General features: G+C 43.2%; 3 protein-coding genes, 2 long non-coding RNA genes and 1 pseudogene across 13 annotated transcripts; 4 read left to right on the top strand and 2 right to left on the bottom strand.

The window, feature by feature from the left end:
- Window positions 1-57,452: 57,452 nt before the first annotated feature.
- LOC307046166 (ubiquinone biosynthesis protein COQ9, mitochondrial-like) lies at window positions 57,453-81,271 on the bottom strand. 2 transcript variants are annotated; one of them, XM_079692375.1, is made up of 9 exons: window positions 81,124-81,271; window positions 74,133-74,370; window positions 73,306-73,441; window positions 72,481-72,623; window positions 72,193-72,277; window positions 60,359-60,565; window positions 59,809-59,964; window positions 58,022-58,075; window positions 57,453-57,788 (listed from the first exon to the last, which is right to left on the bottom strand). In XM_079692375.1, exons 1-9 carry the CDS (start codon window positions 81,179-81,181, stop codon window positions 57,753-57,755), a joined length of 1,113 nt encoding a protein of 370 aa, XP_079548501.1. In that variant the 5' UTR covers window positions 81,182-81,271; the 3' UTR covers window positions 57,453-57,752. The 2 variants fall into 2 exon arrangements, with proteins under 2 accessions (XP_079548501.1, XP_079548502.1); XM_079692376.1 differs by having other exon boundaries at window positions 60,461-60,565.
- On the top strand, window positions 60,572-70,477 carry LOC307046188. 7 transcript variants are annotated; one of them, XR_013810078.1, is made up of 7 exons: window positions 60,572-64,818; window positions 66,885-66,954; window positions 67,049-67,150; window positions 67,327-67,425; window positions 67,934-68,398; window positions 68,536-68,688; window positions 70,199-70,477. It is a non-coding gene; the product is annotated as an uncharacterized lncRNA (long non-coding RNA). The 7 variants fall into 7 exon arrangements; XR_013810079.1 differs by having other exon boundaries at window positions 67,049-68,398; XR_013810081.1 differs by lacking the exon at window positions 60,572-64,818 and having other exon boundaries at window positions 64,829-67,150.
- A 1,958-nt stretch (window positions 81,272-83,229) lies between the features above and the next one.
- LOC307046176 (uncharacterized protein) lies at window positions 83,230-87,144 on the top strand. Its single transcript, XM_079692394.1, has 7 exons — window positions 83,230-83,559; window positions 83,765-83,833; window positions 83,925-84,019; window positions 84,375-84,501; window positions 84,889-85,006; window positions 85,822-85,898; window positions 87,002-87,144. The coding sequence occupies exons 1-7, from the start codon at window positions 83,533-83,535 to the stop codon at window positions 87,110-87,112; spliced, it is 624 nt and encodes a 207-aa protein (XP_079548520.1). The 5' UTR covers window positions 83,230-83,532; the 3' UTR covers window positions 87,113-87,144.
- Window positions 87,145-88,456: 1,312 nt separating this feature from the next.
- LOC307046182 (anamorsin-like) lies at window positions 88,457-95,190 on the top strand. The gene is made up of 8 exons (XM_079692408.1): window positions 88,457-89,352; window positions 91,205-91,338; window positions 91,609-91,698; window positions 92,012-92,171; window positions 92,542-92,618; window positions 92,716-92,831; window positions 94,579-94,660; window positions 94,784-95,190. Exons 1-8 carry the CDS (start codon window positions 89,196-89,198, stop codon window positions 94,892-94,894), a joined length of 927 nt encoding a protein of 308 aa, XP_079548534.1. The 5' UTR covers window positions 88,457-89,195; the 3' UTR covers window positions 94,895-95,190.
- Window positions 95,191-96,120: 930 nt separating this feature from the next.
- LOC307019164 (protein arginine N-methyltransferase 7-like) lies at window positions 96,121-126,531 on the bottom strand (annotated as a pseudogene). Its single transcript, XR_013810580.1, has 14 exons — window positions 126,169-126,531; window positions 105,804-105,953; window positions 104,092-104,321; window positions 103,788-103,968; window positions 103,584-103,711; window positions 102,001-102,139; window positions 101,841-101,924; window positions 101,686-101,733; window positions 101,456-101,545; window positions 100,840-101,001; window positions 100,456-100,530; window positions 99,041-99,201; window positions 98,209-98,305; window positions 96,121-97,591 (listed from the first exon to the last, which is right to left on the bottom strand). The product of XR_013810580.1 is annotated as a protein arginine N-methyltransferase 7-like (transcript).
- A 1,672-nt stretch (window positions 126,532-128,203) lies between these two features.
- LOC307013306 lies at window positions 128,204-129,967 on the top strand. Its single transcript, XR_013800928.1, has 3 exons — window positions 128,204-128,639; window positions 129,678-129,723; window positions 129,905-129,967. It is a non-coding gene; the product is annotated as an uncharacterized lncRNA (long non-coding RNA).
- Window positions 129,968-144,179: the final 14,212 nt, after the last annotated feature.

Raw genomic sequence — 144,179 nt, 5'->3', positions numbered from 1 at the left:
CGATGTTGTTGTAAGTCAATGGAAAATCGTCCAAACAGCACCAAACTTCAGACTATCATTAATGGTCCGGCCCTAAACAGCTCTACGTCAATTATGGGATGTCATCATATGCCGTTTCCATGGCAACGCTTCCTTCGCCATAAAATACCATGTTGTTGTAAGTCAATGGAAAATAGTCCAAACGGCACCAGACTTCATATGATGGCTAATGGTCCGGCCCTCAACAGCTCTCCGCCAATTATGGGATGTCATCATATGCCGTTTCGATGGCAACGCGTCCCTCGCCAAAGAACCTGGTGTTGTTGTAATTCAATGGAAAATCCTCCAAACGGCACCAGACTTCAGACTATCATTAATGGTCCGGCCCTCAACAGCTCTATGCCAATTATGGGATGTCATCATATGCCGTTGCCATGGCAACAGATCCCTCGCCAAAAAACCTGGTCTTTTTGTAATTCAACGGAAAATCGTCCAAACGGCACCAGACTTCAGACTATCATTAATGGTCCGGCCCTCAACAGCTTTCTCTCAATTAGGGGATATCAACATATGCCGTTTCCATGGCAACCCATCCTTCGCCAAAAAATACGATGTTGTTGTAAGTCAATGGAAAATCGTCCAAACAGCACCAAACTTCAGACTATCATTAATGGTCCGGCCCTCAACAGCTCTACGTCAATTATGGGATGTCATCATATGCCGTTTCCATGGCAACGCTTCCTTCGCCATAAAATACCATGTTGTTGTAAGTCAATGGAAAATCGTCCAAACGGCACCAGACTTCAGACTATCATTAATGGTCCGGCCCTCAACAGCTCTATGTCAATTATGGAATGTCCTCATATGCCGTTGCCATGGCGACAGTTCCCTCGCCATGAAACACGGTGTTGTCCTAACTCAATGGACAATGGTCCAAACTGCACCAGACTTCAGACTATCATTAATGGTCCGGCCCTCAACAGCTCTATGTCAATTATGGGATGTCCTCATATGCCGTTGCCATGGCAATGCGTCCCCCGCCAATAAACCTGGTGTTGTCGTAACTCCAATGGACAAGGTCCCATCGTCCCCCAGACTTAACTTTTATATCACCGGTCAATGCCACAACAGATTTACGTGAAATCCGAGATCTCACCATATGCCGTTTCCATTGCAACACTTCCCTCGCCAAAAAACCCGGTATTGACATAACTCAATGGAAAATCATCCAAACGGCACCAGACTTCAGACTATCATTAATGGTCCGGCCCTCAACAGTTCTATGTCAATTATGGGATGTCATCATATGCCGTTTCGATGGCAACGCGTCCCTCGCCAAAAAACCTGGTGTTGTTGTAATTCAATGGAAAATCCTCCAAACGGCACCAGACTTCAGACTATCATTAATGGTCCGGCCCTCAACAGCTCTATGCCAATTATGGGATGTCATCATATGCCGTTGCCATGGCAACAGATCCCTCGCCAAAAAACCTGGTCTTTTTGTAATTCAATGGAAAATCGTCCAAACGGCACCAGACTTCAGACTATCATTAATGGTCCGGCCCTCAACAGCTCTCTCTCAATTAGGGGATGTCAACATATGCCGTTTCCATGGCAACCCATCCTTCGCCAAAAAATACGATGTTGTTGTAAGTCAATGGAAAATCGTCCAAACAGCACCAAACTTCAGACTATCATTAATGGTCCGGCCCTCAACAGCTCTACGTCAATTATGGGATGTCATCATATGCCGTTTCCATGGCAACGCTTCTTTCGCCATAAAATACCATGTTGTTGTAAGTCAATGGAAAATCGTCCAAACGGCACCAGACTTCAGACTATCATTAATCGTCCGGCCCTCAACAGCTCTATGTCAATTATGGAATGTCCTCATATGCCGTTGCCATGGCGACAGTTCCCTCTCCATGAAACACGGTGTTGTCCTAACTTAATGGACAATGGTCCAAACTGCACCAGACTTCAGACTATCATTAATGGTCCGGCCCTCAACAGCTCTATGTCAATTATGGGATGTCCTCATATGCCGTTGCCATGGCAATGCGTCCCCCGCCAATAAACCTGGTGTTGTCGTAACTCCAATGGACAAGGTCCCATCGTCCCCCAGACTTAACTTTTATATCACCGGTCAATGCCTCAACAGCTCTACGTGAAATCCGAGATCTCACCATATGCCGTTTCCATGGCAACACTTCCCTCGCCAAAAAACCCGGTATTGACGTAACTCAATGGAAAATCATCCAAACGGCACCAGACTTCAGACTATCATGAATGGTCCGGCCCTCAACAGCTCTATGTCAATTATGGGATGTCATCATATGCCGTTTCCATGGCAACGCTTCCTTCGCCATAAAATACCATGTTGTTGTAAGTCAATGGAAAATCGTCCAAACGGCACCAGACTTCATATGATGGCTAATGGTCCGGCCCTCAACAGCTCTCCGCCAATTATGGTATGTCATCATATGCCGTTTCGATGGCAACGCGTCCCTCGCCAACAAACCTGGTGTTGTTGTAATTCAATGGAAAATCCTCCAAACGGCACCAGACTTCAGACTATCATTAATGGTCCGGCCCTCAACAGCTCTATGCCAATTATGGGATGTCATCATATGCCGTTGCCATGGCAACAGATCCCTCGCCAAAAAACCTGGTCTTTTTGTAATTCAATGGAAAATCGTCCAAACGGCACCAGACTTCAGACTATCATTAATGGTCCGGCCCTCAACAGCTCTCTCTCAATTAGGGGATGTCAACATATGCCGTTTCCATGGCAACCCATCCTTTGCCAAAAAATACGATGTTGTTGTAAGTCAATGGAAAATCGTCCAAACAGCACCAAACTTCAGACTATCATTAATGGTCCGGCCCTCAACAGCTCTACGTCAATTATGGGATGTCATCATATGCCGTTTCCATGGCAACGCTTCCTTCGCCATAAAATACCATGTTGTTGTAAGTCAATGGAAAATCGTCCAAACGGCACCAGACTTCAGACTATCATTAATGGTCCGGCCCTCAACAGCTCTATGTCAATTATGGAATGTCCTCATATGCCGTTGCCATGGCGACAGTTCCCTCGCCATGAAACACGGTGTTGTCCTAACTCAATGGACAATGGTCCAAACTGCACCAGACTTCAGACTATCATTAATGGTCCGGCCCTCAACAGCTCTATGTCAATTATGGGATGTCCTCATATGCCGTTGCCATGGCAATGCGTCCCCCGCCAATAAACCTGGTGTTGTCGTAACTCCAATGGACAAGGTCCCATCGTCCCCCAGACTTAACTTTTATATCACCGGTCAATGCCACAACAGATTTACGTGAAATCCGAGATCTCACCATATGCCGTTTCCATTGCAACACTTCCCTCGCCAAAAAACCCGGTATTGACATAACTCAATGGAAAATCATCCAAACGGCACCAGACTTCAGACTATCATTAATGGTCCGGCCCTCAACAGTTCTATGTCAATTATGGGATGTCATCATATGCCGTTTCGATGGCAACGCGTCCCTCGCCAAAAAACCTGGTGTTGTTGTAATTCAATGGAAAATCCTCCAAACGGCACCAGACTTCAGACTATCATTAATGGTCCGGCCCTCAACAGCTCTATGCCAATTATGGGATGTCATCATATGCCGTTGCCATGGCAACAGATCCCTCGCCAAAAAACCTGGTCTTTTTGTAATTCAATGGAAAATCGTCCAAACGGCACCAGACTTCAGACTATCATTAATGGTCCGGCCCTCAACAGCTCTCTCTCAATTAGGGGATGTCAACATATGCCGTTTCCTTGGCAACCCATCCTTCGCCAAAAAAGACGATGTTGTTGTAAGTCAATGGAAAATCGTCCAAACGGCACCAGACTTCAGACTATCATTAATGGTCCGGCCCTCAACAGCTCTACGTCAATTATGGGCTGTCATCATATGCCGTTTCCATGGCAACGCTTCCTTCGCCATAAAATACCATGTTGTTGTAAGTCAATGGAAAATCGTCCAAACGGCACCAGACTTCAGACTATCATTAATGGTCCGGCCCTCAACAGCTCTATGTCAATTATGGAATGTCCTCATATGCCGTTGCCATGGCGACAGTTCCCTCGCCATGAAACACGGTGTTGTCCTAACTCAATGGACAATGGTCCAAACTGCACCAGACTTCAGACTATCATTAATGGTCCGGCCCTCAACAGCTCTATGTCAATTATGGGATGTCCTCATATGCCGTTGCCATGGCAATGCGTCCCCCGCCAATAAACCTGGTGTTGTCGTAACTCCAATGGACAAGGTCCCATCGTCCCCCAGACTTAACTTTTATATCACCGGTCAATGCCTCAACAGCTCTACGTGAAATCCGAGATCTCACCATATCCCGTTTCCATGGCAACACTTCCCTTGCCAAAAAACCCGGTATTGACGTAACTCAATGGAAAATCATCCAAACGGCACCAGACTTCAGACTATCATTAATGGTCCGGCCCTCAACAGCTCTATGTCAATTATGGGATGTCATCATATGCCGTTTCCATGGCAACGCTTCCTTCGCCATAAAATACCATGTTGTTGTAAGTCAATGGAAAATAGTCCAAACGGCACCAGACTTCATATGATGGCTAATGGTCTGGCCCTCAACAGCTCTCCGCCAATTATGGGATGTCATCATATGCCGTTTCGATGGCAACGCGTCACTCGCCAAAAAACCTGGTGTTGTTGTAATTCAATGGAAAATCCTCCAAACGGCACCAGACTTCAGACTATTATTAATGGTCCGGCCCTCAACAGCTCTATGCCAATTATGGGATGTCATCATATGCCGTTGCCATGGCAACAGATCCCTCGCCAAAAAACCTGGTCTTTTTGTAATTCAATGGAAAATCGTCCAAACGGCACCAGACTTCAGACTATCATTAATGGTCCGGCCCTCAACAGCTCTCTCTCAATTAGGGGATGTCAACATATGCCGTTTCCATGGCAACCCATCCTTCGCCAAAAAATACGATGTTGTTGTAAGTCAATGGAAAATCGTCCAAACAGCACCAAACTTCAGACTATCATTAATGGTCCGGCCCTCAACAGCTCTACGTCAATTATGGGATGTCATCATATGCCGTTTCCATGGCAACGCTTCCTTCGCCATAAAATACCATGTTGTTGTAAGTCAATGGAAAATCGTCCAAACGGCACCAGACTTCAGACTATCATTAATGTTCCGGCCCTCAACAGCTCTATGTCAATTATGGAATGTCCTCATATGCCGTTGCCATGGCGACAGTTCCCTCGCCATGAAACACGGTGTTGTCCTAACTCAATGGACAATGGTCCAAACTGCACCAGACTTCAGACTATCATTAATGGTCCGGCCCTCAACCGCTCTATGTCAATTATGGGATGTCCTCATATGCCGTTGCCATGGCAATGCGTCCCCCGCCAATAAACCTGGTGTTGTCGTAACTCCAATGGACAAGGTCCCATCGTCCCCCAGACTTAACTTTTATATCACCGGTCAATGCCTCAACAGCTCTACGTGAAATCCGAGATCTCACCATATGCCGTTTCCATGGCAACACTTCCCTCGCCAAAAAACCCGGTATTGACGTAACTCAATGGAAAATCATCCAAACGGCACCAGACTTCAGACTATCATTAATGGTCCGGCCCTCAACAGCTCTATGTCAATTATGGGATGTCATCATATGCCGTTTCCATGGCAACGCTTCCTTCGCCATAAAATACCATGTTGTTGTAAGTCAATGGAAAATAGTCCAAACGGCACCAGACTTCATATGATGGCTAATGGTCCGGCCCTCAACAGCTCTCCGCCAATTATGGGATGTCATCATATGCCGTTTCGATGGCAACGCGTCCCTCGCCAAAGAACCTGGTGTTGTTGTAATTCAATGGAAAATCCTCCAAACGGCACCAGACTTCAGACTATCATTAATGGTCCGGCCCTCAACAGCTCTATGCCAATTATGGGATGTCATCATATGCCGTTGCCATGGCAACAGATCCCTCGCCGAAAAACCTGGTCTTTTTGTAATTCAACGGAAAATCGTCCAAACGGCACCAGACTTCAGACTATCATTAATGGTCCGGCCCTCAACAGCTCTATGCCAATTATGGGATGTCATCATATGCCGTTGCCATGGCAACAGATCCCTCGCCAAAAAACCTGGTGTTGTTGTAATTCAATGGAAAATCCTCCAAACGGCACCAGACTTCAGACTATTATTAATGGTCCGGCCCTCAACAGCTCTATGCCAATTATGGGATGTCATCATATGCCGTTGCCATGGCAACAGATCCCTCGCCAAAAAACCTGGTCTTTTTGTAATTCAATGGAAAATCGTCCAAACGGCACCAGACTTCAGACTATCATTAATGGTCCGGCCCTCAACAGCTCTCTCTCAATTAGGGGATGTCAACATATGCCGTTTCCATGGCAACCCATCCTTCGCCAAAAAATACGATGTTGTTGTAAGTCAATGGAAAATCGTCCAAACAGCACCAAACTTCAGACTATCATTAATGGTCCGGCCCTCAACAGCTCTACGTCAATTATGGGATGTCATCATATGCCGTTTCCATGGCAACGCTTCCTTCGCCATAAAATACCATGTTGTTGTAAGTCAATGGAAAATCGTCCAAACGGCACCAGACTTCAGACTATCATTAATGGTCCGGCCCTCAACAGCTCTATGTAAATTATGGAATGTCCTCATATGCCGTTGCCATGGCGACAGTTCCCTCGCCATGAAACACGGTGTTGTCCTAACTCAATGGACAATGGTCCAAACTGCACCAGACTTCAGACTATCATTAATGGTCCGGCCCTCAACAGCTCTATGTCAATTATGGGATGTCCTCATATGCCGTTGCCATGGCAATGCGTCCCCCGCCAATAAACCTGGTGTTGTCGTAACTCCAATGGACAAGGTCCCATCGTCCCCCAGACTTAACTTTTATATCACCGGTCAATGCCTCAACAGCTCTACATGAAATCCGAGATCTCACCATATGCCGTTTCCATGGCAACACTTCCCTCGCCAAAAAACCCGGTATTGACGTAACTCAATGGAAAATCATCCAAACGGCACCAGACTTCAGACTATCATTAATGGTCCGGCCCTCAACAGCTCTATGTCAATTATGGGATGTCATCATATGCCGTTTCCATGGCAACGCTTCCTTCGCCATAAAATACCATGTTGTTGTAAGTCAATGGAAAATAGTCCAAACGGCACCAGACTTCATATGATGGCTAATGGTCCGGCCCTCAACAGCTCTCCGCCAATTATGGGATGTCATCATATGCCGTTTCGATGGCAACGCGTCCCTCGCCAAAGAACCTGGTGTTGTTGTAATTCAATGGAAAATCCTCCAAACGGCACCAGACTTCAGACTATCATTAATGGTCCGGCCCTCAACAGCTCTATGCCAATTATGGGATGTCATCATATGCCGTTGCCATGGCAACAGATCCCTCGCCGAAAAACCTGGTCTTTTTGTAATTCAACGGAAAATCGTCCAAACGGCACCAGACTTCAGACTATCATTAATGGTCCGGCCCTCAACAGCTTTCTCTCAATTAGGGGATGTCAACATATGCCGTTTCCATGGCAACCCATCCTTCGCCAAAAAATACGATGTTGTTGTAAGTCAATGGAAAATCGTCCAAACAGCACCAAACTTCAGACTATCATTAATGGTCCGGCCCTCAACAGCTCTACGTCAATTATGGGATGTCATCATATGCCGTTTCCATGGCAACGCTTCCTTCGCCATAAAATACCATGTTGTTGTAAGTCAATGGAAAATCGTCCAAACGGCACCAGACTTCAGACTATCATTAATGGTCCGGCCCTCAACAGCTCTATGTCAATTATGGAATGTCCTCATATGCCGTTGCCATGGCGACAGTTCCCTCGCCATGAAACACGGTGTTGTCCTAACTCAATGGACAATGGTCCAAACTGCACCAGACTTCAGACTATCATTAATGGTCCGGCCCTCAACAGCTCTATGTCAATTATGGGATGTCCTCATATGCCGTTGCCATGGCAATGCGTCCCCCGCCAATAAACCTGGTGTTGTCGTAACTCCAATGGACAAGGTCCCATCGTCCCCCAGACTTAACTTTTATATCACCGGTCAATGCCACAACAGATTTACGTGAAATCCGAGATCTCACCATATGCCGTTTCCATTGCAACACTTCCCTCGCCAAAAAACCCGGTATTGACATAACTCAATGGAAAATCATCCAAACGGCACCAGACTTCAGACTATCATTAATGGTCCGGCCCTCAACAGTTCTATGTCAATTATGGGATGTCATCATATGCCGTTTCGAAAGCAACGCGTCCCTCGCCAAAAAACCTGGTGTTGTTGTAATTCAATGGAAAATCCTCCAAACGGCACCAGACTTCAGACTATCATTAATGGTCCGGCCCTCAACAGCTCTATGCCAATTATGGGATGTCATCATATGCCGTTGCCATGGCAACAGATCCCTCGCCAAAAAACCTGGTCTTTTTGTAATTCAATGGAAAATCGTCCAAACGGCACCAGACTTCAGACTATCATTAATGGTCCGGCCCTCAACAGCTCTCTCTCAATTAGGGGATGTCAACATATGCCGTTTCCTTGGCAACCCATCCTTCGCCAAAAAATACGATGTTGTTGTAAGTCAATGGAAAATCGTCCAAACAGCACCAAACTTCAGACTATCATTAATGGTCCGGCCCTCAACAGCTCTATGTCAATTATGGGCTGTCATCATATGCCGTTTCCATGGCAACGCTTCCTTCGCCATAAAATACCATGTTGTTGTAAGTCAATGGAAAATCGTCCAAACGGCACCAGACTTCAGACTATCATTAATGGTCCGGCCCTCAACAGCTCTATGTCAATTATGGAATGTCCTCATATGCCGTTGCCATGGCGACAGTTCCCTCGCCATGAAACACGGTGTTGTCCTAACTCAATGGACAATGGTCCAAACTGCACCAGACTTCAGACTATCATTAATGGTCCGGCCCTCAACAGCTCTATGTCAATTATGGGATGTCCTCATATGCCGTTGCCATGGCAATGCGTCCCCCGCCAATAAACCTGGTGTTGTCGTAACTCCAATGGACAAGGTCCCATCGTCCCCCAGACTTAACTTTTATATCACCGGTCAATGCCTCAACAGCTCTACGTGAAATCCGAGATCTCACCATATCCCGTTTCCATGGCAACCCATCCTTCGCCAAAAAATACGATGTTGTTGTAAGTCAATGGAAAATCGTCCAAACAGCACCAAACTTCAGACTATCATTAATGGTCCGGCCCTCAACAGCTCTACGTCAATTATGGGATGTCATCATATGCCGTTTCCATGGCAACGCTTCCTTCGCCATAAAATACCATGTTGTTGTAAGTCAATGGAAAATAGTCCAAACGGCACCAGACTTCATATGATGGCTAATGGTCCGGCCCTCAACAGCTCTCCGCCAATTATGGGATGTCATCATATGCCGTTTCGATGGCAACGCGTCCCTCGCCAAAGAACCTGGTGTTGTTGTAATTCAATGGAAAATCCTCCAAACGGCACCAGACTTCAGACTATCATTAATGGTCCGGCCCTCAACAGCTCTATGCCAATTATGGGATGTCATCATATGCCGTTGCCATGGCAACAGATCCCTCGCCAAAAAACCTGGTCTTTTTGTAATTCAATGGAAAATCGTCCAAACGGCACCAGACTTCAGACTATCATTAATGGTCCGGCCCTCAACAGCTTTCTCTCAATTAGGGGATGTCAACATATGCCGTTTCCATGGCAACCCATCCTTCGCCAAAAAATACGATGTTGTTGTAAGTCAATGGAAAATCGTCCAAACAGCACCAAACTTCAGACTATCATTAATGGTCCGGCCCTCAACAGCTCTACGTCAATTATGGGATGTCATCATATGCCGTTTCCATGGCAACGCTTCCTTCGCCATAAAATACCATGTTGTTGTAAGTCAATGGAAAATCGTCCAAACGGCACCAGACTTCAGACTATCATTAATGGTCCGGCCCTCAACAGCTCTATGTCAATTATGGAATGTCCTCATATGCCGTTGCCATGGCGACAGTTCCCTCGCCATGAAACACGGTGTTGTCCTAACTCAATGGACAATGGTCCAAACTGCACCAGACTTCAGACTATCATTAATGGTCCGGCCCTCAACAGCTCTATGTCAATTATGGGATGTCCTCATATGCCGTTGCCATGGCAATGCGTCCCCCGCCAATAAACCTGGTGTTGTCGTAACTCCAATGGACAAGGTCCCATCGTCCCCCAGACTTAACTTTTATATCACCGGTCAATGCCACAACAGATTTACGTGAAATCCGAGATCTCACCATATGCCGTTTCCATTGCAACACTTCCCTCGCCAAAAAACCCGGTATTGACATAACTCAATGGAAAATCATCCAAACGGCACCAGACTTCAGACTATCATTAATGGTCCGGCCCTCAACAGTTCTATGTCAATTATGGGATGTCATCATATGCCGTTTCGATGGCAACGCGTCCCTCGCCAAAAAACCTGGTGTTGTTGTAATTCAATGGAAAATCCTCCAAACGGCACCAGACTTCAGACTATCATTAATGGTCCGGCCCTCAACAGCTCTATGCCAATTATGGGATGTCATCATATGCCGTTGCCATGGCAACAGATCCCTCGCCAAAAAACCTGGTCTTTTTGTAATTCAATGGAAAATCGTCCAAACGGCACCAGACTTCAGACTATCATTAATGGTCCGGCCCTCAACAGCTCTCTCTCAATTAGGGGATGTCAACATATGCCGTTTCCTTGGCAACCCATCCTTCGTCAAAAAATACGATGTTGTTGTAAGTCAATGGAAAATCGTCCAAACAGCACCAAACTTCAGACTATCATTAATGGTCCGGCCCTCAACAGCTCTACGTCAATTATGGGCTGTCATCATATGCCGTTTCCATGGCAACGCTTCCTTCGCCATAAAATACCATGTTGTTGTAAGTCAATGGAAAATCGTCCAAACGGCACCAGACTTCAGACTATCATTAATGGTCCGGCCCTCAACAGCTCTATGTCAATTATGGAATGTCCTCATATGCCGTTGCCATGGCGACAGTTCCCTCGCCATGAAACACGGTGTTGTCCTAACTCAATGGACAATGGTCCAAACTGCACCAGACTTCAGACTATCATTAATGGTCCGGCCCTCAACAGCTCTATGTCAATTATGGGATGTCCTCATATGCCGTTGCCATGGCAATGCGTCCCCCACCAATAAACCTGGTGTTGTCGTAACTCCAATGGACAAGGTCCCATCGTCCCCCAGACTTAACTTTTATATCACCGGTCAATGCCTCAACAGCTCTACGTGAAATCCGAGATCTCACCATATCCCGTTTCCATGGCAACCCATCCTTCGCCAAAAAATACGATGTTGTTGTAAGTCAATGGAAAATCGTCCAAACAGCACCAAACTTCAGACTATCATTAATGGTCCGGCCCTCAACAGCTCTACGTCAATTATGGGATGTCATCATATGCCGTTTCCATGGCAACGCTTCCTTCGCCATAAAATACCATGTTGTTGTAAATCAATGGAAAATAGTCCAAACGGCACCAGACTTCATATGATGGCTAATGGTCCGGCCCTCAACAGCTCTCCGCCAATTATGGGATGTCATCATATGCCGTTTCGATGGCAACGCGTCCCTCGCCAAAGAACCTGGTGTTGTTGTAATTCAATGGAAAATCCTCCAAACGGCACCAGACTTCAGACTATCATTAATGGTCCGGCCCTCAACAGCTCTATGCCAATTATGGGATGTCATCATATGCCGTTGCCATGGCAACAGATCCCTCGCCAAAAAACCTGGTCTTTTTGTAATTCAACGGAAAATCGTCCAAACGGCACCAGACTTCAGACTATCATTAATGGTCCGGCCCTCAACAGCTTTCTCTCAATTAGGGGATATCAACATATGCCGTTTCCATGGCAACCCATCCTTCGCCAAAAAATACGATGTTGTTGTAAGTCAATGGAAAATCGTCCAAACAGCACCAAACTTCAGACTATCATTAATGGTCCGGCCCTCAACAGCTCTACGTCAATTATGGGATGTCATCATATGCCGTTTCCATGGCAACGCTTCCTTCGCCATAAAATACCATGTTGTTGTAAGTCAATGGAAAATCGTCCAAACGGCACCAGACTTCAGACTATCATTAATGGTCCGGCCCTCAACAGCTCTATGTCAATTATGGAATGTCCTCATATGCCGTTGCCATGGCGACAGTTCCCTCGCCATGAAACACGGTGTTGTCCTAACTCAATGGACAATGGTCCAAACTGCACCAGACTTCAGACTATCATTAATGGTCCGGCCCTCAACAGCTCTATGTCAATTATGGGATGTCCTCATATGCCGTTGCCATGACAATGCGTCCCCCGCCAATAAACCTGGTGTTGTCGTAACTCCAATGGACAAGGTCCCATCGTCCCCCAGACTTAACTTTTATATCACCGGTCAATGCCTCAACAGCTCTACGTGAAATCCGAGATCTCACCATATCCCGTTTCCATGGCAACCCATCCTTCGCCAAAAAATACGATGTTGTTGTAAGTCAATGGAAAATCGTCCAAACAGCACCAAACTTCAGACTATCATTAATGGTCCGGCCCTCAACAGCTCTACGTCAATTATGGGATGTCATCATATGCCGTTTCCATGGCAACGCTTCCTTCGCCATAAAATACCATGTTGTTGTAAGTCAATGGAAAATAGTCCAAACGGCACCAGACTTCATATGATGGCTAATGGTCCGGCCCTCAACAGCTCTCCGCCAATTATGGGATGTCATCATATGCCGTTTCGATGGCAACGCGTCCCTCGCCAAAGAACCTGGTGTTGTTGTAATTCAATGGAAAATCCTCCAAACGGCACCAGACTTCAGACTATCATTAATGGTCCGGCCCTCAACAGCTCTATGCCAATTATGGGATGTCATCATATGCCGTTGCCATGGCAACAGATCCCTCGCCAAAAAACCTGGTCTTTTTGTAATTCAACGGAAAATCGTCCAAACGGCACCAGACTTCAGACTATCATTAATGGTCCGGCCCTCAACAGCTTTCTCTCAATTAGGGGATATCAACATATGCCGTTTCCATGGCAACCCATCCTTCGCCAAAAAATACGATGTTGTTGTAAGTCAATGGAAAATCGTCCAAACAGCACCAAACTTCAGACTATCATTAATGGTCCGGCCCTCAACAGCTCTACGTCAATTATGGGATGTCATCATATGCCGTTTCCATGGCAACGCTTCCTTCGCCATAAAATACCATGTTGTTGTAAGTCAATGGAAAATCGTCCAAACGGCACCAGACTTCAGACTATCATTAATGGTCCGGCCCTCAACAGCTCTATGTCAATTATGGAATGTCCTCATATGCCGTTGCCATGGCGACAGTTCCCTCGCCATGAAACACGGTGTTGTCCTAACTCAATGGACAATGGTCCAAACTGCACCAGACTTCAGACTATCATTAATGGTCCGGCCCTCAACAGCTCTATGTCAATTATGGGATGTCCTCATATGCCGTTGCCATGGCAATGCGTCCCCCGCCAATAAACCTGGTGTTGTCGTAACTCCAATGGACAAGGTCCCATCGTCCCCCAGACTTAACTTTTATATCACCGGTCAATGCCTCAACAGCTCTACGTGAAATCCGAGATCTCACCATATCCCGTTTCCATGGCAACCCATCCTTCGCCAAAAAATACGATGTTGTTGTAAGTCAATGGAAAATCGTCCAAACAGCACCAAACTTCAGACTATCATTAATGGTCCGGCCCTCAACAGCTCTACGTCAATTATGGGATGTCATCATATGCCGTTTCCATGGCAACGCTTCCTTCGCCATAAAATACCATGTTGTTGTAAGTCAATGGAAAATAGTCCAAACGGCACCAGACTTCATATGATGGCTAATGGTCCGGCCCTCAACAGCTCTCCGCCAATTATGGGATGTCATCATATGCCGTTTCGATGGCAACGCGTCCCTCGCCAAAGAACCTGGTGTTGTTGTAATTCAATGGAAAATCCTCCAAACGGCACCAGACTTCAGACTATCATTAATGGTCCGGCCCTCAACAGCTCTATGCCAATTATGGGATGTCATCATATGCCGTTGCCATGGCAACAGATCCCTCGCCAAAAAACCTGGTCTTTTTGTAATTCAATGGAAAATCGTCCAAACGGCACCAGACTTCAGACTATCATTAATGGTCCGGCCCTCAACAGCTTTCTCTCAATTAGGGGATGTCAACATATGCCGTTTCCATGGCAACCCATCCTTCGCCAAAAAATACGATGTTGTTGTAAGTCAATGGAAAATCGTCCAAACAGCACCAAACTTCAGACTATCATTAATGGTCCGGCCCTCAACAGCTCTACGTCAATTATGGGATGTCATCATATGCCGTTTCCATGGCAACGCTTCCTTCGCCATAAAATACCATGTTGTTGTAAGTCAATGGAAAATCGTCCAAACGGCACCAGACTTCAGACTATCATTAATGGTCCGGCCCTCAACAGCTCTATGTCAATTATGGAATGTCCTCATATGCCGTTGCCATGGCGACAGTTCCCTCGCCATGAAACACGGTGTTGTCCTAACTCAATGGACAATGGTCCAAACTGCACCAGACTTCAGACTATCATTAATGGTCCGGCCCTCAACAGCTCTATGTCAATTATGGGATGTCCTCATATGCCGTTGCCATGGCAATGCGTCCCCCGCCAATAAACCTGGTGTTGTCGTAACTCCAATGGACAAGGTCCCATCGTCCCCCAGACTTAACTTTTATATCACCGGTCAATGCCACAACAGATTTACGTGAAATCCGAGATCTCACCATATGCCGTTTCCATTGCAACACTTCCCTCGCCAAAAAACCCGGTATTGACATAACTCAATGGAAAATCATCCAAACGGCACCAGACTTCAGACTATCATTAATGGTCCGGCCCTCAACAGTTCTATGTCAATTATGGGATGTCATCATATGCCGTTTCGATGGCAACGCGTCCCTCGCCAAAAAACCTGGTGTTGTTGTAATTCAATGGAAAATCCTCCAAACGGCACCAGACTTCAGACTATCATTAATGGTCCGGCCCTCAACAGCTCTATGCCAATTATGGGATGTCATCATATGCCGTTGCCATGGCAACAGATCCCTCGCCAAAAAACCTGGTCTTTTTGTAATTCAATGGAAAATCGTCCAAACGGCACCAGACTTCAGACTATCATTAATGGTCCGGCCCTCAACAGCTCTCTCTCAATTAGGGGATGTCAACATATGCCGTTTCCTTGGCAACCCATCCTTCGTCAAAAAATACGATGTTGTTGTAAGTCAATGGAAAATCGTCCAAACAGCACCAAACTTCAGACTATCATTAATGGTCCGGCCCTCAACAGCTCTACGTCAATTATGGGCTGTCATCATATGCCGTTTCCATGGCAACGCTTCCTTCGCCATAAAATACCATGTTGTTGTAAGTCAATGGAAAATCGTCCAAACGGCACCAGACTTCAGACTATCATTAATGGTCCGGCCCTCAACAGCTCTATGTCAATTATGGAATGTCCTCATATGCCGTTGCCATGGCGACAGTTCCCTCGCCATGAAACACGGTGTTGTCCTAACTCAATGGACAATGGTCCAAACTGCACCAGACTTCAGACTATCATTAATGGTCCGGCCCTCAACAGCTCTATGTCAATTATGGGATGTCCTCATATGCCGTTGCCATGGCAATGCGTCCCCCGCCAATAAACCTGGTGTTGTCGTAACTCCAATGGACAAGGTCCCATCGTCCCCCAGACTTAACTTTTATATCACCGGTCAATGCCTCAACAGCTCTACGTGAAATCCGAGATCTCACCATATCCCGTTTCCATGGCAACCCATCCTTCGCCAAAAAATACGATGTTGTTGTAAGTCAATGGAAAATCGTCCAAACAGCACCAAACTTCAGACTATCATTAATGGTCCGGCCCTCAACAGCTCTACGTCAATTATGGGATGTCATCATATGCCGTTTCCATGGCAACGCTTCCTTCGCCATAAAATACCATGTTGTTGTAAATCAATGGAAAATAGTCCAAACGGCACCAGACTTCATATGATGGCTAATGGTCCGGCCCTCAACAGCTCTCCGCCAATTATGGGATGTCATCATATGCCGTTTCGATGGCAACGCGTCCCTCGCCAAAGAACCTGGTGTTGTTGTAATTCAATGGAAAATCCTCCAAACGGCACCAGACTTCAGACTATCATTAATGGTCCGGCCCTCAACAGCTCTATGCCAATTATGGGATGTCATCATATGCCGTTGCCATGGCAACAGATCCCTCGCCAAAAAACCTGGTCTTTTTGTAATTCAACGGAAAATCGTCCAAACGGCACCAGACTTCAGACTATCATTAATGGTCCGGCCCTCAACAGCTTTCTCTCAATTAGGGGATATCAACATATGCCGTTTCCATGGCAACCCATCCTTCGCCAAAAAATACGATGTTGTTGTAAGTCAATGGAAAATCGTCCAAACAGCACCAAACTTCAGACTATCATTAATGGTCCGGCCCTCAACAGCTCTACGTCAATTATGGGATGTCATCATATGCCGTTTCCATGGCAACGCTTCCTTCGCCATAAAATACCATGTTGTTGTAAGTCAATGGAAAATCGTCCAAACGGCACCAGACTTCAGACTATCATTAATGGTCCGGCCCTCAACAGCTCTATGTCAATTATGGAATGTCCTCATATGCCGTTGCCATGGCGACAGTTCCCTCGCCATGAAACACGGTGTTGTCCTAACTCAATGGACAATGGTCCAAACTGCACCAGACTTCAGACTATCATTAATGGTCCGGCCCTCAACAGCTCTATGTCAATTATGGGATGTCCTCATATGCCGTTGCCATGGCAATGCGTCCCCCGCCAATAAACCTGGTGTTGTCGTAACTCCAATGGACAAGGTCCCATCGTCCCCCAGACTTAACTTTTATATCACCGGTCAATGCCTCAACAGCTCTACGTGAAATCCGAGATCTCACCATATCCCGTTTCCATGGCAACCCATCCTTCGCCAAAAAATACGATGTTGTTGTAAGTCAATGGAAAATCGTCCAAACAGCACCAAACTTCAGACTATCATTAATGGTCCGGCCCTAAACAGCTCTACGTCAATTATGGGATGTCATCATATGCCGTTTCCATGGCAACGCTTCCTTCGCCATAAAATACCATGTTGTTGTAAGTCAATGGAAAATAGTCCAAACGGCACCAGACTTCATATGATGGCTAATGGTCCGGCCCTCAACAGCTCTCCGCCAATTATGGGATGTCATCATATGCCGTTTCGATGGCAACGCGTCCCTCGCCAAAGAACCTGGTGTTGTTGTAATTCAATGGAAAATCCTCCAAACGGCACCAGACTTCAGACTATCATTAATGGTCCGGCCCTCAACAGCTCTATGCCAATTATGGGATGTCATCATATGCCGTTGCCATGGCAACAGATCCCTCGCCAAAAAACCTGGTCTTTTTGTAATTCAACGGAAAATCGTCCAAACGGCACCAGACTTCAGACTATCATTAATGGTCCGGCCCTCAACAGCTTTCTCTCAATTAGGGGATATCAACATATGCCGTTTCCATGGCAACCCATCCTTCGCCAAAAAATACGATGTTGTTGTAAGTCAATGGAAAATCGTCCAAACAGCACCAAACTTCAGACTATCATTAATGGTCCGGCCCTCAACAGCTCTACGTCAATTATGGGATGTCATCATATGCCGTTTCCATGGCAACGCTTCCTTCGCCATAAAATACCATGTTGTTGTAAGTCAATGGAAAATCGTCCAAACGGCACCAGACTTCAGACTATCATTAATGGTCCGGCCCTCAACAGCTCTATGTCAATTATGGAATGTCCTCATATGCCGTTGCCATGGCGACAGTTCCCTCGCCATGAAACACGGTGTTGTCCTAACTCAATGGACAATGGTCCAAACTGCACCAGACTTCAGACTATCATTAATGGTCCGGCCCTCAACAGCTCTATGTCAATTATGGGATGTCCTCATATGCCGTTGCCATGGCAATGCGTCCCCCGCCAATAAACCTGGTGTTGTCGTAACTCCAATGGACAAGGTCCCATCGTCCCCCAGACTTAACTTTTATATCACCGGTCAATGCCACAACAGATTTACGTGAAATCCGAGATCTCACCATATGCCGTTTCCATTGCAACACTTCCCTCGCCAAAAAACCCGGTATTGACATAACTCAATGGAAAATCATCCAAACGGCACCAGACTTCAGACTATCATTAATGGTCCGGCCCTCAACAGTTCTATGTCAATTATGGGATGTCATCATATGCCGTTTCGATGGCAACGCGTCCCTCGCCAAAAAACCTGGTGTTGTTGTAATTCAATGGAAAATCCTCCAAACGGCACCAGACTTCAGACTATCATTAATGGTCCGGCCCTCAACAGCTCTATGCCAATTATGGGATGTCATCATATGCCGTTGCCATGGCAACAGATCCCTCGCCAAAAAACCTGGTCTTTTTGTAATTCAATGGAAAATCGTCCAAACGGCACCAGACTTCAGACTATCATTAATGGTCCGGCCCTCAACAGCTCTCTCTCAATTAGGGGATGTCAACATATGCCGTTTCCATGGCAACCCATCCTTCGCCAAAAAATACGATGTTGTTGTAAGTCAATGGAAAATCGTCCAAACAGCACCAAACTTCAGACTATCATTAATGGTCCGGCCCTCAACAGCTCTACGTCAATTATGGGATGTCATCATATGCCGTTTCCATGGCAACGCTTCTTTCGCCATAAAATACCATGTTGTTGTAAGTCAATGGAAAATCGTCCAAACGGCACCAGACTTCAGACTATCATTAATCGTCCGGCCCTCAACAGCTCTATGTCAATTATGGAATGTCCTCATATGCCGTTGCCATGGCGACAGTTCCCTCTCCATGAAACACGGTGTTGTCCTAACTCAATGGACAATGGTCCAAACTGCACCAGACTTCAGACTATCATTAATGGTCCGGCCCTCAACAGCTCTATGTCAATTATGGGATGTCCTCATATGCCGTTGCCATGGCAATGCGTCCCCCGCCAATAAACCTGGTGTTGTCGTAACTCCAATGGACAAGGTCCCATCGTCCCCCAGACTTAACTTTTATATCACCGGTCAATGCCTCAACAGCTCTACGTGAAATCCGAGATCTCACCATATGCCGTTTCCATGGCAACACTTCCCTCGCCAAAAAACCCGGTATTGACGTAACTCAATGGAAAATCATCCAAACGGCACCAGACTTCAGACTATCATGAATGGTCCGGCCCTCAACAGCTCTATGTCAATTATGGGATGTCATCATATGCCGTTTCCATGGCAACGCTTCCTTCGCCATAAAATACCATGTTGTTGTAAGTCAATGGAAAATCGTCCAAACGGCACCAGACTTCATATGATGGCTAATGGTCCGGCCCTCAACAGCTCTCCGCCAATTATGGTATGTCATCATATGCCGTTTCGATGGCAACGCGTCCCTCGCCAACAAACCTGGTGTTGTTGTAATTCAATGGAAAATCCTCCAAACGGCACCAGACTTCAGACTATCATTAATGGTCCGGCCCTCAACAGCTCTATGCCAATTATGGGATGTCATCATATGCCGTTGCCATGGCAACAGATCCCTCGCCAAAAAACCTGGTCTTTTTGTAATTCAATGGAAAATCGTCCAAACGGCACCAGACTTCAGACTATCATTAATGGTCCGGCCCTCAACAGCTCTCTCTCAATTAGGGGATGTCAACATATGCCGTTTCCATGGCAACCCATCCTTTGCCAAAAAATACGATGTTGTTGTAAGTCAATGGAAAATCGTCCAAACAGCACCAAACTTCAGACTATCATTAATGGTCCGGCCCTCAACAGCTCTACGTCAATTATGGGATGTCATCATATGCCGTTTCCATGGCAACGCTTCCTTCGCCATAAAATACCATGTTGTTGTAAGTCAATGGAAAATCGTCCAAACGGCACCAGACTTCAGACTATCATTAATGGTCCGGCCCTCAACAGCTCTATGTCAATTATGGAATGTCCTCATATGCCGTTGCCATGGCGACAGTTCCCTCGCCATGAAACACGGTGTTGTCCTAACTCAATGGACAATGGTCCAAACTGCACCAGACTTCAGACTATCATTAATGGTCCGGCCCTCAACAGCTCTATGTCAATTATGGGATGTCCTCATATGCCGTTGCCATGGCAATGCGTCCCCCGCCAATAAACCTGGTGTTGTCGTAACTCCAATGGACAAGGTCCCATCGTCCCCCAGACTTAACTTTTATATCACCGGTCAATGCCACAACAGATTTACGTGAAATCCGAGATCTCACCATATGCCGTTTCCATTGCAACACTTCCCTCGCCAAAAAACCCGGTATTGACATAACTCAATGGAAAATCATCCAAACGGCACCAGACTTCAGACTATCATTAATGGTCCGGCCCTCAACAGTTCTATGTCAATTATGGGATGTCATCATATGCCGTTTCGATGGCAACGCGTCCCTCGCCAAAAAACCTGGTGTTGTTGTAATTCAATGGAAAATCCTCCAAACGGCACCAGACTTCAGACTATCATTAATGGTCCGGCCCTCAACAGCTCTATGCCAATTATGGGATGTCATCATATGCCGTTGCCATGGCAACAGATCCCTCGCCAAAAAACCTGGTCTTTTTGTAATTCAATGGAAAATCGTCCAAACGGCACCAGACTTCAGACTATCATTAATGGTCCGGCCCTCAACAGCTCTCTCTCAATTAGGGGATGTCAACATATGCCGTTTCCTTGGCAACCCATCCTTCGCCAAAAAAGACGATGTTGTTGTAAGTCAATGGAAAATCGTCCAAACAGCACCAAACTTCAGACTATCATTAATGGTCCGGCCCTCAACAGCTCTACGTCAATTATGGGCTGTCATCATATGCCGTTTCCATGGCAACGCTTCCTTCGCCATAAAATACCATGTTGTTGTAAGTCAATGGAAAATCGTCCAAACGGCACCAGACTTCAGACTATCATTAATGGTCCGGCCCTCAACAGCTCTATGTCAATTATGGAATGTCCTCATATGCCGTTGCCATGGCGACAGTTCCCTCGCCATGAAACACGGTGTTGTCCTAACTCAATGGACAATGGTCCAAACTGCACCAGACTTCAGACTATCATTAATGGTCCGGCCCTCAACAGCTCTATGTCAATTATGGGATGTCCTCATATGCCGTTGCCATGGCAATGCGTCCCCCGCCAATAAACCTGGTGTTGTCGTAACTCCAATGGACAAGGTCCCATCGTCCCCCAGACTTAACTTTTATATCACCGGTCAATGCCTCAACAGCTCTACGTGAAATCCGAGATCTCACCATATCCAGTTTCCATGGCAACCCATCCTTCGCCAAAAAATACGATGTTGTTGTAAGTCAATGGAAAATCGTCCAAACAGCACCAAACTTCAGACTATCATTAATGGTCCGGCCCTAAACAGCTCTACGTCAATTATGGGATGTCATCATATGCCGTTTCCATGGCAACGCTTCCTTCGCCATAAAATACCATGTTGTTGTAAGTCAATGGAAAATAGTCCAAACGGCACCAGACTTCATATGATGGCTAATGGTCCGGCCCTCAACAGCTCTCCGCCAATTATGGGATGTCATCATATGCCGTTTCGATGGCAACGCGTCCCTCGCCAAAGAACCTGGTGTTGTTGTAATTCAATGGAAAATCCTCCAAACGGCACCAGACTTCAGACTATCATTAATGGTCCGGCCCTCAACAGCTCTATGCCAATTATGGGATGTCATCATATGCCGTTGCCATGGCAACAGATCCCTCGCCAAAAAACCTGGTCTTTTTGTAATTCAACGGAAAATCGTCCAAACGGCACCAGACTTCAGACTATCATTAATGGTCCGGCCCTCAACAGCTTTCTCTCAATTAGGGGATATCAACATATGCCGTTTCCATGGCAACCCATCCTTCGCCAAAAAATACGATGTTGTTGTAAGTCAATGGAAAATCGTCCAAACAGCACCAAACTTCAGACTATCATTAATGGTCCGGCCCTCAACAGCTCTACGTCAATTATGGGATGTCATCATATGCCGTTTCCATGGCAACGCTTCCTTCGCCATAAAATACCATGTTGTTGTAAGTCAATGGAAAATCGTCCAAACGGCACCAGACTTCAGACTATCATTAATGGTCCGGCCCTCAACAGCTCTATGTCAATTATGGAATGTCCTCATATGCCGTTGCCATGGCGACAGTTCCCTCGCCATGAAACACGGTGTTGTCCTAACTCAATGGACAATGGTCCAAACTGCACCAGACTTCAGACTATCATTAATGGTCCGGCCCTCAACAGCTCTATGTCAATTATGGGATGTCCTCATATGCCGTTGCCATGGCAATGCGTCCCCCGCCAATAAACCTGGTGTTGTCGTAACTCCAATGGACAAGGTCCCATCGTCCCCCAGACTTAACTTTTATATCACCGGTCAATGCCACAACAGATTTACGTGAAATCCGAGATCTCACCATATGCCGTTTCCATTGCAACACTTCCCTCGCCAAAAAACCCGGTATTGACATAACTCAATGGAAAATCATCCAAACGGCACCAGACTTCAGACTATCATTAATGGTCCGGCCCTCAACAGTTCTATGTCAATTATGGGATGTCATCATATGCCGTTTCGATGGCAACGCGTCCCTCGCCAAAAAACCTGGTGTTGTTGTAATTCAATGGAAAATCCTCCAAACGGCACCAGACTTCAGACTATCATTAATGGTCCGGCCCTCAACAGCTCTATGCCAATTATGGGATGTCATCATATGCCGTTGCCATGGCAACAGATCCCTCGCCAAAAAACCTGGTCTTTTTGTAATTCAATGGAAAATCGTCCAAACGGCACCAGACTTCAGACTATCATTAATGGTCCGGCCCTCAACAGCTCTCTCTCAATTAGGGGATGTCAACATATGCCGTTTCCATGGCAACCCATCCTTCGCCAAAAAATACGATGTTGTTGTAAGTCAATGGAAAATCGTCCAAACAGCACCAAACTTCAGACTATCATTAATGGTCCGGCCCTCAACAGCTCTACGTCAATTATGGGATGTCATCATATGCCGTTTCCATGGCAACGCTTCTTTCGCCATAAAATACCATGTTGTTGTAAGTCAATGGAAAATCGTCCAAACGGCACCAGACTTCAGACTATCATTAATCGTCCGGCCCTCAACAGCTCTATGTCAATTATGGAATGTCCTCATATGCCGTTGCCATGGCGACAGTTCCCTCTCCATGAAACACGGTGTTGTCCTAACTCAATGGACAATGGTCCAAACTGCACCAGACTTCAGACTATCATTAATGGTCCGGCCCTCAACAGCTCTATGTCAATTATGGGATGTCCTCATATGCCGTTGCCATGGCAATGCGTCCCCCGCCAATAAACCTGGTGTTGTCGTAACTCCAATGGACAAGGTCCCATCGTCCCCCAGACTTAACTTTTATATCACCGGTCAATGCCTCAACAGCTCTACGTGAAATCCGAGATCTCACCATATGCCGTTTCCATGGCAACACTTCCCTCGCCAAAAAACCCGGTATTGACGTAACTCAATGGAAAATCATCCAAACGGCACCAGACTTCAGACTATCATGAATGGTCCGGCCCTCAACAGCTCTATGTCAATTATGGGATGTCATCATATGCCGTTTCCATGGCAACGCTTCCTTCGCCATAAAATACCATGTTGTTGTAAGTCAATGGAAAATCGTCCAAACGGCACCAGACTTCATATGATGGCTAATGGTCCGGCCCTCAACAGCTCTCCGCCAATTATGGTATGTCATCATATGCCGTTTCGATGGCAACGCGTCCCTCGCCAACAAACCTGGTGTTGTTGTAATTCAATGGAAAATCCTCCAAACGGCACCAGACTTCAGACTATCATTAATGGTCCGGCCCTCAACAGCTCTATGCCAATTATGGGATGTCATCATATGCCGTTGCCATGGCAACAGATCCCTCGCCAAAAAACCTGGTCTTTTTGTAATTCAATGGAAAATCGTCCAAACGGCACCAGACTTCAGACTATCATTAATGGTCCGGCCCTCAACAGCTCTCTCTCAATTAGGGGATGTCAACATATGCCGTTTCCATGGCAACCCATCCTTTGCCAAAAAATACGATGTTGTTGTAAGTCAATGGAAAATCGTCCAAACAGCACCAAACTTCAGACTATCATTAATGGTCCGGCCCTCAACAGCTCTACGTCAATTATGGGATGTCATCATATGCCGTTTCCATGGCAACGCTTCCTTCGCCATAAAATACCATGTTGTTGTAAGTCAATGGAAAATCGTCCAAACGGCACCAGACTTCAGACTATCATTAATGGTCCGGCCCTCAACAGCTCTATGTCAATTATGGAATGTCCTCATATGCCGTTGCCATGGCGACAGTTCCCTCGCCATGAAACACGGTGTTGTCCTAACTCAATGGACAATGGTCCAAACTGCACCAGACTTCAGACTATCATTAATGGTCCGGCCCTCAACAGCTCTATGTCAATTATGGGATGTCCTCATATGCCGTTGCCATGGCAATGCGTCCCCCGCCAATAAACCTGGTGTTGTCGTAACTCCAATGGACAAGGTCCCATCGTCCCCCAGACTTAACTTTTATATCACCGGTCAATGCCACAACAGATTTACGTGAAATCCGAGATCTCACCATATGCCGTTTCCATTGCAACACTTCCCTCGCCAAAAAACCCGGTATTGACATAACTCAATGGAAAATCATCCAAACGGCACCAGACTTCAGACTATCATTAATGGTCCGGCCCTCAACAGTTCTATGTCAATTATGGGATGTCATCATATGCCGTTTCGATGGCAACGCGTCCCTCGCCAAAAAACCTGGTGTTGTTGTAATTCAATGGAAAATCCTCCAAACGGCACCAGACTTCAGACTATCATTAATGGTCCGGCCCTCAACAGCTCTATGCCAATTATGGGATGTCATCATATGCCGTTGCCATGGCAACAGATCCCTCGCCAAAAAACCTGGTCTTTTTGTAATTCAATGGAAAATCGTCCAAACGGCACCAGACTTCAGACTATCATTAATGGTCCGGCCCTCAACAGCTCTCTCTCAATTAGGGGATGTCAACATATGCCGTTTCCTTGGCAACCCATCCTTCGCCAAAAAAGACGATGTTGTTGTAAGTCAATGGAAAATCGTCCAAACAGCACCAAACTTCAGACTATCATTAATGGTCCGGCCCTCAACAGCTCTACGTCAATTATGGGCTGTCATCATATGCCGTTTCCATGGCAACGCTTCCTTCGCCATAAAATACCATGTTGTTGTAAGTCAATGGAAAATCGTCCAAACGGCACCAGACTTCAGACTATCATTAATGGTCCGGCCCTCAACAGCTCTATGTCAATTATGGAATGTCCTCATATGCCGTTGCCATGGCGACAGTTCCCTCGCCATGAAACACGGTGTTGTCCTAACTCAATGGACAATGGTCCAAACTGCACCAGACTTCAGACTATCATTAATGGTCCGGCCCTCAACAGCTCTATGTCAATTATGGGATGTCCTCATATGCCGTTGCCATGGCAATGCGTCCCCCGCCAATAAACCTGGTGTTGTCGTAACTCCAATGGACAAGGTCCCATCGTCCCCCAGACTTAACTTTTATATCACCGGTCAATGCCTCAACAGCTCTACGTGAAATCCGAGATCTCACCATATCCCGTTTCCATGGCAACACTTCCCTTGCCAAAAAACCCGGTATTGACGTAACTCAATGGAAAATCATCCAAACGGCACCAGACTTCAGACTATCATTAATGGTCCGGCCCTCAACAGCTCTATGTCAATTATGGGATGTCATCATATGCCGTTTCCATGGCAACGCTTCCTTCGCCATAAAATACCATGTTGTTGTAAGTCAATGGAAAATAGTCCAAACGGCACCAGACTTCATATGATGGCTAATGGTCCGGCCCTCAACAGCTCTCCGCCAATTATGGGATGTCATCATATGCCGTTTCGATGGCCACGCGTCACTCGCCAAAAAACCTGGTGTTGTTGTAATTCAATGGAAAATCCTCCAAACGGCACCAGACTTCAGACTATTATTAATGGTCCGGCCCTCAACAGCTCTATGCCAATTATGGGATGTCATCATATGCCGTTGCCATGGCAACAGATCCCTCGCCAAAAAACCTGGTCTTTTTGTAATTCAATGGAAAATCGTCCAAACGGCACCAGACTTCAGACTATCATTAATGGTCCGGCCCTCAACAGCTCTCTCTCAATTAGGGGATGTCAACATATGCCGTTTCCATGGCAACCCATCCTTCGCCAAAAAATACGATGTTGTTGTAAGTCAATGGAAAATCGTCCAAACAGCACCAAACTTCAGACTATCATTAATGGTCCGGCCCTCAACAGCTCTACGTCAATTATGGGATGTCATCATATGCCGTTTCCATGGCAACGCTTCCTTCGCCATAAAATACCATGTTGTTGTAAGTCAATGGAAAATCGTCCAAACGGCACCAGACTTCAGACTATCATTAATGGTCCGGCCCTCAACAGCTCTATGTAAATTATGGAATGTCCTCATATGCCGTTGCCATGGCGACAGTTCCCTCGCCATGAAACACGGTGTTGTCCTAACTCAATGGACAATGGTCCAAACTGCACCAGACTTCAGACTATCATTAATGGTCCGGCCCTCAACAGCTCTATGTCAATTATGGGATGTCCTCATATGCCGTTGCCATGGCAATGCGTCCCCCGCCAATAAACCTGGTGTTGTCGTAACTCCAATGGACAAGGTCCCATCGTCCCCCAGACTTAACTTTTATATCACCGGTCAATGCCTCAACAGCTCTACATGAAATCCGAGATCTCACCATATGCCGTTTCCATGGCAACACTTCCCTCGCCAAAAAACCCGGTATTGACGTAACTCAATGGAAAATCATCCAAACGGCACCAGACTTCAGACTATCATTAATGGTCCGGCCCTCAACAGCTCTATGTCAATTATGGGATGTCATCATATGCCGTTTCCATGGCAACGCTTCCTTCGCCATAAAATACCATGTTGTTGTAAGTCAATGGAAAATAGTCCAAACGGCACCAGACTTCATATGATGGCTAATGGTCCGGCCCTCAACAGCTCTCCGCCAATTATGGGATGTCATCATATGCCGTTTCGATGGCAACGCGTCACTCGCCAAAAAACCTGGTGTTGTTGTAATTCAATGGAAAATCCTCCAAACGGCACCAGACTTCAGACTATTATTAATGGTCCGGCCCTCAACAGCTCTATGCCAATTATGGGATGTCATCATATGCCGTTGCCATGGCAACAGATCCCTCGCCAAAAAACCTGGTCTTTTTGTAATTCAATGGAAAATCGTCCAAACGGCACCAGACTTCAGACTATCATTAATGGTCCGGCCCTCAACAGCTCTCTCTCAATTAGGGGATGTCAACATATGCCGTTTCCATGGCAACCCATCCTTTGCCAAAAAATACGATGTTGTTGTAAGTCAATGGAAAATCGTCCAAACAGCACCAAACTTCAGACTATCATTAATGGTCCGGCCCTCAACAGCTCTACGTCAATTATGGGATGTCATCATATGCCGTTTCCATGGCAACGCTTCCTTCGCCATAAAATACCATGTTGTTGTAAGTCAATGGAAAATCGTCCAAACGGCACCAGACTTCAGACTATCATTAATGGTCCGGCCCTCAACAGCTCTATGTCAATTATGGAATGTCCTCATATGCCGTTGCCATGGCGACAGTTCCCTCGCCATGAAACACGGTGTTGTCCTAACTCAATGGACAATGGTCCAAACTGCACCAGACTTCAGACTATCATTAATGGTCCGGCCCTCAACAGCTCTATGTCAATTATGGGATGTCCTCATATGCCGTTGCCATGGCAATGCGTCCCCCGCCAATAAACCTGGTGTTGTCGTAACTCCAATGGACAAGGTCCCATCGTCCCCCAGACTTAACTTTTATATCACCGGTCAATGCCACAACAGATTTACGTGAAATCCGAGATCTCACCATATGCCGTTTCCATTGCAACACTTCCCTCGCCAAAAAACCCGGTATTGACATAACTCAATGGAAAATCATCCAAACGGCACCAGACTTCAGACTATCATTAATGGTCCGGCCCTCAACAGTTCTATGTCAATTATGGGATGTCATCATATGCCGTTTCGATGGCAACGCGTCCCTCGCCAAAAAACCTGGTGTTGTTGTAATTCAATGGAAAATCCTCCAAACGGCACCAGACTTCAGACTATCATTAATGGTCCGGCCCTCAACAGCTCTATGCCAATTATGGGATGTCATCATATGCCGTTGCCATGGCAACAGATCCCTCGCCAAAAAACCTGGTCTTTTTGTAATTCAATGGAAAATCGTCCAAACGGCACCAGACTTCAGACTATCATTAATGGTCCGGCCCTCAACAGCTCTCTCTCAATTAGGGGATGTCAACATATGCCGTTTCCTTGGCAACCCATCCTTCGCCAAAAAAGACGATGTTGTTGTAAGTCAATGGAAAATCGTCCAAACAGCACCAAACTTCAGACTATCATTAATGGTCCGGCCCTCAACAGCTCTACGTCAATTATGGGCTGTCATCATATGCCGTTTCCATGGCAACGCTTCCTTCGCCATAAAATACCATGTTGTTGTAAGTCAATGGAAAATCGTCCAAACGGCACCAGACTTCAGACTATCATTAATGGTCCGGCCCTCAACAGCTCTATGTCAATTATGGAATGTCCTCATATGCCGTTGCCATGGCGACAGTTCCCTCGCCATGAAACACGGTGTTGTCCTAACTCAATGGACAATGGTCCAAACTGCACCAGACTTCAGACTATCATTAATGGTCCGGCCCTCAACAGCTCTATGTCAATTATGGGATGTCCTCATATGCCGTTGCCATGGCAATGCGTCCCCCGCCAATAAACCTGGTGTTGTCGTAACTCCAATGGACAAGGTCCCATCGTCCCCCAGACTTAACTTTTATATCACCGGTCAATGCCTCAACAGCTCTACGTGAAATCCGAGATCTCACCATATCCCGTTTCCATGGCAACACTTCCCTTGCCAAAAAACCCGGTATTGACGTAACTCAATGGAAAATCATCCAAACGGCACCAGACTTCAGACTATCATTAATGGTCCGGCCCTCAACAGCTCTATGTCAATTATGGGATGTCATCATATGCCGTTTCCATGGCAACGCTTCCTTCGCCATAAAATACCATGTTGTTGTAAGTCAATGGAAAATAGTCCAAACGGCACCAGACTTCATATGATGGCTAATGGTCCGGCCCTCAACAGCTCTCCGCCAATTATGGGATGTCATCATATGCCGTTTCGATGGCCACGCGTCACTCGCCAAAAAACCTGGTGTTGTTGTAATTCAATGGAAAATCCTCCAAACGGCACCAGACTTCAGACTATTATTAATGGTCCGGCCCTCAACAGCTCTATGCCAATTATGGGATGTCATCATATGCCGTTGCCATGGCAACAGATCCCTCGCCAAAAAACCTGGTCTTTTTGTAATTCAATGGAAAATCGTCCAAACGGCACCAGACTTCAGACTATCATTAATGGTCCGGCCCTCAACAGCTCTCTCTCAATTAGGGGATGTCAACATATGCCGTTTCCATGGCAACCCATCCTTCGCCAAAAAATACGATGTTGTTGTAAGTCAATGGAAAATCGTCCAAACAGCACCAAACTTCAGACTATCATTAATGGTCCGGCCCTCAACAGCTCTACGTCAATTATGGGATGTCATCATATGCCGTTTCCATGGCAACGCTTCCTTCGCCATAAAATACCATGTTGTTGTAAGTCAATGGAAAATCGTCCAAACGGCACCAGACTTCAGACTATCATTAATGGTCCGGCCCTCAACAGCTCTATGTCAATTATGGAATGTCCTCATATGCCGTTGCCATGGCGACAGTTCCCTCGCCATGAAACACGGTGTTGTCCTAACTCAATGGACAATGGTCCAAACTGCACCAGACTTCAGACTATCATTAATGGTCCGGCCCTCAACAGCTCTATGTCAATTATGGGATGTCCTCATATGCCGTTGCCATGGCAATGCGTCCCCCGCCAATAAACCTGGTGTTGTCGTAACTCCAATGGACAAGGTCCCATCGTCCCCCAGACTTAACTTTTATATCACCGGTCAATGCCACAACAGATTTACGTGAAATCCGAGATCTCACCATATGCCGTTTCCATTGCAACACTTCCCTCGCCAAAAAACCCGGTATTGACATAACTCAATGGAAAATCATCCAAACGGCACCAGACTTCAGACTATCATTAATGGTCCGGCCCTCAACAGTTCTATGTCAATTATGGGATGTCATCATATGCCGTTTCGATGGCAACGCGTCCCTCGCCAAAAAACCTGGTGTTGTTGTAATTCAATGGAAAATCCTCCAAACGGCACCAGACTTCAGACTATCATTAATGGTCCGGCCCTCAACAGCTCTATGCCAATTATGGGATGTCATCATATGCCGTTGCCATGGCAACAGATCCCTCGCCAAAAAACCTGGTCTTTTTGTAATTCAATGGAAAATCGTCCAAACGGCACCAGACTTCAGACTATCATTAATGGTCCGGCCCTCAACAGCTCTCTCTCAATTAGGGGATGTCAACATATGCCGTTTCCTTGGCAACCCATCCTTCGCCAAAAAAGACGATGTTGTTGTAAGTCAATGGAAAATCGTCCAAACAGCACCAAACTTCAGACTATCATTAATGGTCCGGCCCTCAACAGCTCTACGTCAATTATGGGCTGTCATCATATGCCGTTTCCATGGCAACGCTTCCTTCGCCATAAAATACCATGTTGTTGTAAGTCAATGGAAAATCGTCCAAACGGCACCAGACTTCAGACTATCATTAATGGTCCGGCCCTCAACAGCTCTATGTCAATTATGGAATGTCCTCATATGCCGTTGCCATGGCGACAGTTCCCTCGCCATGAAACACGGTGTTGTCCTAACTCAATGGACAATGGTCCAAACTGCACCAGACTTCAGACTATCATTAATGGTCCGGCCCTCAACAGCTCTATGTCAATTATGGGATGTCCTCATATGCCGTTGCCATGGCAATGCGTCCCCCGCCAATAAACCTGGTGTTGTCGTAACTCCAATGGACAAGGTCCCATCGTCCCCCAGACTTAACTTTTATATCACCGGTCAATGCCTCAACAGCTCTACGTGAAATCCGAGATCTCACCATATCCCGTTTCCATGGCAACACTTCCCTTGCCAAAAAACCCGGTATTGACGTAACTCAATGGAAAATCATCCAAACGGCACCAGACTTCAGACTATCATTAATGGTCCGGCCCTCAACAGCTCTATGTCAATTATGGGATGTCATCATATGCCGTTTCCATGGCAACGCTTCCTTCGCCATAAAATACCATGTTGTTGTAAGTCAATGGAAAATAGTCCAAACGGCACCAGACTTCATATGATGGCTAATGGTCCGGCCCTCAACAGCTCTCCGCCAATTATGGGATGTCATCATATGCCGTTTCGATGGCCACGCGTCACTCGCCAAAAAACCTGGTGTTGTTGTAATTCAATGGAAAATCCTCCAAACGGCACCAGACTTCAGACTATTATTAATGGTCCGGCCCTCAACAGCTCTATGCCAATTATGGGATGTCATCATATGCCGTTGCCATGGCAACAGATCCCTCGCCAAAAAACCTGGTCTTTTTGTAATTCAATGGAAAATCGTCCAAACGGCACCAGACTTCAGACTATCATTAATGGTCCGGCCCTCAACAGCTCTCTCTCAATTAGGGGATGTCAACATATGCCGTTTCCATGGCAACCCATCCTTCGCCAAAAAATACGATGTTGTTGTAAGTCAATGGAAAATCGTCCAAACAGCACCAAACTTCAGACTATCATTAATGGTCCGGCCCTCAACAGCTCTACGTCAATTATGGGATGTCATCATATGCCGTTTCCATGGCAACGCTTCCTTCGCCATAAAATACCATGTTGTTGTAAGTCAATGGAAAATCGTCCAAACGGCACCAGACTTCAGACTATCATTAATGGTCCGGCACTCAACAGCTCTATGTAAATTATGGAATGTCCTCATATGCCGTTGCCATGGCGACAGTTCCCTCGCCATGAAACACGGTGTTGTCCTAACTCAATGGACAATGGTCCAAACTGCACCAGACTTCAGACTATCATTAATGGTCCGGCCCTCAACAGCTCTATGTCAATTATGGGATGTCCTCATATGCCGTTGCCATGGCAATGCGTCCCCCGCCAATAAACCTGGTGTTGTCGTAACTCCAATGGACAAGGTCCCATCGTCCCCCAGACTTAACTTTTATATCACCGGTCAATGCCTCAACAGCTCTACATGAAATCCGAGATCTCACCATATGCCGTTTCCATGGCAACACTTCCCTCGCCAAAAAACCCGGTATTGACGTAACTCAATGGAAAATCATCCAAACGGCACCAGACTTCAGACTATCATTAATGGTCCGGCCCTCAACAGCTCTATGTCAATTATGGGATGTCATCATATGCCGTTTCCATGGCAACGCTTCCTTCGCCATAAAATACCATGTTGTTGTAAGTCAATGGAAAATAGTCCAAACGGCACCAGACTTCATATGATGGCTAATGGTCCGGCCCTCAACAGCTCTCCGCCAATTATGGGATGTCATCATATGCCGTTTCGATGGCAACGCGTCACTCGCCAAAAAACCTGGTGTTGTTGTAATTCAATGGAAAATCCTCCAAACGGCACCAGACTTCAGACTATTATTAATGGTCCGGCCCTCAACAGCTCTATGCCAATTATGGGATGTCATCATATGCCGTTGCCATGGCAACAGATCCCTCGCCAAAAAAACTGGTCTTTTTGTAATTCAATGGAAAATCGTCCAAACGGCACCAGACTTCAGACTATCATTAATGGTCCGGCCCTCAACAGCTCTCTCTCAATTAGGGGATGTCAACATATGCCGTTTCCATGGCAACCCATCCTTCGCCAAAAAATACGATGTTGTTGTAAGTCAATGGAAAATCGTCCAAACAGCACCAAACTTCAGACTATCATTAATGGTCCGGCCCTCAACAGCTCTACGTCAATTATGGGATGTCATCATATGCCGTTTCCATGGCAACGCTTCCTTCGCCATAAAATACCATGTTGTTGTAAGTCAATGGAAAATCGTCCAAACGGCACCAGACTTCAGACTATCATTAATGGTCCGGCCCTCAACAGCTCTATGTCAATTATGGAATGTCCTCATATGCCGTTGCCATGGCGACAATTCCCTCGCCATGAAACACGGTGTTGTCCTAACTCAATGGACAATGGTCCAAACTGCACCAGACTTCAGACTATCATTAATGGTCCGGCCCTCAACAGCTCTATGTCAATTATGGGATGTCCTCATATGCCGTTGCCATGGCAATGCGTCCCCCGCCAATAAACCTGGTGTTGTCGTAACTCCAATGGACAAGGTCCCATCGTCCCCCAGACTTAACTTTTATATCACCGGTCAATGCCTCAACAGCTCTACGTGAAATCCGAGATCTCACCATATGCCGTTTCCATGGCAACACTTCCCTCGCCAAAAAACCCGGTATTGACGTAACTCAATGGAAAATCATCCAAACGGCACCAGACTTCAGACTATCATTAATGGTCCGGCCCTCAACAGCTCTATGTCAATTATGGGATGTCATCATATGCCGTTTCCATGGCAACGCTTCCTTCGCCATAAAATACCATGTTGTTGTAAGTCAATGGAAAATAGTCCAAACGGCACCAGACTTCATATGATGGCTAATGGTCCGGCCCTCAACAGCTCTCCGCCAATTATGGGATGTCATCATATGCCGTTTCGATGGCAACGCGTCCCTCGCCAAAGAACCTGGTGTTGTTGTAATTCAATGGAAAATCCTCCAAACGGCACCAGACTTCAGACTATCATTAATGGTCCGGCCCTCAACAGCTCTATGCCAATTATGGGATGTCATCATATGCCGTTGCCATGGCAACAGATCCCTCGCCAAAAAACCTGGTCTTTTTGTAATTCAACGGAAAATCGTCCAAACGGCACCAGACTTCAGACTATCATTAATGGTCCGGCCCTCAACAGCTTTCTCTCAATTAGGGGATGTCATCATATGCCGTTTCCATGGCAACGCTTCCTTCGCCATAAAATACCATGTTGTTGTAAGTCAATGGAAAATCGTCCAAACGGCACCAGACTTCAGACTATCATTAATGGTCCGGCCCTCAACAGCTCTATGTCAATTATGGAATGTCCTCATATGCCGTTGCCATGGCGACAGTTCCCTCGCCATGAAACACGGTGTTGTCCTAACTCAATGGACAATGGTCCAAACTGCACCAGACTTCAGACTATCATTAATGGTCCGGCCCTCAACAGCTCTATGTCAATTATGGGATGTCCTCATATGCCGTTGCCATGGCAATGCGTCCCCCGCCAATAAACCTGGTGTTGTCGTAACTCCAATGGACAAGGTCCCATCGTCCCCCAGACTTAACTTTTATATCACCGGTCAATGCCACAACAGATTTACGTGAAATCCGAGATCTCACCATATGCCGTTTCCATTGCAACACTTCCCTCGCCAAAAAACCCGGTATTGACATAACTCAATGGAAAATCATCCAAACGGCACCAGACTTCAGACTATCATTAATGGTCCGGCCCTCAACAGTTCTATGTCAATTATGGGATGTCATCATATGCCGTTTCGATGGCAACGCGTCCCTCGCCAAAAAACCTGGTGTTGTTGTAATTCAATGGAAAATCCTCCAAACGGCACCAGACTTCAGACTATCATTAATGGTCCGGCCCTCAACAGCTCTCTCTCAATTAGGGGATGTCAACATATGCCGTTTCCATGGCAACCCATCCTTCGCCAAAAAATACGATGTTGTTGTAAGTCAATGGAAAATCGTCCAAACAGCACCAAACTTCAGACTATCATTAATGGTCCGGCCCTCAACAGCTCTACGTCAATTATGGGATGTCATCATATGCCGTTTCCATGGCAACGCTTCTTTCGCCATAAAATACCATGTTGTTGTAAGTCAATGGAAAATCGTCCAAACGGCACCAGACTTCAGACTATCATTAATGGTCCGGCCCTCAACAGCTCTATGTCAATTATGGAATGTCCTCATATGCCGTTGCCATGGCGACAGTTCCCTCTCCATGAAACACGGTGTTGTCCTAACTCAATGGACAATGGTCCAAACTGCACCAGACTTCAGACTATCATTAATGGTCCGGCCCTCAACAGCTCTATGTCAATTATGGGATGTCCTCATATGCCGTTGCCATGGCAATGCGTCCCCCGCCAATAAACCTGGTGTTGTCGTAACTCCAATGGACAAGGTCCCATCGTCCCCCAGACTTAACTTTTATATCACCGGTCAATGCCTCAACAGCTCTACGTGAAATCCGAGATCTCACCATATGCCGTTTCCATGGCAACACTTCCCTCGCCAAAAAACCCGGTATTGACGTAACTCAATGGAAAATCATCCAAACGGCACCAGACTTCAGACTATCATGAATGGTCCGGCCCTCAACAGCTCTATGTCAATTATGGGATGTCATCATATGCCGTTTCCATGGCAACGCTTCCTTCGCCATAAAATACCATTTTGTTGTAAGTCAATGGAAAATCGTCCAAACGGCACCAGACTTCATATGATGGCTAATGGTCCGGCCCTCAACAGCTCTCCGCCAATTATGGTATGTCATCATATGCCGTTTCGATGGCAACGCGTCCCTCGCCAACAAACCTGGTGTTGTTGTAATTCAATGGAAAATCCTCCAAACGGCACCAGACTTCAGACTATCATTAATGGTCCGGCCCTCAACAGCTCTATGCCAATTATGGGATGTCATCATATGCCGTTGCCATGGCAACAGATCCCTCGCCAAAAAACCTGGTCTTTTTGTAATTCAATGGAAAATCGTCCAAACGGCACCAGACTTCAGACTATCATTAATGGTCCGGCCCTCAACAGCTCTCTCTCAATTAGGGGATGTCAACATATGCCGTTTCCATGGCAACCCATCCTTTGCCAAAAAATACGATGTTGTTGTAAGTCAATGGAAAATCGTCCAAACAGCACCAAACTTCAGACTATCATTAATGGTCCGGCCCTCAACAGCTCTACGTCAATTATGGGATGTCATCATATGCCGTTTCCATGGCAACGCTTCCTTCGCCATAAAATACCATGTTGTTGTAAGTCAATGGAAAATCGTCCAAACGGCACCAGACTTCAGACTATCATTAATGGTCCGGCCCTCAACAGCTCTATGTCAATTATGGAATGTCCTCATATGCCGTTGCCATGGCGACAGTTCCCTCGCCATGAAACACGGTGTTGTCCTAACTCAATGGACAATGGTCCAAACTGCACCAGACTTCAGACTATCATTAATGGTCCGGCCCTCAACAGCTCTATGTCAATTATGGGATGTCCTCATATGCCGTTGCCATGGCAATGCGTCCCCCGCCAATAAACCTGGTATTGTCGTAACTCCAATGGACAAGGTCCCATCGTCCCCCAGACTTAACTTTTATATCACCGGTCAATGCCTCAACAGCTCTACGTGAAATCCGAGATCTCACCATATGCCGTTTCCATGGCAACACTTCCCTCGCCAAAAAACCCGGTATTGACGTAACTTAATGGAAAATCATCCAAACGGCACCAGACTTCAGACTATCATTAATAGTCGGGCCCTCAACAGCTCTATGTCAATTATGGGATGTCATCATATGCCGTTTCCATGGCAACGCTTCCTTCGCCATAAAATACCATGTTGTTGTAAGTCAATGGAAAATAGTCCAAACGGCACCAGACTTCAAATGATGGCTAATGGTCCGGCCCTCAACAGCTCTCCGCCAATTATGGGATGTCATCATATGCCGTTTCGATGGCAACGCGTCCCTCGCCAAAAAACCTGGTGTTGTCCTAACTCAATGGAAAATCCTCCAAACGGCACCAGACTTCAGACTATCATTAATGGTCCGGCCCTCAACAGCTCTATGCCAATTATGGGATGTCATCATATGCCGTTGCCATGGCAACAGATCCCTCGCCAAAAAACCTGGTCTTTTTGTAATTCAATGGAAAATCGTCCAAACGGCACCAGACTTCAGACTATCATTAATGGTCCGGCCCTCAACAGCTCTCTCTCAATTAGGGGATGTCAACATATGCCGTTTCCATGGCAACGCTTCCTTCGCCATAAAATACCATGTTGTTGTAAGTCAATGGAAAATCGTCCAAACGGCACCAGACTTCAGACTATCATTAATGGTCCGGCCCTCAACAGCTCTATGTCAATTATGGAATGTCCTCATATGCCGTTGCCATGGCGACAGTTCCCTCGCCATGAAACACGGTGTTGTCCTAACTCAATGGACAATTGTCCAAACTGCACCAGACTTCAGACTATCAATAATGGTCCGGCCCTCAACAGCTCTATGTCAATTATGGAATGTTCTCATATGCCGTTGCCATGGCAATGCGTCCCCCGCCAATAAACCTGGTGTTGTCGTAACTCCAATGGACAAGGTCCCATCGTCCCCCAGACTTAACTTTTATATCACCGGTCAATGCCTCAACAGCTCTACGTGAAATCCGAGATCTCACCATATGCCGTTTCCATGGCAACACTTCCCTCGCCAAAAAACCCGGTATTGACGTAACTCAATGGAAAATCATCCAAACGGCACCAGACTTCAGACTATCATTAATGGTCCGGCCCTCAACAGCTCTATGTCAATTATGGGATGTCATCATATGCCGTTTCCATGGCAACGCTTCCTTCGCCATAAAATACCATGTTGTTGTAAGTCAATGGAAAATCGTCCAAACGGCACCAGACTTCATATGATGGCTAATGGTCCGGCCCTCAACAGCTCTCCGCCAATTATGGTATGTCATCATATGCCGTTTCGATGGCAACGCGTCCCTCGCCAAAAAACCTGGTGTTGTTGTAATTCAATGGAAAATCCTCCAAACGGCACCAGACTTCAGACTATCATTAATGGTCCGGCCCTCAACAGCTCTATGCCAATTATGGGATGTCATCATATGCCGTTGCCATGGCAACAGATCCCTCGCCAAAAAACCTGGTCTTTTTGTAATTCAATGGAAAATCGTCCAAACGGCACCAGACTTCAGACTATCATTAATGGTCCGGCCCTCAACAGCTCTCTCTCAATTAGGGGATGTCAACATATGCCGTTTCCATGGCAACCCATCCTTCGCCAAAAAATACGATGTTGTTGTAAGTCAATGGAAAATCGTCCAAACAGCACCAAACTTCAGACTATCATTAATGGTCCGGCCCTCAACAGCTCTACGTCAATTATGGGATGTCATCATATGCCGTTTCCATGGCAACGCTTCTTTCGCCATAAAATACCATGTTGTTGTAAGTCAATGGAAAATCGTCCAAACGGCACCAGACTTCAGACTATCATTAATGGTCCGGCCCTCAACAGCTCTATGTCAATTATGGAATGTCCTCATATGCCGTTGCCATGGCGACAGTTCCCTCTCCATGAAACACGGTGTTGTCCTAACTCAATGGACAATGGTCCAAACTGCACCAGACTTCAGACTATCATTAATGGTCCGGCCCTCAACAGCTCTATGTCAATTATGGGATGTCCTCATATGCCGTTGCCATGGCAATGCGTCCCCCGCCAATAAACCTGGTGTTGTCGTAACTCCAATGGACAAGGTCCCATCGTCCCCCAGACTTAACTTTTATATCACCGGTCAATGCCTCAACAGCTCTACGTGAAATCCGAGATCTCACCATATGCCGTTTCCATGGCAACACTTCCCTCGCCAAAAAACCCGGTATTGACGTAACTCAATGGAAAATCATCCAAACGGCACCAGACTTCAGACTATCATGAATGGTCCGGCCCTCAACAGCTCTATGTCAATTATGGGATGTCATCATATGCCGTTTCCATGGCAACGCTTCCTTCGCCATAAAATACCATGTTGTTGTAAGTCAATGGAAAATCGTCCAAACGGCACCAGACTTCATATGATGGCTAATGGTCCGGCCCTCAACAGCTCTCCGCCAATTATGGTATGTCATCATATGCCGTTTCGATGGCAACGCGTCCCTCGCCAACAAACCTGGTGTTGTTGTAATTCAATGGAAAATCCTCCAAACGGCACCAGACTTCAGACTATCATTAATGGTCCGGCCCTCAACAGCTCTATGCCAATTATGGGATGTCATCATATGCCGTTGCCATGGCAACAGATCCCTCGCCAAAAAACCTGGTCTTTTTGTAATTCAATGGAAAATCGTCCAAACGGCACCAGACTTCAGACTATCATTAATGGTCCGGCCCTCAACAGCTCTCTCTCAATTAGGGGATGTCAACATATGCCGTTTCCATGGCAACCCATCCTTTGCCAAAAAATACGATGTTGTTGTAAGTCAATGGAAAATCGTCCAAACAGCACCAAACTTCAGACTATCATTAATGGTCCGGCCCTCAACAGCTCTACGTCAATTATGGGATGTCATCATATGCCGTTTCCATGGCAACGCTTCCTTCGCCATAAAATACCATGTTGTTGTAAGTCAATGGAAAATCGTCCAAACGGCACCAGACTTCAGACTATCATTAATGGTCCGGCCCTCAACAGCTCTATGTCAATTATGGAATGTCCTCATATGCCGTTGCCATGGCGACAGTTCCCTCGCCATGAAACACGGTGTTGTCCTAACTCAATGGACAATGGTCCAAACTGCACCAGACTTCAGACTATCATTAATGGTCCGGCCCTCAACAGCTCTATGTCAATTATGGGATGTCCTCATATGCCGTTGCCATGGCAATGCGTCCCCCGCCAATAAACCTGGTGTTGTCGTAACTCCAATGGACAAGGTCCCATCGTCCCCCAGACTTAACTTTTATATCACCGGTCAATGCCACAACAGATTTACGTGAAATCCGAGATCTCACCATATGCCGTTTCCATTGCAACACTTCCCTCGCCAAAAAACCCGGTATTGACATAACTCAATGGAAAATCATCCAAACGGCACCAGACTTCAGACTATCATTAATGGTCCGGCCCTCAACAGTTCTATGTCAATTATGGGATGTCATCATATGCCGTTTCGATGGCAACGCGTCCCTCGCCAAAAAACCTGGTGTTGTTGTAATTCAATGGAAAATCCTCCAAACGGCACCAGACTTCAGACTATCATCAATGGTCCGGCCCTCAACAGCTCTATGCCAATTATGGGATGTCATCATATGCCGTTGCCATGGCAACAGATCCCTCGCCAAAAAACCTGGTCTTTTTGTAATTCAATGGAAAATCGTCCAAACGGCACCAGACTTCAGACTATCATTAATGGTCCGGCCCTCAACAGCTCTCTCTCAATTAGGGGATGTCAACATATGCCGTTTCCTTGGCAACCCATCCTTCGCCAAAAAAGACGATGTTGTTGTAAGTCAATGGAAAATCGTCCAAACAGCACCAAACTTCAGACTATCATTAATGGTCCGGCCCTCAACAGCTCTACGTCAATTATGGGCTGTCATCATATGCCGTTTCCATGGCAACGCTTCCTTCGCCATAAAATACCATGTTGTTGTAAGTCAATGGAAAATCGTCCAAACGGCACCAGACTTCAGACTATCATTAATGGTCCGGCCCTCAACAGCTCTATGTCAATTATGGAATGTCCTCATATGCCGTTGCCATGGCGACAGTTCCCTCGCCATGAAACACGGTGTTGTCCTAACTCAATGGACAATGGTCCAAACTGCACCAGACTTCAGACTATCATTAATGGTCCGGCCCTCAACAGCTCTATGTCAATTATGGGATGTCCTCATATGCCGTTGCCATGGCAATGCGTCCCCCGCCAATAAACCTGGTGTTGTCGTAACTCCAATGGACAAGGTCCCATCGTCCCCCAGACTTAACTTTTATATCACCGGTCAATGCCTCAACAGCTCTACGTGAAATCCGAGATCTCACCATATCCCGTTTCCATGGCAACACTTCCCTTGCCAAAAAACCCGGTATTGACGTAACTCAATGGAAAATCATCCAAACGGCACCAGACTTCAGACTATCATTAATGGTCCGGCCCTCAACAGCTCTATGTCAATTATGGGATGTCATCATATGCCGTTTCCATGGCAACGCTTCCTTCGCCATAAAATACCATGTTGTTGTAAGTCAATGGAAAATAGTCCAAACGGCACCAGACTTCATATGATGGCTAATGGTCCGGCCCTCAACAGCTCTCCGCCAATTATGGGATGTCATCATATGCCGTTTCGATGGCCACGCGTCACTCGCCAAAAAACCTGGTGTTGTTGTAATTCAATGGAAAATCCTCCAAACGGCACCAGACTTCAGACTATTATTAATGGTCCGGCCCTCAACAGCTCTATGCCAATTATGGGATGTCATCATATGCCGTTGCCATGGCAACAGATCCCTCGCCAAAAAACCTGGTCTTTTTGTAATTCAATGGAAAATCGTCCAAACGGCACCAGACTTCAGACTATCATTAATGGTCCGGCCCTCAACAGCTCTCTCTCAATTAGGGGATGTCAACATATGCCGTTTCCATGGCAACCCATCCTTCGCCAAAAAATACGATGTTGTTGTAAGTCAATGGAAAATCGTCCAAACAGCACCAAACTTCAGACTATCATTAATGGTCCGGCCCTCAACAGCTCTACGTCAATTATGGGATGTCATCATATGCCGTTTCCATGGCAACGCTTCCTTCGCCATAAAATACCATGTTGTTGTAAGTCAATGGAAAATCGTCCAAACGGCACCAGACTTCAGACTATCATTAATGGTCCGGCCCTCAACAGCTCTATGTAAATTATGGAATGTCCTCATATGCCGTTGCCATGGCGACAGTTCCCTCGCCATGAAACACGGTGTTGTCCTAACTCAATGGACAATGGTCCAAACTGCACCAGACTTCAGACTATCATTAATGGTCCGGCCCTCAACAGCTCTATGTCAATTATGGGATGTCCTCATATGCCGTTGCCATGGCAATGCGTCCCCCGCCAATAAACCTGGTGTTGTCGTAACTCCAATGGACAAGGTCCCATCGTCCCCCAGACTTAACTTTTATATCACCGGTCAATGCCTCAACAGCTCTACATGAAATCCGAGATCTCACCATATGCCGTTTCCATGGCAACACTTCCCTCGCCAAAAAACCCGGTATTGACGTAACTCAATGGAAAATCATCCAAACGGCACCAGACTTCAGACTATCATTAATGGTCCGGCCCTCAACAGCTCTATGTCAATTATGGGATGTCATCATATGCCGTTTCCATGGCAACGCTTCCTTCGCCATAAAATACCATGTTGTTGTAAGTCAATGGAAAATAGTCCAAACGGCACCAGACTTCATATGATGGCTAATGGTCCGGCCCTCAACAGCTCTCCGCCAATTATGGGATGTCATCATATGCCGTTTCGATGGCAACGCGTCACTCGCCAAAAAACCTGGTGTTGTTGTAATTCAATGGAAAATCCTCCAAACGGCACCAGACTTCAGACTATTATTAATGGTCCGGCCCTCAACAGCTCTATGCCAATTATGGGATGTCATCATATGCCGTTGCCATGGCAACAGATCCCTCGCCAAAAAACCTGGTCTTTTTGTAATTCAATGGAAAATCGTCCAAACGGCACCAGACTTCAGACTATCATTAATGGTCCGGCCCTCAACAGCTCTCTCTCAATTAGGGGATGTCAACATATGCCGTTTCCATGGCAACCCATCCTTTGCCAAAAAATACGATGTTGTTGTAAGTCAATGGAAAATCGTCCAAACAGCACCAAACTTCAGACTATCATTAATGGTCCGGCCCTCAACAGCTCTACGTCAATTATGGGATGTCATCATATGCCGTTTCCATGGCAACGCTTCCTTCGCCATAAAATACCATGTTGTTGTAAGTCAATGGAAAATCGTCCAAACGGCACCAGACTTCAGACTATCATTAATGGTCCGGCCCTCAACAGCTCTATGTCAATTATGGAATGTCCTCATATGCCGTTGCCATGGCGACAGTTCCCTCGCCATGAAACACGGTGTTGTCCTAACTCAATGGACAATGGTCCAAACTGCACCAGACTTCAGACTATCATTAATGGTCCGGCCCTCAACAGCTCTATGTCAATTATGGGATGTCCTCATATGCCGTTGCCATGGCAATGCGTCCCCCGCCAATAAACCTGGTGTTGTCGTAACTCCAATGGACAAGGTCCCATCGTCCCCCAGACTTAACTTTTATATCACCGGTCAATGCCACAACAGATTTACGTGAAATCCGAGATCTCACCATATGCCGTTTCCATTGCAACACTTCCCTCGCCAAAAAACCCGGTATTGACATAACTCAATGGAAAATCATCCAAACGGCACCAGACTTCAGACTATCATTAATGGTCCGGCCCTCAACAGTTCTATGTCAATTATGGGATGTCATCATATGCCGTTTCGATGGCAACGCGTCCCTCGCCAAAAAACCTGGTGTTGTTGTAATTCAATGGAAAATCCTCCAAACGGCACCAGACTTCAGATTATCATTAATGGTCCGGCCCTCAACAGCTTTCTCTCAATTAGGGGATGTCATCATATGCCGTTTCCATGGCAACGCTTCCTTCGCCATAAAATACCATGTTGTTGTAAGTCAATGGAAAATCGTCCAAACGGCACCAGACTTCAGACTATCATTAATGGTCCGGCCCTCAACAGCTCTATGTCAATTATGGAATGTCCTCATATGCCGTTGCCATGGCGACAGTTCCCTCGCCATGAAACACGGTGTTGTCCTAACTCAATGGACAATGGTCCAAACTGCACCAGACTTCAGACTATCATTAATGGTCCGGCCCTCAACAGCTCTATGTCAATTATGGGATGTCCTCATATGCCGTTGCCATGGCAATGCGTCCCCCGCCAATAAACCTGGTGTTGTCGTAACTCCAATGGACAAGGTCCCATCGTCCCCCAGACTTAACTTTTATATCACCGGTCAATGCCACAACAGATTTACGTGAAATCCGAGATCTCACCATATGCCGTTTCCATTGCAACACTTCCCTCGCCAAAAAACCCGGTATTGACATAACTCAATGGAAAATCATCCAAACGGCACCAGACTTCAGACTATCATTAATGGTCCGGCCCTCAACAGTTCTATGTCAATTATGGGATGTCATCATATGCCGTTTCGATGGCAACGCGTCCCTCGCCAAAAAACCTGGTGTTGTTGTAATTCAATGGAAAATCCTCCAAACGGCACCAGACTTCAGACTATCATTAATGGTCCGGCCCTCAACAGCTCTCTCTCAATTAGGGGATGTCAACATATGCCGTTTCCATGGCAACCCATCCTTCGCCAAAAAATACGATGTTGTTGTAAGTCAATGGAAAATCGTCCAAACAGCACCAAACTTCAGACTATCATTAATGGTCCGGCCCTCAACAGCTCTACGTCAATTATGGGATGTCATCATATGCCGTTTCCATGGCAACGCTTCTTTCGCCATAAAATACCATGTTGTTGTAAGTCAATGGAAAATCGTCCAAACGGCACCAGACTTCAGACTATCATTAATGGTCCGGCCCTCAACAGCTCTATGTCAATTATGGAATGTCCTCATATGCCGTTGCCATGGCGACAGTTCCCTCTCCATGAAACACGGTGTTGTCCTAACTCAATGGACAATGGTCCAAACTGCACCAGACTTCAGACTATCATTAATGGTCCGGCCCTCAACAGCTCTATGTCAATTATGGGATGTCCTCATATGCCGTTGCCATGGCAATGCGTCCCCCGCCAATAAACCTGGTGTTGTCGTAACTCCAATGGACAAGGTCCCATCGTCCCCCAGACTTAACTTTTATATCACCGGTCAATGCCTCAACAGCTCTACGTGAAATCCGAGATCTCACCATATGCCGTTTCCATGGCAACACTTCCCTCGCCAAAAAACCCGGTATTGACGTAACTCAATGGAAAATCATCCAAACGGCACCAGACTTCAGACTATCATGAATGGTCCGGCCCTCAACAGCTCTATGTCAATTATGGGATGTCATCATATGCCGTTTCCATGGCAACGCTTCCTTCGCCATAAAATACCATTTTGTTGTAAGTCAATGGAAAATCGTCCAAACGGCACCAGACTTCATATGATGGCTAATGGTCCGGCCCTCAACAGCTCTCCGCCAATTATGGTATGTCATCATATGCCGTTTCGATGGCAACGCGTCCCTCGCCAACAAACCTGGTGTTGTTGTAATTCAATGGAAAATCCTCCAAACGGCACCAGACTTCAGACTATCATTAATGGTCCGGCCCTCAACAGCTCTATGCCAATTATGGGATGTCATCATATGCCGTTGCCATGGCAACAGATCCCTCGCCAAAAAACCTGGTCTTTTTGTAATTCAATGGAAAATCGTCCAAACGGCACCAGACTTCAGACTATCATTAATGGTCCGGCCCTCAACAGCTCTCTCTCAATTAGGGGATGTCAACATATGCCGTTTCCATGGCAACCCATCCTTTGCCAAAAAATACGATGTTGTTGTAAGTCAATGGAAAATCGTCCAAACAGCACCAAACTTCAGACTATCATTAATGGTCCGGCCCTCAACAGCTCTACGTCAATTATGGGATGTCATCATATGCCGTTTCCATGGCAACGCTTCCTTCGCCATAAAATACCATGTTGTTGTAAGTCAATGGAAAATCGTCCAAACGGCACCAGACTTCAGACTATCATTAATGGTCCGGCCCTCAACAGCTCTATGTCAATTATGGAATGTCCTCATATGCCGTTGCCATGGCGACAGTTCCCTCGCCATGAAACACGGTGTTGTCCTAACTCAATGGACAATGGTCCAAACTGCACCAGACTTCAGACTATCATTAATGGTCCGGCCCTCAACAGCTCTATGTCAATTATGGGATGTCCTCATATGCCGTTGCCATGGCAATGCGTCCCCCGCCAATAAACCTGGTATTGTCGTAACTCCAATGGACAAGGTCCCATCGTCCCCCAGACTTAACTTTTATATCACCGGTCAATGCCTCAACAGCTCTACGTGAAATCCGAGATCTCACCATATGCCGTTTCCATGGCAACACTTCCCTCGCCAAAAAACCCGGTATTGACGTAACTTAATGGAAAATCATCCAAACGGCACCAGACTTCAGACTATCATTAATAGTCGGGCCCTCAACAGCTCTATGTCAATTATGGGATGTCATCATATGCCGTTTCCATGGCAACGCTTCCTTCGCCATAAAATACCATGTTGTTGTAAGTCAATGGAAAATAGTCCAAACGGCACCAGACTTCAAATGATGGCTAATGGTCCGGCCCTCAACAGCTCTCCGCCAATTATGGGATGTCATCATATGCCGTTTCGATGGCAACGCGTCCCTCGCCAAAAAACCTGGTGTTGTCCTAACTCAATGGAAAATCCTCCAAACGGCACCAGACTTCAGACTATCATTAATGGTCCGGCCCTCAACAGCTCTATGCCAATTATGGGATGTCATCATATGCCGTTGCCATGGCAACAGATCCCTCGCCAAAAAACCTGGTCTTTTTGTAATTCAATGGAAAATCGTCCAAACGGCACCAGACTTCAGACTATCATTAATGGTCCGGCCCTCAACAGCTCTCTCTCAATTAGGGGATGTCAACATATGCCGTTTCCATGGCAACGCTTCCTTCGCCATAAAATACCATGTTGTTGTAAGTCAATGGAAAATCGTCCAAACGGCACCAGACTTCAGACTATCATTAATGGTCCGGCCCTCAACAGCTCTATGTCAATTATGGAATGTCCTCATATGCCGTTGCCATGGCGACAGTTCCCTCGCCATGAAACACGGTGTTGTCCTAACTCAATGGACAATTGTCCAAACTGCACCAGACTTCAGACTATCAATAATGGTCCGGCCCTCAACAGCTCTATGTCAATTATGGAATGTTCTCATATGCCGTTGCCATGGCAATGCGTCCCCCGCCAATAAACCTGGTGTTGTCGTAACTCCAATGGACAAGGTCCCATCGTCCCCCAGACTTAACTTTTATATCACCGGTCAATGCCTCAACAGCTCTACGTGAAATCCGAGATCTCACCATATGCCGTTTCCATGGCAACACTTCCCTCGCCAAAAAACCCGGTATTGACGTAACTCAATGGAAAATCATCCAAACGGCACCAGACTTCAGACTATCATTAATGGTCCGGCCCTCAACAGCTCTATGTCAATTATGGGATGTCATCATATGCCGTTTCCATGGCAACGCTTCCTTCGCCATAAAATACCATGTTGTTGTAAGTCAATGGAAAATCGTCCAAACGGCACCAGACTTCATATGATGGCTAATGGTCCGGCCCTCAACAGCTCTCCGCCAATTATGGTATGTCATCATATGCCGTTTCGATGGCAACGCGTCCCTCGCCAAAAAACCTGGTGTTGTTGTAATTCAATGGAAAATACTCCAAACGGCACCAGACTTCAGACTATCATTAATGGTCCGGCCCTCAACAGCTCTATGCCAATTATGGGATGTCATCATATGCCGTTGCCATGGCAACAGATCCCTCGCCAAAAAACCTGGTCTTTTTGTAATTCAATGGAAAATCGTCCAAACGGCACCAGACTTCAGACTATCATTAATGGTCCGGCCCTCAACAGCTCTCTCTCAATTAGGGGATGTCAACATATGCCGTTTCCATGGCAACCCATCCTTCGCCAAAAAATACGATGTTGTTGTAAGTCAATGGAAAATCGTCCAAACAGCACCAAACTTCAGACTATCATTAATGGTCCGGCCCTCAACAGCTCTACGTCAATTATGGGATGTCATCATATGCCGTTTCCATGGCAACGCTTCCTTCGCCATAAAATACCATGTTGTTGTAAGTCAATGGAAAATCGTCCAAACGGCACCAGACTTCAGACTATCATTAATGGTCCGGCCCTCAACAGCTCTATGTCAATTATGGAATGTCCTCATAAGCCGTTGCCATGGCGACAGTTCCCTCGCCATGAAACACGGTGTTGTCCTAACTCAATGGACAATTGTCCAAACTGCACCAGACTTCAGACTATCATTAATGGTCCGGCCCTCAACAGCTCTATGTCAATTATGGGATGTCCTCATATGCCGTTGCCATGGCAATGCGTCCTCCGCCAATAAACCTGGTGTTGTCGTAACTCCAATGGACAAGGTCCCATCGTCCCCCAGACTTAACTTTTATATCACCGGTCAATGCCTCAACAGCTCTACGTGAAATCCGAGATCTCACCATATGCCGTTTCCATGTCAACACTTCCCTCGCCAAAAAACCCGGTATTGACGTAACTCAATGGAAAATCATCCAAACGGCACCAGACTTCAGACTATCATTAATGGTCCGGCCCTCAACAGCTCTATGTCAATTATGGGATGTCATCATATGCCGTTTCCATGGCAACGCTTCCTTCGCCATAAAATACCATGTTGTTGTAAGTCAATGGAAAATCGTCCAAACGGCACCAGACTTCATATGATGACTAATGGTCCGGCCCTCAACAGCTCTCCGCCAATTATGGTATGTCATCATATGCCGTTTCGATGGCAACGCGTCCCTCGCCAAAAAACCTGGTGTGTTTGTAATTCAATGGAAAATCCTCCAAACGGCACCAGACTTCAGACTATCATTAATGGTCCGGCCCTCAACAGCTCTATGCCAATTATGGGATGTCATCATATGCCGTTGCCATGGCAACAGATCCCTCGCCATGAAACACGGTGTTGTCCTAATTCAATGGAAAATCATCCAAACGGCACCAGACTTCAGACTATCATTAATGGTCCGGCCCTCAACAGCTCTATGTCAATTATGGGATGTCCTCATATGCCGTTGCCATGGCAATGCGTCTCCCGCCAATAAACCTGGTGTTGTCGTAACTCCAATGGACAAGGTCCCATCGTCCCCCAGTCTTAACTTTTATATCACCGGTCAATGCCTCAACAGCTCTACATGAAATCTGAGATCTCACCATATGCCGTTTCCATGGCAACACTTCCCTCGCCAAAATAACCGATGTTCTGTTAACTCAATGGAAAATCATCCAAACGGCACCAGACTTCATATGATGGGTGACGGTCAGGCCCTGAACAGCTCTAACTCCATTATGGGGTGTCATCATATGCCGTTGCCATGGCGACAGATCCCTCGCCATGAAACACGGTGTTGTGTTAACTCAATGGAAAATCGTCCAAACGGCAACAGACTTCAGATGATGGCTAATGGTCCGGCCCTCAACAGCTCTACGCCAATTATGCGATGTCATCATATGCCGTTTCCATGGCAACGCATCCCTCGCCAAAAAACACGATATTGTGTTAACTCAATGGAAAATGGTCCAAACGGCACCAGACTTCAGATCACAGTTAATGGTCCGGCCCTCAACACCTCAATGTGACAATAGTGACTTTTCCTCAAAAGCTGTTGCCATGGCAACGCATCCCTCACCAAAATACCCGATGTTCTGTTAACTCAATGGAAAATCGCCCAAACGGCACCAGACTTCATATGATGGGTGACGGTCAGGCCCTGAACAGCTCTAACTCCATTATGGGGTGTCATCATATGCCGTTGCCATGGCGACAGATCCCTCGCCATGAAACACGGTGTTGTTTTAACTCAATGGAAAATTGTCCAAACGGCAACAGACTTCAGATGATGGCTAATGGTCCGGCCCTCAACAGCTCTACTCCAATTATGCGATGTCATCATATGCCGTTTCCATGGCAACGCATCCCTCGCCAAAAAACACAATGTTGTCGTAATTCAATGGAAAATCGTCCAAACGGCACCAGACTTCAGATCACAGTTAATGGTCCGGCCCTCAACACCTCACTGTGAAAATAGTGAGTTTTCCTCAAAAGCTGTTGCCATGGCAACGCATCCCTCGCCAAAATACCCGGTATTGTCATAACTCCATGGAAAATCGTCCAAACGGCACCAGACTTCAGACTATCATTAATGGTCAGGCCCTCAACAGCTCTATGTCAATTAGGGGATGTCATCATATGCCGTTGCCATGGCAACGCATCCCTCGCCATAAAACACAATGTTCTCTTAATTCCATGGAAAATCGTCCAAACTGCACCACACTTCAGATGACAGTTGATGGTCTGGCCCTCAACACCTCAATATGACAATAGTGAGTTTTCCTCAAAAGCTGTTGCCATGGCAACGCATCCCTCGCCGTTAAGCACGATATTGCTAAAACTCCTGTTTAAATGTTCAAAAAGTGTTCAAATTTCACATGTGTGCTAACGGTCAACCCCTCGAGACATATATGTGTCAGTTTTGAGATTTCGTCAAATGTCGTTGCTATTGTAACTAAATGGTCGCCGTGAAACACGGTTCTCTCATAACTTGCTCCAAACGGCCCAAAACTTCACAGGTTTGATAACGATGCAGCCCTCAACACATCTAGGCGTATTATGGGGTGTCATCAAATTCCGTTGCCATGGCGACAGATCACTCCCCATCAAACACAATGTTTGTGATACTGCTGTAACTCCTGTGTACGTTGTCCGATCGGCCTGAAACTTCCCACGTTTGCCAACGGCCGAGTCCTCGAGACATCTGCCTGACGTCGACGTGCGGACAACAGCCTGCGGAGCGTCGAAGACCCGCTCAACGCTGCTCGCAGCTTTAATTATATTTTAATTTAAATGTAGGCTACATTTTACACCAAAACGGAACACAAAAGCAGGACCAACCATCATACATTGAATTCCTTGACTAACAAGAGAAAGATTCATTCATTTAAATAAATATTTAACAACAAATGGGCCGGTTCTAAGGGGTTATTCAGTTAAGCCCGATGAGAGGGGATACAGCTGTGCACATGTCATCATTAACAGACGTTGTTTAAAAGTGACGTTTGAGTGAACGAGGACATCCCAATTAATACCTGAGGACTCCTCTGTCCTCGCGTCACCTCCTTGTGTCTCTCGCTCGCATCTTACGGAGGCGGAGCTAAGATGCAAGGAAGGGACGCGAGTGAGGGAAAGGAGGAGTCGAGGAGGGGTATTGGGATGAGGCTACTGTTTACAGCCTCGATCCCTTCCGCAGGAGTCGAATCACGTGCCCCTGCGCGTCGTCTGCGTTCAATTAACCCCTTGACTGCCTCACAGTTCTTTGATGTTTTTAATGCTTCTCCGATCTGTAAATTAGAGGTGAACTGTGTTTTTAGTGCTGATGAGCTTATCTCCATGTTTGACTCGACATGTACCCTAATACTGGATTCTGTTGCTCCTTTTACGCTTAGACGCACCAAAGTTCTCTCAGAGCCGTGGCTCAATTACTGTACTCGTGCTCTCAGACGCGCTTGCAGGCGTGAAGAGAGAAAATGGAAAAAGGATAAACTCCATGTCTCCTTAGAAATCCTTCGCGCTTGCCTTTCCGACTACCAGACGGCAGTCAAAACAGCCAAAACGGAGCACATTTCTCTGTTAATCCCCAAAAACAGCCATAAACCTTAGGTTATTTTGAATGTCTTCAACTCGATCATTAATCCCTGTGATGTTTCTCCAATTGTGCCATCGACTACTCTCTGTGATAAGTTTTTTACATTTTTTATTGAAAAAGTATCTGCTCTTAGGCTAGCCCACACTAGTGCTACCCCAGATCCTGCTCCTTTTCTGTGCCCTGCTGTCCTCGACCACTTTGAGCCTGTATCCCTCTCCTCGCTCTCGGATGTAGTCATGCACCTGCGGCCGACAAACTGCACCTCAGACAGCATTCCCTCTCGCCTTCTCAGACATGTTTTTGAATCAGTTGGAGCAAGTATTTTATTACTTATAAATACCTCTCTTAGCTCAGGATGTGTCCCAGCTGCCTTCAAACATGCCGTGGTCAAGCCACTACTTAAAAAGAAAAATCTCGACCCTTCCATTCTCGCAAATTTTAGGCCTATCTCCCAGTTACCTTTTTTATCTAAAGCCCTGGAGCGAGTAGTCTACGCCCAGCTGCAGTCTTTTTTAACCATGCATGGCATCCATGAAAAGTTCCAGTCTGGCTTCAAACCCATGCACGGCACTGAAACAGCCCTTTTAAGAGTTTTTAATGATCTGCTCCTAGCCGCCGACTCAGGTAGCCCAGCTGTCCTGGTGCTGTTAGACCTGACAGCTGCCTTCGACACTGTGGACCATAGCATCCTGTTGTCACGGCTTGAACAGTCCGCTGGCATCACAGGCTCTGCCCTTGCATGGTTCAGGTCCTACCTGACAGACCGTAGCTTCTCTGTGCAGCTAGGTGCCTTCTCCTCTGCCAAAGCCCCTCTTACCTGTGGGGTTCCCCAAGGCTCTATCCTGGGCCCCCATCCTTTTTCTACTGTACATACTGACCCTAGGTTCAATTCTCACAAAACACAACATCCCCTTCCACTGCTACGCCGACGATGTACAGATCTATCTGCCACTCAATTCAAATGTCAACTCATTACAGCTATTGATGGACTGCTTAGCAGAGATCAAATCCTGGCTGAGCCAACATTTCCTCAACCTCAATGAGAGCAAGACTGAGGTTATCTTTTTTGGACCACAACTTCCAGCCTCCCAGGTTGATATTCTGGGCTCCCTCAATAAAAACATCCGCCCCTCTGTCACGAACCTTGGAGTGACCTTCAATAGCGCTTTTAAATTCGATAAGCAGGTCAGCAGCGTAGTCAAAACCTGCTTTTTTAAAATACGACAATTGGCCAAGACCAAGTCGTTTTTATCTTTTAAAGACCTGGAAAGGGTTATTAACGCCTTTGTTACCTCGAGGTTGGACTACTGCAACGCTCTGTAGGTGGGTATGGACGAGGCGTCAATTAAACGCCTGCAGCTAGTGCAGAACGCAGCTGCACGTCTACTCACTGGCCACAAAAAGCGTGACCACTGTGATATATTTATTTTAAATGTCACCTTATATACTCGTGTGTGTTAAATTCTCATATACTCGTGTGTGTTAAATTTGAAGGGACAAAGTACATTTTTCCTCTTTAAATATAGAAAGGTTTTTCATATATTCCTGAAACAATGTCCCATTTTTAGTAATAATAAATTAAAGCAATAGTCTTTTTCTTCCACTTTTATGTGTAATCAAAAGGATGTTTTTTTTGGCTATTTGTGAGCAGGCATAATACAAATGACCTTTGACATCTGCTTTGCCGTTCCCAGACATCGGGAGAGGCCCTGAGTCTCTGGCTTCCTCTGTTAATTGCTAAAACCAATATTGATTAACCCAAAGGGAGATTTGCCTCAGATATAATGCAGTTAAAGTCCTGTTAATTAGTGGTTCATGTCCAGCATGCATTAGTTAAGAAACGATAAGGATGTTGGTGTGTTGAAATGTGCGTTTCTTGCAAAACTCATAAAAAGGCCTTGGGAATTGGGTCCCACAGTTAATGAGACAATAGTCCTTCTGACTAATCAATGTTATTCATTGTATATTCATGATTATTGTGAGCTGACTTGAGGTGAAAGGAAGTTCAGAGATGGCCTTAGGCCAGGGGTCGGCAACCATTTTGATATGAAGTGCCATTTAAAAAAAAATTGTTATCAGCGTGCCAACTATCGAGTATTATCAAGGGGGGGGGGGGTTGAGGAGCTTAACGCTCGTCAACTATCAGCAGGAGGGCGGGGGAGCCTTGCTGCGGGGAAGCAGTGTCGCAACATACACAATGCCGAATTTAACAAACAAATGTAAGTAATTGGTTTAAACGGCATAATAATAAGGACGATCGTCCGTTCTGTGATTCTCCAGAGCACACATGTTATGATATTAGGGTCGCGTCGGGTCATGCAGAGTGAGATAAGATCGCTGTCCCTTTAAGAGAGAGAGATAGAGAGAGAGGGGTGTGGCTTGTGCATGTGTTTGTGGATGGTAGAGCGACAGTGAGCGAGCGTGTTTCTGGAAGTGCAACGGGAAAGCAGAAAAACAGAGGTCTGTGATGTATTTTGTGAAACAGAAGAACAGCTAAATAAATGCAACGGCCTCCCAAGAAGAGCTCACCTCTCTCCAGTCATTTAAGCTAAAGTGGGTTATTGAACCTGAAGCTTGTTGCTTCTGCCCTCCTCGACTACGGTCTGGGAGCCGACAGGAAAGTTCAACACACAGATGGCCAGTCCGCCCCCTTTGTAGCATATTATTTCGATGAGAGATGAGCAGATCGCCACTGGGCTTTCAACTGAATGCACAGCCACGCAAAAACTGCGGCATTTGTACAGCTCCTTATGGGTACTGCAATTAGTGAAGTGCTTTCCTCCGTGTTGAAACGATCAGCACTGCACCACGGAGGAAAGCGGCAGAAAGTCACCTGGAGATAAAGAGAGCGGGGCTGCGTTGCGTGCATGGCCTCCTTCTGCAGGTAACGGGAGACGCGCTCTGGCGGCGGTCTCGTTCAGGATCCGAAAATACAATTTAAATATTTTGCACACTTATTCCACTTATTCCTAGTGTGCCACTGGTTACGGTGCCGCGTGCCAATGCTGGCACGCGTGCCAGGGGTTGCGGACCCCTGCCTTAGGCTATGAAAACAGTGAACCTTAGTTAGTTAGCTAATCCTATGGATGTCATGGGACCAGGACGTTTAAAACATATTAATTGTGGCTTTCATAGTGAAAAACATGTGACTGTTGTGTGATAAGCTACATGATAAGATACGTGTTCATTTCTATTAAAGAGTCCTCTGTCTGTAAAATTATACTACTCCAAATCATTGATTGGGGGATCTGCCTAAGGGCAGAGAGGGACAGAAACACACACACACACGCACAGGAGCGAAACAGATGGAATCAACAAACTGCTGACTCACTGCCTGGGGTCCCGCCCAGAAGTGAAACCGACCAATGGAACACTGCCAACTCACTGGCTAGCTCGCTCAGAAGTGAACTCGCCAATAACAAATAGCTAGGGAGGAGCAAGCGATACAACTCCTCCCCACCTGTGTATAAATGTTATGATCATTTTGAAGATCGGCGCTCTTGTTTTTGACTGGCCGTTCCTGAGACGTGTCTCACGCGGTGGTACAACTTGGGCCCGGAGCATTCTGCATTTTGAAGCTGCTTTGGCAGAGTGCTTCATGATTAGGTGATTAGGTGATGTATTGTATTGTTTACCATTAAAACTGATTATTGTTTAACCCTTATCCTGGCTGCTTTGAATTTTTCCTTCTTTTGAGAACCCGCTTAAATAGGAACGGCGCGGAGCAGAGGTTCTGCCCCAACACCACATCACCCCAATTATGGCCTCACTACACTGGCTTCCAATTCAGTTCAGAATTGATTTTAAACTCCTTTTATTTGTTTTTAAAGCACTAAATGGGCTGGCTCCGGCCTATATAGCTGAACTCCTCCAGCGCTACACCCCAGCCAGAGCTTTAAGGTCTGCTGACCAGCTGCTGCTGATAGTTCCCAAGACCAGGCTAAAAACCCGAGGGCACCGAGCCTTCGCAGCAGCTGGCCCTAGGCTCTGGAACACTCTGCCCCTCCATGTGAGGTCGGCCCAGACCCTAGGGGTTTTTAAATCTACTCTTTAAACACACTTCTTCTCTCTGGCCTTTTAGTCAGAGCGGAGCACGACTCCTGACTTTTCCCTGTGTTTTTTATATATCTGTTGTAATTTATTGTCTTTTATTGTGATTGTAGTCATGTGTTTTTTATGTCATTGTAGTATTTATTACATGTACAGCACTTTGGCCCGACCAAAAATCGCTTTTAAACGTGCTTTATAAATAAACTTTGATTTGATTTGATTCATTGTATTGATTCATTGTAACAGTTGTACGTTGTGTATATGCGTGGGGATTGTTGCAGTAGAAAACTCCACTGTAGCAAGTGTATGTACCCTAATGGGAAACCCTAAATATTTGAGTACCCTCTATGAAACGTCAAGCTACCCCACAGCCCCCCCAAAATAAATCTCTGGCGCCGCCACTGAGCCTGACTTGTGTTGGGGGGGCCCGACTTTTTTTTAGTGCTTCAAAGTGTATTTTAGCATAGGAGTGCTTTTGTTTTGGAATCACTTATGCAAGTTTCGCCCGCCCCTCGCTCCACTGACCATTAGACCATTTAGCAAGGTAGAAAGCAAAAACGCCTCTGATACCTCATTCACACCAATGGTGTTTCAGGGCCGGTTTGGAGCTGGAGTTTGAAAAGCACAGGGTTTTCCTGTTCACACCACAGCGGAGCAGCCTCTTAGCTCCGGAATCCGGTTCATTTCAAGCACCAAAAATTGTCCGGCCAGAGTAAAAGCACCGCATACGTCACACTTACGTCGAGGCGGGGGCAGGGGCGGGATCAACTCCTGAACAACAACAAAAAGCCGGCGTTTTATCCAGTTTGTACACAACGATGGAGAAACTTAACAAGCAGCAGTGGTCCACTGAAGAGACCAGCTACCTACTGGGAATCTGGTCTTCTGAAGAGGTACAGAGGAAGCTGGAGCACAATCAGCCATTGTTGTTGTTGTCGGTGGCAGTTGTGAGGGGTTTCCGCGCGGTTTGGCTTTATGAAGCAGGCACGCAAACGGTTACGTCACGACGCAAATGATGACGCAATGACGCAGCACCAGTCGGACTCTGGGCGGTGTAAAAAGATTCGGAGCTAAACCGAAGAACCGGTTCTGAACCTGAAAAGCTCTAGCACGGAGCTTGAACCGGAGTCGCGTTGGTGTGAATGAGGTATCGGACGCTCTTCCGTTTACTTGTTTAATAAAGAAAAACAAATGGTCCGTAGATACACGGATTAACAATGCTGAAGTTTTGCTTTTTTGTCAATATATTTTCTAATAGTGAGTCTAAAATAAAAGTGTCTTTAAACTGCAAAACTCTACTGCCAGGGCTCAACCTTTATAATAAATGACTGTTTTCAAAATAAACAGAAAAATAAAACACAAACCATAACATTAAATATACAGTATAGAACTGCTTTATTGAAGTCTCCATCCAAAAAAATTACAGATCATTGTGTCCAAAGGGAAAACATAATCTGAGCAGGAGGGTAATATTGGACAGGGCAAAACAAGGCAAGCCAGGGTCTTACAGTAAAACAGCAATAGGCCGTTCTATACAGCCTGTGACAAATTTAAACCATAATTCAATACTTTCAGACTTTACAGTTATTCAGATATAAGAGCAAAAAGAGAGTTGATCTTCAGCTTGTGATGAGAGCCCAGCAGGTCGTGTGAGTGAGAGATGTTTTCACATCATCGCCTCTGGTTCAGTCCTGTGAGGTTCTTCATCTGTAAAAACAAGACCAAAATCAGCCTAATTTCTATCAATACTTTCTATCAATATTCAAATGGCTTTACAAGTAATCATACCTTTTAAAAAGGCATTGAATAAAAAATGTAATACTAATGACTGTCTGGTTCCAAATGAAGAGTTTAGACTAGACTGTGTGTACAGGTGGACGAGGGGAAGAATGACTGCTAATGTAACTACTTTAAAATAGTGAATGATAAACAAGACTTACGGTAACAGCAGCTCCCATGAGCCCCTGCACCACTGTTTCACCAGTCGCCTGCACCTAAAGAATACAGAGGAACACACAACCATTTATTTCGAAATTGGGTAAAATTACATTTAAACACAGGTTTGTCTCACTGTTTCTCTTGCTTCATTTTGAACTCATTGTCCTGAATTTGTATGAACAGGGTATATGCAGGAATCCTGAAGTCAAATTTGATACCTTTTAAGACCTTTTTTAAGACCCTTTCCATACGTTTTCAGGCCTCATCGCAACTTCAAGTTCTAACCGGTTACATTGGCAACACACTTTACCTCACATTTACTATATTGATTGTAAGATAGCACAACTAAACAGAGTGCAGACAGACTACTGACGCCTCCTTTCCGCATGAACTTCAACCTCTCTGTGAAAGTCAGGTTTAATGCATTATGCTGCTTTGTTGCTTCTGTAGACTGTGCTCTTTCATTCCAGTAAAACTCCTCAGAAACCAGTATTTGACCAATAAACAAAACAATTGACAAAACTTTGAACTATGAAATATATTAAACTTTGGTGAGCTTCAGCAGGGTAATGCCATAGGAGCTCCCTCACAAATACCCAGGGGTTAAATTGGGCTGGGGCTGTCCTGGGCATAGGACAATGTTCTGACGTCATCACCCTCACACATTTGTCATATGTTTACAAAAAACGATATATATGTTAAGACTTTTCTCGTTCTTAATATAGACTATATTTAGGGTCGATATGTGTTGACTTTACTTTAAAATAGCAGATCTCTGTGACCGGATATAGTTTGGCTTAGTGAACATGTGTCTCTTCCTTGGAGGAGCAGCATCACCCGGACTCCGCAGCTCCTCCGAGGATCCTCCGTGCAGAGAGCCTGCACTGCAGCGGTGTGTGTCAGCGACGTACAGTCAGGGGAGGCACGGATTGGCCATCGGGAGAGTCAGGACTTAAATGCCGCGGTATTCTGGCTAGCACTTAGCATGTGGGACCGGACAGCTTTGATCCCCATCGACAGACTCTCTCCCCTCCCCTCCCCTCCCCTCCTCCCCACAGAGCGGAGCAAGGCAACGAAACTTAAAATAAGAAGCAGCATTTTAAGGCGCGCTATGCATGGGGCCGCCTTGAGGGGGTTTCCGACATGTCGTTTCAGTAAATTAAAGGGTGTTTCATGTTGTCGTTGCTGTGGACCTTTTTAATACCTTAAAAAATGCTGTTTAATACTTTTTAATAGCCTTAATTTTCGCTAAATTGATTTATCAACTTTTAATACTTTTTACGACCCCGCGGACACCCTGATGAATCAAATCATTTTTATCTTTCAGTTTTCTTTGGCAGAATTAAGACCAATATGAGATTTTCAATTAGTAAAGAAATCATGCCGGTGAACATGTCAGTGAAGATTTCAACTAATCTGACAAATAGGGCAAACCCAGGTCAAATGTCATTTGTAGGAAAATTAATATAAACAATGACATCCTCAAGGTACGCACAAAACGCTGTATGTGAACAGCAAATAGTGCCGTTCCCACAGTCTCGTTGCACCGACAAGAGCAGCTAGTGATGACTCATCTAATCTTATCATTCATACATTTCAAATTGTGCTTAGGGGAATTATTTTCACCAGATATTATGACCAGAGAGATTTAAATTTGCCGTACTATGAGAGATTGTTTTTGTCAACACACACAGAGCTGGGTATTCCTACTTAAAGTATCAAAAGGAGTCTTAAACAGCTCCTCTAAATAACCCTTCTGTAGCTCCTCCGTGCTATATAGGCTCTCTACCTGTTTGGCGGTGGTTGCCATGTTGACCACATCCTGAATGCGGTTGTCAAGGAAGTCCCAGCTGTCCTGGAAGTCAGGAGAGGAGTCTTGCAGCATCACCAGCTCGGTGGTGTTGTAGATGCCCGTCAGTGCCGCACGTTTGGTGTACCAGTTCATCTGCAGGAGGGAGGAGGGAGGGGGAGAAGGAAAGAGGTTAAAAGACAGAGCGTTGGATGTCAAAGAAATCAACAGAAGAAGACAGACAGGAAGTAAACACTAACAGGAACACAGTAGGGGCTCTGGCATTGTTTAAGGCCTTGTTACAAACAGGACAACTGATAATATTCAGTCTTTCCATCAAACGTCAACAGGTCAATTTGCTGAGTTGAGAGAGTATTGTTTATCACCTACTTAGTTTCAAATCATCACTTTTATCGCTCTGGTTTATACAGCCTAATTTAAGCGGAGTATTGATTCAATGTTTGTATCTGCCAGATAATCAGTACCAAGTCATATCTGTGATATTAATGTAAACTGATGAATTAGAGACAGGTGTAGTGGGGGGAGTAACCTGGGCGGTGGCAGGCCTGATATTGTGGGGTTGGTGGTGGAGGGGGGAGAGGAAAGTATGAGCAGACGAGGGAAGGGATCGAGGGTGACGGGATCCACTCACGTCTGTGGATCGGTCTCCGGCGTAGTACCACATGTCGTCCACCAGGGTGGAGAGGTGCTTCAGGCTGTCAGGAATGTTGTGAGGGAGGAGCAGGACGCTCATCGCCTGAGGACATACACACACAGTCCAGCATCAGTCCTGAAGGGTACACTAGGAAAGGTGTATTGTTTGACAGAGTCAGGGTTTTGTTGACTGAGCTGGCTCGAAAAAAACTAAAACCTCTAATCAGACATAGCAGGTACCACAAGGGTGGTTATTAAATGTCATTAGTTCTAATCCAGACTTTCTTCCTCAGGCTCTGTGCACCTTCTAATGAAATGAGGCGGGTTAGTGCGTAATTTCACTCTTCTACCATGGGAAATGATTATATAATCAAGATTATAAAAAAATACACGTTCTGCGGCTCTTAAACTTTAAACTCGATGCGGCAGATTTAAACGTTGTCCATAAGAACTGCATTTAGGTCTGACACTGTCCCATAATGAAGTACGCGTTAAATATCACTTGTTATTGGTTGAATCAAAGTAAAATGAATGTCAAATGTACAATACATTTTTTGCCGTATAACTGCAATATACCAGCAGTATAAAACAGAGATCAGCAAATCCAAAGAGGTGGAAGAAGTAGTCAAATATTTTACTAAGGTAAGCAGAAATAATACAGTGTACAAATACTCTGTTACAAGTAAAAGTCTTGCATTCAAAATGTTTCTTTAGTAAAAGTACAAATGTGTCAGCATAAAAATATACTTAAAGTACCAACAGTAAAAGTACTTATTGTGCGTAATGTCCCATTATAGAATCATATATATTCAATTACTGGATTATTATTGATGCATTAATGTATTCATCACAGCTGGTGTATAGGTGGAGCTTATTTAATTGCTTTATATACTGCTGCTTAACATTTTAACCGATAATTATGTATCATTGATTGTTTTACCCCAAAGTCGTACTTAAGTAAAGTACTTGATTAAATGTACTTTAATACTTTATTCCACTGCAAATGAGCAGGTGACATTATGGTTTGAGGCAATAATACCTAATTTCATATTCAAGTAAACATCATACTGGTGACTAATACCGACAACTATTTGTGTATGCAACCAGTAGCGTAGGCAGAAATGTACTTTAGGGTGGGCCTGTAAAAAATAGGGTGGGCCAGATTTTTCTTCTGCGCATCAGAAGCTAACAACAATCCCTGCCGGTACCGGTGGCAGATTGCTTTTAGAATATTTTTGGTATACTTTATTTTTCCATAACAGATGGGTATGTTTTGGTGAACAGGAGACACGTATTTTACTGTTTTAATGGCTTATCAAGAACTCAAACACAACATCTTGGTGTCATTCTGGACAGCTCTCTCATCTGCACCCCACATAAAAAACATCACCCGGACTGCATTCTTTGTACTGTCTTAAAACCTTTCCTTAGAATACGTTATGAATTGTAAGGTGCTTTGAAAGGCGCCCCTAAATAGAATGAATTATCATTATTATTTATTATTATTATCTGAAACGATGTAATAACTTTTAGAACTTGTTCCAGTCACTTGCCCCATGCATTCAGCAGCAGCAGGCCATTCACTTTGATTGTATCCCCTTATAAAATGTCATCATTTCGACAATAAAGAAATGCTACATAAACGTTATCTTGCACATGTTATCCAACCATCTCCGTTTCTAACTTTCAATATATTTTAAAAGAGATCTCTCTCATCTGCGTGCGGGGGCGGGGCCTCACAGACACGTTGCATCTCTCTCTCGCTCACAGACATGCTGCAGCGCTGTGCAGCGTGCATACAGTTCTGCCAGTAATGAATATTACATTTTGTGAGGAAACTTTTACACCAATAATTCCAATAAGTATTCCAAAATGTATTCACTTCAGGTTTACGAAAGTAACTGTAGATTACTCGTTTTTCAAATGTAACGCCAGCTGAATACAGTTAGCCTACTTGATTTTTGTATTCTGATTACGTAACGCCGTTACATGTATTCCGTTACAACCCAACCCTGTGTATATCTCTCCGGACTTTCCACCAGCAGATGAAAAACACCCACCTCTCCGCCTCTTCCAAGGGACGAGGGAACCGTGCGGCAGAGTTTCCGTTAACATTTTTTTATCTTCTGACAGCCCGGCAGCAGGAGAGGTGGGGAGAGGGAGACGTGGGGAGAGGGAGGCGGGGCTATTTCATCATTATCAGAAAATGATCGTATAAATCGCTACCTAGAGACCAAGTCGTTTTTACCTTTTAAAGACCTAGAAAGGGTTATTAACGCCTTTGTTACCTCGAGACTGGATTACTTCAATGCTCTGTATGTGGGTATGGACCAAGCCTCAATTAGAATCCTGCAGCTAGTGCAGAACGCAGCTGCACGTCTTCTAACTGGCCATAAAAAGTGTGACCACATCACCCCAATTCTGGCCTCATTGCACTGGATTCCAGTTCGGTTCAGAATAGATTTTAAAATCCTTTTATTTGTTTTCAAAGCCCTAAATGGGCTGGCTCCAGCCTATGTAGCCGAACTCCTCCATCGCTACACCCCAGCCAGAGCCTAACGGCCCGTCTACACTACAGGCATCGAAAAATGCTTTCAACGCTTCGCCCATTCACTTGAATGGGGTGACGTAGAAGATTTTCAATCTTCGCCGAACTGCATTCTGGGGAGCATGGCATGGCTTTGCAAGCATCACGAGCATCTATCGACATCAAAAGTTGAACAATGTTCCACTTTTGAGGCTCGATGCTTGGCATCAGCCAATCAAATCCCGTTTATGCAAATCCCGCCAGTGCAAGCGCTAGCCAATCAAACCGCGTGCAAGCTGGGAGAGCCAGACCGCAGTTCATTTCCTCATATTCTAAACGAGATATTACGGTAGCAAATCACCCGGTTCTTTACGACCAGAACTATTTACCGGGATACAAACCGGAGGAACCAGGCATGGAGGGAATTGGCAGAGACAGTGGGTGAAACTGGTAGGTTTTTCGCCTGTTTGGAGAGTTTATATCCAGTTTACTTCGTTTTAACATTGCTATTGCTTTGTAGGCCTATGTCGGAGGCGGGAGATTCATGTGATTGGTTGTTGGTCGCGTTGCTTGCAAAAAATTGCCAAGCTTCAGACACGCCCAGCTTCAAGATTTTTTTGATGCCTGTAGTGTAGACGAAAACCCTAGGGTTAAACCCTAACCCTAACCCTAACATGTCACCCATCTCCTTCGCATAGAGTTGATCAGGTTGTTGATTGTGGCCTGTGGAATGTTGGCCCACTCCTCTTCAATGGCTGTGCGAAGTTGCTGGATATTGGCAGGAACTGGAACACGCTGTCGTATACGCCGATCCAGAGCATCCCAAACATGCTCAATGGGTGACATGTTAGGGTTAGGGTTTAACCCTTGGGTTTTCAGACCCCCCCAATAAAGCAAAACTGCACGTTTCAGAGTGGCCTTTTATTGTGGCCAGCCTAAGGCACACCTGTGCAATAATCATGCTGTCAAATCAGCATCTTGATATGCCACACCTGTGAGGTGGGATGGATTATCTCGGCAAAGGAGAAGTGCTCACTATCACAGATTTTTCAGATTTGTGAACAATATTTGAGAGAAATTGTTATTTTGTGTATAAAGAAAATGTTTTAGATCTTTGAGTTCATCTCATGAAAAATGGGAGCAAAAACAAAAGTGTTGCATTTATATTTTTGTTCAGTGTATATATATATATAAATATGCCTATGAAATAAATTCTGAAATCAATAAATGAGGCAATAAATATGTATACATGTACATTTAAACACACATTTATTTATTTCAGCTGACTTTTATTTCATAATGACATATTTATTTATTTCAAGAGACTTGTATTTCATAATGACACATTTATTTATTTCAAGAGAATCGTATTTCATAATGACATATTTATTTATTTCAGATGACTTGTATTTCATAATGACGCATTTATTTATTTCAGATGACTTGTATTTCATAATGACGCATTTATTTATTTCAGGTGACTTGTATTTCATGATGAGACATTTCATGATGAGACATTTCCATTCCTTATATGCAAATGAACGGGGCGTGGTTAGCTCACAGATCCAGAGACCCAGACCAAAGCAACAGCACCACAACACTGACTCAATAGCTTTTGTTTCACACTCCAGTACTCTTAAGTGGTTTGCAAACTGCCAATAAACCAAACCGGTTCAATAACCATTCTTGTGCTTTTCTGGTGCTTAACTGGTGCTTAACTGGTTCTTCTCTGGTCTTATCTGGTCCGCCCAATGCTGCTCTTCTGAGAGCAACCGCTCTGACAGCTCTCTCTAGTCTCTACTGGGAAACAGCTAAAAGTCCTTCTGGAGGTAAGCAACGCTACACAATTACACCCAGTCTGAGAGTAAAATATTTCTCGAAGGTTCTTTTTGCTTTCTTACAACGTTAAGTTAATGTTAAAGTCCTTATCTTACATTAAAAACTTTTTTTGGCAGTTGATTTCTGGGGGGTGTATGCAACAGATAGTCAATGTATGTTTCTTTATTTCATACTGAATAATATGTAAAAAAAGGAAAAATATTAGGTCCAATAAAAAAACTTTGCTTCTGGAAGCAGGCCATTTCGTGACGTCACGTGTGGTTCCCGGCTGCCGCTGTCTGGCTCCCTGCTGCCGTCCGGATCGACAGCCAATGCGCGCAGCCAGCGAGAGTTCACAACGAAAAATGGCGTCAAATATTGTTGATGTTTACGCATCAGAAAAAGCTAATAGCGCGGGTATTTGGCACAATTTGACAGAACAATTATTTGGTGTGGACGATGCGAGCAGTGACGATGAATCTGAACGATCTCTGCCGCCTTTTACACCAGAAATAAGAGGCCTAGAACCGTATAGGTTCGAGCCAGCAAAACGCGAATGTGCACCACCGGCCTCAGCTGAAAACATGGAAGTATATATATATATATATATATATATAAATGATAAACAAATTTCAAATTGATGGTTCACTCACCCTGGACAGTGTTAGTTTTTTCACAGCTTTATCGGACCTGTGTTTCTTTTGTAGGGGTTCCGCCAAGGAGTCTGACATCACTTGTGTTTCACCCTGTTTACTATCGGACAGCGTTGTCTCCCGTTGGCCGCGAAATATCGACGATGCCTGGGGCTCAGCCTCGGAACGCGAGGAAGTCATTGGGGTTGAATCACCTGTCCTAATTGATGGAATTGCACCCTTTCTTATGTCCAACTGTTTTTTGAAACCCATCTTCCATTGTTGGTAGCCTTCAAAATCATCAGGGACAACAAAATGTGCCCCACAAATAACGCTGGTTTCACTGGCGCACTGCCAATTTTTTCTTGTGTTCCGCACAAATCGCTCCCATTTCTCCCGTAAAACCTTCTCTTTCGGGAACAAATGAACGGTAAAACCATCCCGATTGGTGTTGCTACACCCGCCAACGACACACCTCTTCACCATGATCCGGAAAAAACAAGACAAACTCGGAGATAAACACTGATACACAAAGTTGACATGCGGCTATACCAGCAATGCTACACTGTGTGATGCTGGGACGGGCTGAACTCACCAGGATTCGCGGAACCACACGTGACGTCACGACACAGCACCAAGCAGCGGCAAGTTTGAATCCAGACTTTTCTGGATACCTCTGAATTTGACCCATTTTCCCGATATTAACAAGTGATTTACAGCAAATAGGAAACGATATTCGATCTATATCACGTGTTACTGGAATAAGACCCAACAACTTAATGCATTTTGAAACAGTTCTATGATCTTTCAGCTACAGTAAATTACGCAAGATAAGGACTTTAACGTAACCTTACGTTTGCAAGGAGGCTATTGTTACGAGCTAGCTGTCTTAGCTAACAACAGTTAGCAGCTAACGTTTTCTGCAGTTTGTGTTGCCCCTGAAAAACGTGATGTAGTTATTAAGGGTATGTTAAATTAACGTTATTTTACAAGTTAAGAGAGTTAAGTTGTGTTTAAAATCGTCAATGTAATGCACGTTAGAGGTTTTTAGTTGGACATGAAGTTAGCTAACGTTAGCTAACTCTACCAGGTTAGCATGTTAAGCTGTACATTCTGTGGCAGCTAGCTTAATACAAAGAGGGGTTTTGTGCTTCATTGCAAACTTTTCTTTGTTAATCTACCTGAAACTGTAGGGACAGTTTGTTTCTACTCAACTATACAGACCATTGTTGAGGAGATGCAAAACATACAGTACATGAGTTGGGTCCAACATATACCTTGAGTAATGTTACTTTGCTGCTAAAAATGAAACATCATTATCAGATGAGGACATCACCAAAGTGTGTGAGTCTGTCAGGGATTTGATCTGCTCTCTGCATGTCGTACACACTGCTCTGGTATTACTTATCTTGTAAAATGTAAGTCTCGCTCTTGCCATCGTTCAGGCTTTGCATTTGAAGTCCTATGCTATGACTGGTTGCGGACTTGAAGGGAATCCTGACATCCAGGAAAAAGGTGAGATTCTAATACATTTGAATGCCAAAAGCAAGTTATTGTTTTTAACTTTTTAAATATGATTGTTTTGGGGCATTTCTGTTTTATTGGACAGAGGCAGTAGAGATCTACTGGAAACAGTGGAGAGGGAAGAGATGATATGCAGCAAAAGACCGAGCCGGATGGTTACTGCTCCGTGCGGAACGTGTTCTATCAGGTAAAGCACTTTGGTACCCAGTTATTTATGGTATTGAGTTGGAATTTAGCATTTGGAATGTCATTTCCAACAGTGCATTATAAAGACTGAAAGATGTAAATTGATGATGATTTGGCCTTTTACTTAAGAGGATGTTTGTCCTCCTGTGTTGTCTTATTTCCTTATCTTTCTTTCAGGTGTAACATCCACCAATGGTTGTACATGACAGAGACCTCCTCCACCTCTTTGCTGTCTTGCTAGTCAATCCTTCTGATCAGGTCATTTCCTAAATAGTGGTAAGTTTTACAGTTCAGTGTACGTTAATTTAGCAACTTAATGCTTTACCGCTGTTGAATAAACCCTATATTGCTAGTCATTTTATTAAAACTACGATTTGTAAACTTTTTGATTCCAAATACAATAATCTTTTTGTTTTAATTGTAAAACATATCTTAACATCCATCAGCAATCAATACAACAAATCATCCAACACTAAATAGAAGAAATCAGGACCTATTTCTTTTTCAGCAGCATGTTTTGGGACTGCTCATTGATGTCATCAAGAGCCATTGAGTCTACCTTTTGTAGTCGGCCTCTCAGAGTGTTTATAATTTCTTTGTCTCTTAACATTCCTATAATCATTAGTTTTGTTATTGTTGATATTGTTTTGTTCTTTATTTTTGTTGTGAGAATCACTTTGCAATTGTGTAAGTGCTATATAAATAGTTATACTAATATTATTGTTGTTACCATCATTACTATTATTAATAATGTCTTCTTTGTTTTCTTTATTTATCGCTGCAGAAAGGATTATGCCAGCCCACATCAAACACCTGATCAAGAGCTTGTTAACCTCACTGCTGCGGACACCTGTGTGATATTTGACTCTGACTGGAACCCTCAAAATGACCTGCAGGTACGATATATATATCTGCTCTGTCTGTCCTAAAAATAGTTCAATAGGGCTACAACAACAACAGTCTTTCCGTTTATTCCCTCGGTTCTTTAAGTGTATATTTTCCCATTTAATGCTTAAAAACGTTGAAAAGCAACTGCACATGATGCTCTTTTGACCCCTCTTTCAATTTTTTATTTCCGGCTCAAGCTCGGTGTCATCGTTTTGGACAGTCTAAGGCGGTGGAGTTGTACCGTCTGATCACTAGAAACTATGAGAGGGAAATGCTGGATAAAGCTAGTCTGAAGCTCGGGCTGGACCATGCCGTCCTGCAGAGCATGAGTGGGAACAAAGAAGGCAACAACAACAACGTGGTGAGAAAAAGAAAATCTGTCATATTTATAGATGCCAAGTCATTTTTGGGTCAGTCGCTGTTGCAGTACGCTTAGTTTATTTTCGAAAATTGTTTTCTAAATCCACTTGTGTAAATGTCTCTCTGCGTCGCCTTTAGCCGGTCCAGCAGTTCTCCAAGGAGGAGATCGAGGACCTCCTGAGGAAAGGAGCCTACGCCGCCATCATGGACGAGAACGACGAAGGCAATCGCTTCCGCTAGGAGGACCGACCAGATCCTGCAGCGAAGAGCCACCATCATCACCATCACCAGGTATGTTCTTACCAGCACTAGCCACTTTGTGAGATACCAAGTACTTGGTTATTTGAAATGTAATATTGATGATGTAATAATTAAAACTAGGGATGGGTACCGGGTCCCAGTATTAACGGGCCCCGGGGCTGAATTATTGAAGACCGTGGTACCGTTAAGGTCCACGTTATCGATCGGTACTGGAGACATTTCAAAAATAGATGTCATATGTATTATATCTACATAAACATTATATGGCAGTCTTACTGTCGCCAACTCCGTTTCTAATATGCAATAAGACTACAAAGTGCGTCTATGATTTATTTTCGATCTTTCCAATCCAGACGAGAGATCTCTCTCCCCTGTCGGTGTGCGAGGGGGTGGGGCAGTTTACACACTGAACCTGCTACATGCAACACACACACACACACACACACACACACACACACACACACACACACACACACACACACACACACACACACACACACACACACACACACACACACACACACACACACACACACACACACACACACACACACACACACACACACACACACACACACACACACACACACACACACACACACACACACACACACACACACACACACACACACACACACAACTAAGCGCCCCGAGGGTAGTTATGTTACCCGTCTTGAGCATGGATGTATAATAAGAACTGGATACAGCGTCGGAGGAGGGGTCTCGTTCTTTCCTATGAGAGCTGCTCATTGGCGCATGAAGTCAAAATGGCCCAACTTTTGAGAGAACGAAACGTCACAGATTACCCAGCATGCCTGGCTGTCAGAGCAGAAGAACCCGTTTGTGCACTCAGAGCATGCGCCCCTTAAGCCCCGCCCTCCGAGCACACATTCTCGGCTCACTAGAAAGAATGGAGAGAGAGAATAAATCTAGATTAGGCTTTTAGTGCATTTTACAACTTTAAGGACTTAATGATTCTAGGGCTATACAATAGTTCATACTGGGTAGTTTATTTAGTTTCAAAAAAATTATCCACCAATTTACAGACGTCTCTTTCCCAATGTTAGTCAAGGGGAAAAAGTATTTCTGGGCCGGTCGACATCACAGACTGATAAGGAAATTGTAGTACCCCCGTTTGGACACAACAAATATTTTCCTCAGAGTCCGGTGCACTTCCTGGGGGCTTGGTTTTGAGGTGGAAAATGCTCGTTGCCAAAAGTGCAATAAGAATTTAGCATGTAAGGGCGGTAACACGAGCTATTTGTCTAAACATTTAGCAAAAGTGCACCACATTCAGACGGAGGAATGCACCGACTGTCTTTCTAATAGCTCTGTAGCCCCATCCACGAGTAACGTTTCCACGTCAGGTATATATTATGTATGCTAGCAGCAACACACAGAGTTAACTCAATGATACAAACATGGGTTAATGATTAGAGGTAACTGAGTTATTTATTTTGTTAAAGTTACAGCTATTCTGTTTGCAGTTCTATCATCACATAATTTAATACGATTTATTATTGTTGTTTTTTATTTTCAGTTTGCTTCAAGCAGTGGCTGTACGACGAAGACGTGGAGGACCAAGAAATGCTGGCCAGATTGGCAAAGACCGGAAGATACTTAACAAGATAATGGATATTAACAAGAAAAAGAATGTTTACAATTTCTTTGTTGCTGTTTACATGTTGAATTATATTTGTTATTTTTAAATCAAATCAATATATCATCTATTTTAGATGATATATTTATTTAGATGTAGGTTTTTTTTGTAATATTATTGTATTAAGTATAATTTATTAAAGAAAAATACTGTTATGAACACTTTACAATGTCTTTATTTTGATAGTTACCAGAATACATTGTATATTGAATACTAACATAAGCTGGTGATAGATAAATGCTGGTCTGCTGGTATGCCAGCAGACAAATATTTATAAAGAAAGAAACAGAAGGGAGGAAATGAGGATAGCTGGACTCAGAATAAATCACACAGTATTTAATGGTACGCTGCATGTCATGGGGAAAAGTAACAGTGACAAGTGTAGGAACTGTGGAGTTAAAGAAAATGTGGAACATCTATAAAGCTTAAAGAGAAAAACTAAAGGATAACGTTTTAGAGGCAGAGAGGGAATGGAGTGTGGTTGGTATTTTGGGAACAAAAGGAGAGGGAGAAAGAGCTACCAGAAAGGCACTGTTTACCTTTAGTGAAACTGGGGTAGGTAAAATTATCTAACATTAGGTCAGGAAAGATCATAGATTGTTGTTTTGTTTTATTTATTTATTTGATCATAGATACGTCCATGAATTAAGATATGGAATGATATGATGATTCACACTCATGTACAGTAGGTGGCGGTATGCACCTTAAAGTTGTTTGCAATCCGCCAAAAAACCGGGAGAAGAAGAAGTAAACTGGTTTGCCAACGGACAATTTACACCGAAGAAGAAGAAGCGAACATTTCTGGCGGGTGACATTTAGAGTATCAGATTACATGCGATGTCTGACTCTGAGAATTTAGTAGTTTGTTAGTTAGTAGTAATAGTCCTTCTCCTCCATTTTGTTCCTATTATCGAGTAGTCAGTGTGGTGCTGTTGCTTTGGTCTGGGTCTCTGGATCTGTGAGCTAACCACGCCCCGTTCATTTGCATATAAGGAATGGAAAGGTCTCATCATGAAATACAAGTCACCTGAAATAAATAAATGTGTCATTATGAAATCAAGTCTCTTGAAATAAATAAATGTGTCATTATGATATAAAAGTCTCTTGAAATAAATAAATAAATGTGTCATTATGAAATAAAAGTCCCATGAAATAAATAAATGTGTATTTAAATGTACATGTATACATATTTATTGCCTCATTATTTCAGAATTTATTTCATAGGCATATATATATATATATATATATATATATATATATATATATATATATTTATTTAATTATTTAAGTATTTATTTAATTTTGGCTTAAATGGCATTCCATAGGTATGGTGGCTACGCAACTGCATGCAACAAGCACATTTTTAAGAGTCTTGTTGCAGAGCTAATGTGGGCAAATGGATGACACTAGAAAATCACAAAACTAAATTGGAGGGAAGTAATAAAGCCATACTATCGCAACAACAATAAGAAAAAAACGCTAAGATGCACACAGTGTGATGACACCTGTAACTGTACAGCTTCTATCTGTGACATTAATCTAACGTTGGACCTCAGCATGTTGACCAGTATTTAAAGTATCCCTCAGCCCAGACCCAGTATTTCATAGATTGATTATACTGAAAAGTGATGCTGCTATTAGAGATAGTTAATGAACAGTGTTTTCAATCTGAATTTCTGTACATAACCTGGAGGGCAGCAGGTAAAGTCTGCAGAATACTCTTCCATTGTGATCTAGCCAGGTAAAAAGAGCCTTGGAAACTCTCAACATACCTCATTATAAACACATTAATCACGCTTTAAGGTACCACTCTGACCTCTGCTAGTAATAAGAATACAAACATGGAAGAAGAAACAGAGGTTGTAACAGTGTACCTGTGGCCAGGTTTCAATGTAAGGGATGTACATCCTGAGTCTGGTCTCCACAGCATCTCTCAGAAACTCAGCAGTCTTCTTAGGTCTGCAACACAGTTTCAAAGACAAAAGCTGAAATAAGTTTATTTAAGATTAAGATAGAGCTTTCCCTTAGGAGAAATGTGTCTTGGGCATCGAGATAATACACATAAAACATTCAGGTCAATCAGTCAAAGATAAAGAACAGAGATCACATATATTTACAGCTTATGAAAACATGTAGATGTACAAATGTGTGTGTTAACGTACTCGGCCTGGCCCAGCTGGACCTGGTTGTGTTGTTCAGCTAGGATATCTGTCAGCTGGGAGTTACACTGAGAGACAAAGTGCAGCACCAGGTCTCCAGCTCCGTTATAGAACATCCCAGTGGAAGCAGAGGACAGGCCCAGCATCTGGTACCAACACAACACACACATAATGCATCATACAGCAGGAAAATAACCATGTGTGTGTATAAAAACAAAAAGCAGGTCAAGAAGAGACACAACATTGACTACCAAAAGGGAGCCAATGCCAAACGTGGGCTCTGCCTGTTAGATTAGATTCTACTTTATTGTCATTGCACAGAGTACAGGTACTAGGACAACGAAATGTAGTTAGCATCTAACTAGAAGTGTTAAACAACTAGTGGAGTGTTATTTGCAGTATAATATAAATATACACATCTGACAGTATTGACACTATGAACACTACAAGGAGGTGATAAACAGCAGTGTAGAAATTGAATTTACTATAGAGATAAAAAGGTCTATATAGATCAGGTATACAAATAAACAGTATAATACAGCAAATATAAACAGAATACATATGAATATACTATAGACCGTTATTTCGATTTTAAAATAATATAAATAAATATGAGTATGCTCAAAAAAGATGTAGCCTTTGGACAGTTGTATAAATAAGAGCTGAGGTCACTTACTCACTCATCAAAGTCAGTCATTGAATATGTAGGGAGGGGGCAGTGTGTGTGTGTGTGTGTGTGTGTGTGTGTGTGTGTGTGTGTGTGTGTGTGTGTGTGTGTGTGTGTGTGTGTGTGTGTGTGTGTGCGTGCAGTGCAGCTGCTCCACTCACCTCAGCCCCAGCTGCGATGGCCTCCACTGTCCAGCCGTGCAGAGGGATGAACTCCAGGGCAGCGGTCAGGATGCGAGCCTGAAGCTGCTCCTCTGTCTCATAGTCCTCGCCCTGCTCTCCACTCTGATCCTGGTAGCTGTCCACACACACAGAAAGAGGCACGTGTCAGTAGGAATGAAGAACAGAGGGGGAGGTTTTCTGAGTTCATGACAAGTAGATATTTGGATTTTTTGGGATTCTAAGATGCATGCGATGGGGCAATTCTGCTTTGACCGAACAATATCAGGATAAGAAATTCATACACATCATATAACAATTATTTAGTGTGTTGATTGTCTCTTTTGATCTCTGTTTCACCAAACACAGAGCTCTGCAGAGACGGCATTCACTGACTTGTTGCTCTCACTAAACATAAGAGTTGCTCTGATTCAACCATCTGGGCTGAAAAATGAGATTGCTTGGGGCTTGGCGATATGGAGCGTGTATTTTTTAATTACCGTTTTGTGTCTTCGCCCTCATTCTAACAAAGGTTTTTTCCCTATCAAATCTTTGTACTCTATTAGCATTGCCGGCCAGTGATGTGTTGTGTACCGTGTACTGTGGGTGTCTCAAAATGTCTCAATATCTTTGATTGCCTTCTGATTGTTTGAAATACAAATTTATTTTTATATCGTATTTTTTTGGCTCAGACTGCAAACCTCTGGAATGAGAAAATTAATGAATACATCCAAATGCATGCACCAAAATATTGTTTAAACCAACACAAACATTATAACCTTTAATTATAAAGGTTGCCTCAAGATTGAGAGCGTTCTGTACAGACTAACCTGGTGTTCGGCCTGGAGGCCTCCTCAGCTGCTGGCTCAGATGCTGAGTGTTCCTGGGGGGCTCCTGCTGCCTCCTGTTCAGCAGAGTGAGCCCGGTAGTGCTCATTGTAGGTGGTTGAGCTGGGTGAGGAGGACGGGGGTTTGTCAGCTTTGGATTCATCCTGAAGCCTCAGTGCTGCCCGGTGGAAGCCTCGAGTCAGGCTGCTGCACGGGGGCTGTGCTGCTGGGGCAGAAACCACTGCAGGGGGAAAATACTCATTAGCTTCTAAAGGCTATAATAGGAGAAAATGTGAATGAAACTCAAAAGTAACATGTCAGATTTAATTTCAAACTCAAGATCAACAAAACACGAACATCTATGGCGAAACATGGGATGTTGTACTTTACTCAGATATGACTCTTCCATGGTCTAAAATGCATTGAAACGTAACCAACATAATGCTACGTTGAACTAAACATAACATTAACTTCAGAACTGAAGTCATCACATGTGCTTTGGTTCATATGATATCCATTTGATTGGATTTAGACTAATGTCTGGCTAATCCAGGAGTCCAATTGTTGGGACTTTAACGGGATGATTGTTTAGAAAATCTCAAAATGCTATAAGAAATGTTGTTATGCCTTTAACTGAATCTAGCCAGTGCCAAATGTTAAATATCTGCCTGTTTGATGGCGTTTTTATTTTTTTGAAAACAGAAATCATGTTTATATTACCAACACTTTGAGTGTACTACGTGAAGGTGGCACTGGTCCAACTGTTGAGCCTTCAGGAGCTTCCCCAACACTTATACAATCCTTTGCTCTAATCTTTCATCAACTTCTCTCTTGCTGCAGAATGCCTCAAATTATTGGTGAATTTGAGAAAACTAAATAAAAAAATATTTCGATTTTGGAAAGACTTGTTGCAATTTTTTGAGAAGGTTTATATTCTTTGGATATAACCGAGCATTTACAGAAACAAAAAGGCACAAATCCCCATTGTCGTTGTCCCATTTCTGCAAAGTCGTATATGCATACACATCCTACTTACATAGGAGGTGGAATGCTAAATCTATACATGAAATTAGTTTTGTGAGGCAAGCAGCTGTCAAACATGCAGGTGCTTTGTGTTACAGACAGATACTTTATTTTATAATCAAAACTCAAAGAGTTGTTACATTTACACAGCGGTGTAAAGTAACTAAGTACATTTACTCAAGTACTGTACTTAAGTACATTTTGGGGTACTTGTACTTTACTTCAGTATTTCAGTTTTATACTACTTTGTTCTGTTCTACCCCACTTAAATTCAGAGGTACATTGTGTACTTTTACTCCGCTACATGTATTTAATCCCTTTAGTTACTTCACAGATGTGGATGAATGATGTGAAATATAATCAAGTGTTAAATCAGACTTTAGTTCCACCTGGAGTAAATTCACAAGCTACCCTGCACTGGAGTGCACTATACAAAGTCATTCAAACTAGCTGCACCTTTACCAGCTTTGAGAACACTTTCATGATCAATCATTATAAAACATATCATATCTATTATTCTGAAATGGACCAATCTGCACGATGACTACTTTTACTGTCGCTACTTTAACTATATTTTGATGCTGATCATTTTGTAACATTTGAATGCAGGACTTTTATTTGCAACAGAGTATTTCTACACTCTGGTACTTCTACTTTCACTGAAGTACAAGATCTGAAAAATTATTCCACCTCTGCATTTACAGAAATCCACCTATTTTATAAAGACTCGTTCTTTTGTATCTATTTCATGACACACATACTACTAAATACTAACGCTACACTTGATACAACGCTGAAGTTGGCTTCCGATTCAGAGCATCTGATTCGGCAGTTAAGGGGAAAGTTAAGGGACATTTAATTTACAGCGCTGAGCGAACAATCCTCTGTGTTTGAACCTCTGAAATCGCTGCATAGCCGATTTATTTGGACTGGATTATCCCAGAGAGTCTAAAGATTCTTTATAACACAGTTTCAGATTTGTGAAACCTTAATTCTATTTGTGAAAATACAAAAAAGGGAGATTTCGGTGCTTTTTTTTACATGTAGACCACATTAGACCAGGTTCTGATCTGAAACCACTAGACCTAGACTCATAAAATCTGGACTGGATTATCCCAGAGGGTCTAAATATTCTTTTTAACACAGTTTCAGATTTGTGAAACCTTTATTCTATTTGTGAAAATACAAAAAGGGAGATTTTGCAGCTTTTTTTTTTTATCTAGACCACATTAGACCAGGTCCTGATCTAAAACCACTAGACCTACACTCATCAAATCTGGACTGGATTATCCCAGAGTGTCTAAACATTCTTTATAAACACAGTTTCAGATTTGTGAAACCTTTATTATATAAAACCTTATACCTTATCTTAATTCCAAGGGCAGCGGTCGGTGCAGCTGACAGTAATACACCTCTGTGCTGCTCACATGCTGAAGTTGATCATTATGAAGTTGTCCATGGTTCAGTGCAGAAAGGAGACAAAACTATTTTTTTTGTACTGTTTTGCCCTCCTTCAAAATGCTACTGTATTTGGCCAGGTATTATCAATTTCAAGGTGTATGGTACATGTTTTTTCATCAAAGACTGAAACTAATGGGTGCAAGAAACATCTCTCAGCACTGCAGGAGGCCATACGTACACAGAAGTCAGAAAATATCAATTTCAAAAATGAAGATGAAGACCACACACCTTCTGATTTTGAAGACATGTACAGATCTCTCACAAAATCATCCCCTTTCTTTGCTCCTATCAAAGAGGAGGCACAGGAGGAAGCAGGGAAGGAGGATGACTTAAACGGAGCATGCCAGCCAAATCCTCATTATTGTGAGACACTTGTGGAAATAATTTTCCATTACGCTGGTACTGTACCTCTTTGGACAGGTCTGATGCTTAAAGATCTTGGCAAAACCTGTGACAGTAATGCTGTTGTAGGGAGCTGGTTCCGCACAACAACAAAAAGTGATCTTTTCATCAAAATTGCACAGAAGAGCAGGAGAATTTCTCCAGCTACAGCAAGAGTTTGTGGTTGGAAGACTCAAGGGCGTTGCAATAATGAAAAAACAGGTGCATCCTTCAAAAACATACGCTGAAGACAAAAGACAATCTGAGGGACCAGAGACACTTCCTCTGTCACAAGAGGAGACATATAAGAAGTGAAGTAAAACGCAGAAAAGAAAGTCGAAGTACTTCAGCCACCCTACTCCAACTGCTCAGAGAAAAAAGTATAAACTGTCTGAAACAGATGCAAGGGAAAAGCAAAAGGGATGCTGTCCACATTGGGGAGAGGGAACAATTGGACAGCAAACTGTGTCAATGACAAACACTTGCACAGTGGACAACCTCCTGTAAACCCTGCATCTCGCAATAAAAAGGAGACATTACATTTAGCTGACACTTTTATCCAAAGCGACTTACAATAAGTACATTCGACCCGGAAGATACAACCTTGAAGAAAACAGAATCATATAAGTACATCAGGTTTCATAGAGCTAAAACATTTCAAGTGCTACTCAACTGGCTTTAGATAAGCCAGTCCTTTGTTAGTATATAAGTGCTTTGTTAGTAATTATATCGCTCGAAGTGGAGTCAAAAGAGATGAGTTTTCAGTCTGACCGGAAGATGTGTAAGCTTTCTGCTGTCCTGATTTCAATGGAGAGCTCATTCCACCATTTTGGAGCCAGGATAGCAAACCCACGTGTTTTTGCTGATGGGAACTTGGGTCCCCCTCGCAGTGCGGGTGCAGCGAGCTGTTTGGCTGATGCAGAGCGGGGTGTACAGTTTAACCATGTCCTGGATGTAGGAAGGGCCAGATCCATTCGCAGCATGGTACACAAGTACCAGTGTCTTGAAGTGGATTCTAGCAGTTACTGGAAGCCAGTGAAGGGAGCGGAGGAGCGGCGTGGTGTGGGAAAACTTTGGAAGGTTGAAGACCAGACGAGCCGCTGCATTCTGGATGAGCTGCAGAGGTCGGATGGCACATGCAGGCAGACCAGCCAGGAGGGAGTTGCAGTAGTCTAGGCGTGAGATGACGAGAGCCTGGACCAGAACCTGCGCTGTTTTCTGGGAAAGCTGGGGACGTATCCTCCTGATGTTGTAAAGAGTGTATCTGCAGCAGCGGGTTGTTGCAGCAATGTTTGCAGTGAAGGAAAGTTTGTTATCTAGGGTCACACCCAGATTCATTGCAGTCTGAGTCGGGGAAACAACAGAGGTGCCGATGTTGATTGTTAGGTCAAGAGTGGGACAATCTTTTCCCGGAAGGAAAAGCAGTTCAGTCTTGTCAAGGTTGAGCTTGAGGTGATGAGCAGACATCCACTGAGATGTCTGCTAGACAAGCAGAGATGCGTGTGACGACCTGGGTCTCTGAGCGGGGTAAGGACAGAATTAGTTGGGTGTCGTCAGCGTAGCAGTGGTATGAAAAACCATGCGAGCTAATGACAGATCCGAGCGAGTTTGTGTACAAGGAGAAGAGGAGGGGACCAAGAACAGAGCCCTGAGGGACCCCTGTAGTTAATTGACAAGGGTCGGACTCTGACCCTCTCCAAGTTACCCTGTAGGTGCGGTCTTTGAGGTATGAGGTGAGGAGGGAAAGTGCAGAGCCTGAAACTCCAAGTTTTTGGAGAGTGCTAAGGAGGATCTGATGATTCACCGTATTGAATGCAGCAGACAGGTCCAGAAGGATGATGACAGAGGAGAGGGAGGCTGCTTTAGCCGTGTGCTGTTCCTCAGTGACAGCAAGGAGGGCAGTTTCTGTTGAGTGACCTACCTTGAAACCAGACTGGTGCGGATCCAGAAGGTTGTTCTGATGGAGATAACAGGAGAGTTGTTTAAAGACAGCGCGTTCAAGTGTTTTGGACAAGAACGGGAGGAGAGAGACAGGCCTGTAGTTTATAACATCAGACGGGTTGAGAGTGGGTTACTTTAGGAGAGGGTTTACTCTTGCCTCCTTGAGACTGTTTGGAAAGTGACCAGAAGTTAGAGAAGTGTTGATGAAATGGGTGAGAAACGGTAGAATATCAGGAGCGATAGTCTGAAGGAGGTTTGAGGGGATAGGGTCCAGAGGACAGCTGGTAGGACGGGCAGAGGTAATGAGGGTAAGAACCTCACTTGGAGAGAGAGGGGAGAAGGAGGTTAGTGTGTGGGTGAAAGGAGTTTCTGGTGACCCAGCGGTGAGTAAAGGTGAGTCAGAAAAAGAAGAGCGAATATCATCAACCTTTTTTTCAAAGTAGTTAACAAAGTCACTTGACAGAAGGGAGGAGGGGGAAGGGGCTTTGGGGGGTTCCAAGAGGGTGGAAAATATTGAAAATAGTTTTTGGGTATTGGAATAGGAAGATTGGATCTTATCTTGAAATAAAGTGCTTTTTGCCTGAGAGATGGAAGCAGAGAAAGAGGAGAGGAGAGCCTGATAGGTTAGGAGGTCGTCATGGTGTTTGGATTTCCACCATTTCTGCTCTGCTGCCCGAAGGATGGTTCTTTTAGCACGCAGTGCGTCTTTTTCAGCCAGGGAGCCGGAGGGGACTGACGAGCCTGCCGAGATGTGAGAGGACAGAGAGAGTCCAGAGAGGATGAGAGAGTAGAGAGGAGAGTTTCTGCAGCAGAGTTTGGAGGCAGGAGTTGGAACGAGTCAGAGGAAGGGAGGGCTGAGAGCACTGATGAGGCAAAGGTAGAGGGGGAGAAGGAACGGAGGTTACGGCGGACAGGTGCAGGATGAGAAGAGATTAGTTTGTTATGTTTGGAAAGGGGTAGAGAGAATGAAATGAAGAAGTGATCGGATGTGTGGAGCGGGTTTACAGAGAGGTTAGAAGTAGTGCAGTTCCTTGAGAATATGAAATCAAGGACATTGCCAGCGTTATGAGTTGGTGGGGATGGAGACAGTGAAAAAGCAAAGGTGGTTAACAGAGATGTTAGTTTGTCTTTCTTCCCTGTCTGGAGGTTGAAGGTATCGTGGTTTTAGATCAGGACCTGGTCTAATGTGGTCTGGATTTTAAAAAAGTTACAAAATCTCCCTTGTTTGTATTTTCACAAATAGAATAAAGGTTTCACAAATCTGAAATGGTGTTATAAAGAATCTTTAGACCCTCTGGGATAATCCAGTCCAGATTTGATGAGTCTAGGTCTAGTGGTTTTAGATCAGGACCTGGTCTAATGTGGTCAGGATGCGAAAAAAGCACTGAAATCTCCCTTGTTTGTATTTTCACAAATAGAATAAAGGTTTCACAAATCTGAAACTGTGTTATAAAGAATCTTTAGACCCTCTGGGATAATCCAGTCCAGATTTGATGAGTGTAGGTCTAGTGGTTTTAGATCAGGACCTGGTCTAATGTGGTGTACATGTGAAAAAAGCACTGAAATCTCCCTTTTTTGTATTTTCACAAATAGAATAAAGGTTTCACAAATCTCAAACTGGGTTATAAATAATCTTTAGACTCTCTGGGATAATCCAGTCCAAATAAATCGGCTATTCAGCGATTTAAGAGGTACAAACACGGAGGATTGTTCGCTCAGCGCTGTAAATTAAATGTCCCTTAACTTTCCCCTTAACTGCCGAATCGGATGCTCTGAATCGGAAGCCAACTTCAGCGTCGTACACTTGATGAACGTTCAAATAAGAACATCTAAGCTATATTTAACTTCAGACACGTTAGGACACAGACCTTGACAGTTTGCATAATCTGACAGAGGCGCCCTCAGGTTGTTGTAACGTTAACGAGTTTTTAATGCGTGTTTAAATGTTGAGGTCTAATAAAAAAGTAGCACCATGTCAACCAACAGTTATTCCCCGAATGAAATAGTATCAATCGCCACAGCCAACATGATGTTGCCCTTCACCACAGTGACAAGTGACTTTGGCACGAAGGCGACATGTTAACACTGGCTCGTTAGCAAGTCAGCAAAAAGAATGGAACTAGCTAAATTAATTATTTGCCAAGCAGTCCATAACATGAGAGGAAGCATGACAGTGGTCGTGTCTCACCGCTGCCCAGTCCCCGGAGTGCCCTTCCAACGCGCAGAGCTCTCAGCAGCGCCGCCATATTCCGTTGCGCTGAGAGGGTTGTCAATGTTTATTTTAAATAACAACCGCGTCATCTTTGCGCGACTGTTGTGATATAAACACGAATCAAGCTGGCAACCATGTGAAAAAACAAGAATGCTGTCTTCAGTCTAAAACGCATTAAACATACATTTATACATGTATGGAAATGTAACAATATAAAATGCTGTTCAGAATTTATTTGGTGTCTGAATAACTTAATTTCACTCTTAAAATCATTCCCACTGCAGTTTTCCCGTAGAATCTCTCTCAATGGCCAACTGATAACGATATATTATTTTGAAAAGTCAAACCGGAAACGCACTCTTATTGTGTAACTTGACATTGCAACTTCTATCAAGAGACGAACGGTAAGTAACATGATACTCGAGTGTAATGCTCAGTTATTTAATAACCACATTATTTTCAGAACAATTATATTATTATATTGGTATATGTTGTTCATGGGCAGCCGTATACTGTGCTCTCCATGCTAAGGAGGTGCTCCTGGTCTTAATGAGCACCGGCGTTTTCTGCGTCACGCTGTTTCTCGATGTTTGCTAACGTGCTATTACCTGAATCCACCTCTACACACACAGGCTGACCTGCTAGCTAACAGTTAGCACTGCGGTCAAGCCAGCCGTCTTTCACTTTTGCGTGGTCAAACCAGCCGCCCCTGTATTTTGAGTGCGCGATTAGTTACAGGTTTACGGTAATGCATTAAAACAGCCCTGGGAAGCTGTTGTAATTGACTGAAGTGACTTTCGAATACATTTTCGAATACATAAGTACATACATACATAAGTAGTTTATGAAACTGCCAGTTTTGTACTTAGTACTTCTTAGACTACTTGCAAACATAATATGAAGTACTTTTACTGTGTACTTTTCAGTAATTTGAGTTTCAAAGTCCCCCCCAGAGAACAAGAATGAGCATTTTTGTCTAACTTTGGTGTGGGATAAAAAGCATTTCTTCCATAAGTAGTTTATGAAACTGCCAGTTTTGTACTTAGTACTTCTTAGAGTACTTGCAAACAAAATATGAAGTACTTTTACTGTGTACTTTTCAGTAATTTGAGTTTCAAAGCCCCCCCCAGAGAACAAGAATGAGCATTTTTGTCTAACTTTGGTGTGGGATAAAAAGCATTTCTTCCATAAGTAGTTTATGAAACTGCCAGTTTTGTACTTAGTACTTCTTAGACTACTTGCAAACATAATATGAAGTACTTTTACTGTGTACTTTTCAGTAATTTGAGTTTCAAAGCCCCCCCCAGAGAACAAGAATGAGCATTTTTGTCTAACTTTGGTGTGGGATAAAAAGCATTTCTTCCATAAGTAGTTTATGAAACTGCCAGTTTTGTACTTAGTACTTCTTAGACTACTTGCAAACATAATATGAAGTACTTTTACTGTGTACTTTTTCAGTAATTTGAGTTTCAAAGCCCCCCCCAGAGAACAAGAATGAGCATTTTTGTCTAACTTTGGTGTGGGATAAAAAGCATTTCTTCCATAAGTAGTTTATAAAACTGCCAGTTTTGTACTTAGTACTTCTTAGACTACTTGCAAACATAATATGAAGTACTTTTACTGTGTACTTTTTCAGTAATTTGAGTTTCAAAGCCCCCCCCAGAGAACAAGAATGAGCATTTTCGTCTAACTTTGGTGTGGGATAAAAAGCATTTCTTCCATAAGTAGTTTATAAAACTGCCAGTTTTGTACTTAGTACTTCTTAGAGTACTTGCAAACATAATATGAAGTACTTTTACTGTGTACTTTTCAGTAATTTGAGTTTCAAAGTCCCCCCCAGAGAACAAGAATGAGCATTTTTGTCTAACTTTGGTGTGGGATAAAAAGCATTTCTTCCATAAGTAGTTTATGAAACTGCCAGTTTTGTACTTAGTACTTCTTAGAGTACTTGCAAACATAATATGAAGTACTTTTACTGTGTACTTTTCAGTAATTTGAGTTTCAAAGCCCCCCCCAGAGAACAAGAATGAGCATTTTTGTCTAACTTTGGTGTGGGATAAAAAGCATTTCTTCCATAAGTAGTTTATAAAACTGCCAGTTTTGTACTTAGTACTTCTTAGACTACTTGCAAACATAATATGAAGTACTTTTACTGTGTACTTTTTCAGTAATCCAATGGCAAAGTCACTCCTAGAGAATGTAATATTTCCACCACCATGTTTGACTGCTGGTTTGATTCACTTTTATCGTTCTTTCCTTAAGATAAGATAAAATAATACTTTATTCATCCAGAAGGAAATTGTTGTGCCAGAGTAGCAAAATACAATAAACTCAGCAGCACAACAGCAACACTGTCACCGGTCTGTAGTCACTGTGTGTGCGTGGATGTATCTTCTTCGGCACAGGAACCAGGCATGTTGTCTTTTCATCACCTTGTAGAGACAAAATTTGGCTGTGAAATGGCTTACTTGCATGTGTACATTTTGTGTTATAGTACTTTGGGTTTTCTATTTTGTAATTTAATATACAAATTGAAACACCATGATTTATTTTTAATAAAATAAGGCATCATATTCCTAGGAAAACTTAAAAAAAAGTATTTTTATTGCTGTTATAGATCAACTTTAATGATTATCAAGCCGTGATCGCCTTTGTAAATATTGAAAGAACACACTGGAAGTTGCTGGTTAGTGATTGTTTTCATTCAGAAATCCCTTTCATTTAAATATGTATATATGTTTGATGCTGTTTTGAAATAACATCACTTTTTTTTTTAGTACTTATTTCCCGCCATAACATCAGTATTTTTGGTGGATCCAGCGGCAAATTCCAAAGAGAAAGCAGACTCGGAAAATGCTTCGAAAAGAGTACGGTAAGTCAGCAAATTAGATATAAAGTGATCTTAGAATTATATTTAGTGCTTTGTGTTTAAGTAAACATGTACAAGTATGTTAACAGAAGTTCCCAAACCCACACCACTGAAGCATTTATTTTGTGCTTGGTGGTCTCAGCTGTTTTTTAAATGATATTTCCTTATCCCGCCCTTAGTATCTGTGTACACAATTGTAAATGAAGTAGCTCAGTAAGCAAGGTAACCTACAATATTTTCCAGTGTCCATACTGTTCGGATGGAGTGTTTTTATTTTACACAATATTTAAAGATTTGTATTCTACATGTGTCTGTTGGGAGTTACATTAGAGACTATTCCACAATGTGTTTTACAAAGGGAATACTTCAAGATGAGGAGGACCTGCTATGGCAAGGAGGACTGGGGGACTGTCAAATGGAGAGGAGCAACCATGCACCATCCAGTTCAACGTGATGGCAGTAGCTGTGGGGTCATTGTTACCATGGTAACGTAGTTTTTTACTTTAACTACTATATGTAATATTTATGCTTCTGCTACATATTCTTATATTTATTTCAGTGTCTTGATTATTATACAAGTTTAAAGTATAAAATAGTCAATGATGTTAAAAAATAAGTCATTAGTTTCTGAATTATCAATTTTCAGTTTATTTTTTAGGGGAATTGTGTAAAACTGATGAGAGGGCTGGTTTTTGACACAGCCCATGTAGTTTGTCATGTACATTCTTCAAGTTGTGTTAATTACCTCATTACAACTATTAGTTATTAATAGTTTGATCATTTTTATTGAAATATCAATTCAATTTTGGAATTTTACTGGCAAAAACAATGTAGCGCAGATGACAAGTGTGATTCTGTGTGTTGGTGTGTAGATGGCAAGAGCAGTGATGGAGGCCTTTCCTGCATTACCAGTTATGTCCTTTGGGACATCCAAAAAGGAGATGGCTTGTGAGAGGAGAAAGTTTGCACTTTCAATACTCAATGGTTCAGGTTTGTAAGTCATTTGTCCTGCTTTACGTTATGGTTCTTAGTTAGTTGTTATGGAAATGATGAACTTCTATTAATCCAATGCAATCAAACAAATCTACAATAACTACAGCCTGTAAAATTGCCTTTGAGTCCACACACTACTGCATTTATAGCCGACAGCATCATTGATTTTAAGCACAGGGCCCAAACCAAATATTCCATACATATCTCAGTTGAACCCATAACTTATATTTCTCTCACACACACTCCATTGAGACATTAACAGTTGAAGAATAACTTTTTTTCCTGCTGCAATAAGGAATGTAAATACTGACACTTAAACTGTCACGGTTTGTGTCAGGAGAGCAGGGAAGAGGAAACGAATACCGATTGTACCAGGCATCCAGGAACAGTTTATAGGTGGTTTATTGAAAAAAAACAGAAGCTTACAGGCAGAGCGGCAGGAGGCATGGGTGAAATATGGAACACAAAACAGGGCTTAGAGTGAAACAGTGACAAATATAAATTGCTGCATTTTTAAATTTGTTGCATACAGGTCATTGCCTAGTAATGTTTAGAATATTACGGATTGTTTATGTATGTCTGCTTATATGTTGTTCTGTTCACACTGTGTACATAGTCTTCTTTTTAAAACATCCATCCTTAAAAACATATTAAACCTGTGTTGATGATCCCATTCATGATCCATTTAGAGTTCATAAGCTATAATTTACAGCTGAACAGCTGCATAGAATTTGACTGCACTTCTGCTGCCAATAAACTGTTAACTGTATACATATACAGTATGTCTAAATAACATATTTTCTTTCCTGCAGTGTTTAACATGGAGAACAACTGTGCAATGTGCTCTGCCTCAAAGCCCCCAGGATCTGGGCCTCCCACTACAGATTGGGTGAGTGTTTGTCGTAGTCTAGTTATCATAGTGCTTCATCATATTCTAATCAAATTCAATTTATGATATTAGATGTATTTACAAAACTGTTGAGTCACTGGGTCTATCCAGATCAGGCGGTCCAGCGAAAACGCCGCAGGGCCATGCTTTGATTTCTACTTTTCAGCGCATGCTGAATAATTTTTTTACGGCAACCTCGTGCATCGCCCCAGCTGCAGCCCACACACATTAACTCTATTCAAAATGACTGGAACCAATATAAATTGATTTACTAAAAAAACAGTCAAGACAACTTCTCTCAGATAAATGGTAATGCATATACATTGTTTACACATATAATGAACAGAGAGAATATAAAATGTGATGAGCAGTGGAATAGGGATACTGACAATTCTAATCATGTCTAATAGCAACATATTCAATTAAAGTGTAACTTCACCCCAGGTTTGAGCCTAAGTCCACCCACATGATGACAATAGCCTCAATGCAGCGTTGACAAATATGACAAAGCTACAATAGCTTGGAAAATAGCAATATGGGGCACTGAATTAACGCACCCCGCGGTTCCTCCACCTCACTCTACGCCGCTGGGAGACTGACGGTACATGTCCACCAGATCAGGCCTGGAAACCAAGTTATACCTTGAGGCAACACTCCTAATGGAAAACGGACCACTTGGAAAGACGTTTGTTGTGTTATCTGCTGTTGTCCTCTTTCACACACCAACATCCTGTAAGTCACTATCAAAATATGGGAAGCAGGGAGAAGCAGGTCATATGCAATACATAACTGACCAATTAAGAATACCAAAAGGTAACTACATTATAGTGATGCAACATGGGGTTTTCCCAGAACTATAAATCTTCTAGCTATAACTACCTCAAAAACATTTGTATTTGAAAAACTGAAAATGGAGACATAATATAGTTATTTTCAGATATGAAACTGGTGTTTGAGGCGAGTATGCTACAGAATATAGCTACATGTAATAAAGTTGACATGAATCTAATTTTGCCCAAATTATTCTCTATTGCACTTCATTACTTCATCATTTCCGATGACAAGATGTATCAGATTTGATGGTCACTCATTTCATTTTACAGATACAGTGTGACACCTGTGAAAGATGGTTCCATGAGCAGTGCCTGGGGATGAATCAGGACCAACTCCAAGAAGCCAGGGCAAGCAATTGGAATTGCTTTCTCTGCAACTAGGGCAGAAGAATAAAGAAAAAGGGGGAAAAATCTGTTTGCCTGTTTTTTTCATACATACACAATCACTGAATGACAGTGTTTCAGTTGATAAGCTTTCATTTTCATTTTCATTTTCATATTATGTTTGCAAGTAGTCTAAGAAGTACTAAGTACAAAACTGGCAGTTTCATAAACTACTTATGGAAGAAATGCTTTTTATCCCACACCAAAGTTAGACAAAAATGCTCATTCTTGTTCTCTGGGGGGGGCTTTGAAACTCAAATTACTGAAAAAGTACACAGTAAAAGTACTTCATATTATGTTTGCAAGTACTCTGAGAAGTACTAAGTACAAAACTGGCAGTTTCATAAACTACTTATGGAAGAAATGCTTTTTATCCCACACCAAAGTTAGACAAAAATGCTCATTCTTGTTCTCTGGGGGGGACTTTGAAACTCAAATTACTGAAAAGTACACAGTAAAAGTACTTCAAATTATTTGTGCAAGTAGTCTAAGAAGTACTAAGTACAAAACTGGCAGTTTTATAAACTACTTATGGAAGAAATTATTTTTATCCCACACCAAAGTTAGACGAAAATGCTCAATCTTGTTCTCTGGGGGGGACTTTGAAACTCAAATTACTGAAAAAGTACACAGTAAAAGTACTTCATATTATGTTTGCAAGTAGTCTAAGAAGTACTAAGTACAAAACTGGCAGTTTCATAAACTACTTATGGAAGAAATGCTTTTTATCCCACACCAAAGTTAGACAAAAATGCTCAATCTTGTTCTCTGGGGGGGACTTTGAAACTCAAATTACTGAAAAAGTACACAGTAAAAGTACTTCATATTATGTTTGCAAGTAGTCTAAGAAGTACTAAGTACAAAACTGGCAGTTTTATAAACTACTTATGGAAGAAATTATTTTTATCCCACACCAAAGTTAGACGAAAATGCTCAATCTTGTTCTCTGGGGGGGACTTTGAAACTCAAATTACTGAAAAAGTACACAGTAAAAGTACTTCATATTATGTTTGCAAGTAGTCTAAGAAGTACTAAGTACAAAACTGGCAGTTTCATAAACTACTTATGGAAGAAATGCTTTTTATCCCACACCAAAGTTAGACGAAAATGCTCATTCTTGTTCTCTGGGGGGGACTTTGAAACTCAAATTACTGAAAAGTACACAGTAAAAGTACTTCAAATTATGTTTGCAAGTAGTCTAAGAAGTACTAAGTACAAAACTGGCAGTTTCATAAACTACTTATGGAAGAAATGCTTTTTATCCCACACCAAAGTTAGACAAAAATGCTCATTCTTGTTCTCTGGGGGGGGCTTTGAAACTCAAATTACTGAAAAAGTACACAGTAAAAGTACTTCATATTATGTTTGCAAGTACTCTAAGAAGTACTAAGTACAAAACTGGCAGTTTCATAAACTACTTATGTATGTATGTACTTATGTATTCGAAAATGTATTCGAAAGTCACTTCAGTCAATTACAACAGCTTCCCAGGGTTGTTTTAATGCATTACCGTAAACCTGTAACTAATCGCGCACTCAAAATACAGGGGCGGCTGGTTTGACCACGCAAAAGTGAAAGACGGCTGGCTTGACCGCAGTCAGTTAGCCGGCTGGCCTTTTGACATTTTAATTCAAGAGGTGGATAAAACAACCATTTATTCAATAATGTAAAAACGACATAGAGGAAACACTTTGGCTAGAGAGAACCTGCCAGACAATTTCACCGTTTGTGAATGATTTAATTTAATACTATTGCTTTTGAAAATAATGTAACACTATTTATTATAACAATTGACTATCTGCTCTGGTATTATGATAAAACAATTATCTCAAGGTCATACTTGTTGGGAATTATTCTTTCTCTTTATAACTTGTTGAGGTGTGGGTAAAAGCTATTACATTTATGGGTGTATTCAGATTATTCCTATTATTATACTAATACAACTACCTGTTGGTCTGGCTGTACTATCTCTGCAGTGACACACAGACACGTGTCTTCACTGTTAGATTATCCACAACTAGACAGAGAAGCCAGTGTTTTTGTGTTGTAATCACTTAAATGAGTGCTTCTCTCCAGACAGATGATGGCAGACCTGGGCATGAGAGCAGGAGACAGGGTGATGCTGGTGTGGGCTCAGCCCTCAGACCCAGCCGCCCTGAAACAGCAGGCGGAGGAGCTGGGGGCCATCGTAGGTGCAGACAAAGTGTCAGTGGAGAACATGGAGAGATTACTGATGTGTGAGTAACACTACGATTTTAAATTACACGAGGCAAGGTTGTTATTTAAAAAAACTACTTCATCATGATGGCACTGCAGATGCCTCTGATTCACGGTTTACTTTCCTCTACTAAATTGTAATTTGTAAGACATTTTTGTAAACTCCACTTAATTTAGTTCAGTTTCCAGATCACATATTCAGATGATTAGCTAAAACAAAATATAAATCAATTTATACTATATATATATAGATATATATATATATATACAAACATTGATATCATTATTGGTTAAGATATACAGCAGCTCTATACAAAACAATTCAAAGTAACTCCAGATGTACCAGCTGTGATGATAGCATGAATGCATCACCAACCATATACTTTTTTGGTTTGTTTTATTAAATATGTTTTGTATGCGCTGTGTGAAAAATAATAAAACTCAACAATCGTAATTAAGTAATTACATTTATATGAATCTAAATTGGGCCATGATGCATATTTAATAATTCCGGGTCAGCGAGACAGCGCAAAACTCATCCTGAGCACACACAAACACTCACAGCCGAAGTAAAAACAATAAGTGTGGCTTGATATTGAGTAAGAAAAAGGTTTATAACGCTGTGAGAATGGGTCTGCGGAGAGCATTTCTCCGCGATCCCAACTCGTCTATTACCAGCGTTGAGGGAGCTCTATGCAAATCAATGGGGACTCCCTGTGAGTTAGTCAAGGGATCCTGGGCCCTTTCTCATTTAATCAATTCCCCCTCCTCGACTCCTCGGTCCTCCGGTAGTGACCCGGAAATGAATTTTGGCGCGCCATGTTGAAGGACATCTCATTTCTCTAAATGCACTTCGAGGACCGAGGATCGAGCGTCGAGGAGGCTCTCTGGAGGAGCTCTAACCAAGGAGAGAGGAGAGAGGAAGCTCTTTGGAGGAGCTATAACCGAGGATACACTGATGGGTCCTTCGCGGATGCATTTCCGGGAACAGAGATGTTTCAAAGAGTCGTGACGCACGGCCGGACTTATCTCAGCCAATGACAGCTCTGCATGCATCCCCTGGATATTATTTTAGTAACTGCTTTCATCGCGACGCGATGTTTACTTTACAGTGAAAACAGCTGTGAGGTCCGTGCAGAAAGCAGAGCAGTGTGTATAATATATATCACTCAGTATAATAGGCCTTCTCTCTTTAATTGCTTTAGTTTAGTAGATAAAACCCAAAGAAGAAGAAGAAGTGATGTCAGCGGCTTCATTTGCCTAATCCTCCCCCAGGGACTTATTCCGGTGTGAACGCGATCTGCTCTTAGTTCATGAGAACTCTTTAGTTCTCAAGAACTAAGTCCTGATGAACCATTGTGGGAAAAGTACTGCGGTGTGAAAGCGCCTAATGCGAGAATAATAAAATGGCGGCTTCACAAAAGTTTTTGGGAGTTTTATGGGGCGTGGTTTGCAATCTGCCCAGCCAATCCGAAATAGGAACCTTTTTCTCCCGCGAAAGGGACGGAAAAAGGGGTAAAAAGTTTCTCATGAACTAATTTTAGTTCCGGATTTTTTTGGTGTGAACGCAACATTTCGGAACTATATCGGAACTAAAGTGGGAAAAGTACTGCGGTGTGAAGGGGACAGGTAATAACCGGAAAAGCATGACATGGGCCCTTTAACTAAAGTAAGATTTCGAATGCAGGACTTTCACTTTGTATTATTGCTATTTATTATTGCTATGTATTATTTTTACTATGTATTATTGATACTTTCGATCAAGTAGTAGATCTCAGTGTTTCATCGACTGTTGATTCAGCCTGTAAGCATGAACACAGTTCTGTCAGAAGTGAGTAAATGGGTGTAAAATGCTCCTCTCCTCTCTCTCAGCCTCCCACTCAGCGTCCTCCTTTGACTGGGTGCTCTCTGGCCTCGTGGCAGACAGCTCCTCCATCCACAGCTCAGAGACTCTGGCAGAAATTGCCAAAGTGCTAAAACCAGGAGGGAAGCTCATCCTTGAGGAAGTACTTCTTACTTCTTTGTTCTTACTTCTTTTCTAGATGTGTGACGGCTGAAAAGTATGAAAAATGTAGTGATATGCATCTTGATGCCTGTAAAATGGCAAAGTACACTAATAACGATTCACAGCATTATGTTTAACACTGATAAAATGCATACAATATTTACATTTCACTTAGTATTGTTTATCCATGAATGTGTCATATGTCTTTATCCACAAGGGCACTGTGAGGCTTTGGCTCTGATTGTGCGACAGTGTGTGTGACTCGTTTCTCTGTGTTCCAGGAGCTGAGGCCCAGAGTGTGAGGACAGCTGACAGACTCATGTCCGCCTTGAAGTTGTCGGGCTTCATGTCGGTTACACAGGTGCATGATAGCGTTCACATACAAACAGCATGAGTATGTGGTTGTGGCAACACCTCTGAAATGTGATCAGGAGAAAGATGGATGGTTAAAGCCATCAAACAAAGCAGAGCTGTTTTAATTTTTGTTCCAGAAGATCCTGTTTTGCATGTTAGTATTCTGGGCATATGTGTATGTAATATGTAAAAGAATATATAAATGGTACATTGAATTTTCTCTGAGTGGTCTTTTAACTTTGGTTTCTTCTTTCTTTTCGGTAATCATCCACACCAGTGTTTCCTCTCTGTCCTGTTCACCCTTCTTCCTCTCCCTCCAGGTGAGTGAAGCAACTCTGAGTCCTGAGGCGCTGACCTCTCTCAGGACGGCCACTGGTTACCAAGGAAACACTCTGTCTAAAGTCAGAGTTTCTGCCTCTAAACCTAACTTTGAGGTTGGATCCTCCAGCCAGCTTAAACTGTCCTTTGGCAAAAAGCCAGGTGGGTTTAAAGCGCAGTGTTCATGTATTTCCATAGCACATTTCTTTCTACAACTGTTAATTAAATTTAAGGAGACTCTTTCTGTTGAGACGTTTGTTCTTCTGTCATATGGGACACCTTTTATAAAGGGTATGATAAAACAACAAAATATGTCTCGACATTTGAACATTCAATCTGCATTTAAGGGTTTTCGAAGTACCAAAATATAATTTTAGAGATTATTTACAGAACATTTGTGAACAAATATCAAGGTTTCTTATTTGTTTAGTTTTGAACATCAGTATGTCTGAATATATTTAATATGGTATTAAGTAAAGTCCTATAGCATGTTTACTGATGTAACTCATGGGCACAAATGTCTGTGATTCAGCAGAGAAACCTGCTCTGGATCCCAACACCGTCAAAATGTGGAACCTCTCAGCCAATGACATGGACGATGACGATGTGGTGGGTTCCTGATGTATTATTTTAATAGCCACAAAAGTATATTTCTCCTTCAGCCCACTTTTCTGAGTTCTTCACGTCTCCTTTGTTTCTCTTCTAGGATCTGGTGGACTCGGATGCTCTGCTGGATGAAGATGACATGAAGAAGCCAGACCCAGCTTCTCTTAAAGCATCCAGCTGTGGAGGAGAGGCTAAGAAGAAAGCCTGCAAGAACTGGTGAGGCCATCACACAAATGTTTCTGACTGTTAAAAATCCAAAAAATTGTTTTTGTCAGCTAGGTTTTTTTCTTACAAATGTGTTATTTGAAAAGCATTTAAGCATTACAGGACTGTCTCAGAAAATTAGAATATTGTGATAAAGTTCTTTATTTTCTGTAATGCAATTAAAGAAACAAAAATGTCATACATTCTGGATTCATTACAAATCAACTGAAATATTGCAAGCCTTTTATTATTTTAATATTGCTGATTATGGCATACAGCTTAAGAAAACTCAAAAATCCTATCTCAAAAAATTAGAATAGTTCCTCAGACCAAGTAAAAAAAAAAGATTTATAACAGCAAAACACAATCAAACATTTGAAAATGTCCATTAATGCACTCAGTACTTGGTTGGGAATCCTTTTGCACGGATTACTGCATCAATGCGGCGTGGCATGGAGGCAATCAGCCTGTGGCATTGCTGAGGTGTTATGGATGCCCAGGATGCTTCAATAGCGGCCTTTAGCTCATTAGCATTGTTGGGTCTGGTGTCTTTCAGCTTCTTCTTCACAATACCCCACATATTCTCTATGGGGTTCAGGTCAGGGGAATTTGCAGGCCAATCGAGGACAGTAATGCCATGGTCAGTACACCAGTTACTGGTGGTTTTGGCACTGTGTGCCAGATCATGCTGGAAAAAGAATTCCTCATCTCCATAGAGCTTTTCAGCAGACGGAAGCATGTAGTGCTCTAAAATCTCTTGGTACACAGCTGCATTTACTCTGGGCTTGATGAAACACAGTGGACCAACACCAGCAGCTGACATGGCTCCCCAAACCATCGCTGACTGTGGGAACTTCACACTGCATTTCAAGCAACTTGGATTTTGCTCCTCTCCAGCCTTTCTCCAGACTCTGGCGCCTTGACTTACAAATGAAATACAAAACTTGCTTTCGTCTGAAAAGAGGACTTTGGACCACTGTGCAACTGTCCAGTGCTTCTTTTCCTTAGCCCAAGTCAGACGCCTCTTCCGTTGTCTTGAGTTCAGAAGTGGCTTGACCATGGGAATACGGCTATTGTAGCCCATTTCCCGGACACGTCTGTGAACAGTGACTTTTGATACCTGGACTCCAGCTTCAGTCCACTGTCTTTGAAGCTCCCCCAAATTCTGGAAGCGACTCTTCTTCACAATGCTGTTAAGGCTGCGGTCATCTCTCTTGGTTGTGCAGCGTTTCCTGCCACATTTCCCCCTTCCAACAGACTTTTTGTGGATGTGCTTTGAAACTGCACTCTGTGAACAGCTTGCTCTTTGAGAAATTTCTTTTTGTGTCTTACCCTCCTGATGGAGGGTGTCAATGACGGTCCTCTGGACAGCAGTCAGATCAGCAGTCTTCCCCATACTTGTGATTTAGTTTACTGAACCAAGCTGAGTGTTTTTCAAGGCTCAGGAAACCCTTGCAGGTGTTTCGAGTTAATTAGACGATTCAAGTGATTCGTTGAACACCCTACTAGTATACTTTTTCATGATATTCTAATATTTAGAGATAGGATATTTGAGTTTTCTTAAGCTGTATGCCATAATCAGCAATATTAAAATAATAAAAGGCTTGCAATATTTCAGTTGATTTGTAATGAATCCAGAATGTATGACATTTTTGTTTTTTTAATTGCATTACAGAAAATAAAGAACTTTATCACAATATTCTAATTTTCTGAGACAGTCCTGTACATGACACACAATCTGTTGTATTTTGTTGGGTAGCACATGTGGTCTTGCAGAGGAGTTGGAGCAGGAGAGTAAAGGAAAACAAACGACCAACCTCCCAAAATCTGCCTGTGGAAGTGTGAGTGTCTTCTGATTTTATATCACCAAATTCTCACCATGTTTACTCATATTTATTCTCCTATTACCTGTTAACAGTGTAAACAATAATAGTGACAATGATCTTTATTCCTACTCGTGGCAGTGTTACCTTGGTGATGCGTTCCGATGTGCCAGCTGTCCGTACGTGGGGATGCCAGCGTTCAAACCAGGAGAAAAGATCGTGCTGGACAACAAGACGCTGACCGATGCTTAAACCCCCCCCCCACATTCCTTACTTTTCTCTTCCAGCCTGAGACCCGATTCCCTCCCCCCAGTGTTCAGAGCTTTTTCGGTCCTTGCAGATGTGATGGGTGATTTTGCCCGTCTGTCTGCTTAGTGAGATGGCTTCTGTTTGGTGCGTTAAGAGTCAACATCATCCTTTTTTCTTCAGTGACTCACCACCAGACTGTGCTGCCCTCAAGTATAAACTATTTCAAGCCACGTCTGAGTTTCTTAATTTGAGAGTATTGCCATGAAGGATGAGCTTTAAAATAAATGAAAATAATGCACTGTCAAGTACTGTTGTTAATTATGCAAATGATGGTGAGCTAGGCTGGTTCTAGTATGTGAAAGCACTGAATACATGTATTTTCCCTTGAAGTTCTTTAAAGGGCCCATGTTATGCTTTTCCAGTTATTACCCGTCCCCTTGTGTGTTATGAAGGTTGCTATGCATGTAAACGGTCTGCAGAGTCAAAAACCCTCAAAGTACACCCTGTAGCGAGTAAAACTAACACAGAAAAGAGCTGTCTATGCTGCCCCAGAACGCCTCGTCGGAGATTTCTCATTTTCCATTGTTTTCTTCCTGGGTTCTGTGAGGTGTGAATACCCAAATCAACAACAAATGAACGGATTGGCCCAAATTGACCGCGGAGCTCCTCACACACCAGGATCCCTTGGCTAACTAACAGGGAGTCCCCATTGACTCCCTGAACGCTGGTAATAGACGAGTTGGGATCGCGGAGAAATGCTCTCCGCAGACCCATGCTCACAGCGTTATAAACCTTTTTCTTACTCAATATCAAGCCACACTTATTGTTTTTACTTCGGCTGTGAGTGTTTGTGTGTGCTCAGGATGAGTTTGACTGTGTCTCTCTGTATCGCCGACCCGGAAACGTCCTCGCAGCAGCAACGAGCCTCGCAACGTCCCGACCAATCAGAACACACTGGGCTCACAGGGAGGGGGGTATACATTTATACACATACTATACAGAGATGCTGTATGAGAAACCAATATGATTTTGGAAAATTGCACAAAAAAATCTTGACCAATGACATATTTAGAGTATAAGATGAAAGCTGCATTATGTTCACCAGTTTATAATGAATAATACAAAAATAACTGTTGAATTTAAAGTGGAACTATCATGCTATATTTGAATAATATATTGTAGGGTCATACCTATATAAAACATGTCTGAATTTTTTTTTCAAAATACCAAACAGATCATGCATTTTAGCCATGCTCTATTCCAGCCCTGTCTTCACAAGGGCTGGTTTTGGGGCAAATGAGCTGCAGCTGACCACGCCCCCCTCCATACCCAAATTTAGAGATTTGGGTATGGAGGAAAAGAGAGGGTTGTGTTTTCTGACACTTGGTGAGTTCCCTGACACACCGGGGACACATTCACGTACAAAAGTGCATTTTGCATGATAGCTCCCCTCTAAGATTATTTATGTATGTAAGGGGGAAACAGTTTGCCATCACATGTTGCCTTTATTTGTTTCATTTAAATACAATAAACTTTGTATGGATCCCATTTATTTCCCTGCCAATAATCACTTAAAGTGGACCTATCATGCTATATTTGAATAATATAGTGTAGGACCATACCTATATAAGGCATATTTATACTTTTTATTTTTCAAAATACCAAACAGATCATGCATTTTAGCCGTTCCTCATTTCGCTCAATTTAACACTGTCTTTGCATGGGCTGATTCTGTGAGAACAGCACCATCTACAGTCCTGGCATATGTACTACAGCGTCTCCAGCGCTTTCGAATGGCAATGTCCGTGGCTGTCTCCTCCTGATTGGTGGAGTTGGCCCAATAGCCGTAGCGCCACTTCTGTGACGACATAGAAGTGTTCAAATCTGGATCAGTCTGTATCAGATCCGTTGCAGCCCCTTTTTAAGAGATTTGGGTATGGAGGAAAATAGAGAGGGTTGTGTTTTCTGACACTTGGTGAGTTCCCTGGAACACCGGGGACACCTATTCATGTATAAAAGACGTACAAAAGTGCATTTTTTAGGTCACCTTTAAAGTTCAACTCTCATATTAGCACCACAACTCGTGTTTATTGGTGGACAGATGCAGGATCCAACATTAAAGAGGCCCTTTTATGCTTTTCCCTTCCCTGCAGTGTGTTCTAGAGCTAAATGCTCTGCAGTCTGTTTTTCAGAACAGGTAAACTTCCTTCTTGGAAATTATAGCACTCCAACACTGAACAAACAATATAAAACTTTATGAAACATTACAGTAACAGTGGAATTGTGAGACAGGTGAGATCACAAAAGCTGCAGGATGTCTCCGGTATACAAGCTTGAGTTCCTTTGACTCAGTGAGACTCACCTTTGATGTAATGGATTTCAATGTACTATCATTGTATTCTACTGTGAAAAAGAAAACAGTTTTTCTAAATTCTTCAATAGCTCAAATGAAATGCATTTCAAATGAATGACTATAAATATTCAGGGTTGCACTACACACCATAATGGCTGAACCTCAGATATTGTTCCCCAGTCTCCATATCACTGAGCCTCGATGCTGAAGTCCATCTTAATATCTCCTAAACTGGGCTCGAAGGTGAAGCTGTAAGACACCGAGGCTCTGCCATCACCTGAGCTCTCCCCCGGTGACCTGAAGAAATACACTCCCTGTTTCCTGTGGCGACTCCACTCACACTCACCCTGCAAGAAGGCACAGGAAACGTGTCAGAAAAGAACTGAAGATTGCTTTTTCATTTGACATTAAACACTGGAGTGAATTTACGGTGAAAGCCAGAGACGTTGAGGAAATATAGGCAGCTGAGCTATTTTCAACTAGTCAGCTTTTTTGTTTGATTCTATTTCGTGAACTTTTCTTAAATTAAAAGATGTTGAAAAACGATAACAAAAATATTAAGTTGTGAATTAAAAAAAGCATGTCATGCTCTTTTGAATGAACATACCTTTGATACGCCTTGCTTCAAGTACTCTCTTCTTGACGAAGTTAAATAAACAAAATATTATAAATCTACCATCTATATTATCCATCTATAATTTAACATCTACAAAAGTCTATATATGTGAATAGAACAGCAGGCAGTAGCTCTATTTCCTCAACAAGTATGGTCAAAGGTGCTTGCTACTTTTACATATTTTGGTTACATTTTAGTTTGTGCAGTAAACAACTAGCAGATTTTTTTTTTTTTTTGGGATAGTTAGCTGTAGCTTCAATTTCCCTATTAGAGAAATGAAAATGAGTGCAAAAGACAAGAAAATACAGCAAGAAACTCAAGGTAAAGATGACCAATATGATGTGATACCTGCTCACTGACTGGTCCAATCAGACCTGCACTAACAGTGATGTCATCAGTTAGGTGGTATTCCATCCACAGCGCAACACCATGGCAACGACCAATCCTGAAACAGACATTGAACAGCCTTAAAATATGCAATGACAAAGTGTTGAGAGCAGTACACCGGACCTTTGTGTTGGACCTCAGAAAATGGAAGGAGCTATAGCTCCAGCTGCTAGTTCCAGCTGCTAGTTCCAGCTGATAGCTTCTAGCTTCTCCTTCTAGTCTTATCTCTAGAGAGACTCTAGCCACTGCTTTTTAGTCTCTATCAATCTTTTCCCAATGGAGGAGAGTTGTTGAGATTCCGAAAACAGTTAGTCACATAAGCAACCAGTGAACAACTGAATGTTAATTACTGTGATTAATAAAGAGGCTTCTTCTCTAAGTAGGTAAACACCTCCAAATTATTAAGTTTGGCTTCAAAGCAGTTCCACAGGAAAGGGAAGCTACTACTATCTTTACACCCCATAATACCAAAAGAAGAAGTCAAGTGAAATGTCAAGTAATATGGACATACTTTTGGCCACAAGCTTATTGAATAAGGCTTCATTTTGTATTAAGGAGAATCGTATCGAGTCTGATCAGGATTTAGACAGGAGAAATAATACTGCTGTTTGTCCTTATCCCAAATTCAGTGAGCTTTAGAAGGGACTATAGAAGGGATCAGTTTACCCTAACTAAATGTTTGGTCACGGTAAACCCACAATCTACTTATAGGCAGGTATCATTTATATGTACTGTATACACTAAGACTTTGGGATATTGTCCTTGCTCTCAGTGATAGAAGAAAACTCAGTACCTTGTGAAGGGCAGTGATCCCTGACTGCTGATTGGCTGTTGAGGGACACACTGTGTGAAGTCAAAGGTCATGACGGCTGTGGGCGGGGTCAGAGCACGGCATGGATACTCCCACAGAGGGTGGGGCTCCGCCTCACGGGACTCACGAAAATCCAGAGATCGCTACAAGGACAGATGTGATTAAGTATATAAAAAAAACGAAAAAACACAGGGCAGTAACCTCAGACTCATTACAGGGCCCCTTCATTTCAGCTGAAGGTCATGGACATATACATTTTCCTCACCAGTAATGAAAAAAATCATCAACGAAAACTGTATGTAGCCTAGTAGTAGGGCAGTGGTGGAATAAGTATTACAATTAAAAAGGAACAATCATTGGGATGCATACTCAAATCTTACTACAATATTGTTAGAAATTAAAATCAATGTTTTATGGCATAATTTAGTTTAAACATGCCATCAGTTAAAATGCTGATTTATACTGAAAACACCTGAAATTCTCGTGCACAACCAGTTAAGCTTTTATTCTGAAAATCCTTCATCTCCGGTTAGCATTTAGCATGTGGCTAATATACGATTTCCTAAAGAGGTGAATTTAGTAGCAAAATGACATGGAGTGGTGCAAACCGAAATCTACTGATTTAACACTACAACTATAAATGTCGAGATACTACCATGCTGAATATTAAATGAAGGTACAGTTTATTTGAATATAGTATTGTTTACAGACGAGAGTAGCATGTGACAACATCCGGAATGACCGGAAACCAAACCAGCCGTGAAGTATTTTCTGTATTTTTTAGAGTATTGATTACAGCGTTTAGAATGTGTTACATGAAGTGATGAAAGAGAATATGAGGAGAAAAGGCGTGTTAAGCATATATTGAATGTGAAAAGTACCAATCCTCTGTTTAAATGCAACAACGGACATTAGAGACGAGGCGAGCCGGCTGGCGGGGAGGAGCCAGCAAAGGATATATATAACAGCACCGGATGAGGGATTCTCTCTCTTCTCTTGCTCAGGAGAGCCGGATCACAGCTGTTTTCTCCCAGAACAATATTCTGTCTGTAACACTACCGCGCCTTTTTTAATTAAAGTATCCCATTTGAATCTTCTCAGAGACTCCATTTAGTCTCATTTTAAAGCTTCTCTCCTGGACGCGAGAATAACGAACATATTTAACAATATCCAATCCCATATTTATAGTGCTCATTCTCTACACCTTATCCTATAACACGCAGACATCTTGTGCAGGTGTCTACGAACAAACAGTAAATGAATATAGTGTCCATCTTCCCTCATGATTCTGTCTTATGATTTAGACATTTCTTTTCCATTATGAAAACATACACTTGATGGGAGATAACAATGGATGTAAAGACTGCTCACTAACAGAAATGAAATTATCATTTTACCTGCACCATTTCATCCATGGGTGTGACATCAAAGCCCTCACATGTTCCACACGGAGCTCATATCCTCCACAAATCCTAAAAAACATTTAAAAAAAAAACGAATTCATATAATTATAATTGTATCATATTATATAATTTAGCCATTTAGCGCTTTGTATTAAAGAGCTTAAAAAATGATATTTCTTTCCATACGTCATTCAAATGAAAACAAAAAGGGGACCATACATGTTAACTGCTGATAAAAAAAGACAGCAAGATATGTATTTGACCACAACAAAACCTTAAGCCTTTTATATACAAAAACTACATTTACTTTTTTTATGCCTTGTTTTCGAATGTTACTGGTTGACAAGAACAGTTTGAAAATATCTGGATCTGTGTCACCTGGAACTCTACAGCGGCCATGTGCAGAGTGGCGGAGCGGGGCAGGATGGCGGCGTCGGGGCGGAGCAGACCGGCCAGCGCCGTGCGGCAGTACCAAAAGAATAGGGAGTGCCAGGGCAGGAGGCTGGTGCTGAAGTACGGCTCCCCCATCAGCACTGAGATCTGCAGGAGAGAAGCGTCGCACTCACTGCTCTGAGGGACACACTCCTGGCATGTGGTGAGATAGATAAAGGCACTCTCTTGCCCGAAAAATATCTTAATAAATTCCTTTAATACGATTTGTTTAGCTAAATCCCATCTATTAATCTATACAATAATCTATAATCTATTATAATCTATTATAATCTATATAATTAGGAGACCAATTTGTCCGGAGCTGCTCAATAATATATTCCAACATTTGACTTTACTAACAAAAAAAAATATTAGAAGTCATATCATTTTTTGGAGTGCAGACACGTTTTGACTAGATTAGATATGTGCAGAGCTGTGAGAGTTGAGCAGAACTGTAAAAACTCCTCCGTGGGTCTTGTTGTTTTACACTGTGAATTATAAAAACATTATTTAATAATGAATAAAGAAAGGAATGGACATTACTAAAGGCTAGTTCCTGTACCTGTTCCCCTCCTAGATCCTTGCTGCTCAGCTGCTCAGGTCTGATCTCCAGCAGCTCCACCGCTCCTTTCATCGAGTTGGCCTCCAACACCTGCAGAGACACATATGTAGCATCAACACTCCTGAAACTGAGGATCCTGAACACAAAGCTCCAGATGCGAAGTGTAAAAATATCAAGGCTCATGTGTGTGTTCTCATAGAGAGAGCACTGGAGTAAAGTTTCTTATTTACCTGCTCAATGACCTGTTCAGACATTCTTGAGTTTTCCAAACCGTAGACCTAAGACAAAAAGAGGCAGGGATTAAAAAGACAGTTCACTAACAGTCTGAGTATGGCATTTGGATTGTGAAGGTGTAGTATGTGCCCACATGTTCAAAGAGGAGTACCTTCTTGGCTCCCAGCACGTGAGCAAACACCGGCAGCAGACTTCCATCGCTGACGCCGAGACACACACTGTCCTCCCTCAGAACCTGCAGGGAACACAGCAGCTCCTCAGACAATGCATTCACTCATGCACAGTTGACTTTCATGTGGGGCGTCACTTACGCTGCGCAGAGCGCTGACGTAGCTCTCTGTGCGCCGTCTGTCGTTGAGTTCACCGAAACGCGGTCTGTTCCAAACCAGGTGAGCCTGACAGGTGCAGCAGGGCCGAGAGGGGGCAGCCTCGCTCTGTGAGCCCTGCTGGCTGAGGACACCAACACACACCATTAGTTACTCCTTTACATGGGAGATAGTGGGAAATAATTTCTTGACATTATAACATCATATACGTGAATGATTTAAATAATTGCTGAGAACTTTATATAGTCAAATATTTACTTTTATTATACTGTATATTCTGTGTAAGACTGGGAATGTACAAGCAGAGAACAGATGGTTTAACCATCAAGTGGAATGCAGTTAATGGCTTTGGTTGAAGCTAGTATGTATCCTGTGGGTGTTTCTCAATCGCGAGTACGCTTGCTTGGTAGCAAATGTCTTCCGAGCGTCTTGCTTCAGAAGCGAGGCAAGAATCCTTCCTGGCATTCGGAAAACGAAGAGTGGAACAGGCTAGCAAGTGTGCAGGTGTGCGTCATATGAGAGGCCCCGCCTTACATTTTCCGCCACAGATTTGAGGAAATTGGTCCGTGCGCAAAGCATTGTGGGGATTTTAAGACCGCGGAGTCTACACATGTGCAGCCTCGACATTTCTCCAAACGAAGTACGCCGGGCTCGGTGGAATTCCAAGTATGCTGGACATTGGAACAGTACTTCGGCGGCACTCGATGACGTAGTATGCTTGAAATATTGGCTCTGGAGCAGCTTTACTCGAGATTGAGAAACACCCAGTGTGTCTCTGTGAGCTTATTAGTAACTTCAAAATGTCCTGAAGCCAAAAGAAAAATAGTGAGTGTGAGAATTAGTGTTTATAAAAGGATTTGTTGTCTTTTACTTCAGCTATTCAGATGATCAATCTCATTTTTGAGTTAAATCTGTTTCATTGTATGTGTCGGTTATGAATATGAAACCATCTTGCCCAGTTGAATAGTTATTTATTTAATAAGATAATCAGGGAACATTTGTCCTCGAGATGAGTGGTTGTGACGACGAGCGCCTGCTTTCTTATCTGATGCTGATATCACACAGTCTATCCCCACCATATGCTGCAGTATCTACTCATTGAGCAATATGTCTTCATGATTCATTATTTTTTGGGTTCACAGAAATATCATTTTGAACAGTGAATAGCAACAACACAAAAACACAACAGTACATCAAAAGCAGTTGTGGTTTATGGAACAAAACTCCTCCTGAAACGTGACTTTTGCAGATGAATCTGAATCTGGGGAGGGGAGGAAGCTATTTGATAACTGTAGAAATTAGAACTAAATTAAACAGTCAAAGAGAGAAAGTCTACTTCCCATTTTACTCAATGGTTATGACTGACCCATGGATATAAATAGAAAAAACAAAAGTCCATCTGCTGGGTAATATCACTAAAACTAACACTCTTGTTCCTGTGAGTTGACACCGAGCAGCACTTTGAAGGGTTAAAGTGTTGCAGTTTATGTTGCACTATTCAGACCTGCAGGAGATGGTCAAACAGTATTTCTAAACAAACAAACAATATGTTGTCTGTGAGCTGTTACCTGGGAGACTGTAAGCTGTACCACAGACTGTAGTCGTCATGGCAGACGGTCAGGCGCAGCTCCTCTCCGTCTGACACGCTGCTCTCGACAGGCAGGAAGTACACACTCTGCATCCAGTGGTCCCTCCACTGAAACATCAAACAGAGATCAGCAGGGGGGGGGGGAGAAAGCTTGACTCAGAACAACAACATGTCCTAAACTCACCGGAGCCGTCTTTGGTTGTTTGTATGTCCAGCTGGGGGCCATGGTGCACACAATGCTTCCACTGGGATCCATGTCCAGGTCCCACCAGGACAGGACCACCTGGGCCCGCCCCCCAGCCTGAGCCACAAACTGAGAGCTATGGGACTGGAAGGCGCTGCTGACTGGTTTACTGAAGTCCACACTGAGAGAGGGGCGGAGGAGAGGGGGGGGGGGGGGGATGGGGGGTGCAGAGGGAAGAGGAGCAGGGTGTGAAACACTGATTTCAAGAGAACTAAATTGCAGAACAAGTTTCTTACTTTCATACCTGAACATGGTGCAGAGAGGACCGAGCGGGGTGAAGCGGTGGGGGGGCACCTGGCTCAGCTGGATGTCGCATACGGCATGAGCTCCAGCACAGGGGCCCCCAGTAGGCAGCGGGACCAGGCGGGTCCCCTCCACCTCCACCGGCTGCAGCTGAGCCCAGCTCCACAGCAGCTCGGACTCCACTAGCTGGGCGTAGACGGTGGCCCGGTGCGGGACCGCCTCACAACCCTCCTGCAGGGGGGGTGGGCACATGATGACACGCAACTGGCCACCAGCCAGATCACACATTTCACACATGGTCTGCACCTTGTTTTTGACTACCGTAATTTTCGGACTATAAGCCGCGCCTTTTTCCCTATTTTTAACACATTTAACTCTATGGGCTCTATGGCCGGTCCGCGGACCCCCACCTTTAAGCGGCGGGTTCCAGCAGGAAAAGCTGGAGGCCGGAAAAGAGTGAGACAGGTAGCGCGCAAAAGTAAAAGTGGAAACGAGAGTGGTATGCCGCTGCTGCGGCTTATATTCAGGTGCGCCTTATAGTCCGAAAATTACGGTACATTTAAAATACTTTTTTGGTATTAACCAAATTCATAAAGTTCTGACTGACGTTTCAATCAACAGATTCATGTCACATCATGCAAATGTATTCATTTATTGAAAATAGTAATTCAGCCAGGATCGTTTCCCTGTCCGCTCACAAAGAACAAAGAGTTGAACTCACTCTATTTTCCCTCCCGGCTCCCTCAAAGGCGACGAATACCACAAACGATGTATTCATCTTGTATTGTGCTTAATTTTTATCATAATATATGGAATTGTCAGCTATTTTGTAAATGTTTTTAGATTATTTTTAGGGCCACCAGTGCCTATTCGAAAGGCAGAGTTGAAAGAGGTAAACAGAGGGCATGGCCGGATTCGACCCTGGGTCCTCATAGTAGGGAAAGAACCCCAGTATATCAGCTGCTATCGCTATCAGGTGAGCTATACGGAGGCTCAAATTGCCAGTTTTTAAACCAAACCAAAGGAAAAACGTGGGTTGCAAACAGAGTAAGGTTTGTTTTTAGCCAAGCCAGTAGAATGAAAATGCATTTTGCAACCGAATGAGTTATCGATCCCCTGCAGACACTACCAACTGCTTCACAGGAGTCAGTAGTCAGCAATCAATGAGTGTTTTTCATAACATTTGAATCAAGTCGACCTCGGAGGGACCTTAAGATGTGTTTAGATCTTTTGTCCTGTTGTGCTGTGTTCGCACTTTGAGAATATTTTGTCCTTCTCTGCTGGCTGTGAGCTATTTTTACGTTACCTGTCTTTGTAGACGGGTTACTTTTCTCAGGAGTGCAAACCCTTTTCTTTTTCCCTTTTGGATTGTTCGTGTTCTCCTGTTTTAAGTTAGAGTAGGTAAGAAACCTGTATATTTATTTTTCTCTAGTAGGTAAGATTTTGTGTTAAAGGTTAGTTCGTTTTTGTGGTTTTGTTACTCCTGCTTTGTTTATTTTGTTATCAGACTTTCAGCCTGTTTCTTTTTGTTGTGAAAGTATATTTTTGTATGATTCAGATTTGGTAAATTAAATGTACCAAACGACATTCTCTGTCTCTGTCTTGAGAGTGGGAAAAGTGGGGAGAGAGCAAACTTTGTGCTGCGCCTAGGTTCCCCTAGGCCTGGGCGTAACACAGACGCTGAGATAATAAACGAAACACATACACACACACCTGGATCAGATTTTGGTGAGCATGGGCGTAGCTGGGCAGCGCTCCTTCACCGATCAGCTCTGTATCAAACAGTTCTGTGATCAGAACATTGGCCTTCATTTGCATATCTTCATCTGTAATAAATCTAGGGCTCCGGTGGTGAGGTTGGCTCTGCCACAGAAGGTCTTCATCTCTGCCTCAACTGCTATAATACTCAGGTGAAATGTACGCCTGAATAAAAGCTGTTTTATTACACTACTCTACACAAATCTAAAAAGTAAACTGATTTACAGAAACAGCGTTGCCTCTAGTGATGGCAGTTTGACACTGAAGCTTCGAACGGAGCTTCAACCCTGGACTTCCTATTCCATAGAAGCAGTGCTTCGAAGCTTGCTTCAAATCACGTGACATGTGACGTCCGAAGCAGCAACTGCTTCAAATCACGTGACATGTGACGTCCGAACCAGCAACTGCTTCATTTCCTGAATGAATCAACTCACTGGTTCGCCGTCCAATCAGGTGATTCAATAGAGAGCCGCAGTGACGCGTCCTTAAACCCGGAAGTAAACTTCTTCCGGTTCCTTCGTCTAAAACGCAATAAAATTTCTCCATAGGATTTTGGAAAATAGCTCGAAAGAAGGTCTGTGGTTGACACATATTTAAGAGATGGATCACGTTTTGTTCAGCCGGATAATATCCACATGTCAACCCTACTTTTATAATTTTTGAATAATAAATCTAGTCGGCAGAAGCAAAATGCTAACGTTATGCTATAGAGAGGCGAAGTCCCTCCCCTTCCGGGAGCCTCCATGGGACCCCGGAAGCGGAAAATTATACATTGAAGTCAATGGAGAGAGAAAAGTTATCTTTTGATCCCGTTTGAATTGTGCCATGAATGACACATATGATGTTTGTCAATCTTAAACAATCATTTCCATGCAAAAAAAGTCACAGTTTGTCGTAAAAATGCTGAAATATAATGCAATCCCAAATGCATTCTGGGTCGCGTAAGTGATGTCATAGGCGATAATGCTCCAAGACTGGTTGTGACTCGCAAAGCAAAGAGGAAGAAGAAGACTGATTTATTCCCTCCAATAAATATAAGAGATTGCTCCAATAAATTCACTTTTACAAGATGCCTGTGTGCTTTGTACGAGGTTGTAATCACAAAAGAGATCATACCACTTGCTCGTTCTATCGCTTCCCGTCTGATGAAAGGACCAGGAGTCGTTGGACCAAACATATCAGGTAATATACATGTTTTGCATGGAACATAGTCAAGTTAGCTACCTAGCTAGTAGCGAGCATGTTAGTTAGCATTATATTACATTACATTACTTAGCCTTGCCATTTGTATTAGCCTTAACATGAAGTAAATCAAAATGTTAAACAGTAAGAGTAGTCATGATGGTAAGTATTTTGTGAAACATTTGAAGAGTAGCCTATCGCCCCCTCCACCAGGTGCTAAGGGGTAGGTAGGTAGGCTAACGCCACATTAGTATCAGCGATCTTTTCTACTTAATGCTATCTGCACAAATGGTTAACATTGACCATTAAAAGATCAGGCAGTTCAGGGAGAGTCGAAGGAAGGAAGGCAGGCAGCTTTGCATGACATTCTTCTGGACGTGTTTCATTGTGATGATAGTGAGAGTGAGTCAATCTGTTTGTTGGAAAGACAGTAGTTGAGTGATTACTGAGAGAAAATTATTAAAAGAGATAATTATTCAGTGTTGTTACTTTAAAGTGTTGTTACTGACCTTTTTCTCTTTTATTTTCTTTACCTCACCTGTAACTGCTGAGACCCTGAGGAACATGCACACTGGTCTGACCTGCTCTGGTAACCTGATTTCCACTGTACGTAATAGTATTTGGTTATGGTATATTATTTATTTACATCAAAGGCACAATGCACCCCTCAGAGACACACATGTATTGAGTGTGATATTTTGCATTGGTCATGTGAAATCATCTTTACACACTAGAAAACTGTAGGAGCGGCAACTTGTTTTGAAATTGAATTTTTAATATCCGATAATAAAGTTGATCTGTTTTCTTTATTCTTCTCTCTTCCCAGCTCCATCCATCACCATTCTCTGTTCCTGCCAGGTCCTGCTTGCTAATCAATGCTCATATTTTTTTTACACAATTACAAATAAAGTCAATGTATTGTATGACATGAAGTTGTGCTTCATTCTGAGTCAATAATAAATTCATTCTGCCTTCAGCTGCAAAATTATTGTGGACTGCACCGACATCCATGTAGCAGCCCCCCCCCCCCCCCCCCCAGTAAGATGAACCAAGCAAAGCTGACATACTCAACATACAGCTGTGCTCTTAAGTTTACATGAAGAATTTGTGAAATATTGGTAATAACAGGTTTAAATGATTATTAGTAATTAATTATATAATTTTCTCATCGTAGATGAGCAGACAGGAAGCAGATGAGAAAAGCAGAATATGCAGCTGCCATTTTCCACATGGAAAAGAGAAAGGGCCAAGTGTATTTGAGTGGACAAAAGAGAAATCCCAAATACGAAAAATAAAATTATACAATTTAGATATGTATACAAATAAATACATATCCTATATACACCATCATGTATAATGATGGTGTATGATGTAGAAGGAAGTGTGGTAGATAACAATTAAATATAGAGTTACATACAGATCCATGTTACAGCAAAAGATGGAATAACTAAGAAGCACACAGTATAATAATAATTACACGCAACAATTAAATAACTGCTCAGCATCTCCACCACAATCCCAATCTGCTGTGTCCTGTTTTCCTCCCCTCTGCATAACACCCCATCACACATACGAAACACAACGCAGAGTCCGAGGGTGTTAAGAGTATGTTTATTTAAATGTCCTCCTCTCTACTGGCCAACACAGGGAGCATATGCTGGGTGTAGAATTGTTCCAGGAGGAGGAGATTTCCATGCCATGCAGGGTCTTTGGGGATGGGGATGATGATCCCCTCCTTCGTGGTCCACAGTAGCAGAGACTCCGGTCTGTGATTTGCAGCTGTTATATAATATACAATACATTTTTTTGAAAAACATTTGATCAAAAAATAAGGATTTGGTCATGATCTAGAGTCAGTGTGTAGTTTATTAATTAATCAATGCTCTCTACATTAGGAAAACACATACCAGTGTACCAGAGGGAGTCACACACAGCTGTGCCTAGATAACCAAACAAATTGACAACAGGGATGCAAACTCATCAGGTATGAAAAAGGTGACAAGGATCCGAGCCCCCTGACCCCACAGAATATCGGCTTTAAAATGAGGAATAACAGAGGATTTTAGCAGTCAGAACAACTAAAGCAGCAGTGTTAATATTAACAGAAACGCCATAGAGTCACATCTAATAGAAATATATAAAAAGCATTTATTTTAATTGTGTAGCAGTCAGTTTATAATTTTGGCAGCACTGTTGAGCATTTTGAAAATGTATTTTCAGGCCTCTGTGCAAGGCTTAGTCTTTCTATCTTTATAGCCACTGGTGTAAAGTAACTAAGTTCATAAACTCAACAAGTACTATACTTGGGCACAATTTTGAGATACTCGTACTTTACTTAAGTATTTCAATGTTTTGCTACTTTGTACTTCTACTCCACTACAGTTCAGAGGTAAATGGTGTACTTTTACTCCACTACATGTATGTAATACCTTTAGTTACTTTACAGATGTGGATGAATGATGTGAAATATAATCAAGTGTTAAATCAGACTTTAGTTCCACCTGGAGTAAATCCAAAAGCTACCCTGCAGTATACAAAGTCATTCAGACTAGCTGCACCTTTACCAGCTTTGAGAACACTTTCATGATCAATCATTATAAAACGTATCATATTATTCTGAAATGGACCAATCTGCAAAATGACTACTTTTACTGTCGCTACTTTCACTATATTTTGATAATAATACTTTTCTACTTTTACTTGAGGAACATCTGGAATGCAGGACTTTTACTGTAACAGAGTATTCCTACACTCTGGTACTTCTACTTTTACTCAAGTACAAGAACTGAGTACTTCTAATTTTAATCAATTACAAGATATATACTTATACCACCTCTGTTTATAGCCTATGAAAAAAACGATTAGAAAACGAAGGCTAAAGCTAACGTTAGCAGATAGTGACAATGTATGCTAGTTAGCTAGCTCAACGATAATATTGCGACGGGAAAAAAAAACTTTTCAGTGCACATCACGCTCTGCCGCTCCGACAGGGAGCTCTATTGTGAACACCTGAACGGCCCGTTCTAACAGCTGTTCACCAGCGGTCCAGTCTGTGCCACAGGGACTCCGGACGCACAGTTAATATTAACGAACGCACCGTAGGTAATGTAGCTGCTGAAGCTAGACCATCATCGCCGAGCAGCAGAGGCTTATTATACATCATGAGCAGAGCCGACAGGCAGGAAGACTCGAGCACACAGCTCGCGCTTCATTATAATATATATAAAAAAAGCTCGCGGCCGCACATTAATCCGGGTCCCAGACCCCCTCCCATACCCAAAAAATATTTTTATTGCAGATCTACAGGAATCACAAAAACGACCTATTTTGGATTCAAAACGGAGAATTTCGCCGAAAGGTGACAAGTTTGCATCCCTGGACAAGATAACCAAAATCCTTGAATCTACACACAGCAAATAAACTCAAATGACACAACGAGATGTAAAAAGGAGATCACACATATAGTCGATATAGAACTGGCCGCTTCAATCTGAAGAGCAACTAAAACAAAACACGGGAGTGTATCTTGTTCTTGTGAACACTAATGTTATCCACAGCATACACAGACACCACAAAGTTCTTAAGGAGAAAACTAGTTTCTAAAACAAAACACGTTAGTGTACCTTGTTAGCTAGCTGACATTAACCTTAAACATTGCACTCATATTACTCAATGAAACCTTGTAAAGCCGGTCCCGCATGCTGGCTCTTACAGAACCGCTCCCTTTCGTGTATGTACAGCTCTCAACATGCCCAGACTTGTAGTGATTTTCACCTCGTTTTATACTTTTTCGCCTCATTCTGAAAGAAACAGGTGAAATTTACTAACGTGACAGCCATCTTTGTGATGGTGACGCGTATTGTGCGAGACCAGAGACCTGTAGTTCACTGAGCGGTTTCACACAAAAAAAATTGTAACTTCACAGTTTTACGACACATTTTTATTTTTTTGACTTGCAAAATGTTCTTTTAATTTGACAAACATCATATGTGTCATTCGTGGCACAATTCAAACGGGATCGAATGATGACTTTTCTCTCTCCATTGACGTCAATGTATAATTTTCCGCTTCCGGGGTCCCATGGGTCGGAAGTAGATGGGCGGGACTTCGCCTCTCTATAAACGAACTACAAGCCAGTACAGCAGCAGGGTCGCACGACTTCAACGTCACGCCAACTTAAGATCGTTTCAACTGACTTGCACTGAAACTGCACTTTGAAAACTTTAAATATATTAACATTTTAAACTGTATACCCCGGTTATCTAGGCCCGTTTTGTTTAATGTATACCACGTTGATCTAGGCCCTTTTTGTTTTATGTATACATGTCACACTGTGGGAAACGATATTTCGATATTTCTGGATGTATAACACATGTAGAATTTTTGACAATAAAGCTGAATTTGACTTTCGCGTGCTTGCATATTTTAACAAAGCTTTTCATTTTAGCCACACTGAATTTAACTAGAAGTCATGGCTGTGTCAATTACCAGTCTGATATCGTTGTACAAAGATGACAAGAAGAGTGTAGATAGAGGAGAGAACCACTACAAGTCAGGACACGTTACAGTGCAGCCTAGATGAAGGTGTGCTTACCGGTGTTGTCAGGGCTAGCATGAGGGACAAGGTTTATAGTGTCGGTGAGTAGTGATAGCAAGAGTACCGTTAACCTTTTAAGACCGAGTTAATTTATTCACATTAATTCCCATCAACAAATCAATTTTATGTGTCACATGAAATCTTTATTAGGCAAGGCAAGTTTATTTATATAGCACTTTTCAACACAAGGCAATTCAAAGTGCTTTACAAAAAATGAAAGACATTAAGAAAATGGCATTTAAAATCAGTCATTAAAAAGAAAAGCTAATAAAATAAACATTAAAAGAAAAAATACATGGATAAAAGTTACAGTGCAGTCTAAGATATTAATAGTTCAATTAAGAGCAGCGACAAAAAGAAAAGTCTTCAGCCTGGATTTAAAAGTAGTAAGTTGCAGCGGACATGCAGGTTTCTGGGAGTTTGTTCCAGATATTTGGAGCATAATAACTGTACGCTGCTTTACCATGTTTAGTTCTGACTCTGGGGACAGAAAGCTGACCAGTCCCTGAAGACCTGAGAGATCTGGATGGTTCATCATTTAGCAGGAGGTCAGAAATGCATTTTGGTCCTAAACCATTCAGTGCTTTATAAACAGCAGCAGTATTTTGAAATCTATTCTTTGACACACAGGAAGCCAGTGTAAAGACTTCAGAACAGGAGTGATGTGATCCACTTTCTTAGTGTTAGTGAGGACTCGAGCAGCGGTGTTCTGAATCAGCTGCAGCTTTCTAATAGATTTTTTAGTGAGACCTGTGAAGACACCATTGTAGTAGTCCAGTCTACTGAAGATAAAAGCATGGACACGTTTTTCCAAATCCTGCTGTGACTTTAGTCTTTTAATCCTAGATATGTTCTTTAGGTGATAGTAAGCTGATTTAGTAACTGTTTTAATGTGACTGTTGAAACCAATAACTAATTTAATCCGCTGACAAGAGAGCCTACCTCCGAAGATCGTGACTGGCTGAGGGACAGACTCGGGGGCAGGTTCTCAGGAATTTCTTGGCTTCTCTCCCCCGAGCCAGAAGAGGAACACTACAGCTTGGAAACACTTACTGTTCCTGAAATTATCAAATCTGTTGGGCATCAGGGACCTGAGGCAATTGTGGCAAGCATGGCATTGTCTGAAGAGCAACAGAGGGCAATTCAGGTGGCTACCACTGGTCAGCGAACCAGCCCAAACTGGCATTTGTTCAGGAAAGGAAGGTTGACTGCCAGCAACTTTGGAGCTGTCCTGAGGTCAAAGCGTGTGACTGCTTCCTTTATTGCCAGGGTGCTAAGGCAACAACAGGCCCTTGATGGTGTTTTGTCTGTACAGTGGGGGACTATGAATGAATGTGAGGGCATCAGGGCATTCACCACTGCAACTCAGATGCAGGTCCATGAGTCAGATTTGTGGCTCTCCCAATCAGGAATGTTGGGGGCATCTCCAGATGGTCTGGTAGGGTCTTCCGCTGTGCTTGAGGTAAAGTGTCCCTACGGAGCAAGGGAAATGACAATTAGTGAAGCATTGCAAATCAAGGGCTTCTTTGTCAGTAAGGAAGGAGAAACATTCAGCCTGCGTGAGGAACATCCTTACTGGCACCAAGTGCAAGGTCAGCTTCACCTCACTGCAAGAAAGAAGAAGAAATAATAAAATTGTGAATTGTTTTTAATTGACATTTACTCGCCTTTGCAATGTTGTGGTTGTTAGAGTGTTAGGTTTTCTGTCAGCTCGTCTGTTGGGAAGATATAAAATATAGTTTCATGGAAGTCACACCGTCACATATACTGTAAGAGCATTAAGACATACAGTACATAGGCTAAAACAAAACATCTAAAGATATAACCTTGCACTTTGATAAGTCTTGTGAACATTTTCACTATTTTGACATTTTTATAGATGAAAATTGAACTAAAGAAATAAATGGTAGATTAATCCATATTGAAAATAGGTGACAGCTGCTACACTAATTATAATAGTTATATTTCTTAATTAATTAAGATAAGATATTACTGTATTGATCCCAATTTGGGAAATGTTTGTGTTGCAGCAGCATAACAAGAAAAACAAAATATAAGTTATTATATATACAAAAGTATGTGAGGGATGGAATATTAAATTGAATATAAATGTAAAATGTACATGTGATTTTACGTCCAAGAGAAGCTATGGAGCAGAGAGTTCTCTGCCAGCCAGAGGTGATTTGTTATTAGTTCAATATTTCAAACTGATTTCCCTGACTACAATCTTTAGTTACATGGTGAAACGTTATGCTGCTTGTACTAATAAGACTTATCATATAAGCCACACAGGTTTTAATAGGATGTATTCATTATCTTTACTTGTGTTGCGGTCTTTTCAGCAGCGCCATCTCTATAACGGCGATACAGTCACTACCCATTATTTACATTTCACCGTGACATGGAGAAAAATGTAACGTCAGCTTACCTCATGGCACGAATCCAGACTCTCCTTTGGAAAACATTGGCCGGGAAACGATAGAACAAGCACGTTTCATGCGAAGACCTGTGGCTGCAACCCGGAGCAAAGCAACAAACCATTGCGTAGCTAACTAGTAGCGCTAGCTTTAGCTAACGTTAGCCAACGAAACGAACTGCGAGTAAAATTGGAAAACACTGGTAATTAATTATTCTATAATTTGTAAAACTACGGTGTTAAAAACGACAATTTCAAAAATACAGATTCTAATGGTCAGATATAGATATACAGATACTAAAGATAGGCAGGTACTTGCTTTTAAGCAGAACACAGGGGAAAACAAACTTAGCGGGAGTGTTTACGTGTTCGGCGTAATGACGTACAACGGCCTCGACAATTTCTGTAGTCCTATTCAGCCATTCGGTAACAACCATCGTTTTTCAGACACGTAAACTCTTCAAAAATCCCCAGTGGGGTCACTGCTGATGTATTTAATGTCGTAGAACAAAACGTCAATTACCTCTTAAATTTGTGTCAACCACAGACCTTATTTCGAGCTATTTTCCAAAACCCTATGGAAAAAATGCATTGCTTTTTGAGGAAGGAACCGGAAGTGCTAAAAATGCTAACTTACTTCCGGGTTTTACGACACGTCACTGCGGCTCTCTATGCACTGCCTCGTCTCGATTTTGACAGGCAACAGTTTGAAACAGTTTCAAATTCAAGCGCTTCAACACTTTATAACCGCTCTAAACAATGCGCAATGTGTGGGTTGTTGTCGTAGTTTGCATTGTTGCTGTTGAGTTGTTGTTGGCATTGCATTTGAATTGGATCATTATAGAGCAAGCCAGGAAGAAAAGTAGGTCGTTCTGGCTCGTGAAACACTTCTAAATGTGGAGAAGTTGTGAACAAAAAGACAATGAGTAATATAAAAACACTTCGATGGTCTAAGGCAGGGGTGGGGAACCTCCGGCCTCCGGGCCGTATACGGCCCGTGAGACCATTTGGTACGGCCCTCGAGGTAATTTATAAACACACGCAAAAAAGAAAACATTTTAAAAAATCTAGACCGCAAAAAAAACAAAACAAGCAAGTGCCTGTTTTTCCTGGCCAAGGTCAGGGTCCTTGAACACAACACGAGCCTAACGTTTCATCACGTGGTATATGTCTCGTCTGACAGCGGTGCAGTTCTGACGGAGAGCACCAGAACACGGCTCCAACACTTCACAAATTGCAGTCGGCCTACCAATAAGGAGCCGTACACATGCCGCAGTTTTTGCGTGGCTCGGCGGCTGTGTCTTTAGTTGAAAGACCAGAGGCGATCTGTTCATCTGTCATACTGATCATACAGTCAATAACTTTCTTGTTATTAGCATCTGGTTAGCTAGTTATGCTAACGAATATAAGAAGCTTTTTCTCCAACCAGTGAGGTAAAGGCACATCTTTATATGGTCATTATAGTTATAACAAAATAAGAGAATAAAGTAAACAGGTATAAAATACTATATGACAGTAAAAAAAGTTGTTATTAATAAACAAGAATACAGTTTGACAGGGGAGTGATTTGTAAAATATCCATAAAGAAAAAGAAATCTGCTTACAGTTCTGTTTCATATGGGTGTTGAGAGATGTATCCATAGATCTCTTCATGTTGCTCTCAAAGTGCACCAGATTGATGCTTTAACTTCAACATTTAAAAAAAGAAATCTTCCCGGGGGAGGATGGACCCCCCCCCCCAGAGGAGGTTCGGTCCCGCCCCCCCCCCCCCCCCCCCCCTTAAATCATGTTCACATGGATAGGATACTAAATACATTTGCACACATCTTGTGTCCATATCTTTCTATTTTGGTGGTCATGCCACAACCGTGCACGTGCATGCATGCACGAGTCATGGTGAGATATCTGGATTCAGAGGTTGCTGTTTCTTTGCACAGCATGAAAGAAAGGCGAAATGAATGGGCTGTGATTTTAGTATTTTTAAGCAGAGGTCAATCATTTGTACGGCCCTCGGAGGATGTTGAAAAAATTGAAATGGCCCTTGAGAGGAAAAAGGTTCCCCACCCCTGGTCTAAGGAATTGATAGCCCAGTGGATAGAGCCGGCGGCTAGGATGCGGCGATATCCTCCGCGCAGCTGGTTCAAAGCTCGGAATAGTTAAACTTTTAATCATTGCTTTTCAACTTTAATACTTTAATAACTGATAAAAGGCCCTCTCCGCCCAAAAAAATGTCAAGCACTCTCTAGTCTCTTCTCAATAACCCAATACACACTATTATCAATCTTTAATTGCAAATAGAACATGATATTCAGTCTTAGTAGTCTTGTATCGAATATTTTTCAAGGCAAAGATGCGTTAAACCCACTGCAGCCTTGCACTTCGCCAGGAGAGGTCGCTGTAACTGAAGCTTCGAGAAATGAACGTATTTCCGACACAATTGTCCAAGTGGTTCGACGCTTCATTCAAAGCTTCATTTTGCCATCACTAGTTGCCTCCATGGAGGCGGCCATCTTTCTCAGCGACGTCACACTCATGCGGTCACGTGACTGCCCTCTTTTTTTGGAAATAAAGTAAATACTGAGTAGCATGTTCTTATTATACATCCATGGTATGGAGGACGGAACATGACATAAGTATAAATAAATAAATAAATATGTAAATAAATGTATGAAGAAATACAGGAATAAATAAATACAGGAAGAAATAAATGAATAAATAAATAAATGTTCAAATAAATACACAAATAAATAAATAAATGCATAAATATGGAAATAAATACACCAATGTATAAATAAATAAAAGTCGAAAATAAAACAGAACACACGTTATTATATATCTTTCATTTCTACATTTCTACATTTCTATCTTTAATTTCTACATTTACATGTATTTATTTGAACATTTATTCATTTCTTCATTTATTTCTTCCTGTATTGATTTATTTATTTATTCCTGTATTTCTTCATACATTTATTTATTTATGTGTCCATATGCTAATGAGGTGGGCGGTCGTAACCTCAGTCTGAAGCAGGATTGGTTACAGGCAGTGTTGTAGTCAAGTCACCAATTCCCGAGTCCAAGTCCGAGTCACCCAAGGAGGGTCCGAGTCGAGTCCGAGTCATTACCTGTGTTCGAGTCCGAGTCCAAGTCCGAGTCACCTAAGAAGAGTCCAAGTCAAGTCCGAGTCACAAGTCTTCATGTATTAATCTTCGTGGTTATATATATGTTGAAATGTAGCTGCTCCTCTACATTGCTTTTATCCTGTCATGTTATACTAATCTTTCTATTTAACTGCTGTGAAGCGAGTTTGGCTGCAATTCTTGTAATAGGTGTCACCAATGTGGTGCCGAGAGATGGGAGTCGGAGGCGGGGTATCAAAGCTACAAGCTAGACTTTAGCATCAGAACACACATGTAAACAACTTTCAGCGTTGCGGTCGAATAGTCCATTTAGCTTAGGAACCTTCCTAACCGATTTAAATCACCCGGAATTCTCTAGAATGATAGGAAAGGAGGTTTCAAACTTCCTTTATAACCTCCTTTAGTTTAGGAACCACTGGACCTCCCTAACCGAAAGGAGAGGAAAAAATGCTGCCCCACAATGCCTTGCAGCCGCAGCATTTGACGTCACACAACAGTCGGCCGTTCACGGACACAAACGATTATGACGGAGAAATTATATCATGAAAGTTACGGTGCTTATTAAGCATTTTAAAACGTATGTGGTAAGTTGCCAAAGTGCTTTGTTTTGAACGTTCATCAGTATTATAATTAAAAAGAGAAATATGAACGTTAGTTTTTACTGAAATGCAGTGGCGGCTGGTGGAAATTATTTTAGGTGGGGCTATTGTAATGGTGAATAAACCACACGGGGAACATTTTGAGAAATTACCCCCTAAATTAAATTGGCTACACTATTTCATCGTTGCTGTTGTATGATTGGTGTTTAGCTACGGTATTTAGCGTCTACAGCACCTCCGCTTTTAGGGTTGACGTAGACCCAAACGTCGCCCGGTGTTGTTGCGGGAGCTGCTGCACTAGCTAACGCTCCACTAGCTAACGCTGCACTAGCAAAATAAATGCTTATTTCTTTTGCAAATGGTGCGGCGGGCTTCAAACACGTTCCCCTCCACTGGTTTCAACCAAGCACTAAATTAGATGTTTTCCAACCAAATACGGTTGAACTGACACTTCCCCATATTAACTTGTAAGTAGATTCGAAGATACATGAGTTTCTGAGTGCCGTAAGCTGAAGCTTGGTTGCTAGGTTACTAGCTGGGTGTTCTCCAATAAGGGGCCGGGGGAAACAAAGTTAGTGATTACTGGTTCCATGTTGATTTAATTCAATTCAAATTGTTGGGGGGAACTGAAAGGCTATTACCGTACTGGTTACTTTGCAGCCCGGACATTTCCCCCTAAACACATTTAGACGCTATCGCAACACAGAAGTACCTTTCAAATCCGATCATTTTTAAGACCTTCCTTATTTTTTTGGTCATATTTAAGACCTTTTTAAGGCCTTACATTCAGATTATCAAATGTAAGACTTTTTAAGACCCCGCGGGAACCCTGAGGAGACTAAATACGAACATTATATGCAGACACAGACGTGGTTCAGAAACACAGAAATATTAGAAAACAGACCATTAAAGACCCAGTGAAGTGCATGTTTTTGCACCAAAATGAAATGGCAGTTTCATTCCTTACATATCATTGTGCCTGTTCATGGCTAAAATAATTTTTAATAATTCATAATTAATGAATTATTAATTTTGCCGTCTGAGCCTAACGGAAGTTGCAGACGATAGTGGCTGTGACGTCACAAGATGTACCCAGTTGCGATTGTAAACATGGCGGAGACTTTGGAAAGTGATACTAGTGTGAGAGAAATGATTGATTTGGACAGCTTTTCGGACAGGATAGATGAGGAAAGTGATCAATTTGGTGCACTTTGAGGGCAACATTAAGAGATTTATGGATACAGCTCTCAACACTCATATGAAACATATATTTCAATAACAAAAAACATTGGAAGGATTTCTTAACCTATTTTATACAACTAATATTACATAGATGGAAATATTTGTTTACATAGATGACCAAACCCACTGAGATAACTTAGGCTACAGTTTACCTCCCTGAGCTGACGTTATCTCTCTCAGTCCCACAGGAGAGCACTCTCCCTCTCCTTATTGTTGAAACAGCTAATCTCCGTTAGCTCCGAGCTAGCACCAGATGCTAACGACAACCCTGTAACTCTCTCAGTCTCTCTTTCTCTCTCTCTCGAATCGACCAGTGGCCTTTATTTATCATGATCAATCAAAGAATCTTGCATTGCCGCTGGCTGTAGTAATGTCAAGTCTGCCACTTCGGCAGACTTGACATTACTACAGCCAGCGGCAATGCATCGTTTCCCCTGTGTTTTTCATCCCTCTTTCTTCACTGTCGCCTCCATTGTCAGGTTTTCTCGATTGGCAATCACTTCCAGTCGACTCCGACACACTTTCCAGGAAAATACTAGCTCAAAAACGTTGAGAAATTCGACTTTGAAAAAGAGAAAAAACGAACGGTGGTGAATGTAAACAGTGCGGCGGCGTCCATCTCGTGACGTCACGCAGTAGATCGCAAGCCACGCCCACGAAGGCGAAGGTCGACTGCAGATTTCCCCGGCAAATTCAAAACTCGTCAAATTCGTTGCTATTCCAACATCCTTTGATATGGGTTCTAATGGACAATTTTGCTCATTACTATACGTATTAGCATAACAGATCATGCACAGGTGCACACTTCACAGGGTCTTTAAGGCAACACATCTAGTTTGATGGATGCTGTCAAAACTCAACTACAATAATGTGTGTGTGTGTGTGTGTGTGTGTGTGTGTGTGTGTGTGTGTGTGTGTGTGTGTGTGTGTGTGTGTGTGTGTGTGTGTGTGTGTGTGTGTGTGTGTGTGTGTGTGTGTATTTAGCACGGGCACATAGTATCTGTCCCCGGCTGTTTGAAGAGCAAGCATGGGAAACAAAAGACAGAGTTTACCTCATTGCATCCAGCTAGTCACAGTTACAATAGCACTCCCTGTAATTGACATAATTAATAGATAGTTTAGCTTCTCACCATCATTTGCTGTGGCCCACTGATGTTAACGATCGTAACTGAAAGGCTGCCTGTCAAACGTAAACATTCAGCCACGTGACTCGCAAACTCTCGCGAGAGTTTACACAAGACGGATCCTTTCCAGCCATAACCCCGCACCGGGCGCTGACATTGGCGCACGGTGATCATCAGATTTGACGACGCTGATTGGCTGAAATTATGTTTCGGAGCCATAGCTTACAGATAGCAACAGTAAGCTGCTAGTGGCTGCTGCTGCACTGGTTGAGGGCTCCTCTCTTAGCGCCCAGACGAGAGAGGGTAATGATATACGGGCAAGGCCAGGCAGGAAACATGTGACTTATCAGTAACTTTAGACATCGTAACACCATTTTAAACAAGATTTGATTGTAGATTATACATTTTACTGATGCCAATTATATAATATTTACCTTGTTCATTAAAAATTAAAATTAAAAATATATATTTAAAAGAATATATATTTAAAAAGAAAAAAAAAAAATATATATTTTTTTTTAATTTTAATTTGTAATGTGGGAAGAGGTGGGGCGGTGCCCCTAGCGCCCCTATGGGCCGGCCGCCACTGCTGAAATGAACAAATAAAGTCAACATTTCACTGAGCTGTGTGGGGTTTGTTCCACTTTTAAAAGATGTTTGAATGGTGATATACACAGTGATAGGTGTTAAAGACTAACGTTTATAATAAATACATTTGTATTGATTTTAAGATCTTTTCATAGTTCATACAATCATACGTATTGGGATAATTTGTATTAATGTGGACCGGAGGGAGAGGGTGACGATCATAAGTTTCACTTTCATTTTTTATTTCAATTCCAATTTTGGTCATGAAGAATATGTTTCTCTGTTGTTCAGAAAGCATAAAGCAACAGCATCAGAGCACGGTGCAGAGTCTCTAGATGAGTCCGTTGTTCTTATTAAACATCCATGTTGGAGTCCGTTGTATAGAAAACTGTAGTTTCCATAGTTTCCCCACAGCAGCAGACGCACATTCAGGACGTCAGCTGGCGCATCATAAACACGTCGGATAGTGAAAGTGCATTCGGATTCTCTAATTCGCCTCGCAGGTGTGCACACGCCAGGACAGAGGACATCAGACTCCAGAGAAAACTTGCTCGAGTCCAAGTCTGAGTCATCATTACCTGTGTTCGAGTCCAAGTCCGAGTCACCCAAGGAGTGTCCGAGTCCAAGTCATCATTATCTGTGTTCGAGTCCGAGTCCAAGTCATCGTGCGCGAGAATTCATGAGTCCAAGTCCGAGTCGCGTCAATCAGTGCGCGAGTCCGAGTCGAGTCACGAGTCCCGAAAATCGGCACTCGAGTCCGAATCGAGTCCGAGTCCAGGACTCCATCTCTGGCTACATGAGTGTGTGATCATTTCTGGCAGAGGGCTCTACTACTAACCGCGTTGATTCGAATGCAGGAGCTTTACTGTTTAGCCCTTAACTTTATACATCCATACTTTATCCACAGTTCGTTGTAAGGTTTATTTATGGATATTGGTTTAAGAGCCATTGGAGATCATTTACGATCATTAGCGGACCATTTAGAGAACGGAGAACCAAAAGACTATGTCCAGTTTCGTGTGCAACGATGTATAGAGGACTTGGCTCAGCTCGACATGGATGTGGATGTTAACCCAGCTGTGTTTGAGAGTCTTCAAGAGGTCGCCCGCCAACTTGAAATCCTCTCGGAAACAGAGGAGGCGACCCTTGGGCGTCCATCTTACATGTTGCCCCCAAACGTTATTGAAAGCACATCTTCGTTGGGAGCACACTGCTGGGGACGTCGTGCAGGTGTTCGGGGTGTGCGAAAGAACAATTCGTCGGAGGATGACACAGAACGGGATACGGTAGGTTTAATCCGCATTCATGTTTTTTGTCTGGTTTTCCTTACTTTTATTGTTTCGGCGTAGGCTATATCAGTGTACACATTTGTTAGACATATTAACTTGTGTTTAGTAATGATAAAGTTTCATTAGCCTACATTTCCTCCATCCAAATTAGCCTACTTGTTTATAGATTGTTTACAGATTTATTAAAGTTGTAATAGGCAATTTATATGTTGAAACCAATACTATATAATATAATATAATGTTTCGGGGCAAAGATACAAACATGCTTTGTATACAAAGCAAAGGTACCATTACCTCAGACATGAGGCCTAATAATAGTAATGAGGTTTAAGAGACCAGCTAATTTGTTTCAGATGACACCTAAATCTTTCAATGCAGGTTAGTACAGAGCAACACACTAATTCTGATGTGTTTTGATTGTACAGTGCAAAAGGTGACTATTGTGTATTGTGACTTACTATTGTTTCATTATTTTTGATGATCAGGGTCCAAGATCTATTAACTATGTTAGATAGCAACAGTTTGGATGAAACTGTTACCCAAATTCTGCAGCATCATCTCAACTCTGGATACAAAATGATGGTGGGGCACCTGAATGCACGAGGGATACGCATACAAAGTGAGGGATTGTTATTATTATAATAATCCTCCATGCAGTGTTTTTTTTTTACTATTTGATAATGAATCACATTATTCTGGCATATTTAGGAATGCTTTACTTTTCATTATGTTGCAGTACGCCACATCTCTGCATTTCCCCGAATATAATAGGACAGCGTGTCCAGGAATCCATGCGGCGCGTTGATCCAGGTGGAGTTTTGATTCGCACTCTGCAGCTGAACCCAAGAAGGCGCAGGAAGTACTTTGTACCAGCACCGATGGCACATCAACGGCAATCACAAACTCATTAAGTATAATCATTAACACTCTCAAGCGTTGCTCAAACATCCACTTCACTACAGTTACAAAAGATGGGCCCATCTAAAGTGTTATAATCAATCAGCTTCAATGCAAACAAGGCTTCAAGATTCAAAGGCTTTATTGTCATATGCATGATAGATTTTTTTATTGGTTGGTAATGAAAATCTGAAGTCTCAGTCTCCTCTAACAATGCAACATACAATATTCTGTAGACATAAAAACAAGTTAAAACACTGCAAGCAGAAATATAAATGAAATGTATCCAATTATTAATTGCACCAAATTCCTCTGCATGCAAATTAGTTTTACTATCAAAATTAAGATGATTTATGTTTTGTAATTATAACTTTTAGTAGGATAAGGCCTTCTAAATGTGTAAATGTTTGTACATACATTAGTGGATTGACCTTAATGTGTGCCTATACATATCCCTTTAGGTGGCATTTTGTTGTGCATGGTGGTATTGACGGCTTTAGTCGTCTCATCGTGTACTTGAGTGCTGCCACCAATAATCGGGCAGCAACAGTTTTAAGAAGCTTTTTGGAAGCCGCCAATGTCTACGGTGTGCCATCACGTGTGAGGTCAGATAAAGGTGGAGAAAATGTTGACGTTGCACGCTACATGGTGGTAAACCGAGGAGAGAACAGGAATTCACACATTGCTGGCAGGAGTGTCCATAATCAACTTAAACTTCAAGTCAAACTTTTATCAAATTAAGTCTTTGGTAAAGATTGCAATGTCATCTATATGTCTTTAGCTATTTAGCCATTATTAATTTTGTTGTTTTATTTTTGTTCGTCTTCCGTAAGATAAAACCATAGAAATAAAAAAAGTTATATTTCTATAATACAAACACTATAATTATGACACCAACTGTATAATTTGACAAGAAGGATTACAATATTTTTCAAACATATATTTAGTGGAAGTCCCAGCACGTTGCATGACTGGGCAAATTACTGTTGGAACTTTGATTTTGAATGTATTTTCCAGTCAAGAGAACCTTACATTAATATTGAACCACAACAGTTAATGTGGCATAAATATGGCATTAGTCCGTCTTTTTTTATACATCCATAGTATGTTCAGCTGATATATTTCCTTATCCAGTTTCAACAAAGCTTACAGTAGAAAAACCTCACCCAAGTTTGATGAACTTTGCTCAAGCAAAATGTTGTTTGATAAATCCAACTTCCAGCTTTTTTCCAGAGGCATTATTGTGCACTTGGCACTTAATCAGGAACATTTTCCAATTGAAATCTGCAAAAATGTTAATACTTAGCTTCTAATTAATGTAATTCAATTCTAATTTACTTGAAAGGTGAAAGGAGATATTTTGCATATGTTATTTTTTTTCGTTCACTTAGCAGACTAAATATTTTCCTTCCTTTTTCCTCAAAAGGATAGAAAGGCTCTGGAGAAACGTTTATGTGGGAGTGCTGGATCTCTTCTACACAATGTTTTTCAACCTAGAGAGAGAAAGCCTTCTCAATCCTGACTGTGAAGTGCATCTCTATGCTCTGCACTGGTGCTTTGTGCAGAAGCAGAAGCACCTGCAGTTTTTCCAGCAAGGCTGGAACTGCCACCGACTGCCTATATATATATTAAATACAATAGAGCTAGAGCTCACTATAATGAAATCTATAACATTATGAAATGACAAGGTGTGCAATATATTTTTATTTTTGTTACTTTCTTTTATTTAATTCAAGTTCCAAGCACAAGAAGTTTGAATGTATTGAGTGGACAAAGAAGAAGCTTTATTAAAAATACGAAAAGGATTATGCCTCAAGGAATAGCCTACGGCTCAGCCATTTTCAGTCCAACACTATTAACATGTAAGCCAAACATTGCTTAAAATTGCTACTAAATGCAACGTAGGCCAAAAGTAGGAGCCCTGCTATTTGCCAAACAACGCCTAGAACATAGGCTACCAAACAAAGTCTGGTCAAATCTAAATACAAAAAAGGCCTCGTAGGAAATACTTCACAAAACAAATGAAGCTCCACTATATTTAACACACACATTGGAATATTGAAAATAACACAAATAAACAGGAAACCTGTTACTGCCAAAACAGAGGTAGAATACAGCCGATTAATGCTCGTAAAATACATTTAAGTATGAAAGCCCTTAAAGCCTTGACCTATAGCCTACTCATTTTTCTATGGTGGGGGGCTGGCCTATTCCATTACCGCCTTGACTGAAATTACGGTTGAAGCGCATCAGGAGAAGGCGTTGAAAGCGTCCATCACGGAGATGGTTGCGTTTTGGGGTGAGCACAAGATTTCCAAGACTGAAAAGTCTTTCTACTGGTGCACTGGATGGCGTTGGGGCATTACAGCGGAGTGCGATTTTTTTAATTCTTGGAAACTGGTGCAGACTTTCCATCGTAGGGGCAGAATTGAAATAAGACATTACCTCTGTTTCCACAGACATGGGCGCATCAGCTGTGGTAACGGGCTGTAAGTCAAAGGCAAAAAAATCCTCCTCGCTGGAGGCAACAGCAGCAGGTTGAGGGACATCGGGCATGAGGGCTGCAGGCTCTTGTGTTGTTAGGGAACGACACTCTGACATGAGGAGTATCTTGATATAGTCTCTTCTGGCTTCTTCTTTTACTCAACGCAGCTTAAACTTAGGCAGTGAGACAGCGGCAAGCAGCGCTTCCTTGGAGTCAATTATTGCGGCAAATCGAGTTTTGATTGCTCCCACAATAACTTCAGGCAGCCCAGTGGTCATTGCTGATAGGCCAGTTTTCATTGCTAAGATTTTTCCCATGAGAACTTCTAGTGTTGGTTGAAGCGTTCCATAAAAACAAGTGTCCTCATCCTGTAAGATATCCAGTGCAACTGTGAAAGGCTTCATAATGAAACAGTATTCCTTGAGAAATTGGTATTCCCTGTCGTTCATACATTTCATTTGAAATTGTGTGCAGATATTATTGATGTCAGTGAGGGGAATTTCTGTGATCCGAGAATAGGCGTCAAAGTATGAGTTCCACCTTGTTACTGTGGGAACAATCAACTTTCTACCACTGAGCTCTTCCAGGAACTCTGATGCGACTGTGGAGCGGCTGGCCTTCGCCCACAACGCTGAACATTTGGCCGTAGCACTACGATACACAGCTCTAGATTCTACGTTAGATGACAGCCATTTATCAACCTCATTGTTCGCAATTAGATTAAGTGTATGGGCTGCGCATCTATGATGGGGAGGCAGTACACATAGCCCGTCCTGGGCATTATTATCTTTGGTGGCGGCAAGCACACTGTGAAGGTCTGTAAAGTCTGCCTCACCATCGCCATCCACCTCATCTTCCTCCTCATCGGACTCCACTTGCCGCTGCTGATGCTCCTTGAACGCCTTCACAAAGTTACTCCCGTTGTCCGTCACACATGCAGTCACTTTATCGTTGGTAAGTCCATATTGAGAGAAAATGTACTCCAGCTCTGTTGCTATTGCGTCGTACGTGTGTCGACCCCTAAATCTTCTACAAGCGATCGCAGCCTTCTTTCGTTTCAAGGTATCTGCATCGATCCAATGCACAGTCACCCCCAAGAAACTCGGGGGATGAGAGGAGTGCATGCAGACACGTGATGTAAAGTCTTGTTTTTACGTAAATTGAAGAACTGAAGTAAAGATCGTCTTGTTTTTTTCGTCCAATCAGTGTCTGTAATGCTGCCACCTCAATCTGTGTTTAAACCAGGTTTAAAATACGTTTTAGTTAGATAGCATCAGTTTTCACGGAGTTAACTCACTACGGGCATCAAAAAATCTTGAAGCTGGGCGTGTCTGAAGCTTGGCGATTTTTTGCGAGCAACAACCAATCACATGAATCTCCCGCCCCCGACAAACAAAGCAATAGCAATGTTAAAACGAAGTAAACTGGATATAAACTCTCCAAACAGGCGAAAAACCTACCAGTTTCACCCACTGTCTCTGCCACCTCCCTCCATGCCTGGTTCCTCCGGTTTGTATCCCGGTAAATAGTTCTGGTTGTAAAGAACCGGGTGATTTGCTACCGTAATATCTCGTTTGGAATATGAGGAAATGAACTGCGGTCTGGCGCTCCCAGCTTGCACGCGGTTTGATTGGCCGTTACGGCCCGTCTACACTACAGGCAACTTTTGAGGCTGTGAGGCTTTTTTGGCATCAGCCAATCAAATCCAGTTTATGCAAATCCCGCCAGTGCAAGCGCAGCCAATCAAACCGCGTGCAAGCTGGGAGAGCCAGACCGCAGTTCATTTCCTCATATTCCAAACGAGATATTACGGTAGCAAATCACCCGGTTCATTACGCTTACTTCCGGTTTTTAAGACGCGTCACTGCTCTGTCCTGTTACTGAAGTCACAGCACAGCTTGGTAAGAGTGGGGGAGGGGAGGGCGATCAAGTGCACTTGCAGCATGCTCTGCAAATGCACGGTGAAACGAACCACAGGAATATTGCCGTTGTTAACTCCACGAATCCTGATGCTATCTTTACTTTAGACAGGGCAAAACAATAATACCTCAGCAGTGCCTCCAATATTTGTTGCACACATGGACACAAGAACGATTTCCAGGTGTGCATACGTTTAAAGAACAAGACGATTTTTACTTCAGTTCTTCAATTTACGTAAAAACAAGACTTTACATCGCGTGTCTGCATGCATTCCTCTCATCCCCCGAGCTGCCCCCCCCCCCTCGTGCCTGTGTAAACTTCACTAATTTGAGCATTGCACATTAATAGCTACATTGCATAAACACAGGTTAATTAAATACAAAACATACAACATAAATAAAGTGCTTTTGCAGTATATACAGTTCCTTGTTAATCACCAAGCCCACTTTCTAATGATTTTCTAATCATAAATATATCGATCATAAATCTATCAATTCAAAAATTATAAAAGTAGGGTAGACATGTGGATATTATCCGGCTGAAAACATGCATTTATCTAACATGTTCGTTTTCCACAGACCTTATTTAGAGCCATTTTCCAAAATCCTATGGAGGAGAAATCACGTTGCGAGGGAACTAGCAGCTTACTTCCGGTTTTTAAGACGCGTCACTGCATCACTGCTCTGTCCTGTTACTGAAGTCATAGCACAGCTTGGTAAGAGTGGGGGAGGGGAGGGCGATCAAGTGCACGTGTATGGAATCAAATTAGGGTCAATAATATTCACAAATTATTTCACAGTCTGCAGTTGTATATCACCTGTTGTGCGCATGTGAAAAGATTTTGTGCATGTGTAAAAAAGATTTGTGCACACAGATATAATTTGCTCGTGTAAAAACATTTTGCAGCTGTAGAAATATTTTGTGCGTGTGTGAAAAGTTTTTGCAGATATAATTTGCACGTGTAAAAAAGTTTTGCAGGTGTAGAAATATTTTGTGCAAGGATATTTACAACAGTGAGGTTTCACAAAGTCTGAGATACGGACACACACATTTCCTATCTGTGTGTGCGAACCTGAAGTTACAAGCTACAAGCTGCTATTTACGAGTACGAATTTTGACCCTGTTTTTACGCCTGAGTATGCTAGCCAATCAGCACGTTGCCCACTGACTAGCCAATCAGCACGTAGCCCACTGACCATCCAATCACAGGACACAAGGTTCTAACGCGTTCGTTTTGCTGACCTGCGCCACTTGGAGCGTGCTTGCGGGAGTCAACATGGAGGAGCCCGAGGCGAACTCTTGTGGGACACAGGTGGGTTAATTACATGCTACCACGGAACATGCCACTACAGTTTTAATTAACTAACGTTACATCGTAATTAACTAAATATATCAAGACAGCTGTGCGTGCATCCCTGAGTTACTTACATTTTATATTTAACGCTAGCTAGTTGATGTGGTCTTTGCTATTGTCTTAGCTAGCTACAGTCTGTTGGCTAAATTAACGTTTGTTGTTGTTGTGCCGTTTGAATGAGTAACGTTAATGTTAAAGAAATTAATGCAACACTTTTGTCGGGTGCTTCCTGACATAATGCCCTGGGCATTTCATATGGAGAGGAGGGTAACGTAACGTTAGTTAGCCAAAGGTCGAAAAGGTTCAGTTTCCAATCCGACTTGTGTTCACGTCAGCTGGAAAATAAAGCAAGTGAACCGAAAAGGAACGGTAAAGTGGGCTAACCATACGATCTTCATAATCAATAATAAATAACTGTATGGCCTACTCAACACAAATGCTCCTTACAACCCGCTGCAATAGACGATGAGCGATTCATGTTTTCTTAAAAATCAATCAATCATATACTCTACAGTATATGATTGATTTATGTATTAATTATTTTATTTGTTTAAATATAATTCTATATTTTTTTCATATACTCTACAGTCCATGCATTATACTTTTTTGCATGAAAAGGGCAGAACTTCAAAAGCTTTAACCTGAAACACATGCCTCACTACTCGAGTTCAGGCCAAAATTAGCCTTACTTCATTCATTTAAAAGACCAATCAGCAATATTTAGGACACAAATAACATATTTATAACAATGAATGCTCTTCCTCAGCTATGTTTTATATAATGTAAACACAAGCAGTATTGTAGCCAAAGATAAACATTTCACTATACATTGTGCGGGTCATCTTATGTAGGCGCCGACCACATCATGTTATTCAGCACAACACCACAAAAAGGGGTCTGGCGATGGACACGAAGATTATTTCAATCATCAAAGGACTTGGTGGGACAAGATGTGGTGTGGATACATCAAGCAATTAATACCTTTTTATTTTGCAGATATGGTATGGTAATATTTGGTGGAATTGATGGATTTTCAAGAAAGGTTAGTGCTTCCTGGAGTTTATTTTACAATTGACCAAAAGTAAATTGATATTAAATGCCATTTTTTAAAGTTAATTATCACGTACATACAGTATGGGGTCAGTATTTAATTCATTAATAGGTTATTTGAGTACTGTGTTTCTGTGGTGCTTACTTTTTCCTTTCTATAAATGTTCTCATAGATCATGTACCTACAAGTAGCCAATAACAACAAGGCGGCTTCAACAGCTCTGCAGTTCTTCCTTTGAGGCTGTGGACAAACACGGATTTCCATCCAGGTAACAGGCTATTTCTTGTTTTGTGTGTGTTTTTTTTACATGTAAACATTGGATTATTGGAAATACTGAATATGAAGAAAAATGTCAGGTGCACTTGATACAGTTAAAAGAACACTGATTTATATCAGTCTAGGCCATTTTATAAAAATAAGGTAGACTTTTGTCACGGCAGCCGTATTGACATGAACTAGCAGGTAAATACAGGTGAAATTAATTAAGTTGATTAAGGTTCCATTCTATTTAGTGCAGTAGAGCCTTTCCAGTGAGCCAACATGCACAATAGCAGCACCCTGAGTGTTTGATCTGAATGGAACAGAACATGAATTAGGCTGCTTCATATCACACTGTTACCCAGGAAATGAGCCGGATTTGTGGGTAGGCTGAGTGTTAAAGGTGCATTAAACTGGTTTTAATTCAACAGAGGACAGGCTGCTTCATATCACACTGTTACCCAGGAAATGAGCCGGATTTGTGGGTAAGCTGAGGCATTAAACTGTTTTAATCCGACAGACGCTGATGCACACGGAAGTCTGTCCATTTCGTTAACATTTGAATGGCCAAATGGAGGGAAATATGCCCATTTCGTTAAAACGCCGGACTGGAGCCTGTGCAGGACCCCAGTGAGATCTCCAGACTGTGTGCACTGTGTTAGGGAACCATATAAACGGTGTACATGAGTGTTAAAAGTGCATTAAACTGTTTGAATTCAACAGCAGCCGCTGACAATCTCACTGTGTTACCCAGGAAATGAGCCGGATTTGTGGGTAGGCTGAGTGTTAAAGGTGCATTAAACTGGTTTTAATTCAACAGAAGACAGGCTGCTTCATATCACACTGTTACCCAGGAAATGAGCCGGATTTGTGGGTAGGCTGAGTGTTAAAGGTGCATTAAACTGGTTTTAATTCAACAGAGGACAGGCTGCTTCATATCACACTGTTACCCAGGAAATGAGCCGGATTTGTGGGTAGGCTGAGTGTTAAAGGTGCATTAAACAGGTTTTAATTTAACAGAGGACAGGCTGCTTCATATCACACTGTTACCCAGGAAATGAGCCGGATTTGTGGTTAGGCTGAGTGTTAAAGGTGCATTAAACTGGGTTTAATTCAACAGAGGACAGGCTGCTTCATATCACACTGTTACCCAGGAAATGAGCCGGATTTGTGGGTAAGGTGAGGCATTAAACTGTTTTAATCCGACAGCCGCTGATGCACACGGAAGTCTGTCCGTTTCGTTAACATTTGAATGGCCAATTGGAGGGAAATATGCCCATTTCGTTAAAAGCCGGACTGGAGCCTGTGCAGGACCCCAGTGAGAGCTCCAGACTGTGTGCACTGTGTTAGGGAACCATATGAACGGTGTACATGAGTGTTAAAAGTGCATTAAACTATTTTAATTCAACAGCAGCCGCTGACAATCTCACTGATGAGCCGTATTTGTGGGTAGGCTGAGTGTTAAAGGTGCATTAAACTGTTTTTAATTCAACAGAGGACAGGCTGCTTCCTATCACACTGTTACCCAGGAAATGAGCCGGATTTGTGGGTAGGCTGAGTGTTAAAGGTGCATTAAACTGGTTTTAATTCAACAGAGGACAGGCTGCTTCATATCACACTGTTACCCAGGAAATGAGCCGGATTTGTGGGTAGGCTGAGTGTTAAATTGTTTTAATCCGACAACCGCTGACGCGCACGGAAGTCTGTCCATTTCGTTAACATTTGAATGGCCAAATGGAGGGAAATATGCCCATTTCGTTAAAACGCCGGACTGGAGCCTGTGCAGGACCCCAGTGAGATCTCCAGACTGTGTGCACTGTGTTAGGGAACCATATGAACGGTGTACATGAGTGTTAAAAGTGCATTAAACTGTTTGAATTCAACAGCAGCCGCTGACAATCTCACTGTGTTACCCAGGAAATGAGCCGGATTTGTGGGTAGGCTGAGTGTTAAAGGTGCATTAAACTGGTTTTAATTCAACAGAGGACAGGCTGCTTCATATCACACTGTTACCCAGGAAATGAGCCGGATTTCTGGGTAGGCTGAGGCTTTAAACTGTTTTAATCCGACAGCCGCTGATGCGCACGGAAGTCTGTCCGTTTCATTAACATTTGAATGGCCAAATGGAGGGAAATATGCCCATTTCGTTAAAACGCCGGACTGGAGCCTGTGCAGGACCCCAGTGAGATGTCCAGACTGTGTGCACTGTGTTAGGGAACCATATAAACGGTGTACATGAGTGTTAAAAGTGCATTAAATTGTTTTCATTCAACAGCACCCGCTGACAATCTCACTGTGTTACGCAGGATATGAGCCGGATTTGTGGGTAGGCTGAGTGTTAAAGGTGCATTAAACTGGTTTTAATTCAACAGAGGACAGGCTGCTTCATATCACAATGTTACCCAGGAAATGAGCCGGATTTGTGGGTAGGCTGAGTGTTAAAGGTGCATTGAACTGGTTTTAATTCAACAGAGGACAGGCTGCTTCATATCACACTGTTACCCAGGAAATGAGCCGGATTTCTGGGTAGGCTGAGGCTTTAAACTGTTTTAATCCGACAGCCGCTGATGCGTACGGAAGTCTGTCCGTTTCGTTAACATTTGAATGGCCAAATGGAGGGAAATAGGCCCATTTCGTTAAAACGCCGGACTGGAGCCTGTGCAGGACCCCAGTGAGAGCTCCAGACTGTGTGCACTGTGTTAGGGAACCATATGAACGGTGTACATGAGTGTTAAAGGTACATTAAACTGGTTTTAATTCAACAGAGGACAGGCTGCTTCATATCACACTGTTACCCAGGAAATGAGCCGGATTTGTGAGTAAGCTGAGTGTTAAAGGTGCATTAAACTGGTTTTAATTCAACAGAGGACAGGCTGCTTCATATCACACTGTTACCCAGGAAATGAGCCGGATTTGTGGGTAGGCTGAGCGTTAAAGGTGCATTAAACTGGTTTTAATTCAACAGAGGACAGGCTGCTTCATATCACACTGTTACCCAGGAAATGAGCCTGATTTGTGGGTAGGCTGAGTGTTGAAGGTGCATTAAACTGGTTTTAATTCAACAGAGGACAGGCTGCTTCATATCACACTGTTACCCAGGAATTGAGCCGGATTTGTGGGTAGGCTGAGTGTTGAAGGTGCATTAAACTGGTTTTAATTCAACAGAGGACAGGCTGCTTCATATCACAATGTTACCCAGGAAATGAGCCTGATTTGTGGGTAGGCTGAGTGTTAAAGGTGCATTAAACTGGTTTTAATTCAACAGAGGACAGGCTGCTTCATATCACACTGTTACCGAGGAAATGAGCCGGTTTTCTGGGTAGGCTGAGGCTTTAAACTGTTTTAATCCGACAACCGCTGATGCGCACGGAAGTCTGTCCATTTCGTTAACATTTGAATGGCCAAAGGGAGGGAAATATGCCCATTTCGTTAAAACGCCGGACTGGAGCCTGTGCAGGACCCCAGTGAGAGCTCCAGACTGTGTGCACTGTGTTAGGGAACCATATGAACGGTGTATATGAGTGTTAAAAGTGCATTAAACTGTTTTAATTCAACAGCAGCCGCTGACAATCTCACTGATGAGCCGGATTTGTGGGTAGGCTGAGTGTTAAAGGTGCATTAAACTGGTTTTAATTCAACAGAGGACAGGCTGCTTCATATCACACTGTTACCGAGGAAATGAGCCGGATTTCTGGGTAGGCTGAGGCTTTAAACTGTTTTAATCCGACAGCCGCTGATGCGCACGGAAGTCTGTCCGTTTCGTTAACATTTGAATGGCCAAATGGAGGGAAATATGCCCATTTCGTTAAAACGCCGGACTGGAGCCTGTGCAGGACCCCAGTGAGATCTCCAGACTGTGTGCACTGTGTTAGGGAACCATATAAACGGTGTACATGAGTGTTAAAAGTGCATTAAACAGTTTGAATTCAACAGCACCCGCTGACAATCTCACTGTGTTACGCAGGATATGAGCCGGATTTGTGGGTAGGCTGAGTGTTAAAGGTGCATTAAACTGGTTTTAATTCAACAGAGGACAGGCTGCTTCATATCACAATGTTACCCAGGAAATGAGCCGGATTTGTGGGTAGGCTGAGCGTTAAAGGTGCATTAAACTGGTTTTAATTCAACAGAGGACAGGCTGCTTCATATCACACTGTTACCCAGGAAATGAGCCGGATTTGTGGGTAAGCTGAGGCATTAAACTGTTTTAATCCGACAGCCGCTGATGCACACGGAAGTCTGTCCGTTTCGTTAACATTTGAATGGCCAATTGGAGGGAAATATGCCCATTTCGTTAAAAGCCGGACTGGAGCCTGTGCAGGACCCCAGTGAGAGCTCCAGACTGTGTGCACTGTGTTAGGGAACCATATGAACGGTGTACATGAGTGTTAAAAGTGCATTAAACTTTTTTAATTCAACAGCAGCCGCTGACAATCTCACTGATGAGCCGGATTTGTGGGTAGGCTGAGTGTTAAAGGTGCATTAAACTGGTTTTAATTCAACAGAGGACAGGCTGCTTCATATCACACTGTTACCCAGGAAATGAGCCGGATTTGTGGGTAGGCTGAGTGTTAAAGGTGCGTTAAACTGGTTTTAATTCAACAGAGGACAGGCTGCTTCATATCACACTGATACCCAGGAAATGAGCCGGATTTGTGGGTAGGCTGAGGCTTTAAACTGTTTTCATCCGACAGCCGCTGATGCGCACGGAAGTCTGTCCGTTTCGTTAACATTTGAATGGCCAAATGGACGGAAATATGCCCATTTCGTTAAAACGCCGGACTGGAGCCTGTGCAGGACCCCAGTGAGAGCTCCAGACTGTGTGCACTGTGTTAGGGAACCATATGAACGGTGTATATGAGTGTTAAAAGTGCATTAAACTGTTTTAATTCAACAGCAGCCGCTGACAATCTCACTGATGAGCCGGATTTGTGGGTAGGCTGAGTGTTAAAGATGCATTAAACTGGTTTTAATTCAACAGAGGACAGGCTGCTTCATATCACACTGTTACCCAGGAAATGAGCCGGATTTCTGGGTAGGCTGAGGCTTTAAACTGTTTTAATCCGACAGCCGCTGATGCGCACGGAAGTCTGTCCGTTTCGTTAACATTTGAATGGCCAAATGGAGGGAAATAGGCCCATTTCGTTAAAACGCCGGACTGGAGCCTGTGCAGGACCCCAGTGAGAGCTCCAGACTGTGTGCACTGTGTTAGGGAACCATATGAACGGTGTACATGAGTGTTAAAAGTGCATTAAACTGTTTTAATTCAACAGCAGCCGCTGACAATCTCACTGTGTTACCCAGGAAATGAGCCGGATTTGTGGGTAGGCTGAGTGTTAAAGGTGCATTAAACTGGTTTTAATTCAACAGAGGACAGGCTGCTTCATATCACACTGTTACCCAGGAAATTAGCCGTATTTGTGGGTAGGCTGAGTGTTAAAGGTGCATTAAACTGGTTTTAATTCAACAGAGGACAGGCTGCTTCATATCACACTGTTACCTAGGAAATGAGCCGGATTTGTGGGTAGGCTGAGTGTTAAAGGTGCATTAAACTGGTTTTAATTCAACAGAGGACAGGCTGCTTCATATCACACTGTTACCCAGGAAATGAGCCGGATTTGTGGGTAGGCTGAGGCATTAAACTGATTTAATCCGACAACCGCTGATGCGCACGGAAGTCTGTCCATTTCGTTAACATTTGAATGGCCAAATGGAGGGAAATATGCCCATTTCGTTAAAACGCCGGACTGGAGCCTGTGCAGGACCCCAGTGAGATCTCCAGACTGTGTGCACTGTGTTAGGGAACCATATAAACGTTGTACATGAGTGTTAAAAGTGCATTAAACTGTTTGAATTCAACAGCAGCCGCTGACAATCTCACTGTGTTACCCAGGAAATGAGCCGGATTTGTGGGTAGGCTGAGTGTTAAAGGTGCATTAAACTGGTTTTAATTAAACAGAGGACAGGCTGCTTCATATCACACTGTTACCTAGGAAATGAGCCGGATTTGTGGGTAGGCTGAGTGTTAAAGGTGCATTAAACTGGTTTTAATTCAACAGAGGACAGGTTGCTTCATATCACACTGTTACCCAGGAAATGAGCCAGATTTGTGGGTAGGCTGAGGCATTAAACTGTTTTAATCCGACAGCCGCTGATGCCCACGGAAGTCTGTCCGTTTCGTTAACATTTGAATGGCCAATTGGAGGGAAATATGCCCATTTCATTAAAAGCCGGACTGGAGCCTGTGCAGGACCCCAGTGAGAGCTCCAGACTGTGTGCACTGTGTTAGGGAACCATATGAACGGTGTACATGAGTGTTAAAAGTGCATTAAACTGTTTTAATTCAACAGCAGCCGCTGACAATCTCACTGATGAGCCGGATTTGTGGGTAGGCTGAGTGTTGAAGGTGCATTAAACTGGTTTTAATTCAACAGAGGACAGGCTGCTTCATATCACACTGTTACCCAGGAAATTAGCCGGATTTGTGGGTAGGCTGAGTCTTTAAACGGTTTTAATCCGACAGCCGCTGATGCGCACGGAAGTCTGTCCGTTTCGTTAACATTTGAATGGCCAAATGGACGGAAATAAGCCAATTTCGTTAAAACGCCGGACTGGAGCCTGTGCAGGACCCCAGTGAGAGCTCCAGACTGTGTGCACTGTGTTAGGGAACCATATGAACGGTGTATATGAGTGTTAAAAGTGCATTAAACTGTTTTAATTCAACAGCACCCGCTGACAACCTCACTGTGTTACCCAGGAAATGAGCCGGATTTGTGGGTAGGCTGAGTGTTAAAGGTGCATTAAACTGGTTTTAATTCAACAGAGGACAGGCTGCTTCATATCACACTGTTACCCAGGAAATGAGCCGGATTTGTGGGTAGGCTGAGTGTTAAAGGTGCATTAAACTGGTTTTAATTCAACAGAGGACAGGCTGCTTCATATCACACTGTTACCTAGGAAATGAGCCGGATTTGTGGGTAGGCTGAGTGTTAAAGGTGCATTAAACTGGTTTTAATTCAACAGAGGACAGGCTGCTTCATATCACACTGTTACCCAGGAAATGTGCCGGATTTCTGGGTAGGCTGAGGCTTTAAACTGTTTTAATCCGACAGCCGCTGATGCGCACGGAAGTCTGTCCGTTTCGTTAACATTTGAATGGCCAAATGGAGGGAAATATGCCCATTTCGTTAAAACGCCGGACTGGAGCCTGTGCAGGACCCCAGTGAGATCTCCAGACTGTGTGCACTGTGTTAGGGAACCATATAAACGGTGTACATGAGTGTTAAAAGTGCATTAAACTGTTTGAATTCAACAGCAGCCGCTGACAATCTCACTGTGTTACCCAGGAAATGAGCCGGATTTGTGGGTAGGCTGAGGCATTAAACTGTTTTAATCCGACAGCCGCTGATGCGCACGGAAGTCTGTCCGTTTTGTTAACATTTGAATGGCCAAATGGAGGGAAATATGCCCATTTCGTTAAAACGCCGGACTGGAGCCTGTGCAGGACCCCAGTGAGAGCTCCAGACTGTGTGCTCTGTGTTAGGGAACCATATGAACGGTGTACATGATTTTTAAAAGTGCATTAAACTGTTTTAATTCAAGAGCAGCCGCTGACAATCTCACTGATGAGCCGGATTTGTGGGTAGGCTGAGTGTTAAAGGTGCATTAAACTGGTTTTAATTCAACAGAGGACAGGCTGCTTCATATCACACTGTTACCCAGGAAATGAGCCGGATTTGTGGGTAAGCTGAGTGTTAAAGGTGCATTAAACTGGTTTTAATTCAACAGAGGACAGGCTGCTTCATATCACACTGTTACCCAGGAAATGAGCCGGATTTGTGGGTAGGCTGAGCGTTAAAGGTGCATTAAACTGGTTTTAATTCAACAGAGGACAGGCTGCTTCATATCACACTGTTACCCAGGAAATGAGCCTGATTTGTGGGTAGGCTGAGTGTTAAAGGTGCATTAAACTGGTTTTAATTCAACAGAGGACAGGCTGCTTCATATCAAACTGTTACCCAGGAATTGAGCCGGATTTGTGGGTAGGCTGAGTGTTAAAGGTGCATTAAACTGGTTTTAATTCAACAGAGGACAGCCTGCTTCATATCACACTGTTACCCAGGAAATTAGCCGTATTTGTGGGTAGGCTGAGTGTTAAAGGTGCATTAAACTGGTTTTAATTGAACAGAGGACAGGCTGCTTCATATCACACTGTTACCCAGGAAATGAGCCGGATTTGTGGGTAGGCTGAGTGTTAAAGGTGCATTAAACTGGTTTTAATTCAACAGAGGACAGGCTGCTTCATATCACACTGTTACCCAGGAAATGAGCCGGATTTGTGGGTAGGCTGAGGCATTTAACTGTTTTAATCCGACAACCGCTGATGCGCACGGAAGTCTGTCCATTTCGTTAACATTTGAATGGCCAAATGGAGGGAAATATGCCCATTTCGTTAAAACGCCGGACTGGAGCCTGTGCAGGACCCCAGTGAGATCTCCAGACTGTGTGCACTGTGTTAGGGAACCATATAAACGGTGTACATGAGTGTTAAAAGTGCATTAAACTGTTTGAATTCAACAGCAGCCGCTGACAATCTCACTGTGTTACCCAGGAAATGAGCCGGATTTGTGGGTAGGCTGAGTGTTAAAGGTGCATTAAACTGGTTTTAATTCAACAGAGGACAGGCTGCTTCATATCACACTGTTACCCAGGAAATGAGCCGGATTTGTGGGTAGGCTGAGGCATTAAACTGTTTTAATCCGACAACCGCTGATGCGCACGGAAGTCTGTCCATTTCGTTAACATTTGAATGGCCAAATGGAGGGAAATATGCCCATTTCGTTAAAACGCCGGACTGGAGCCTGTGCAGGACCCCAGTGAGATCTCCAGACTGTGTGCACTGTGTTAGGGAACCATATGAACGGTGTACATGAGTGTTAAAAGTGCATTAAACGGTTTTAATTCAACAGCAGCCGCTGACAATCTCACTGTGTTACCCAGGAAATGAGCCAGATTTGTGGGTAGGCTGAGTGTTAAAGGTGCATTAAACTGGTTTTAATTCAACAGAGGACAGGCTGCTTCATATCACACTGTTACCCAGGAAATGAGCCGGATTTGTGGGTAGGCTGAGTGTTAAAGGTGCATTAAACTGGTTTTAATTCAACAGAGGACAGGCTGCTTCATATCACACTGTTACCCAGGAAATGAGCCGGATTTGTGGGTAGGCTGAGTGTTAAAGGTGCATTAAACTGGTTTTAATTCAACAGAGGACAGGCTGCTTCATATCACACTGTTACCCAGGAAATGAGCCGGATTTGTGGGTAGGCTGAGGCATTAAACTGTTTTAATCCGACAACCGCTGATGCGCACGGAAGTCTGTCCATTTCGTTAACATTTGAATGGCCAAATGGAGGGAAATATGCCCATTTCGTTAAAACGCCGGACTGGAGCCTGTGCAGGACCCCAGTGAGATCTCCAGACTGTGTGCACTGTGTTAGGGAACCATATAAACGGTGTACATGAGTGTTAAAAGTGCATTAAACTGTTTGAATTCAACAGCAGCCGCTGACAACCTCACTGTGTTACCCAGGAAATGAGCCGGATTTGTGGGTAGGCTGAGTGTTAAAGGTGCATTAAACTGGTTTTAATTCAACAGAGGACAGGCTGCTTCATATCACACTCTTACCCAGAAAATGAGCCGGATTTGTGGGTAGGCTGAGTGTTAAAGGTGCATTAAACTGGTTTTAATTCAACAGAGGACAGGCTGCTTCATATCACACTCTTACCCAGAAAATGAGCCGGATTTGTGGGTAGGCTGAGTGTTAAAGGTGCATTAAACTGGTTTTAATTCAACAGAGGACAGGTGGCTTCATATCACACTGTAACCCAGGAAATGAGCCGGATTTGTGGGTAGGCTGAGGCATTAAACTGTTTTAATCCGACAGCCGCTGATGCCCACGGAAGTCTGTCCGTTTCGTTAAAATTTGAATGGCCAATTGGAGGGAAATATGCCCATTTCATTAAAAGCCGGACTGGAGCCTGTGCAGGACCCCAGTGAGAGCTCCAGACTGTGTGCACTGTGTTAGGGAACCATATGAACGGTGTACATGAGTGTTAAAAGTGCATTAAACTGTTTTAATTCAACAGCAGCCGCTGACAATCTCACTGTGTTACCCAGGAAATGAGCCAGATTTGTGGGTAGGCTGAGTGTTAAAGGTGCATTAAACTGGTTTTAATTCAACAGAGGACAGGCTGCTTCATATCACACTGTTACCCAGGAAATGAGCCAGATGTGTGGGTAGGCTGAGTGTTAAAGGTGCATTAAACTGGTTTTAATTCAACAGAGGACAGGCTGCTTCATATCACACTGTTACCCAGGAAATGAGCCGGATTTGTGGGTAGGCTGAGTGTTAAAGGTGCATTAAACTGGTTTTAATTCAACAGACGACAGGCTGCTTCATATCACACTGTTACCCAGGAAATGAGCCGGATTTGTGGGTAGGCTGAGGCATTAAACTGTTTTAATCCGACAACCGCTGATGCGCACGGAAGTCTGTCCATTTCGTTAACATTTGAATGGCCAAATGGAGGGAAATATGCCCATTTCGTTAAAACGCCGGACTGGAGCCTGTGCAGGACCCCAGTGAGATCTCCAGACTGTGTGCACTGTGTTAGGGAACCATATAAACGGTGTACATGAGTGTTAAAAGTGCATTAAACTGTTTGAATTCAACAGCAGCCGCTGACAACCTCACTGTGTTACCCAGGAAATGAGCCGGATTTGTGGGTAGGCTGAGTGTTAAAGGTGCATTAAACTGGTTTTAATTCAACAGAGGACAGGTTGCTTCATATCACACTGTTACCCAGGAAATGAGCCAGATTTGTGGGTAGGCTGAGCCATTAAACTGTTTTAATCCGACAGCCGCTGATGCCCACGGAAGTCTGTCCGTTTCGTTAACATTTGAATGGCCAATTGGAGGGAAATATGCCCATTTCATTAAAAGCCGGATTGGAGCCTGTGCAGGACCCCAGTGAGAGCTCCAGACTGTGTGCACTGTGTTAGGGAACCATATGAACGGTGTACATGAGTGTTAAAAGTGCATTAAACTGTTTTAATTCAACAGCAGCCGCTGACAATCTCACTGATGAGCCGGATTTGTGGGTAGGCTGAGTGTTGAAGGTGCATTAAACTAGTTTTAATTCAACAGAGGACAGGCTGCTTCATATCACACTGTTACCCAGGAAATTAGCCGGATTTGTGGGTAGGCTGAGTCTTTAAACTGTTTTAATCCGACAGCCGCTGATGCGCACGGAAGTCTGTCCGTTTCGTTAACATTTGAATGGCCAAATGGACGGAAATATGCCCATTTCGTTAAAACGCCGGACTGGAGCCTGTGCAGGACCCCAGTGAGAGCTCCAGACTGTGTGCACTGTGTTAGGGAACCATATAAACGGTGTCCATGAGTGTTAAAAGTGCATTAAACTGTTTGAATTCAACAGCAGCCGCTGACAACCTCACTGTGTTACCCAGGAAATGAGCCGGATTTGTGGGTAGGCTGAGTGTTAAAGGTGCATTAAACTGGTTTTAATTCAACAGAGGACAGGCTGCTTCATATCACACTGTGACCCAGGAAATGAGCCGGATTTGTGGGTAAGCTGAGTGTTAAAGGTGCATTAAACTGGTTTTAATTCAACAGAGGACAGGCTGCTTCATATCACACTGTTACCCAGGAAATGAGCCGGATTTGTGGGTAGGCTGAGCGTTAAAGTTGCATTAACATGGTTTTAATTCAACAGAGGACAGGCTGCTTCATATCACACTGTTACCCAGGAAATGAGTCGGATTTGTGGGTAGGCTGAGTGTTAAAGGTGCATTAAACTGGTTTTAATTCAACAGAGGACAGGCTGCTTCATATCACACTGTTACCCAGGAAATTAGCCGGATTTGTGGGTACGCTGAGTCTTTAAACTGTTTTAATCCGACAGCCGCTGATGCGCACGGAAGTCTGTCCGTTTCGTTAACATTTGAATGGCCAAATGGACGGATATATGCCCATTTCGTTAAAACGCCGGACTGGAGCCTTTGCAGGACCCCAGTGAGAGCTCCAGACTGTGTGCACTGTGTTAGGGAACCATATGAACGGTGTACATGAGTGTTAAAAGTGCATTAAACGGTTTTAATTCAACAGCAGCCGCTGACAATCTCACTGTGTTACCCAGGAAATGAGCCAGATTTGTGGGTAGGCTGAGTGTTAAAGGTGCATTAAACTGGTTTTAATTCAACAGAGGACAGGCTGCTTCATATCACAGTGTTACCCAGGAAATGAGCCAGATTTGTGGGTAGGCTGAGTGTTAAAGGTGCATTAAACTGGTTTTAATTCAACAGAGGACAGGCTGCTTCATATCACACTGTTACCCAGGAAATGAGCCGGATTTGTGGGTAGGCTGAGTGTTAAAGGTGCATTAAACTGGTTTTAATTCAACAGAGGACAGGCTGCTTCATATCACACTGTTACCCAGGAAATGAGCCGGATTTGTGGGTAGGCTGAGGCATTAAACTGTTTTAATCCGACAACCGCTGATGCGCACGGAAGTCTGTCCATTTCGTTAACATTTGAATGGCCAAATGGAGGGAAATATGCCCATTTCGTTAAAACGCCGGACTGGAGCCTGTGCAGGACCCCAGTGAGATCTCCAGACTGTGTGCACTGTGTTAGGGAACCATATAAACGGTGTACATGAGTGTTAAAAGTGCATTAAACTGTTTGAATTCAACAGCAGCCGCTGACAACCTCACTGTGTTACCCAGGAAATGAGCCGGATTTGTGGGTAGGCTGAGTGTTAAAGGTGCATTAAACTGGTTTTAATTCAACAGAGGACAGGCTGCTTCATATCACACTCTTACCCAGAAAATGAGCCGGATTTGTGGGTAGGCTGAGTGTTAAAGGTGCATTAAACAGGTTTTAATTCAACAGAGGACAGGTGGCTTCATATCACACTGTAACCCAGGAAATGAGCCGGATTTGTGGGTAGGCTGAGGCATTAAACTGTTTTAATCCGACAGCCGCTGATGCCCACGGAAGTCTGTCCGTTTCGTTAAAATTTGAATGGCCAATTGGAGGGAAATATGCCCATTTCATTAAAAGCCGGACTGGAGCCTGTGCAGGACCCCAGTGAGAGCTCCAGACTGTGTGCACTGTGTTAGGGAACCATATGAACGGTGTACATGAGTGTTAAAAGTGCATTAAACTGTTTTAATTCAACAGCAGCCGCTGACAATCTCACTGATGAGGCGGATTTGTGGGTAGGCTGAGTGTTGAAGGTGCATTAAACTGGTTTTAATTCAACAGAGGACAGGCTGCTTCATATCACACTGTTACCCAGGAATTGAGCCGGATTTGTGGGTAGGCTGAGTCTTTAAACTGTTTTAATCCGACAGCCGCTGATGCGCACGGAAGTCTGTCCGTTTCGTTAACATTTGAATGGCCAAATGGACGGATATATGCCCATTTCGTTAAAACGCCGGAATGGAGCCTGTGCAGGACCCCAGTGAGAGCTCCAGACTGTGTGCACTGTGTTAGGGAACCATATGAACGGTGTACATGAGTGTTAAAAGTGCATTCAACGGTTTTAATTCAACAGCAGCCGCTGACAATCTCAACGTGTTACCCAGGAAATGAGCCGGATTTGTGGGTAGGCTGAGTGTTAAAGGTGCATTAAACTGGTTTTAATTCAACAGAGGACAGGCTGCTTCATATCACACTGTTACCCAGGAAATGAGCCAGATTTGTGGGTAGGCTGAGTGTTAAAGGTGCATTAAACTGGTTTTAATTCAACAGAGGACAGGCTGCTTCATATCACACTGTTACCCAGGAAATGAGCCGGATTTGTGGGTAGGCTGAGTGTTAAAGGTGCATTAAACTGGTTTTAATTCAACAGAGGACAGGCTGCTTCATATCACACTGTTACCCAGGAAATGAGCCGGATTTGTGGGTAGGCTGAGTGTTAAAGGTGCATTAAACTGGTTTTAATTCAACAGAGGACAGGCTGCTTCATATCACACTGTTACCCAGGAAATTAGCCGGATTTGTGGGTACGCTGAGTCTTTAAACTGTTTTAATCCGACAGCCGCTGATGCGCACGGAAGTCTGTCCGTTTCGTTAACATTTGAATGGCCAAATGGACGGATA

The sequence above is a fragment of the Notothenia rossii genome (genome assembly GCF_949606895.1).
Source record: "Notothenia rossii genome assembly, chromosome: 1".
In the NCBI taxonomy this organism is placed as follows: Eukaryota; Metazoa; Chordata; class Actinopteri; order Perciformes; family Nototheniidae; genus Notothenia; species Notothenia rossii.
This window is presented reverse-complemented; position numbering and strand designations above follow the sequence as displayed.

Coding starts and splice junctions, on each gene's coding strand:
- LOC307046166 (XM_079692375.1), bottom strand. CDS start 81,181: ATGGCGGCGCTGCTGAGAGCTCTGCGCGTTGGAAGGGCACTCCGGGGA. Junction 60,566..72,192: donor ACATTGAAACCTGGCCACAG/GTACACTGTTAC, acceptor GTATGTCCTCAG/GCGATGAGCGTCCTGCTCCT. Junction 57,789..58,021: donor TCATGGGAGCTGCTGTTACC/GTAAGTCTTGTT, acceptor TTGTTTTTACAG/ATGAAGAACCTCACAGGACT.
- LOC307046176 (XM_079692394.1), top strand. CDS start 83,533: ATGTATCTTCTTCGGCACAGGAACCAG. Junction 83,834..83,924: donor GAACACACTGGAAGTTGCTG/GTTAGTGATTGT, acceptor TTTTTTTTTTAG/TACTTATTTCCCGCCATAAC. Junction 85,899..87,001: donor GGCCTCCCACTACAGATTGG/GTGAGTGTTTGT, acceptor TTCATTTTACAG/ATACAGTGTGACACCTGTGA.
- LOC307046182 (XM_079692408.1), top strand. CDS start 89,196: ATGATGGCAGACCTGGGCATGAGAGCAGGAGACAGGGTGATGCTGGTG. Junction 89,353..91,204: donor CATGGAGAGATTACTGATGT/GTGAGTAACACT, acceptor CCTCTCTCTCAG/CCTCCCACTCAGCGTCCTCC. Junction 92,832..94,578: donor AAGAAAGCCTGCAAGAACTG/GTGAGGCCATCA, acceptor TTTGTTGGGTAG/CACATGTGGTCTTGCAGAGG.